Source organism: Aedes albopictus, chromosome 2 (genome assembly GCF_035046485.1).
Source record: "Aedes albopictus strain Foshan chromosome 2, AalbF5, whole genome shotgun sequence".
In the NCBI taxonomy this organism is placed as follows: Eukaryota; Metazoa; Arthropoda; class Insecta; order Diptera; family Culicidae; genus Aedes; species Aedes albopictus.
The window spans coordinates 75,517,131-75,661,309 of record NC_085137.1 but is presented as its reverse complement, the minus strand read 5'-3'; the positions used below and the strand labels follow the sequence as shown (position 1 = coordinate 75,661,309).

General features: G+C 39.8%; 4 protein-coding genes across 5 annotated transcripts in view; 2 read left to right on the top strand and 2 right to left on the bottom strand.

Annotated features, from left to right (window-relative positions):
- The window catches only part of LOC109430168 (uncharacterized), a 53,066-nt gene extending 10,136 nt beyond the window's left edge, over nucleotides 1-42,930 (bottom strand). Inside the window, exon 1 of one of the 2 annotated variants that reach the window (XM_029871578.2) lies at nucleotides 42,652-42,930. The gene's annotated coding sequence lies outside the window, so the exon portion shown is untranslated. Of the gene's footprint in view, nucleotides 1-20,017; nucleotides 21,031-42,651 lie in introns of those variants that run through there. The other variant, XM_019706213.3, reaches the window with a different exon arrangement.
- Nucleotides 42,931-53,932: 11,002 nt separating this feature from the next.
- LOC109422881 (uncharacterized protein K02A2.6-like) lies at nucleotides 53,933-58,081 on the top strand. Its single transcript, XM_029869510.1, has one exon. It carries the CDS (start codon nucleotides 53,933-53,935, stop codon nucleotides 58,079-58,081), a length of 4,149 nt encoding a protein of 1,382 aa, XP_029725370.1.
- A 1,360-nt stretch (nucleotides 58,082-59,441) lies between these two features.
- LOC109430169 (repressor of RNA polymerase III transcription MAF1 homolog) lies at nucleotides 59,442-112,421 on the top strand. The gene is made up of 4 exons (XM_019706214.3): nucleotides 59,442-60,046; nucleotides 76,217-77,241; nucleotides 86,971-87,248; nucleotides 103,709-112,421. The coding sequence occupies exons 2-4, from the start codon at nucleotides 76,897-76,899 to the stop codon at nucleotides 103,770-103,772; spliced, it is 687 nt and encodes a 228-aa protein (XP_019561759.1). The 5' UTR covers nucleotides 59,442-60,046; nucleotides 76,217-76,896; the 3' UTR covers nucleotides 103,773-112,421.
- Nucleotides 112,422-124,314: 11,893 nt separating this feature from the next.
- Nucleotides 124,315-138,688, bottom strand: LOC109430170 (ubiquitin carboxyl-terminal hydrolase CYLD; the record flags this gene model as incomplete). Its single annotated transcript, XM_062849943.1, is given in 7 exon segments — nucleotides 124,315-125,946; nucleotides 136,833-137,171; nucleotides 137,231-137,465; nucleotides 137,531-137,749; nucleotides 137,867-138,021; nucleotides 138,091-138,290; nucleotides 138,355-138,688. Coding segments are annotated over 7 exon segments (1,676 nt in total), but the record flags the coding sequence as incomplete, so codon positions are not given.
- Between the last annotated feature and the right edge of the window lie 5,491 nt (nucleotides 138,689-144,179).

The following is a 144,179-nucleotide window of genomic DNA, read 5'->3' as shown; positions in this document are numbered from 1 at the left end:
TTTTGCCCGCATTCAAAAGAAGAAATGGCCGGGGTTCTGCTAAACCAAACTAAGCGCCAAAAAGATAATTCCGAGATAATTAAGCTTAAAGTTCAACCACTCACAAATAAACAACAGCGGAGATTATTTGAAACTTTTCCGCACACATGTAACTTACAAGCCTTCATTAACCATCAGAAATTAAGAATACATGTAAATTATTTCTAATCATTGATATAATTACATTTTATTTCTTGATACTTTGCACTCAGTTCACTCTGGCTGATCAAAAACATTGAAAAATGGTTTATAGTTCAGTTTGGCTGACTGTGTTTTTTTGTTTTAGGTAAAACCAGTTGGACAGTGAAAAAAAATCTCGATTTTTCATCGTCTATCAAGTTGAAATCGATATCACTCACAATCCTTTACATGAATCAAAAAGGACGCGTATAGAATGGTAGCATGAAGGTCTCAAAATAGTTTGAAATAGGAACGGCGGAAGCCCGCCCAGCTCAGCTTTTCCCACCCATGCATTTTCTTCATAAGCGGTGCAAGTGAGCAAGAGTGGTTATGTCAAACGATGTCCTTGCATACCCTGAAGTCCTGAGATGTGAATGTGGAGCAATTTGTGTACTTCAAATTTATGCTGGTCGAAGAAAACCATGAAAATGTTCTGCCAAAGTGCACTAAGTACAAAAAAGTTTTCAAAAATATGAAAGAGATTCGAACTTGGATCATCTGAGTGATAACCAAGCGCGTTACCTCTAGGTCATATTACCTTGCTGAAGGTCAGTCGTTAAGTCTAAATCAAGTTCCAAACATTCTTCCCAAGGATGATTTTCATGAAAACGCCATTTTTCGATCAGCCAAAGCGAACCAAGTGTTTGATTTTTTTCAAGCTTTATTAATCTAATTAGGCTTGTTGTTCAATGACGGCTCCTGTGTTAAATTACCAGTATGAGGTGTATCGACATAACGCTGGTACAGTCATAGCACAATCATGGGTCACCCACAATTATGGGTTAGTTCCATTTGAATTGCATGGTGAACTGTCTGACTAATAATTGTGACAGAATGACCCATAATTGTGCAATGACTGTATTAAAAACCAGTTGGTTTTTGTATTGTTGAGAATAAATTGATTCTAAAATGCTGTGGACTTGGTTCGGTCTGGCTGAATGTGATTTGGAAAAATGGCAATCAGCGCCAACGAAACATAATTGGTTCCTCCCACACCCATATTTCTAATAACGTATTCATTTCTCTCACAGATTGTTTCTATGAGTCGGGTAGAAGTTAGAAATCTGACGGCGATGAGGAGAACTTGAAATGTTCATCACCTGGACCAAAGCTAAAATATTTCGCTAATTCTATCGAATGGTTTACAGTTCACTCTGGTTGGATGCAAAATGATGTTTTGTATGTTCCGCCAAACAGAAATTTTGAATTTACTCCACGAAGAGCTGTCAGAATTACTGGATTTTTACATGGAAGGAAGATCATCATTTTCTTCATTTAATGGTTAAGAAAACTCAATTTTTCAAAAAATGGTCTTTGGTTCGGTTTAGCAGAACCCCGACCAAATGTTGTCATAAACATATCGAAAAATTAGAGGGGTGTTATTTTTGTAACTCAAGTGAAAAATATTTGAAAAGTGCCTATTTTTTCTAGAAAATCATCAATATCTTTTGAACGGAATGACGTAGCAACATTCTCAGCGCACGAAAATGCGCGTTACATGTATTTCTTGGGCGACTTTGATGAAAACTTGAAACTGAAAAAGTTAACGCCAGAAAACCGGTTTTTCTTGAACCACCCTAAGCTTATTCAAAAAAATACCTCTAGATCGGTCAATTTTAAAGCTACATAAAAACTGTCTTCAGCAAACTTGCTCTAAATTGATAGATCTTCAACTTTCCCGAAGAATATATATAGTTATTCTTGCAAATAAAAAAGTTTGGTTCCCAATTTCTTTGAAAATATGGACCACCCTTATTTTCATGTATATTGAAATGAGGGCCTTATTTTTAGGAACAACTTTGTAGAAGACCATATTAATCTAAAAAATCATTTGAAGGCGCTGAATGCATCTTTCCTCGTAAATCTGTTTCGTGGACCCTTGTGCACTGAAACGACTTCTAATATGAGTTCGTCTGCGGGTTCGCTTTTTAACCTAACATATATTTGAATCGAACTTGACAGTTTTCTCATGAGTTGTTATGTATTTCAAACTTCAGTCAAACTGGATCCTCAATATTGCAATAAGCCATTTTACGAAGTGACAACAATGTTGATGATGATATTGGTTTTTACGGGTTATTGGACGCTACCTCCTTTCAAAACTCATTCATAAAATCAGCTCGTAAAATGGACTATAACGGTTAAGCACGCTGTAATGATACTTATGTACACACTAAGATTCTGATTTACCAGCTCAGTAAGTTTTTCGCTGAGTTCTGTATATTTTTCATCTTTTTACTGAGTTCTCAACAGCAGATTTACCTCAGTACACTCGGTAATCAATATTTACCGTTCATCAGCTGTTGAGAACTCAGTAAAAAGATGGAGAAAAGACCGAGCTGATCTTAGTGTGTACCTCGTCACCCACTTCATGCCACTACATTAGTGGTCTAATAATACTTAGTGCGCTCGGCATAGTTGCATCATGCCGCTCAAAGTGTTGCCACAAATAATGCTTAGTTTGCAAAACCCAGTTATCTGGCTGGTGGGATATGGGAGCCTAAGCTTCAACTGTAAATGCAATCAGAGACTACTCAGACGTAGACGAGTTTAGGTTAGTTTGGCTAGAAATGTCATTAACAGAAGGATCATGACGAGATAATATAACATATGGTTTATGTAATGTAAAACAATACAATATAACAAAAGAGAACCATTCCAAAACCATTTGATTAAATGTATAGCCAGTATTAAAATTACAATTAAATAAAAACAATATATTTACGGTACATTTTATTGTTTAAAACTATACATATACCATACAATGTACGGTATATTAAAACCTACGTATCAGTATTTCGAACAATTCATTTACAATAAAATGTATGGTTTTGCAAAAAAATATATATGGAGAAAAAATTTTTTTTGTATTGTTACGATACTTAACAACCTGTATAATATATTGTAAAAATCTTATTTACAATTCACTGTATGGTGTCTACATTACATCTTATTGTTTTTGTATTTTTTATTTTTACAGTGGTGTCTATTATAACAATATGATTCTAAATAGTACTGTAACAATACAACGTTCGGTTTTTCTACTGTATTTTTTATTTTATTTATGACGTCATATTGACCCCTGCTTCTTACTAGGGTTAAATAGTATTATGCGGGTTCAGGAACGTTCCAAGGGACTTTAAGGGTGATTCAGAGGGTTACCAGGAGCCTTTGAAGGACGTTATATAATACTTGAGGGGTGTTTCAAGGCGTTTCAGAGTCATTTCAGAGAGTTTCAGGGGGTTTCAGGAACCTTTTAACCCTCCTGAGATGTTAGATTTTTCGGACCACGATGGTGTAGTGCATGATCTGTCTGGATCATATTGACCCCATCACTCTGTTAGGGTTAAGAGCATTCCTAGAGTTTTTTCGGGGCGTTTGATAGTATTTCAGGGGCGTTTCAAGGAGCTTTCAGGTGCGTTTCAGGGGTTTTATGGAGCCTATTGAAGGCGTCCAAAGGGTAGTCAGAGGCATTTCAAACTGATTATGATGATTTCCAGGGCGTTTCAATGGAATTACGGAGGTTGCAGGGGTGTTTCGAGGCATTTCAAGACAGGATCGTATCAGGGGGTTTCAAGAATACCTCAGGGACGTTTCAATGGGTATTGTGATTGGGGAAATCTTGTGAAACTACCGGAAATGCCTTCAAAATTCCACTAAATTCCACCCACGCAATGCACCCGAGACCCTCTGAAACCATCTAAACGCCTGCGCCTGTGCCTTCGAAACCCGCCTAAAATCCTCTGAAACTTCCCAAAATGCCTCTGAAGACCCCCTTGGACCGTATGTAACGTACCTGATACACTCGGAAATCCACGAAAACGCCTTCGTAACGCCTCCCACCATAAATGCTCTGAAGGGTTGGCCTGAGTTGCTTTGACGCTAGTCGATTCTGTTTTGATGGACTGCATTTGTCTTTTGAAGTGATGTCTACCAGTGTCGAGTGTCATTGGACATTAAATATCTTGAATATGCACAACCCTGTATGAGACCCTCCAAAAGCCTCGAGAACGCTTTCGTAACGCCTCTGAATCACGCCCAAAATTTTCTGAAACTCCTGAAATACCTTTAATATCCTCATGAAACCCCCTCGGACCCAATGTATTTTTTTTTTTAATTTCTTTTTATTCGTGTATTTATAGGACCCAATGTAACATACCTGACACCCTTCGAAACCCTCGAAAACGCCTGCGTAACCTCTAAATTCCGTCTCTGAATTGCTCTGAACCTTCCTGAAATGCCTCTGTAATTCCCCTAAAACACCCTCGGACTCTATGTAACGCACCTAAGACTCTCCGGACCCCTTAAAACGCCTCCGCAACGACTCTGAGACCAGCATAAAATTCTCTGAATTTTCTTGAAATGCCTTCAAAATCCTCTTAAGACCCACTCGGGCCCCATTTGACGCACGTGAGATTCTTGAAAATTCCCGCAAACGCATCTATAACTCCCGTCGAAAATTAGAGCCTGCGAAAACCCTGAGATCTCCTGGTACCCACCCCGCCGAAACCCCTTTAGACCCCCTGAAACGCCCCTTCAACGTCAATTTGCTTTCCATTATAAACACCCCCTGGCAGCCGTTGCAATAGTTACCAGCATTATCAAATTTTCCTATGCACAATATTGGTTCTGAGTAGCTTTCCCTCTTTTTATGCAAGGGATATAACAAGGTTCGACACGAATGCCACTCTAGTGGTAAACTAATAATAATTATTATATAACAAGGTGCATAAATTAAGAGAGGTTTCAGTGAAGTAGGCTAGGATGTGAGATCTGGGAGTCACCCTTGGTCAGTAATGCTATTCAGAGATAGGGGATATTTTTGAATGATAGATTGTGTCTAGAAGACTCTGAAGAAAAAGCAGCGCAGTTCGCTTAGTTGCATGACTTGTAGGTGTTATATGATAGATTGACACTGTGCTGTGAAAGTTGGTAGGACGGAGGAAACGGTTTTTTCAACCCGTTGTGTTCTAGCGATGGTTATGAGCTTATTAATATACATTAGTCGTATAAATGTAAGGGAAAGAGAGAAATTAGACAGGAAGATACAAAGTAGGAGGAAAGGTATGGGCCAAGCATTAGACCCAGGACCTTCTGTATACGAATCAGAAGTGGTAGCCTCCAGACCACCAAGGCTGTCTATTGCAGGTTTTCCCGATTTTTCAGGTAGCCCAAACAAATCTGGCGTTCGATTTGAATAGGTCGAATCTACATAGGAATCACAGCAAACATACGACCTATTCAAATCGAACGCCAGAAATACAGACAGGCCAAAAAAATGCTACAAGCATTTTCCTACATTTTGCTTGAACATTTTTTTAACCCTCAAAGCCCCAGGACAAACTTTTTATTTTAACCCTTTGGAGCCGGATTTTTTGCCAAGGCTGCCGCAACCGCGCTGGTGTGGAACACGTTTGTTATGCTCGGTTTCATCGCCGGGGTCATATTGACCCCTTCGGCTCCAAAGGGTTAAACCGGCTGATACTCAGGAACTATAGAATATAAAAATAAGCGGTTTTCACTATGATCGATGGGAAGAGTTGTACTTAATGCAAGGGTAATTGTCAAACCGGAAGTCCATGCTTGTACCCGTTTTTGCACCGGAAATAAGTGTTCCCTGGTTGAATGTTTCGGCGATTCGTCTATTAGTCTGGCATATTAAAATAATTCTGAACTCTTTAACAACTTGAAATGGTAGGCCAACGCAAGAACACAATGCTGAGGTTGTTTTCTAGCATGAGTTGCATCTGAAACTTGGTCCCAGATGTGTACTTCCAGAAGAACTCGGGGTACACTGCTCCCTAAGATCCATATTCATTTTGGACCTGAAAAGATTATTTTAGAAGTTTAGTGTGCAAGAAGAATTTGTTCGGTATGCCAGAGTCCTTCTTTTAAAAGTATCACTCATGTGATTAGTCCATCTAGAATTCAAAACACGGGTCATACTTTAGGCCAACGAATAATTACAGTACCGTTGCATACTTTTAGGCGTTTATCGGTTTCTGTCCCAATTTACAAAATTGACTCCACTTTATAAAACACGTTTCGGTAGGAAAATAAAGGCCAGATTTGGATTCCAATTTAATAGATCTATTGAGAATAAACAGCTATTTATTGAAAAAGTAGCCAATAGGCAGCTGTAGAACATGTCGCCACAACATTGCACTAGGGAACACTTATTTCCGGTGCAAAATCAGGTTCAAGCATGGTCTTCCGGTTAGACAACTACCCTTACAAGAAGTACAACTCTTCCCATCGATCATAGTGAAAACTACTTATTTTTATATTTTATAGTTCCTGAGTATCAGCCGATTAAAAATAAAAAGTTTGTCCTGGGGTTTTGAGGGTTAAGCATTTCACCAAAAAATATTTATATTATTCTGTCTGAAATCATCCCAAACTATTTCACACATTTTTTTATGGAATTCAATTGAAAATGCATCAAGCAATTCAACCATTTCCTGAAGTGAGAATATTTCTGGAATTTTTCATGAAAATGTATCCCACAAAGAATTTGTTATAAAAATAATGAAAAAATCTGAAAGATTTTTAAAAAAGTATTCATATTTTTCAAATTATTTTAAGGATTGTCTGCAAAATTCTGTAAATTTTACCTGATTAATGTTTTTTTTCGTTATATACTGAAATTCCATTTCAAGTTCTTTTAGTTTTTTTTTTCTCTTCAATTACTTAACCTAATTTACAGCTCTATTTGTCCACTAAGGCACTGCGTGAGCGATTCCAATTGGAAGCTGTACTTACGCTTTGTACAGCGCCTAAATGTATTCTATTCTAATTCTACTATATCTAACTGGTTGCCGATGCGCTGCTTTCACTTTCTACCCTATCATGGTAGAATGATGAGCACGAGGATGTTGATATGTGGCTGTTGGTTGTTCCTTTTCCAGTCCGATTGGGTGTCCATTATGAGGTGCCGTTCGCCGATGTCTAAGTATTCGGATACATTTGAGCCATGGGCTCAGAAGAGGGTCAGTGTCAGCTGCTTTCAGGGAGAAACAGCAACTGACGAAAGTACCGGGGCTGGGATCGAAGCCATGACCATCTGCTTATGAAGCAAACGTGTGACCAATTGCGCCACGAGCCCCGGCAAGTTCTTTCAGTTATTCCACTAGATTTTTACAAGAAATTAAATATTCTTGATGATCCAAAATTTCCGAAATTGCGAAAAACATGAAATTGTATCTTTCATCATCAACCCGCCAGAGGGTTCACGAAAATGTCTCCAAAGCTTCCAGTGTTGGGAATACTCACTTGCAAGAGTGATACTCACTTGCTTCTATCTCAGTCCTGAAGCATGCTATCAAAAAATGATGTTTGAAGGGCTTTTTGACTGTAGTTTGATCTAAAAGTTTTCCAAATAAAGTAAAGGCCGCTGACGCATGCCATATGTGTGAGAGAGCTGTGAGTACTAGTTGAGTTGAGTTCGTGTAATTTTTACTCACCTTGTACTCACAGTTCTCTCACGATTTTGGTATGCGTCTGCAACTTTTACTTTATTTGGCAAACTTTTAGATTAAACTACAATCTAAAAACCCTTCGAACATCATTTTTTGATAGTATGCTTCTGGACTGAGATAGAAGCAAGTGAATATAACTTTTCGCAAGTGAGTATTCCCAACACTTAGGTATTTTTGGAAATCACACGAATAATCCGTTGGATTTAGCTTGAGAGCGCTCCAGTTATTCCAAATATTTTAATGGATAACTTATTCAATCATAAATGTCATTAGAAACTCTGATAGAACTCTGGTAGAATTTTATTTTAGACTAGGTTTTTCAAATCCCATATAGTTGAAAAACGTCATAAGTATTATGAATTTGTCTTAGAAAACAAAACTAAATTTCTACAATGATTATTTTTTTAACCCTATTTTAAACCACATGTGATTTGGAAGCTCCATAAAGGTGAAACATACCCCACATATGTATTTATGGGGTCTCCAGTTAGCCTAGTGGTTATGGCTATGGAGATGGTGGATTCGATTCCCGTTCCAGGAAAATTTTCACGACTCCCTGGGCATTGTCCTTGCCTCACAATATACAAATTCATGCAATGGAAGGCAAAGAAAGCCTTTTAATTAATAACTGTGGAAATGGTCAAAGAACACTAAGTTGAAGAGAGACAAGCCAAGTTCCAGTGAGAACGTAGAGCCGTATAGAAGAAGAGGAAGAAGAAGATATATGAGGCAAGCAATATACCGTCAGAATTCGTTACACACGTTACCATCCACGTTTCAGTACAGTTTCAGTTCAGTTTTAGTTCGGTTTCAGTTCAGTTTCACTTCTCAGATTACTTTATGAGCTATTAAAAAAATAAATAGTTGTCAAAGAGTGGGGCCCAGAAAAAAAATGTAAAACAAATTTGAGTATTAAAATAAAGTGTAAAGATCCGAATAAATAGTCCTTTTCAAACTCAGTGAACATGAACGTTTTCACATGTTAAGATAGGCCCCTCATAAACAGTGTTATATGAGGACGAACCTGCCATCGCAAAATTGTAACTCATTAGCACATATGACCTCGTTCGCCATACTGATCCGGTCATCCGGCTATTTAAAGCCAAAACAGTTCACCTGCCTCCAAGAGTAAACACACATCTCAACGCGGAATCGGAACAGCAAAACTCAGTCAATTTGTAGTGCAAATAGTTCAACTAACCGGTGACCATCAACGAACGTTTCCAGCAGCAGCCAGCCATTCATCGATGCTTGCAATTGTAAATTGAGCACCGCACACAAGTCGGTCACCACCCACCAACCGACCGGCCAACGATCAACGCATCGATCGAAGATCGTGATTGTGCGATCATTTCCAACCGGTAAATATTTGCGATCATATGGATGCAAAACTGCACACGGGTGGTGTCTTGCAGTCCGGTCCGGTGGTAGTGACCACCCGAGCAGAATCAGAATCAGGCAATCAAAATACTTGAGTAGTATTGATTGAGTTTTATAGAATAGATGTGCTAATTTATAGACAAATTAATATCTTAGTTACTAAAACACTATATTGAAATATCATGATCTTGATCAAAACATAAAAATTAGTCTACATGTTTAATTTGGGTAACGTGTTCATCATTACGCAGTTGAAGGAAAATCATGAGTTATAAGCAAAATTTAAACGTTGTTGGACTATCAAAACTCCAAAAAATAATAAGCAGATTTGTCAAAAAATCATACTTAACGATGGATTAAAATCGAGTCTAGTCCTTGCATACCATTCATTCTTGGGGAGCGGCTTACTACCTTGGTTTAAACGAACGACTTCCCCACGGAATGAAAACATGTTTACCTACACACAAAGTGCCCTCGAACACAACCCGTTGTTGACACATGTTGCACTTCATTTACTTTTGGATGAACCACCCACACCGATTACGATGTGGCGCCCGTTTGTTTAAAATATCCCACCAGGGCAGAGGAGAGCGCCACTTACATGAGAGAACGATTTCAAGTGGTAAAAATCTAAATGGAACATGAAGTTGATTGATAGTTTTGTTGAATGATATTCAACCAACACGAATCACCAGGTTGGCTAGTATCCGCGAAAAGAAGGACAACACTTTTTTTATGGCTAATTTGTTAACATTTTTGTGATTGCATTTCAAGCAACATGCATATTCGATTCAGTGACTACAGTCAGCGCTGCACCACCATGTGTGCTTCTGTTCTGTTCGATTCTGTTGTCGGCCGGATCGGAGAGTGGGTGGGACAATTATTGCATCCCGTTCTGAGTGGCGGGCGTGGGTAATTAAAATGTACCATTAAATCGTCTCACAATGGCGACACGACGCTGAAGATGAGAATGCACTGGGGCTAGACTGGGGACTATCTGCGAGAGGAGGAACGCAGGGAGTACGTGAATGAGGTAAGTTAAATCATTCAAGCAAACCAAATGCGGATGCAGTTCCGTATTCCGTCATTTGCTTATGGAGACGGTAATGATCGCGTTAAGACCGATGTTCGGTATGTGGAATCTAACTGTGTAAAAGTAGAAAATCATTATTAGCATTAATAGCTATCTCCGTGGTTTAGGTAGTCCGTTTATTCCACGCCAGATTTATTTACGTCCACTTTTTTACGTCCAGAATTTAGATTAACGTCCATTTCAATCATTGCTCTAAATCTCGAATAGTTCTCTGAATATACACATATAATGTTCAGTAAAGTTCGAACAGACAGCAAAGGCCAACTAGTGGTAGCTCCTGGGAACACTGTTCAAATAGAGTCATATATTGTTGAATATTTTACATATTAATGTCTGCAAAATATTATACTCTTCAGCATAATTTAAGTAGACGTAAAATTTGGTTTTTCATAATTATCTCTGCAATTGACAACACTGCATCAAACATCGATCAACACGGTTATGCGATAATAATATCGAATTCGAATGTTCAGTTAAGACTATGAATAAGTCAAGTAGCATCTTTGGCATCATTTAGAAACACATAGATTTTTAACGTGATTGAATAACATGGAACTCTTGCAGTAGCTGGTAACACTGGTCATGCAGATTCAAATATAGCTCAATATCACAGATCCGGTGTGAGATAGGCCATTCGAATGTTCGACTATGTTATAGTACACCTCAAGTGCAGTGCATTGTTTCACGATGCGACACAAAAAATAAATTATTGCTGGTAACACTGATCATACAGATTCAAATATAGCTCAATATCTCTAATACCGTAATGGCACCTCAAGTGCATTGTTTCACCATGCGACACAAAAAACATGTTATTGCAGGCAACACTGCACTGATCATGCAGATTACAATAAAGCTCAATGCAGATCCGACTCGATTTATCCGGGTGACACCAAAAAGGAATCTCGAGAAACATTCCCGAGAAAATGTTTTAAGAATTCTTAAGGGAGAAATTCTTGTAATAATCCACGGAGGAATCTCAAAAGTAAGAATAATTGAAGAAATCCTGTTAAGAATTCCAAAGCTATCCCAGGAGGAATCAATGAAGGAATTCTGACACAATTCCGGCGAAAAAATTAAGATCATGGATTGAATTTCAGAAGAAATCTAGTCAGGCATATCTGGAGGAGATCCTGATCCTGGAAGAATCCAAGGCAGAAATCCTTAGAGAAACATGCCGGAGAGAATTCCAGGGGTATTTCCTAAAGACCTCTAAAGAAATAATTGATGAAACTCTACTAGCAATGATGCATGTCCTAAAGATTGTGAAACTATTGAGAACTTGAGCTACAGGTCCTAAACCCTGGTAAAGGAGGAAGGCTGCGATGGCTGTTATTCATGGCCATCGTGTAAAGCAAAAATGGATAAACCCCACTGCCACGGTGTCATGCGACCCGTGCCGAGGGCTGAATGGCTGAGGGGGTTCTAAACATTCTCAACCGCGAACGGAGCTACAGTACAAAAGTGTGAAGGTCGGGATAATACCCACAGACTTTCCCACCGTCCAACTCACTACAGCCCACCTACAAGAAGCACTCCTGCTCAGAGTAGTTTAACAGCGAAACGAGCCAATAAAACCCAAATTCAATAGCCTGATCTACAAATCTGGTTACATGGTTCTAATCTGTAAGGATCAAGAGACTGCTGAGTGGTTAAAGAGAATATCCCCATCCATGAAACCCTGGGAAGTTGTAGAGTTGTAGATTGCAATGGACGAATAACTCAGAGTTCCAGAAAAAATATCTCAAAAAAATAAGCTATTCTAATAATTGAGGTTTTTATCCACAATTATCATACTTTTTTACTCGAGAACCACAGCAAATTTCGCCAAGTATTTCTTCAAGAGAACCACTTTAATCATAGAACTTTACCAAATAACAAGCTTGGTTGAATGGCTAAGTTTTGTGATGTTTATTTATGGAATACAAAAACAGCATGCCAAATATTCCAGATATGGATCCAATTCAAACAAACGTCATTCTAAGAGAAAAAAACCCGGGATTTTTTTACGAATTCTTTCAAGGACATTTTCAGAAATTCCTTTATGCATTTATTTAAGATCTTCTTCAGGGATTTTTTTCAGAAATTTCACAAGGAACTTTTCCAGGTGTTTTTCCTTCGTGAATTTTTCCTTGAGCATCTTCCGATAGTGATTTTTTCGGGGTTTGTTCCAAGAAATGCTTCAAGAATTCCTCCCATGATTCCTTCAGAAATTTTTACAGATACTTCTGCAAGGATGCATCGACGAATTCCTCCTGGAATTTGTCCATAGCTTCCTTCAGTGATTCCAACATGGATTGCTCCAAAGAATTTTTTAAGAATTCCTCTATGGGTTTTACCATACATTCCTCCGGGAATTTATCCTGGGATATTAATAGAGGTTCCTCCAGTGATTGTTCCAGTGCTTTTTTTCGAGGATTTATCCAGGGATTCCAAAGGAATGTCAACAGAAATTCTTTCAGGTATTTTTGCAAGTGTTCCTTCAGAGATTTCTTCAGCGATTACTCCATATATTCCTTCAAGGATTCCACTAGAGATTGCTCCAATAATTCCATAAGGAATAATTCAAAGTATTTCAGCAGAAATATCTTCCAGAAACCCTTACCGGACATTTTGCCAGAGATTTGCTAAAAAATTATCCAGGTTTTCCTTAAAACATTGTACAAAACATTTTTTGGGATTCCACTCAATGATTCCAACAATAATTCGTCCAAAAATTATTGCAGACATGGATTCCTTCATATTTTTTTTTCGTGCAGAAACTCTTCCTCCAGGGATTCACCCGGGAATTTCTTCTGTGACTCTTTCAGGAACAACTCCAGGGATTAATTTAAAAATTCTTCTAAGGATTCCCCCAGGAGCACTTTTTAGAATTCCTTCAGGAGTTCCTCTTGGAATTCTCTCAGGAACTCATCCAGAAATTAATCCAGTACTTGCTCCAGGGACCCTTTGGGGATTTCCTTAGGAATGCCTCTAGGAACTGTTTCTGGAACTCCTGCAGGGATTTCTTCGGGAACTGCTACAAAGATTACCTTCAGGATTTCGCTAAGCATTCCATCTGCAATTTCTTCAGGAATTATTCCTGGAATTCCTCCAAGAATTTTTCAAGGGATTTCTCCACGAATTTCTTCAGAGATTTCTCTAGGAATTATTCCAGGAATTCCTTAAGAAATGCCTCTAGATAATCCTTGTTTTGGAGTGTTTCTAGCGATTCCTCCAATAATCCCTTCAGGCATTCCTCTAGCATATCCTCCAGGGATTCCTCCATGGATTCCTTCAAGAATTTCTGCAGGGCATAACTCGAGAATTTCTTCTGTGTTCTGGAACAACTTATTTTAAACAATCCGAGGAGCCTCCCAGGAACTATTTTTAGGATTCCCTCAGGAATCTTTCATTCTTTAGGAATCCTGTATTCTTTAAGGAACTCCTTCAGGAATTAATTCAGTACTTCTTTCAGGAACTGTTTAAGGATTCCCTAAGGAACTCCTCTTGAAATTGCTTCCGGGATTCTTTCTGGAGTTTCTCTAGGAATTTTTCGAGGGATTCCTCTGGGAATTCTTGCAAGGATTTCTCTAAAAATTCCTCCAGGAATTCATCTAAATAGAAATTCTTCCAGAAATTCTACCCGAAATTCCTCTAGAGATTTCTCCAGGAGTTCCTCTAGAGATTCCTTTAGTAATTCCTACTGGCATTCCTCAAGTATGTCTTCCAGTCATCCCTCCAAGAATTCTTACAAGATATTTTTCAGAGATACCTCCAAGAAATCCTCCATGGTTTCCTCAATTTATTCCTTCAGGACATCCTCCAGGCATTCCTCCAGTAATTACTCCCGGGATTCTTCCAAGAATTCCACTAGGAATTCCTACAGAAATATATCCAGAAATTCTTCAAGGGATTTTTTCCAAAGAGTCCTACAGGAATTCCTCCAAGGATTTCTCCAGGAATTACTTCAGGGAATCTTTCAAAAATTTCACACGGAATTCTCCTAGGCATTTTTCAGGAAATTTTCCAGGCAATCTTCCAGGGATTCCTCCTTGGATTCTTGCAGAGATTCCTCCAGGAATTGCATCCTGGGATACATCCGGAAATCCATGCAGGCATTCCTCCAGGAATTTCTTCAGGGCTTTCTCCAGCAATTTCACCAGGAATTAATCAAGGAATTCCATCATAAATTATGTCAGCAATTCATCCACGAATTTCTCCAGGAAATTCTTTAAAAGTTCTTCCAGGATAATCTCTAGGAATACCTTCAAGAATTTTTATCAGGGATTCCTCCAAGAATTCTTTCAGATTTTCCTCTAGGAATTGCTGCAGGGATTCGTCTAGGAATTCCGCTTAAAAGTTTTCAAGGAGCTTCTTCAGGGATTTTTCCAGGGATTTCTCCACGAATTTCTCCAAGTTTTCTCCCAGGGATTCCTTCATAAATTCCTTCGAGGATTTCTCTAGAAATTCCTCCAGGAATTTCTCAGGGGATTGTTCAGAAATTCTCCCAGAGTTTCTGTAGAGATTCCCACAGGAGTTCATCCAGTAATTGTTGTAAGAATTCCTCCAAAGATTTCTCCAGGAATTCCTTCAAGGATTCCTCCAGCAATTCCCATTGGAACTTCTCCAGGAAATTCTCCAGCAATTACCCCAAGAATATCTTCAGGAATTCTTCCAAAAATATGGAATTGCTCCTGGACATCCTTCAGAAATTATGTCGGCCATTTCTCCAGGATTTTTTTCAGAAAATCTTCCGGGGATTTTTTTCAGAAATTCTTCCTGGAAATTCTCCAGTAATACTTTCAGGAATTTTTCAGGGATTCCTCCAGGCATTTCTCCAGAAATTTCTCCTGAGATACCTTCCTGAATTGCTTCAGGGATTCCTCCAGGGATTTCTGCTCGAATTTCTCCAGGGATTTTCCCAGGAGTTCCTCCAGAAGTTCATCTAAGGATTCTTCCAGCATATCATCTAGAGATTTCTTCAGAAATTCTTCCAGGAAATTCTCCAGGAATACATTCAGTAATTTTTCAGGGATTTCTCCAGGTATTCCTCCAAGAATTCATCTAGAGTTTCCTTCAGGGATTTCTTCACAAATTTCTTCAAGGATTCCCCCAAAGATTGCTTCAGAAGTTCCTTCGAGGATTTCTCCAGGAATTCCTCCAGAGATTTCGTTAGAAATTCCTCCAAGATTTTCTCAAGGGTTTTTTTTTTAAATAAAAAAATAGAAATCTCCCAGAAGTCCTCTAGAGATTTCTCTATTAATGTATGCAATAATTATTTCAGGAATTCCTCTAGAAAATCCTCTAGGAATTTCATCATGGCTTCCTCCAGAAATTCGAACAAGAATACTTTTAGATAATCCTCCAGGCATTCCTCCAGCATTTTATCCAGAAATTTCTCCACAAATTTGTTCAAGGATTCCCCCAAGGACGTCACTAATTGAGTTGCATTTGATTAGCGGTAGAACAAAAGAGACAACTAGTGGTTTGCAATGTTTATCTGCGCCACCTGTATCTGTACCTCATTGGCTTCTGATCACACCATATGGGGAAGTACCAATATAAACACCAGAGGTGAGTACCTGTTACAGTTTCTCTCTTCCAAGAACATTGACATATGTAATGTTGGTGACAAGCCCACGCTCACGCCAATACGCCATTTGTCAGGAAGTTTTGGACTTGACTCTATGTAGTCGGTCTATTTCTCATAAAATAAAAAAACTGGCATGTTTCTGAAGGAAACATTACACAATTGGAAGATGCGTCCAAATCCATTAAAAACAAAATCCTTAACGCCTACCAAGAGAGCAGTCCAACTAAATCAACTAGATCGAGCAGAGACGTTCCATGGTGGAATAAAACTCTTGAGAAGCTAAGAAACACTGCACGTAGGGAATTCAACCGTGCCAAGCGAACAATCGGCGATTGGAGCCTATACAGAAAGGCCCTGACGAACTACAACAAAGAAATAAGGTCAGTCAAACGGAAATCGCGGATTCTAATGTGTGAACCCGGATAAAAAATTACCATTCATTACATGGAAAATATGATTAACATATGACTGATATTATTGTTCACAACAAAACACACAGTAGATATATTGTTACTTTTTACAATAGAAATCAAGCCCATATAGTTCGTACAATAAGTCAACATTAGCTTTGTTAGTGACTAATTGAGTCGATTGTTTTTCAATAGTTCTTTAATAATTTAAAGTTACTATCAGTAAAAACTAATTTGAGTTGATTTTATACAGTTGGAGAAGTGCCTGCAAAGTTCTCATGGACTTTTTATTAAAAAAGAGTATATTTCTCAATTACACTTAAAAACAATTCGTAACAAATAAATAACAGTAAATATTATTGTTGCTTGGATCATGTTATTCTGGCACGGTAAAGGCTGGGTATGCTGCGCAATTCAGATCCCATTGTGATCCACTAGCCTCTGCCCAGCAACTCCTATCCCTACCTCCAAATGAGCTCTTTCGATTAGGCTAAAGAAAATGGCAATATGTATTCAATTCGCTAAACAATCCAATTGAACCGTTGTTAAAATAAACATGCAATAATACATATTTGTTGTTACATAAACAGATTTCGCCTTTGAAAAACCATAGAATTCATATTTCTCGGTAACATGCTTCTCCAGTTTCTCCTGCGGTGGCTGTTGTCAATACGCTGGGATTACGAACGCGCCCGCAAGGAGACAGTGAAGGTCGCACACGCCCCAGCATACAAAAAACCGCGTGGATGCGACGTTTGAAGAACCGGATCGCTACATTGCGGACCAAGATTGGTCGATTAACACAGTACAAGCAGGGGATTCGATCAACGAGGCTAGTTCGTTATGTTGCTGAAATTGTGAAGCCCACAGAACTGCTAGATCTCACAGAAGTCAACATTACGAAGATCCTCGACACCCATGTACAGCGGTTGAGTGCTCTTGCGAAACGATTGCGGCGTTATGGAGAATGTTCGATTTTGGTATGATTTTTTGGTATAAAAAACGACGATTCATGGGCGGATGGCGGAATGCTTCAACATGGTGCTAGAAGACCCCACACAGCTACCACAGTTCATTACCAGGGGTATCACTTATCTTCTGCCGAAGGACCAAAACACAGCTGACCCAGCAAAGTACAGACCAATAACGTGCCTTTCAAGTCTGTACAAAGTGCTGTCGTCGGTAATAGCGAGGAGGATACAAGCCCACTGCGATGCCAACAACGTGATGACCGAGGAACAAAAAGGGTGTCGCGAAAACACGCAAGGCTGCAAAGACCAGGTCATCATAGACGCAGTCATTGTGGGTCAAGCAACCGAAAAGCAGTGGAACCTGAGCATGATGTACATCGACTACAAGAAGGCGTACGACTCAGTACCGCACTCGTACCTTCTTAAGGTACTGCAGTTGTACAAGGTAGGCGGGGACGTCATGAGGCTGATGCAACACGCTATGGGAATGTGGAGCATGTCCCTACAAATTACCGACGGAACAGCTGTGTTGCGGTCCAGAACTCTCAGCATCAGGAGGGGGATATTTCAAGGCGATACCTTTAGTCCGCTATGGTTCTGCCTAGCGATGAACCCCCTCAGCAGAGCACTCAGCCAATGCAACTATGGCTACCAACTGAAAAGTGGGGGAAGGAGTACAAGAATAACCCACACCTTCTTTATGGATGACCTGAAGCTGTTTGCGGAATCAATACAGAGGCTGCATCAACTGTTGCAGCTTGTGACGGTGTTCAGCAACAACATCCGGATGGAGTTTGGAATTGACAAATGTCGGTCAGTCCATCTTCGCCGGGGTCAAGTAGTGGACGCCAGCTGTTTCCGCGTCAATGAACAGGAGGAGAATCGGAATATGGTTGAAGGCGAAGCGTACAAATACCTCGGCTTCGTGCAACTGAGAGGTACTCGCCACACAGCGATCAAGAAGCAACTGCAGGACAAGTTCTTGCATCGTGTCAACTGTGTTCTGAGGAGCTTTCTGTCAGCCGGCAACAAGGTGTAGGCGATCAACACGTTTGCTGTGCCCCTGTTGACCTACAGCTTTGGGGTGGTAAAGTGGACCAAGACTGACCTAGAGGCGTTAGAACGAGCAGTACGAGTAGCGTTCACCAAGCACCGCATGCGCCATCCAAAGTCGTCCATCGAGAGAGTCACCCTGCCACGCGCAGTAGGAGGAAGAGGCGTCACCAATATCCAGACACTATGTGTCTTCCAGATCCAGCAGTTGCGGGCATATTTCATAGAAAGCTAGAACCGTCATGAAATGTATCGTACTGTATGTGAAGCTGACCACGGTTACAGCGCCCTGCATCTGGCGCAGGAGGATTACCAGCTGAACTGCGACATCAAAACCGTTGACGAGATGATCGTAGCGTGGAAGCAGAAGGAGTTGCATGGGACGCACCCCCATCAACTGGAGCTCGAGCACATCGATAAGGCGGCGTCGAACGCGTGGCTGGTGCGGGGTGACCTTTTCTCGGAAACAGAAGGTTTCATGGTAGCCATCCAGGACCGGGTAATTGCGACGAAGAACTATCGGCGGTACATATTGCACGAAGACGTGGAGGACCGCTGCAGGAAGTGCAATTCAGTAGGAGAAACGATCGAGCATGTCGTTGCAGGCTGTTCAGTGTTAGCTGGATCTGCCTACCTCGATCGTCACAACGAAGTTGCCAAGATTGTGCACCAACAGCTTGCTTTAAAGCACAACTTGGTCGACAGATGTTTACCCTACTACAAGTACCACCCGGACCCGGTTCTGGAAAATAGTTTCATAAAGCTGTACTGGGATCGCGAGATCATTACGGACGTCCTCATTCGTGCCAACCGGCCCGACATTGTGGTTTACGACAAAAGGATGAAGCGGGTAACCCTCATCGACATCGCTGTACCGTTAGACCATGATGTTCAATCAACGTTCTCCGGCAAGATAACCAAGTACCACGACCTAGCGGAGGAGTTGAAGCAGATGTGGCACTTGGAGGACGTCCGTATAGCTCCGGTTGTCCTCTCTCCTAAGGTCCCTAGACGAGCTGGAATTGAAGAAGGACCTGAACAGCATCCTGAAAGCACATAACGTCAACCATTTTTTATTGTAAAAGTGCCATTTACCATTCGCCGAATGGTATAGAACAATATGGGTGATAGTGAGTGTGCTGTGCAAATTACAATACGTTTTATGATGAATAATTTTCAAAAAAATGGTGTTTTAACAATAAAATTTATCGTATTTTTATGATATTTTTTTATCAGGGAAAGCATAGAGAAGACACCCGTAATGACCGGACTCTAAAAAACTCTTTCAAAACACAACTCCAATGGTGTGGATAGCCTCCGAAAGACGGATGGTTCGCTCACTGTAGAGATTATTTAGAAAATTTAAAACCATGACTCAAATCCTTACTCCCTACAAGCTTAAGCCGGTTCACTGATCCAGTACGATCTGAATCAGCAACGCTACATTGAAAATTAACAACAAAAAAAACGGCCCCAAAAGTGCCGGAGTGCATCAGTCAAAGCCAAAGCGACTGACTGATGCCATGCCACGCGGGATGGAACCAAACAGCGCCATTCGGCTTCTCGCATCGTACGTGCGCTATGCTCATCTCCGTGTGCCAGTGAGTCTTGGTCTGAATCATTTGCAAAGCAGCTTCAAAATATGCATATAGGTACTTACACGAAGATCGTTTTTTCGTCTTGGACTTCTTTTTGTGTGCGAGACGACGGCGGCGACGTTTCCTCGCATCAACATCCCAAGTTTTAAACCTTCATTATAAATAGAGACGGATTTGTCCTGTCACGGAGCCATCCCGACCATAATTCCGTCATCACTGGGCACTTGACCGGTTGCTTACCTCTCACGATGGGCAGATACGTAAATATTCAGCGAAATACTGTGAATGGTTCGATCCAGGAACACTACGAGTTTCTTCACGGTTTTATGAAGGCCACGTTATTCTGCGTCTCTATATCAGAATCGTTGACTCACGGTCTCGATTGATTTCACGGCGATCGTTTTCAGTCGGCTTGTCGCGCATAAATTTCACTCTCTATGACTTAATCCACATCCGTTGCACTTATCCAATAAACCCATGCGCACCGTGCCAACTTTTCAACGTAGAAACGATGACGTCGTTTTTCACCTCACTTCGATACTCCCCGTATTAACGATTTTCAGGAGTACTTTTCCAGGTCTGCTAGCAATAGACCATTCTCACCCACTGAAAATTGGTTCAATTATTAGGAGTTTTCCTGCTGTCGGCTGCTCGCGCTAGTATTTCACATGAATTTCACACTTCGTTTTCGACGTCAACGTCCTAAACACTCTTGTGGAAAACCCCAACTCGTGGATAGCACTACACTTCGATCCCACACCCCACTTTGCCTGTTGCCGAGGTATAGGGACGGTGTAAAGAGAGGTAATCCAATATCGTTTCGTTTTCCCGCGAGAACGCACGCGGCGGCGCAAAACTGTTTCGAAACCGCTCCCTCGGCGGATGAAACACTACTGGCGATGTCCACGGGAGCAGGCAAATATTGTGATTTTTCGAAAGTAGAATTTTATAAATATAGTCCCGTCGACGACTAAGACGACGGCAACGACGACGACGACGCCGGCCGTCTCCGTGTGTCGGAAAGATCGTGAATTGTGACGAAAAACGCTCCGCAGCAATGAAGTGACGATGAAATGCTAACGACATCATCGCGCTTTGCGGTCCTGACGGACGGAGGGGCTTCATTCCGTTCGGAGATTGAGCAAATTTTTACTGAAACTGAATCGTGCAGATGCCGCACGCAGCATGCACCGTGTACGCTTTGGGAGTTCAAATCAAATGGAATGTAAATTATGAGTCCCTTTTTGAATCTTACGGAAGCAGGGAAAACCAATTCTTCACTTCAAGTTATTTTATATTTTGTCTAGCTGAATCCCAGGCGAGCGTGGCATCTACAGTAATGATAATAATATATTACTGAGAGTAGCTCAGCCATCTCTCTTTCTTAACTGAAAAATGGTTCAAATTTGTATCGGAACATGCTTCTTACCCACGAAATACACATTTCGTGTTCAGCAGCCAGGATAATTCTCAGTTGCACCCCTTCCAGAGGGGCTCTCACACCACCAAAAAACATTCCGAGATATGCAGAAACTTCTGTTTCTTTTGTATGAGATCCCTCCCCATCCCAAAAATTGCATATAGACATTCACTTCCTTCAAAAACACCCAAGTGAGGGCTTATGGCATTGTTGACTGCATATTCACATCATATTCTAAGTGGATGGTCAATCCATAGGCTATTATTGAGTTGTCTATCTGGGGGTATCAGAAAGGTGATCAGACTTATCCTTACATGGCGACCGTGACAGGACCCTAGGTTTAAAATGTCTGAATTTCAAATCGTTCATATGTTCATTTATTTAGTTCAACATCAATTTCATAATAACACTGAATCAAAAATTTATCGCCATAATACTCGATTTGCTGCAGCTCTCCAACGTCGGTCACACCCAACGATCGCCAGATCCCGTTCCACCTGATCCACCCATCGTACTCTCTGAGCTCCATCGTGGTTCATCGTTCGCCGCCACACACCATTCTCCCGCACGCCGCCGAAGATCGTCGCTCAAAAACTCCGACTGCTCGTCCATGTCTCGTGTCCGTAGAGGACCACCGGTCGTATTAGCGTCTTGTACATATAACATTTGGTGCGGGGTGAATCTTTTTTGACCGCAGTTTCTTCTGGAGCCCGTAGTAGGCACGACTTGCACAGATGATGCACCTTCGTATTTCACGGCTCATGCCATTGTCAGCCATTACCATCATCTCGAAAGTATTCCTGGCTATCGTAACATTGCTACCAAGGCTTGTTCTGTCTCGCTAAGTCACACTTACAAGCATGTACTTTGTTTTAGTCGCATTCACCACCAGTCTGACCTTTGCTGCTCACAGTTGTGCCACCGTTCCAAATGATCTAGAAATAATATTCAAGTCATTCGCAAAACAGACAAATTGGCAGGATTTCGTGAGGATGGTACCCCGGCTGTTGAGCCTGGCTCGTCGTATAACACCTTCCAGGGCGATGTTGACGAGTAGGCAAGAAAGTCCATCACCTTGTCCCAGTCCCGTCGAGTTTCGAATGAACTGCATAGTTCACCCGAAATCCTTACGCTATTCTGCACATCGTCTATCGTTGCTCTTATCAGTCTAGTCAGCTTCCCGGGAAAGCTGTTCTCGTCCATAATTTTCCATAGCTCTGTGCGGTCGATACTGTCGTATGCCACCTTGAAGTCGATGAACATGCGGTGCGTTGGGACCTGGTATTCACGATATATCTGGAGGATTTGCCGTACGGTTAAAATGTGGTTCGTTGTCGACCGGCCGTCGATGAAACCGGCTTGGTAACATCTCCTGAACTCATTAACTTTAGGTGAAAGATGACGGAAGATGATCTGTGATAGCACTTTGTATGCGGCATTCAAAACGGTGATCGCTCAACAGTTCTCACACATTAATTTGTCGCCTTCCTTGTGGATGAGACAGATTATAAATCCATCGGAAATGGGACAAGTACCACGTAGTCAAAGTGCGGGATCCACCGTCGACCAGTGTTATCCCTTCCTTTCATTCCTCCGGTAGCTATTCGGTTTGCAAGATCTTGATTTTTACAGACAGGTGACCAACTTTTCCGAGCTCATCTTGATAAGTTCTGCTGAGATACCATCCTTACCAGCCGCTTTGTTTTTTGAACTGGTGAATGGCATCCCTCAGCGTGGGAGTTGGTTCGTTCCCGTCCTCTGCTGTACCAACATAGTCATCTCCTCTGCTGCCTTGAACACCCTTTTCTTACATTTTCATCGCCAAAAATTTTTGGGATAGGCAACTTTTTTTTCACACAAAAAAGTTCAAAACGCTGTAACTTTTCATAGAGTGCATCAAAAATGTTGACTGTTTGTTCCCCTATTATATGTGCATGATTGGTACAAATTTGAGCTCGATTGGTTAATCTTTCGTAAAGGTAGAACCGTTCTGATAAAACACTATTTTTTAAACAACTTATTTTTGAACTGTCATATTTCGGAAACCAGTGAACCGAATTGAATGAAATTTTTAACGTTTATCAACAATATATTGTTACTTGATACGACGCTATAAAACGTAACATTTTCTCACGATGAATAAGGTTATAGTACCTAGGTTTTAATTACATAAGAAGTATCAATGTATTGTTGATAAACGTTCAAAAGTTCATTCAATTCGGTTCACTGGTTTCCGAGATATGACAGTTCAAAAATAAGTTGTCAAAAAATAGTGTTTTACGAGAACGATTCTAGCTTCGCGAAAGATTAACCAATCGAGCTTAAAATTGTACCAATGATGCACATAAAGGCAGTAAACAAACAGTCAAAACTTCAGAATTCTTGATACACCCTATGAAAAGTTACAGCGTTTTGAACTTTTTTTGTGAGAGAAAACAAAAAGTCACCTATCCTAAACATTTTGGTCACTCTCTGTACTTCAAATAAAAATACAAACATATTAACATATTTGTTTGTTAGGAAAACCATTACTTTCTGGCTAAGCGTAGGTGTGCTTATAATTTCTGGAACAGTCTGTGAGGTCTCTGCTACGAGATTTCACAAAAGTGTTGACGTTGACAATACTTATTGTTACATGGCGACCGTGACAGGCAGGATCCGAGGTTTCAAATTTCTGAATTTCAAATCATACTCCAGGTGATAAGATCAATTTGCTGCACAATACAAGGAAACGATGGCTTCTACAGATTCTCGATCTATTATCGCCAGAGGGTAAATGAAGTTGTAGAGGTCCAATTTAAAGCATAATGATGTATCATTGTGTATTACATTATCTAAATATCCACCTGAAGATAGATCGAAATCTAAAATGTCATTTTTCTCGATGCCATCCAGTACAGTTCTTTGTTAGCTATTTATGTAACGAGTTGCAAAAATACATGTTTTTCTGAACAAGTCGTACATTTATCCAACGAAGCTTGCCAAGAATTTTCAGCCTTTTAAATCTCAAAAGGATGAAAATCAAAAATGTGTGAACAATGTTGGTATACTCACACTCAAAGCTCAACCGCTTTTGCGTGAGCGCGCGATTCTGAATCATTTTCTCATGGGCTAGATTTTCATGCAAAATCTCACGCTCTCACGAGTCATACGCCGAAAATTCGTTCGCCTATAAAGTGAACCCAAATCAATTTTAACGGCATTAATTGTTGTTTCGCAAAATTTGGTCTTGTTCTATCATAAAATCCTAAAAACTCCTATGTAAATAATAATAAGAACTAAAGCAATGAGTAAAATCACGAATCAACTCATGCATAATATTTTCGCCAGACTGAGTCAAGAATTGCACGTGAAACAACTCGCTCATGTGTTTTTACCAACACTGTGCAAAAAATATGTAATTGGATTAAGTTTAGTCAAGAGAGTAATAATATACAAAAATTAAACAAAATGTTTAGTGGTATTGTCCCAGTCGACCGTAATCGTACTTGTAACAAACGGCTTTAAAGTGAAACTGAATGCATTTCCTCATTTTTTGGTTTTCGATTGTTTATGAAATAATGCAACAATATTTTAAAAATCCATTTTCATAAACATGTACTGTTTTTTTTCCTGGTGGAAAATGCTTTTCAGTTATACAGAAATATTGATAAACATTTTTCACAAGGAGTTTATTTATTAGTCGAAAATCGACAATAACATTTGTTGTGACAAAGATTATTTCTAAAATGCAAAAGCACATAATGAATGCATCCATGAGCATAAGTGGGAACATATGATTTTAAGTCTCCTTCAAAAAATGTATACCTTGTGAACTATACTTATCCCTAAATTGTACATATCTCAACCACCAAACAAGGAAGAGCTTTTTTTCTCGAAAGTTCCTCATATTTAAAAGGAATCACTTTATCTTTTCATGGCGACCGTGACAATGGACGCATTTTCCTCTAGCTGCGCTATCTCTTGTAATTTTTGACCTCCAATATTCTTGCTGAAATTCTGAAGTTCCTAAATAAGTAATAACAAAAAAATACAATAAGGAAGGTGAAGTAATACAATTTCGAACCAGAAGAAAGTATTAAAGACCAATAACTTTGATCAACTAGTGCTGTATCAGTGGTCCAAATTTGGAGAAGATCGGTTTATTCTACGCGAAGTTAGAAAGATTCTAGAGAAAGGTACAATTATTAGAGTGAGTCAACGTTATATGGAGAAAACTCAAATTTGATCGCATCAACCCAGAACAAAGCTTTTTCGACTCTTTTTAGCGTTCAAAACAACTGTGCAAAATTTGGAAGCAATTGGTTGCGTTCAGTGAAGAGAATTGTCAGACAAAAGAGGCACAAAACAAGCAACAAAGAAGGTGCGACGATTACTCTTTATCCCTACTGGTAACAGATAATGACATGATCTCGAATTTTTTTGTTGCAAACAAAACGGAAGCTGAATTTGTTGCGTACTTTTCAACTCGTGAATAATCAATAATTGCTAATCCAATGTCGACACTGTTTGATGATAGAGCTTCACCAGAGTTGCAGTGTTTACCAACTCGAAGTTACCGTTCGAAAATCGCAATGCAAGGCTTAAAAATCTCTAAACTCGTGGTTTACGATGTTAATCCCATTATTTTCAAGTTGGGACAAACTTATGTCGCATGGGTTTGTTTGTCGCAACAAATACAGGTTGCGACATTGTCATTATTGTTGCGCGATGGTTGAATTTTGATTCACTGAACAGAAGTTTACAAAATAAAATGAAAGTCGTGAACTTCTGTTAACGACCAAAATTTTTGAAGCACAATTTAGCGCTGATTTCGAAACCGACATTCAAAAAATTTTAAGTAGAACAGTTTTTGAGTTTTAGTTTAATATCGAGCTTTACAACTTTTAAAAATATGCAATTTACTTAAATTCCAATATACTGCGTTTTGTTCAACCAATTTTAAATCTTTTTCCATGAATTAAAAGCTGAATACAATACTATTCGATCATCTGAATACAGGTTTTGCGTCAGATTGATAAAATTCAATATATTGGCGAGTTTAAGGGACGATCTCCTCAAACTTAGCAAAATTCACAAAAATTCTTGAAGAAATGTATTTTTTTTTTCAATAAGAAAAAAACAATTTAAAAATTCTTTCTCGACGTTTATTTGACATATCATATGTAGGCGAGTTACAGTAAAAATTTCAGCTCAACCGGAGCAATGATTACGGAGAATGAGATGTTTGAAGTGAGCGACTTTGCTTAAAAATAGAACAAAAATCGATTTCAAATCAACAACCTTGTATAGAAAGTCGAAAAAAATTCCGCTCTACTGTAATTTTTTTCTTTCGCGTTTTCGAACTCAGGGCATGATTCTACACCAAAAATGATCATCAGCTTACCGAGTTCAAAAATGCTGTAAACTAGTGTAATTTGTGAAGGATCTGGTACGTTTGACATAAGGCCGTTTGGCATAAGGACATTTGGTATAAATAATGTTCCCTCGGGAGAAAAAAATAAAGAACAGCCTTCAATGGAAAGTAGGCAAAATTGGTAGTGGTGCATTGAATTGGATATCTTATTTTCGAAACAACCTTTTGCTTCCATAAATTTGATCGGAATCATTGGATTTACATGTATAGTCAGCTTTGATCTTTTTTTTAATCAAATGTTCGAAGTTATTTTATATGACAAAATATGTGTTTCTTGAATGTAATCCTTGAATGTAATCAACTAAGTTCAAAATTCTTGAGCGTTTTGGATAACCTAGAGATCTAAATTACAGCTATAAAATGACATAAATCATTTCCACCAAACAGCTACAACCCAAACAAGTAGTTTTGTGTAATTTTCATTGAAATATATAACATTTGCGTAGAAATATTACCATAAATCGATTACAAAACAAAAGTACACTACATTTGCAACTTTATCTCCAAACTGTTTTATCATAACACAACCTCCATATATGCATATGATAGCACAAGTAATCCCCTTGATAAAACCTTTTCGATTTTGAAAATTCTATCACTAGGTCAAAAGGTATGAGTAAAAGTTTGCAAAACAAAAATTGTCCACATCTTTTAAGGGTTAATAAAACACGTATTGTATCACAACTTTGAAGAATGTTTAAAAAATACTATAAATATGAACTTGAGCATGAGCATAGATGACCGTACAGTTTGTAGTTGCTACTCCGTAATTTACCAGAACAATCGAAATTGTACAAGTAATAAACAAACGGAGCTCAGGAGTAGCTTACCGTTCTCAATGTGCACCTTTGAGAATTCCTAGTTTTATTAAACCAATAACGGCGCCAGCCACGTCCTTACGGTCATCGAGGGTGGAAAGGAATGTTAGTGTGACTTACGTTTCTCCTAGAGACCGAGACCAGCTCATCCTCACCACGACTGGCATGGGAAGAAATTTTTGTTAGTAGGTAGGGGGAAAAGTCACATGTTCTAAATTTCCGGTCGGGTAGTCTATGATACGCTACATGGTGACCGTGACCCGAAGTTTAAAATTTTCATATTTGAAATCATGCTTCTGATGAAAAACAAGAACAAAACAATTTGTCACATAACATACAAAAAAAATAACGACTTAACCTGTTATCACAAGGGGATAAATGAAGTCGTAGCAGACCATTTTTAAGGGATTCCATACCTTGAGAACTCGAAAATGTGTACTGTTTTCATTATTTTTTAACCAGGTTTCACTCAATGAGTGTAATCAGTTTTGAATCTTTCAATTATGCCCTCTAATAATCCTTTGACAGATACGCGTATTTCCACTTCTACCGCCTGTAATGTATCTCTGTGGGATGGATAACTGACTTGAGCATTACTGGATTACAATCCTACAAGCATTGAGTAAATTTACTCGCGAAAAGCGTAAATTTATTTTATATTTCTCTTATAATACATACCAGAGTTTCAAATCTGAATCGTTATTATGAATGAGTTTTAGTGGGTACATTTTTTTGCAAGCTACGCTAATTATTCCAGATTCAAATTCTTCCACAATGACATCGCGATATTTTTTCGTTATTAGCAAAACTATATCGTCCACAAAAAGGGCCTCTGCATCGCTTGATGAAATTCATAGAGGGGGCTCATGTGTCAATTTCAATACCCAATGCGGCTCCACAGTTTAGTTTGAAGAGAAGTATGATTTTGTTTCATGGTGGCCTAAGAACTAATTACTCTTCTTTGATTAAAGATCTCTCAGTAATCGTAATAAAAGCATTCATATATCAAATCAGTTATCGCGTTATTCAGCTGTATAACAGTTTTCTTAGAGTTTTGTATAGATGTATCCAATAGAACATCCACCGATTACATTGATGATGGCCGTTATGAAACTATCATAAATTGTAAATACCTATATCCAGCTTTGAAAATATAACAGAGCAATATCCAATCTCATCTTAAAACAGTGGGAATAACCAATTTTAGATTAGATGACGCATCAGATGGGATGGCTTGACTTAGCTCTGAAAATGCGAACATTTGAACACGAAATAAAAACGCTCATTTCTCATTAGCAAAAGAGATTGTCAAATACTACCCGAACACGCAAAACAATTCGAGAAAACACCCTACGGTAACATAAAGAAAGTGGAAATAGATTTAATGTTTTACCAAGCTTGGCGGCAAGTGCCTTTGGTTCATCGTTCTTTTTTGCCGGTACATAATAAGTTGGGCAATAACAATACTAAACAGACAGCTCGAGATAGGCATGATGATGAATCATTCTGTTCTGGGTTCGATACACAAACTGCTAGGATCGTGTCGTGTGGTCACAAATTGTACGCATTGTACATTGCTGCCAAAAAAGTAAACCAATTGATGAGAGAATCAGTCACGCTCGATCACCATAGGTTAGGTTAGGGCTCGATGCAGAGAGGTTCCGACGATCGCTTTATTTGCTCTAATGGATCACGCATTTGATCACACTCTAATGGAATTCAAGGGAGCCAAGCTCAGCCAGTACCTATATTGAAACGTTATTGTCTCAAGTACCGAGACCGTATTCCAAATGGTGTGCGGTGGTGCACTTGTCGAGAAGTTAGCTATTTAGTGAAATGTGAAGGTTTTCAAGTTGGAGCCGGTACGAATTATAATGGATGATTTGAATTTTGCATCTTTGTTAAGCTGTCAGTGGTGGCAAAATGTGCGGATGTAGGGCTGTCCGGAGCAAAAGTTTATTTAACCTCATTCGAGTGTAATTCGGTCCGTTTATTGGTGAGCGAGTGAATAGGTTGACGTTACACACCAAGTGGAACAGTGTCCCTGAGTACTTGCACACATTTTTGCTCTAGTTGAAATGCCATTTTATATCACAAAAACCGATATTCAAATTTTAGGACTCAAGAATTTCTGCGGCAGTTACACTTTCTACCAAACTATGAAAGATTCTTACCGGTATATGCAGTATTAAAGACCATTAATATCCATTTCGCTCTGATGCGTTCAGTGTTGTGTGTAGGTGTCAATTTGATTAGCAGTTTTATGGCTGAATCTAAATGAAATTATGGCGAACCAAATGCAAAAGGCTTGAATTATTTCACTTGTGCAACTTCAATGTATCACAAGTTAACACCGTCATATTTGACCCACTGCACTGCTATTATTCTTCGTTCAAAGTCTAACAAGCAAGCAAATTTGGACAACTCAGGCTAAAATTTTACTCTTCCGAAAAATTCCTCGTTAGACACATCGACTAACCACACACACGGTCTTCATACCGCCAAGGTCGGAGGCCACTCGAGATCAACAACCCATATGGCAATCATTGATTAATTCGCCACAATTAATCATCGTCCGGATCTGGCCGGATTCTGCGTGTGGAAACATAAAGAAAATTTGTGCAAACAGGAAAAAATATCTCCACGATCTCTCTTGTTGTGTTGGTCGGACAAAATATTTGCATTCGACCTCTGCGCTACTCGCGCTTCGCGACGTATACAGTCGACCCGCATATTTGAAACAGTAACGTACCATTGCTGTGTTAATCAGTTTGTGCAGAGATGAACAGAAAAAATAAAACTCAATACATTCAATGCTACCACTCTTTATTTACTCAAGCACTCATCCTGCCACATGGTGAGCAAATGTTAAGCAGGAATGAATACGTACGATCGCCGAGAGTGAGCGATTGATGAACTAGGTACATACGCTTATGTTAGAGTTCATTATTCAGCTGTCCCAAATTTGGCAAAAGTTCGGATTACTGAGGCTCAGAACAGTTTCATCGAGGTTCTGTAGAATTGTAGGTACTGTACGTTTGGTATGAACTCGTTTTGGTGTTTCAATTTAAAACACACACTTTTTACTGCGTGTAGTTGTCTCTTCCACTGTCACAAGGTGTCCACTATAGTATACCGGTAACAGTAAGTATAGCAATATTGCAATGACTTGAACGTTCTAAAGAAAGCCACTTGTAGGTCAACAATACAGTGTATCAAACAATTGTCCGTACAGCAATTTTTTGGTCAAAATAATTTTTCTTCCATATGATCATAACTTTTTTATACATCAATCAAATATACTGAAATTTTTATCAACCATGAACCATATATCAAAGCTCCATTGGTAAAATTTTGAGTGAGATCGAATAAGTTTTCTGAAAGCTATAGAACTTTTAGTAAAACTTATAAGATTTTTGAACACATTTTTAAAACATTATATCTCAATATGTACTCGATGAAACTTTTTCAATTTTTTTTGTGATACAGCTCATACCTAAGGCTTTCATATGCAGCTTCATTTGAGGTTTCATATTCACTACAAAAAATATGAAAAATCTGTATATGTTCAGAGTGTCATTTGGAAATTTACCATATTTTGATCAATAAAAGTGCCAAGTGTTTTCAGCGTTTTTAAACTCTCTTAATGTAATATTTGTATACAGGACCTACTAAACTACATATGAATAGTAGGTCCTATGAATTTTTCATTCAGTTAATGCACTTTTATTGGTGGAAAACGTTTAGCAGATTATATGTGCAAAATATGGTAAATTTTTAAATATTGTCAACTGCATAAGCACATTTTTCATATTTTTTGAAGTGAATATAAAACCTCTAAAGTACCTGCATAAGAAGATTGTATAACATTTCGCCGAAAGTTATTTCGCGGAATTCCTTTTCGCGGTGTAACATTTCGCGGAATGACATTTGGCGGAATGAACCATTTCGCGGAATGCACCGTTTCGCCGAAAACCATTTGGTGGAATGTACCGTTTCGCGGAAAATCGTTAATAAGAGCAAACAATTTAACTTATCGAGAGACAACATCAAGATGAGATTCAAAATTCAAATCAGCACATGAAAAATGGAATACTTCAAATCAAAAATTCATTTTTGTTTCAGTATACTTTGAAAGAAAAACCTATGTATGAAAGAAGGGAAATTCTCTGATTATATTAATTGCCAAAATAAGTATAATGCATACAATTTATGAAAGAACAGTTTTGACCAGAAGAAGGAAAAGTTTTGTATTGAACATAACAGCATATCTGTTAAGAACAGTGTTTGTTTGAAAGATGGAAATACCTGTGATACAAAAATTAGACTTTTTTTAATATCTATTATTAGTTAGTTTGAACATACAAACAATGAAAAAAAAGAGAAATCTGGTAAAGTTATCACTAAGGAGTGTTACTTGGCTTAAGGGTTACGCGGTAACACTGTTTACAAATAGCATCATTTTGGCATAATTACAAAGCTTTCAATCGATAAAGGTGAAAGTGTGGAAGCTGATAAGCAGATTCAGTTCCTGAATTATGATTCATCAGGCCGAAGGAGATTACACTGAATGAACGTTGGGCTGAACAATAATTAGACTGAATAGATGTTAGATCAATACAATAATAGACCTCGAAAGATCTAAAGAACATATCTCCCACAGAGTTAGCAATAAGACCGCCAATAGATAATTCCAGTGCAACTTGAATGAACAGCCCTTGTTTTAAGGTGGAAGGATTCGTCATTTACACAATCGTCATCATTGAAAATACGTTTTCTCGCTCAAAACTTAAATTTCCGCAGTGAAAATGTGTTCAATGTACTTCATTCGCCACCCGCAATGCAGTGAATACCTTTTTATTGCTGTAATTTCAGTTTTGATTGTTAACACTGCTTTCGAATTTTCAATGATGACGACTATGTCAATTACGAATCCATCAACCTTAAAGAAGGATAAATCTCTAACGTCAGCAGCCTGGCCACCAAAAAAACTCACCAGCAGTGTTACCACAGACAAACAGGCGTCTCACTCTACTCACTTCCCATCGTTTCCCTTTTTAACGGATTATTCAAATATTCTGTAGTTCGCAAAACGCTTGCTCATGGCGCTTGCATCGTTTTTCCTCCTGTTTGACGTTTGCTAACTACCGCCATCAACTCAGTGGGTTTGCGAACCACAGCGTAATTAGCATTGGGCGATTATGTTTTCGTGAGACTGATTTTTATCGCATTTTGTTCCAAGTGAAACGTATGTTTGTCTGTGGTGTTACTCTAAAGATCAGCCCGTTTTTGACAGAATGAAAAATCTCAGAAAAGTTAGCAGTTTGGTCACTAGCCAACATTTTTAACAGTAAACTTGAAAGAACAGCCAATTATCAAAAGAAGGCCAAATCTCCTATAGAGATATCAATTCGATCATTAAAAACTACACATCACATGAACAGCCTTTAAAGAGAAGAAGGTAAATGATGAAAAATTTAACAATTCAGTCGCCAAACAACAACGTTACTGGAAAGAACAGACTTATTTTAAGGAAATCAAAAACTCAGAAAGAGTTAGCAATATAAGCGCTTGAAAGTACAACTTATGTGACAACGATGGCTTGTTGGTCATTGCGCCTAATGTCTATTTGGCCTCATTACCATTCGACCTAAAGACATTCGGCCGAATGGCTTTTGGCCTGACGTTTAGAACTCTCAAGAACAGCCTACGAATCAAAGAAGGTAAATTTTTGTTCACAAAAGTAACAGATTTAACATCAATTAGTACAATCGTAGAGCTGAGGTGATTATGATTGTGCATGAATCGGTGATGGAGCTAGTAAAGTTTAGCAGAGAAAATCATGTGTTATCCCATTATTATTTGCAAAGTATTAAATTCCGCGAAATGGTATTCCGCGAAACAGTGCATTCCGCGAAAAGTCGTTCCGCGAAATGGTATTCGGCGAAATGGTGCATACCGCGAAATGTTACACCGCGAAAAAAAATTCCGCGAAATGGTTTTCGGTGAAATGGTATACAACCGCATAAGAAAGCCTTAGGCATCAGCTGTAACACCAAAAAAATTGGAAAAGTTTCATCGAGTACATACTGAGATATAATGTTATAAATATGTTTTCAAAAATCCTATAAGTTTTTCAAAAAGTTCTATAACTTTCAGAAAACTTATCCGATCTCGCTCAAAATTTTACCAATGGAGCTTTAATATAAGATTCATGATTGGTCAAAATTTCAGCGTTTTTGATTGACGTATAAAAAAGTGATGAATATTTGAATGAAAAATTATGTTGACCAAAAAATTGCTGTACGGACAATTGCTTGATACACTGTACATGTCTTCCAGTTTTAGGAGAAATTAAAAAAATCCTGGTTTCGTTTACGAGTCATCCACGAGAGAAATGCTCGCGGACAAACTGCTCTGGACATATTGACCTGGACAAACTGCTTGAAGATTTATTGACAAAACTAGTTTTCAGTGGATTGTTAAAAGCAGTGTTTCGAGAACTTTTTTTATTAACAGGAATATTTGAATGAACATTTAGTAAATCAGAATTCAGTCATTTCCAAAAGGTTTGTGGTGTAAAATTTGAAGTTTAGTTACGGAGTTTTTTGAATATTTTCTGGTGAAACTCAGGGGAGCATTTCAAGCAACAACATGAAGTCCAATTGGTTTTCGGAAGGTTCTGCAAATTGTCACAGACCATAAACAAGTTTAACTTGTTTTTGTAATAGTTTTGAAGATTTTCTCAAATCTTTAAAAAAAAATCTTTATGCATTCTGGATAATCTTCAGTAGAAATTCTAGAACAATTTTATGCGTTTATTTGGGGTTTTCAAAAGAATTTCTGACGGAAATTCCTGTGAAAAAATCTAGTAAATTTTCTCGGATGCAAAAGAATTTATGGAATAATTCAAGGACAATGTATTTTTCCTATCATGCTGTTTGACGAATTATAAGCCAATTAGAATTTAGCTGAACTTTTGTGGCATATTGTATAGTATAGTTTCGCAAACTTATCATCATTTATCAAGTATTCAGTAAATGCAAGTCGTAATGCAATCTCTAAATCAAAACCTTTTCTGGATTTGCTGCCCAGACTTGACTGCAAGCAGTTGTATAAAGCATCAAAACTGCATAACAGTTGCCGAAATAGTCACCATTTTACTCCAATGTAATTCTCCAGGAATTCCATGTGTAGATTACTACTCCAGAAATGCCACCAGGGGCGAAATTCCTCCATGGACGTAGTCAGTTTTTCCTTATTTTCTTGCTCACTCTCCTGGAATGGAGCGAATGGTCTCTTTCTTCATCCTATTCTTACTAATGTTTGTTTAGTAGAGTTAACAAGAAAAGAGTAGAAGCTGGATTCCTCCGGGAATTCCAATTAGGAATTCTTCCGGGAAGTCTATCCAGGCATCTCCCGAGGAATTTATTGTGCCCGAAGAGTTTTATCTAGAGATTATTCCAAAAAATCCATCTGAAACTCCTTCTCGAGACTTCTCCAGAAACTCCATCTGGGGATTCCTTCAGGAATACGTTCTCGGGTTTCCTCCAGGAAACACTAGTTTACACAATTAAACGAAAGTCATGAGCTTCTGTCAACGACCAAAGTTTTTGAAGCACAATTTAGTGCTGATTTCGAAACAGTGCTTCAAAAAAATTTAAGTAGAACAGCTCTTGGGTTTTAGTTCAATATCAAGTTTTACAATTTTTAAAACATGGAATTTACTAAAATTCAAATATTTTGAGTTTCGTTCAACTAATTTCAAATCTTTTTCCATAAATTAAAAGCTGAATATAATACCTTTCGATCTTCTGAATGCAGGTTTGGCGTCAGATTGATGAAAATCAAGATATTGGCTAGTTTAACCCTTCAGGACGCGCGCCGTTGTAAAACAACACTACCTATAAACCTCGGTCGACGTATACAGTGCGAACGCAGTTTCAGCAGTGCAGTTTCAGCTGCTTGATGGCGCGCGTCTTGAACGGTTAAGGGACGATCTCCTTAAATTTTAGGAAAAATTCCAAAAAAAATATGATGAAATGTATTTTTTTTTTTCAATCAGAAAAAAACAATTTAAAAAAAATTTCTCAACGTTTATTTGATATATCATATGTAGCCGAGTTACATTAAATCATTCAGCTCAATCGGAGCATTGATTACGGAGAATGAGATGAATGAAATCAGCGACTATGCTTAAAAATAGAACAAAAATCGATTTCAAACCATTAACTTTGTATGGAAAGTCGAAAAAAATTTCATTCTACTCTTCACGTTTTTGAGCTCAGGACATGATTCTACACCAAAAATAAACATCAGCTTATCGAGTTCAAAAATGCTGTAAACTAGTGAAATCAGTCCAAGAATGTCTTCTGGTGAAAACTTGTGATTAGAAGGCATGAAATGTTGCTAATTGATAAATTGAGAGACGAAATGTGTGAAAAAAAACGCGTTCTGGTGGGATTTGAACCCACCACTCCGTATTCGCTAGACCAGCGCTTTAACCAACTAAGCCACAGAACAAGTAACGATTCTGCGGAACAGAAAACCAATTTAACTCCGAAGCCACACCGTACACACTCCTTTTTCCCATCTCTCTTTCAGCTTAGATGCCAATCCACAACACACTCGCGTTTGTGCCCACCAACTACAAGTGAGAGCGGATTGTTTTTATGAAGTTAAATCAAGAATCAAAATTTTTAGAAAGAGGTCTTGGAATATTCCCAAAAGGAACTCGGATTTTTAAATGGAACATCTGAAGGATTTCCAGAAAGAACTCCTGGACGATTGACAGAATACATTGCAAGAAGATTCTCAAATGGTCCTTCTGAAGAATTTTTTGGTGGAAGATTTCCAGAAGGAACTTCTGGTAAATTCCAGAAGGAATCCTTGAAAGTTTTTCAGAAGAAAGGCATGGAAAGTTTTCAGAAGAAACTACTGGAGGATTTCCAGAAGAAATTTTCAGAGGGTTGCCAGAAGGAACACCTAGAGGATTACCAAATTGAACTCATTGAGAATACCCAGTAGAAAACCTGCAGAATTTCATATTACGATTATGGAGCGAATCCAGCAGTAACTTTTGGAGGCATCCGAGTACGAATTTATGGATGAATTCCAGAAAGAACTCCAGCATAAATCAAAGAAAGCACATTTGCTTAACTCGCAAACTCTTAGTATGATTCCCAGAAGTAACTGGGCTTTTTAACCTTGCAATCTTCCGTGCGCAATTTCTGGAAGTAAGCCAGACGGTATTCTGTGACGAATCTCAGAAGTAACTCTTGATAGAATCCCAGAAAACTTTCGAATGAACCCCAGGAACTTCAGGTGAACACCATAAGAAATTTCTTGAGGAGTTTCAGGAAAAAATACTCACCGTTTTCCGGATTCCCGTAGAAATTTCATAAATTCAGAAGGAACTCCACAATTCCAAGATGATCTCTTGTTTCACCCAAGAATGCATTCTTTAAATCTTTCAATTCCTAGTGGAACTGTTGAAAGAATCGCTGTAGAAACTCGAGGAGAAGGAATTGGTTGATTTTCAGAAGAAACGTCTGAAGTAATCACAAATGGAACTTCTGTAGCAATTTTTGGTGGAATTTCGAATGAAAATCATAAAAGGATTCCTGGTTGATTTTTTTGGAGGAACTCCTGAGGGATTTATAAAGGAACTTCTGCGAAAACCGCAGACATAATAGTCACTTCTACCAATATATAATCATTTTAAACAGACGGTTGTCATTTAGTAGCAGCTTATAAATATTCAACATACCCATCATAAATAAATTATCGAGCTTTTTTCGCCGATCGAATCACGGAAAATCAAGCCCCGGATAATTGAACACCGAGTCAAGTCTAACCTGTAACATCTCAGATCAACCCTTATAAAAATGTATTATACACTGCGGATTAGGTGAATAATTGAATCATTTCGTGTATGTGCTCGGGAGAAAATAGCGTTATAGTGAATACTAATGACTGCATCTTGAATGGGATTGTCAGATGAAACTCGTGAAAGCTTCTTGGCTGATCTCCTGAATAAGTGATAACATTTTGAGAGAGTTTTATAAATAGAACTTTTGGTAAATTAACTTTTGGTGCTGTAGCTTTTTCTAAATGTTGAACAAAATACAACAGCGTGAATACTGGAGGGTTAACAGATAGACACCATGGCAGAATTTCTGTAACTGAAAATTTATGTTTCTTTTTATTTATTTTTTATTTTTTGCTTCGGAATGTTGGCTTTGCAGTCTTTTGTGGAAATCGAAACGATTTATGATTTTTCCTGACGTATCGGTCCATATAGGACCTTTTTCAAGAACCCTTGAGGGAATAGACTGCAAAGCCAACATTCCGAAACAAAATCATCCCAGTCGTATCTCAACCAAGTACCCATTTTATTTTGAATTATCTATAGATGAATTTGGATGACCGTGATTTTTTATAGTTTAAACTTAAATATTGTACATTTCTAGAAAAATTCTATTTTGTTCGAGTTGCATCGAGAAACGAGGATCGCAGCAGGCTGTGCGCGCAAGCGGCTGTGTATACAAAACAGTATGTCATGTTTTCTCCGTTCCGCATTGTTTTGAAAATGACCGGTTGAATTGAATATTGCCGGCCAATAGCCAAGTTAACCTTGAAAAGTACTTGCAAAGTGATCTGACGATTTCAGCGGATCACGTAGTGTTGAATACGGTAATTTGCTTACAATCGCAGTTTGTCTTCATTTTTATGTTTTTTTTGTATAATTTTGGGCGATGAATGTCGGGGATATGCAATTAAAAGTCAACAATTTTGTATCGAGAGTATATACTGATATTTGTTTACAACATTTGGTAGTTTTTTCCTGCATATCGTTTGAAAACGTTGGTGCCTAAACGTTGAGAAAACGTATCCATTGACTTCACCCTTCCACTAACAAAACCCAAATTCCCGTGAAAACTAGGTCGTAGAAGACGTAGAGGTCGCTACACCTTTCTTAAATGTCCAACCTAATGTCCAACTTATTATAAATTATTGTACCGACTTTTCGAACCTTCTCTAAGCAGAATACCCTCTTCGAATGAGTGTAATAAGTTTCGTACCTTTTAATTCCGCCCTATTTTGCTTATCTTTTGACAGATACTCGTATTTCGACTACCCCTTGTAATCTTCCTCAGTGTCAGTTATTCACATTATCATTTTTCATCTCTTAGCTGTCGTAATCAGAGATTTAATACTGGCATGCGACTCGCAAGGATCTGGCTAGAACACCCTTCGATCGATGGAGGATTGCGTCAATTTTGTCTCAGATTCAGTGATTAGTCCCGGACTAGGGCGAAACCACCTACGAATTTGTGCGAGTTGCTAAATGCTAATGCTGTACCCAACTAAGGCCTGCCTATACTGCACTCTATTCCAACTCCGGGAGAGTTCCTGGAAGATGTGACAACTTGAACTGATCGAATAGGAGTCCCCACTAATTCCAAAGAATCTCATGAGAATGTAAATGTTTTGCCAAATACCGTATTACCCCGCTAATACGACACCGACTGTTGTCGAATAACCGGGGTAAACTTTTAATTCGACAAACTGGTCACCCTACACCATCATGCGTATTGAATTTCGGCAACTCTATTTTTGTTTTTGTTTTGATTTCCGGATTTGTTATGAAACATAATTTCATCAAATATTGCTGTGACGCGAATGAAAAGCTGGTTCTTTCTACGATTGTTGACATCCTCAGCTCATTCCTGTTGGTCTCCAGGCGGTTTGGGTGTAGAATAGCACCAACTCAGAACTTCCGGAATTAGCGGCTGCAAGAGGAGCTGCTGCGGGTGGGAGTATAAGCGCAATAACAAACTGTTTTGCATTTACAGTGTACATCGCTGTGACATTCGAACACTTTTCAATTCGACATATCTCGCGTTTAGTATCATACGGGCGTATCTACAATGATCGATTTCTCTTCATCGACTTTCTCTTTGGGTAATATCTTGGCCGCCAAATCATTTCCGGTTATTTTTATTGTTCTAGATGCTAGTCCTAGTTGTCCTGCACCGAAAAACATCAAGAGATCATCCGAACACTGGTCGTATTTCCCGGTATAATCCAAAGAGAAAATCGATGAAGAGAAATCGATCATTGTAGATACGCCTGTATGATACTAAACGCGAGATATCAACACTAATTTTTCATTTGGGCCTAACTGACATTTTCGAGTTCTCTTCATCGATTCTCTCTTTGTGTTATCACAGAATGTGTATTGAGTTTTCCAAAGATTTTTTGGATGAAATGCGAAGAAGACGACTACATGTTGCTATAGAAACAAAAAGAATAATGATTTTGTTTGTTTTGATCAAGTTATTAGCGAAAGAGAGAGTCGATGAAGAGAAATCGATCAAGTCAGTTAGGCCCTTATGAAAAATCATTGTCGATATGTGGAATAAGCGGGGTACGAATTAAAAAGTGTCGTATTAAAACGTGCCGAACCAACGGGGTAAGACGGTACTGATTCTCAGCTATTTTTGAAAGTTATATTTTTTATCTCGTTAAACGACATGGCTTATACGGCCGTATTTTTTCACTTTTCAAAACGCTGAAGCCAGTCCTCTGATATGTGATTTCTAAGTAGAAACAAACCTAATCCTTTTGTATAAACAATTCTCCTTCCGGAGAAAATTATGGAGATGCAGAGATATACTATGCCCCCAGTTAGCTTTTAAAAAAATACTCTGTCTCATTCCTGTTGTCAGGACGTGACCGGTGCCGTTATTCACTTTGGCCAAAGTTTTTCAGATCGTGCACCGCGACACTTTAGAAATTCTGGTTCTACTTTCCAAAGCAAGAGAGTTTTTCTCAAAAATCTACGCAAGCGTGGTTCAAAAAATCGTTTTTGCTTCACACCGCTTATTTGATTTGTAACCAGATTCTATACCTTCTCCCAAAATTTGTACTGATTTGGTTGAAAATTGAGACTGCACAAGCCCTTCAAAGTTTATATGGGAATTACTTTGGGAAAACAAGGTTTTTATTCAATCGACCGTAGCATTTCCTAGGCTATCAGTGACAACTTTGCCGAAGACCGCATTCAAATCGCATGCCTCATTAATTAGCTACCGATTTATATCCACAATCAAAATCTGCCATGATGGTTAAACTATTCGATGGGCATCACTGCATTTAGCAGTGAAACAAAGTAGCCATGTAATATATTTGGCGCCATATGCAGCAATGTTGCCTGATGTGGATCATGGTATCATTGTAACTTTTCTCCAGTTGGTTGAAAATCGATAACTAATTAATGCAGCGTCCGATTTGACTGCAGTCTTCGGTAAAATTGTAGCTGATAAAGTAGCCTAGGAGTACCAAGGGTCAACTAACTTTCTTGGACACTTGAGGAAATGCTACGGTCGATGGAACGAAAAACATTGTTTTCCCATAGTAATTCCCATACAAACATTGGCTTATGCAGTCTCAATTTTCAACCAAATGAGCTCAAATTTTGGGAGAAGGCATAGAATCTGATTACAAATCTAATAATCGGTGTGGAGCAAAAACTATTTTTTGATCCACCCTAAATCCATATCACCAAACTTCGTACAAGGAATCTGTAATGTACCTACAAGTTCATTGCTAAAAAAAAATCAGAAGCAATCTAGCTAGTACTTCTACGTTTTTACATAAGACCACAGAAGGGAACAATCAATGATCTCAAAATCAGTTTACAAGGAACTCTCCTGAAAAGTTTAAAAATCTCCTAATGAAGTGGCTAGAAAATTAGGAAGAAATTTACCAAAAACTTACCAGAAAAATATGCCAAAGGTTTGAAATAATGCTTCGTGGATCTTGCATGGGTTGCCGTTCAGAAATCCAGTAATAGTCTTGGAAAAAACTTCTATCAAAAATCATACTATAAATCATCGAACAAATCAACGCACGACTTAGTCCGGGTTCTCATTAGAAATCCGCCAAAAACTTACCTGGTATTTCACTATGAATTTGCTCAAGATCTTCTTGAACATTCCGAACGGACTTGTCGGAAAATTCCCAGAAATATTCTTAGTAAGCACAGCGCGCCAAAAGCTCTGAAAGCCCCTGACTCAGGCAATAGAAAAACCGTTCCATTTATTCGTCCTACTCAAATCAAACGATTCAAATGCTACTTGTCTTTTCTATAATTTTCTACCGACTCTTACAAATGTCTTCCAAGGAGTTGTTCTGAAACATAACTGTGAGACGACTGTGTTTAGCACACATTCTCTTGCGTTGCGGTATCGCAAGTTTCAGATGAACATTTCTCCCAGCGGGTGGTGCTTGTTGCAAATCCTACTCGCCGCACGATCAGGGTATACCTAGGGGTACAGATTCTAAGTCAAAATCCTCCAATTTCACCAGACATGTTCAATACTGTGCCGCAGACCTAGCTAGAGAGCAAGCAGTTTACCTCGCGCCATGTGCGCACTATAAATCTCCTGGGTACGTGACGCGAGGAGACCTTTGTAACGAACGGCGACGGACGATGATGTACTGGGGGCGCGCACAGTAGTGTGCTCTCGATCTTCACGAGATCAATGGCGCTGCTGATGGAGCTTAGTACGATGAGAATTTGTGCGCGAGGATCTGTTGGTTTGGATGGAATCAATCTGCACTAACAGACGCAATACATCTAGCAATACAATTACTTCACGTCGAAAACTCTGTAAAAGAAAAAAATATTCGGCCAGGAATATCTTTAAGCTTTGTCCAAAATCGATCAAATGCGAAGCTATTTAGCAAAACCATTCAGGTTCGATTCTAACTATGAATGCAAAAATGACACGCTTTCTTCAGATGATAACTATGAAAGTGTTCACAAAAATAGCGGCTCTAGAGGCACGTTCTCTCCTTTTGAGAAGTGTGTGCCTTTTGTGATAAACAATTTCAATCACGGACGTGTCGGCAGCTGGAAACAAACCAATATGCACAAATTTTCCACTGAACAGTTTATTTATAGTTACAGTCGGCAGCCTACATCTCGCGTACATCGTCACTTTCCTCGCACTTTTTGCGGTGACGATCTCCGCATCTTCGTATAAAGTAATTGAAATTGAACAATAAAAGTAAATTATATCACTCAGGGAATCATTAGTTGCTCGGTCAATTGTCACCGGTGGCTGTAGATATGCAGTTAGTAATAACAGACGACGATCGTTCAGCAGCACTTGAACAATAAATGCACAGCTGTTCATCGGATACATACACTTCGATTGGAGCTCGATTGGCTATGCTGATTGATTTGGTGCTCGTATACGTTTTCCCACGCCGCAGAATTAAGCTCCCAACGTAGCGCGCGTGATCGATAACTTGATTTAAAATTCGCGCACGCAAAAAGGTCGGCATGCGCGTCGAAGCGGTACAAGGGTAGGCAGATGATATAGTTCGAGAGTAGCGCGCGCGGGCGAGCGAATCGGTTTGCCTAACTAGCGGATGTGTCGCGATCTTAACGCTGAGAATACCACCGAGAGACTGAAATCCGGGACGCGATCGTGTCTCGTCGGTGCAATTCGACTTCCCTGGGTAGGTTTGTATAGTGCCGGTTAGTAGAGCGATGAGAATATCGAGGGATAAATTTTCTTTCACTAGCATGAATATTAGTGTGGGTCATCGGAACCGTTTTCTCAGATCAAAGCTTTTTTGGTTCCGTTCCGGGTCCTGAGTATCTGTGCAAAATTTGAGCACCGTTGGTTGCGTCTACACTTTGCGCATTGCAATTGAAATTTGTATAGGATTTTAGTATCTTCGTGCCTGCCACACGATATACACATGCAAAATGGTCATTGGCAGAGGAAGCTCTCAGTTAATAACTGTGGAAGTGCTCATAGAACACTAAGCTGAGAAGCAGGCTTTGTCCCAGTGAGGACGTTACGCCAAGAAGAGGAGAGGATGGGATTTTATATGGGAAAACATACTTTTTTGCATTTTAGCCATAAGTTGAAAAATTTTGTCTGAAACTTTTTAACCGGTACTGCAAAATGGTAGCCTATGATGTTCTGAAAAACTTTGTTGAAGACCGCAAAGAGATCCGATGCTTGTGAAAATAGTTATAACCAACGAACCGCATGCATGTATTTATATTTTAACGAGTAAAGGAATAACAATAGCAACAAAATCATGATGTTTCGCCATGCAATGCCAACGCTATAACTTTTTTCATAAGCATCAGATCACTTCGCGGTCTTCGACAAAGTTTTTCAGGACACCCTAGGCTATGTTTTCACTTTATAGGTTACACGGTTTTAGAAAAATTCGAGCATGTTATGAGAGAAATGCAAAAAAGTGTGTTTTCCCATGTAAAATCCCATACAAACTTCAAACGCGATGCGCAAAACGCAGACATAACCGATCGTGCCCAAATTTTGCACACTTATTGGGGTCCTGAAATGGGATCAAAAAAGCTTTGATCTGATGGGATATTATTGAATTTTTCACTTTTCCATATAAACGATGACCCACTCTAATGAATATGTTTCACGTTTCACGATGAGCGCGGGATTCATCCGCATTCACTATAGGTTCGCGGATAATATAAACATGCGTTTGTCATATTTAACTACATCTGTAGGTCAGGTTTTTTTTTACTTCAAGTATCACTGTGATTCACTATATGATACACTAAAATCTCAATTTACGCTTAAAACAGGGGAGCGTAAATTGAATCAAAGCGTAAAACGACAGAGCTTTATCTGGAAGGCATTTATTTTGTCAACATCGCATTAAGAACTAATAATAACAAGCCACAATTCTCGGTTCGTGGCTGCGGTTCTACATCCTCGGTCACGCCCTGTCATTCGCCAGGTCAAGCTCCATCTGGTCCGCCCATCGTGCTCTCTGCACTCCACGCCTTCTTGTACCAACCGGATCCAACTTTGCAGGGTTGTTAATCGGCATTCTTGTAACCGGCTTTGACCACCTTCTGGATGCTGGGTGCGCCATAGAATACAGTGAGCTCGTTGTTCATCCTTCCCTGCCACACATCGTTCTCCTTCACACCGCCGAAGATCGCCCTTAGCACGTGTCGCTCGAAAACTGCGAGTGCTTGCTGCAGGTCCTTCTCAAGCGAGGTGCACATCTCATGTGCGTAGAGGACCACGAGTCTTATAAGTGGTGCATTTGGTGCGGAGGTGAATCTTTTTGGGCCAACAGTTTCTTTTAGAGCCCGTATTGCGTAGTAGCCACGACTTCCACTGACGAATGATGCACCTTCATAGTTCACGATTGACATTGCTGTCAGCCATTAATATTAGGGTGAAACATCAAGAAATCCCATTGAAATTTTGCATACAAACTATAGAGGCACAAATCTTACGAACGAAGCCTCGAATCAAACCACACATGTTTATCCTGGCTTTGAGGCAACTTTTTCAAATCGATCGCATTTATTTACGAATTTTCAAGATTGGTGCTCTTAAACACGTGAGTAGGGGTCCAAGTCGACCGGCAGCTTTATTTGTATTCTCTGATGTTTCTCCTTAAGGATCCAAGGTAAACGAATTCCTTCACTACTTTGATGGTATCCCCGTCTATCATAACGCTACTTCTTTGATGAATCTTGTCGTTTTTGGATCCAACTACTGGTATGTGAGTAATTATCGCTGAGACCGGCCCACTATTTACACCTTGTCTGCTTATGGTGGCGATTTTCTGAAAGTACTTGACAGAAAAGTAAGCAAAATGCATTTGGTTACTTATATTGTTGCACCCCCCGTTAGTTAGAGCTACACCAATTTTTGAGGACCTCTAGATTTTGGTCAAATATTGGCTCTTCTAAACTGTTGTAACTCGAAAGTTTCTTCTAAAACGCCCTCAAAATGAAACGTTGTTGAAAAAAGGAAAGATAGGGCTACTCTTTACAGTTATAAAAAGTTGGGTCGGCCATATTTATGTTGGGCGCCATCTTGGATTTTCATATTCTATTTTTTTTTTCAAACACGTTGGCAACCACTGATTTTGAAAATAAGTTTTTGCATCAATTTATAACATACAGTGTATCAAACAATTGTCCGTACAGCAAATTTTTTGTCGAAATAATTTTTCACTCAAACGTTTATAACTTTTTTATACAGGGGATGGCCAAAATGTTTGGGATAGGCAACTTTTTTTTCTCTCACAAAAAAGTTCAACATGCTATAACTTTTGATAGAGCGCATAAAAAAATCTCAAATTTTGACTGTTTGTCAACCTTCTATATGTACATCATTGGTACAAATTTGGGCTCGATTGATTAATATTTCGCAAAGTTAGAACTGTTCGCGTAAAACACTATTTTTTAGACAACTCATTTTTGAGCTGTCATATCTCGGAAACCAGTGAACCGAATTGAATGAAATTTTGAACGTACACTAACAATATGTATATGCTTCACAAACTATTTAAACATAGGTACTTTTTTAACGTTGAAAAAAGTTATCATAGATTGACACTTTTTGGATTTTTCTCGAAAAAATGTAATTTTTTTACATCAATGTCATTAAATTTTCGTGTTGATATTCAAAGATTTTCCACTTCTGTTCTCAAATTATCTCTAATCAGATATATTAGAGCCTATTTGGATTGAAGGAAGAATACATTTAATAATTTTTGTGTGGTATTGTAAATTTGACTTATTTTCCTCTTTATGGGTAAAAATTTCAACCCGGTATAACTTAATTCGTCGTGAGAAAATATTACATTTTATTACGTAGTATTAAGTATCAATGTATTGTTGATAAACGTTAAAAAATTCATTCAATTCGGTTCACTGGTTTCCGAGATATGACAGCTCAAAAATGAGTTGTCTTAAAAATAGTGTTTTACGCGAACAGTTCTAACTTTGCGAAATATTAATCAATTGAGCCCAAATTTGTACCAATGATGCACATATAATAGGTTGACAAACAGTCAAAATTTGAGATTTTTTGATGCACTCTATGAAAAGTTACAGCATGTTGAATTTTTTTGTGGGAGAAAAAAAGTTGCCTATCCCAAACATTTTGGCCATCCCCTGTACGTCAATCAAAAACGCTAAAATTTTGACTAATCATGAGTCATATATTAATGCTCCATTGGTAAAATTTTGAGCGAGATCCAATAAGTTTTCTGAAAGTTATAGAACTTTTAGTAAAACTTATAAGATTTTTGAACACATATTTAAAACATTATATCTCAATATGTACTCGGTGAAACTTTTTCAATTTTTTTTGTTGTGTTACAGCTTAAACCTAAGGCTTTCATATGTAGCTACGTTTGAGGTTTTATATCTATACTAGCTGTACCCGGCAAACTTTGTCTTGCCTACTGCGTTTTTTGACGTTTCAAGTTTCTTGCCAAGAGTCCCCGGTCAAAATGTATGGAAGATCAATTTTCAAAAACTCTCAATTTTTCCATGTTTTTTGCCTCATAAACCTTCCTTGGGTGAAAACTAACAAAACAAAACTAAGACGACCAAAATCTGACCTTCCGTTCGCAAGTTATGCGCGGTCCCACGTATGCCACTGCATTTATATATATATATATATATATATATATATATATATATATATATATATATATATATATATATATATATATATATATATATATATATATATATATATATATATATATATATATATATATATATATATATATATATATATATATATATATATATATATATATATATATATATATATATATATATATATATAGATTAGAGTGGGTGAACGTTGTATGGAGAAACTTTAAATTTGATCGCATCATCCCGAAACAAAGCTTTTTCAATCTGTATTGGCGACCAAAACGACTGTGCAAAATTTGGAAGCGATTGGTTGCGTCCCCGTATTCCGCATTGCGATTGAAATTTGTATGGAGGTTAGTATGGGAAAACGTACTTTTTTGCATTTTACTCATAAGTTGAGTTCTTTTGTCTGATATCATGTAACTTATGACTTTAATGTATAGTCTAGGATATGCCGAAAAACTTTGCCGAAGACCGCAAAGTGATCCGACGATTGCAAAAAAAGTTATTCGCTTGGTAAATTGGGCCAAAAATTAAGATTTTATTATTGTTGTTATTCCTTTACATGTTAAATGTTAAGCACCACCAAGCAATCTACACGTTATAACTTTTTTCACAAGTGTCGGATCACTTTGCGGTCTTCAGCAAAGTTTTTCGGCATATCCTAGGCTATACTTCAACGTCATTAGTTAGATCGTTTTAGACGAAAAAAAATCAATTTAGGAGAGAAATGCAAAAAAGCACGTTTTCCTATACTAAATTCCATACAAATTTCAATCGCAATGCGGAATACGGGGACGCAAACAATCGCTCCCAAATTTTGCATAGTTGTTTTGGACGCCAAAAGGAATCGAAAAAGCCTTGTTCCAAAAAATCGACTTTGTTGACCCAGTCTAATATAGATATCTATCTTATATCTGTATATATAAAAATGAGTTTGAAGTTCCTTTGAGGCAACAAAACTCACGAACGAGTATACCAATCAGCATGACTCTTGCACGGTTCGATTCGTATTCATGATGGCTGTGTTTATATGCATAAAACGTTACGAAAATCAACTTAAATAAAAAGAGTGGAGCGGACCTGGTGTGATGGTTAGAACACTTGACTATCACGCCGAGGACCTGGGATCGAATCCCACTCCCGACAAACTCGCAAAATGTGAGTTCTTCCTTCGGAAGGGAAGTAAAGCGTGGGTCCCGAGATGAACTAGCCTAGGGCTAAAAATCTCGTTAATACAGATAAAAAAAAAAAAAAACTTAAATAAAGAGAAAATTTGAAACTACCGAAATTTGCAGGAATTGGGAATAAAATCAACACGATCGCAACAAAACCGATCTAGAGTGCCATGCTGCAATGAACCCAACAGTTGTCAAACCACCACAACCAAAAATGGCAACGCAACGTTTGCCGGGACATCTAATAGATAAATAAAAATGGAATGGTTTTTGTATGTCACGAATAGGCTCAGGAACGGGCCAACTGATCTACACCATTCTTTCAGTGTTTCATTCGTGCAGGGCTCCGACGTGTTCGTACGAAAAAATAATTGGGAAAGTCGACCGGGAAAGCACTACTGAAAACGAGAAAGTTTGAAATTGCATTCTGCTGGGCATTTTTCTACAGAGCTGCATGTTAAAAATCACAGTAGGCAGGCAGAACGACGTTTGCTGGGACAGCTAGTTCACTATAAAAAATATGAGAAATGTGCTTATGTAGCTGACGATTTTTAAAAAATGCCATATTTTGCACATATAATCTGCCAAACGTTTTCCACCAAAAAAAAGTGCATTAACTGAACGAAAAATGCAAAGGACCTACTCTTCATATGTAGTTTAGTAGGTCCTTAATAAAAAAATTACATAAGGAGAGTTTAAAAAAGTTGAAAACACTTGGCACTTTTATTGATCAAAATGTGATAAATTTTCAAATAATACTTTGAACATATACAGTAGGGTGGCTCAAGCTTGTATGGAAAAACCACATGTCAAAAAGTTCGAGCAGGAGAAAATAGCTGAATAATAACTAACTCAGGTATGGAAAACCGAATACCAACAACCTGAATGAGATATTAAGTAGCCCAGCATAAGAGGTAAAATACCTAAAATAATAACTGGTGTGTATTCTGTGCATAACGCGTGAATAATGACTTCAGGTATGGCAATACCTAAATAATAATCGGCGATTTTTCCATACAAATAGCGATTTTTCCATAACTGAATAATACCTCAAGCAGTCCTTAACACCAAACCAATAACTCGTTGAGGTATTTCATAAATACCTACAAAATACCAAGTTAACCCTTCAGCGCGCGCGCTGTTGTAAAAAGTACAACACTACCAAAAAACCTCGCTTTTTGTATACAGCGCGAGCGCGGTGCAGTTTCGGTTGCTTGATGGCGCGCGTCCTGGAAGGTTAAGTTATTTTCAATACCTGGGTAACCGACCAATACCTTGTCTTGGTATGATACTTGACTTTGGTATGCTCCAGTTATGTGGCAGTTATTCATTCCTGCTCGGGAAGCACCACCTGATGCATGTAACATCTTTTCTTACAAGCTTCGGATGACTTTGCGGTCTTCGACAAAGTTTTTCAGCACATATAAGGCTATAGTTCTATGTATTGGATTATGTGATTGAGATAAAAATAGTGCCACTTATGAGAAAAATGCAAAAAACGATTTTTCCCATATAAACCCCCATACAAAATTCAAATGAGTTTAGCACCGCCCAAATGTTAACGGATTGAGCTGAAAATTTGACCAGAGCATCCTGGCGTCATATAGAACGAAATGAGAAGGGGGCCCATCGAACTTTTTGACATGTTGTATTTTAAGCCACGCTTATATACAGATTTCTCATATTTTTTGTAGTGAATATAAAACCTCAAATGAAGCTGCATATGAAAGCCTCAGGTATAAGTTGTAACACAAAAAATATTGAAAAAGTTTCATCGAGTACATATTGAAATATAATGTTTTAAAAATGTGTTAAAAAATCTAATAAGTTTTACTAAAAGTTCTATAAAAAACTTATTCGATCTCACTCAAAATTTTACCAATGCAGCTTCAATATACGGTTTATGATTGGTCAAAATTTCAGTGTTTTTGATTGACGTATAAAAAAGTTATAAACATTTAAGGACAAACGTCTTGAGATCCCGCTTCAACCGAGCATCAAAACTTCAGACGCACAATTCTCAAGAAGCAAGCTTCAAACAATCGTGCATTTCATTATTCTGTTCTTGCTCACTTGTAATATGCTTAAAATAAGAAGCTCAGGTGCGCTGGTTTTGTTTACGAAGAGATTTGTGCGGTCGAAATCGTGAGTAGGTATCAAAGTCGGCCATTGTGGCGGCCATTTTGGGATTCAAACAAGTCTGTCCTTAAATGAAAAATTATTTTGACCAAAAAATTGCTGTACGGACAATTGTTTGATACACTGTATTTATACACAACTTATCAAAAATTAGAGATGTCTTTTTTGCCTATCAAAAGTTATCTGCAGTTTTGTAAATCAAGCCACGTTTTCTCAGAGTTTATGCCTGTATGTATACCCGAGCAGGAATGAATAACTGCCACATAACTGGAGCATAACAAAGTCAGGTATCATACCAAGACAAGGTATTGGTCCGTTATCTAGGTATTGAAAATAACTTATTTTGGTATTTTGTAGGTATTGATGAAATACCTCAACGATTTATTGGTTTGGTGTTGAGGACTGCTTGAGGTATTATTTAATTATGGAAAAATCGCTATTTGCATGGAAAATTCTCCGATTATTATTTAGGTATTGCCATACCTGATGTCATTATTCAAGAGTTATGCACAGAATACACACCAGTTATTATTTTAGGTATTTTACCTCTTATGCAGGGCTACTTAATACCTCATTCAGGTTGTTGGTATTCGGTTTTCCATACCTGAGTTAGTTATTCTCCAGCTATTTTCTCCTGCTCGGGTACACATACATACATGCATACATACATACATACATACATACAAGAGTATCTGTGCAAAATTTGAGCACGATCGGTTGCGTCTCCACTTTGCGCATTGCAATTGAAATTTGTATGGGATTTTGTATGGGAAAATATACTTTTTTGCATTTTTGTCATAAGTTGAAAAAGTTTGTCTGAAACTTTTCAACCAATACTATGAAATGATAGCTTAGGATGTTCTGAAAAACTTTGTTGAAGACCGCAAAGCGATCCGATGCTTGTGAAAATAGTTATAACCAACGAAACGCATGGATGTGTTTATGTTTTAACATGTAAATGAATAACAATAGCAACAAAATCATGCTGTTTCGCCAAGCAATGCCAACGCTATAACTTTTTTCATAAGCATCAGATCACTTCGCGGTCTTCAACAAAGTTTTTCAGGACAACCTAGGCTATGTTTTCACTTTATCGGTTGCATGGTTTTAGACAAGCTTCTCTAGATATCCTTTAAGGTATTTTTTCAGAAATTTATTCAGGCATATATTCGTTCCAGAACTCCACTAAAGATTGCTCAAATAATTCCATCTTGAATTGTTCGAAGTACTTCTGCAGGATCGTCTTCCAGAAAACTTTACTAGATATTATTCAAAAAACAATCCAGGAATTGTTTGAAAAATGTACAAAAAAGTACATTAGGAGTCTATCCAATTGTTTCTTCAATAATTCATCCAGATATTACTGCAGACAGGGATTTCTTCAGATTTTTTTATCCAGGGATTCCTACAGAAATTCTGCCAGGAATTCCCTACGAAAACTCTCCTGTGATTCCCCAAGAAATTCTTCATGGGGTTTCTTCAGAAATTCCTCCAAGAATTCCTCCAGGGATTCACCCGGGAATTTCTTCTGTGAATCTATCAGGAACAAATTCTAGGATTTTTGAAAAAATGCCTCCAAGCTTCTTGGAATTCCGTCAGGAATTCCTCCTGGAATTCTTTAAGAAAATTCAAGAACTGTTTAGAGATTCATTCCTTAGGCCACTTGGCATTGCTTCCGAGAATCCTCCTGGGGTTTCTTCAGGAGCTTATCCAGAAGCTCCTCCAGAAATTCCAGGATTTCTCTATAATTTTCTTCATGGATTCGTCTAAAAATTTCTACAGGAATTACCCTAAAAATTACGCTAGATATTCCTCTAGGAATTCCTCCAGAGATTCCTCCAGGTATTTATTTAGAGATACCTCAAGGAAATCCTCAAGAGAATCCACCAGGGATTCCTCTTGAAATTCTTCCAGAAATTCCCTCTAGGTATTTCTTTAGAGATACCTCAAGGAATTCCTCGAGAGATTCCACCAGGTATTCTTCTAGAGATACCTCAAGGAAATCATCTAGAAATTCCACCAGGGATTCTTCCAGAAATTTCTCTCAAAAAATCGCTAGATTCCTCTAGGAATTCTTCCAGAAATTCTTCAAGGTATTCCTCTAGAGAAAGAGATTCCACTAGGAATTTCTCCAGGGTTTCTTCCTAATAGTTGTCCAGTGATTCTTCAAGAAAATCCTGCAGAAATTCCTCCAAAGATTCCTCCAGGAATTCCTCATGGAATTTATGCAGGGATTCCTCCAGGAGTTCCTCCGGAAATTTCTCAAGGATTCCTTTAGGAATTCTTCTGGAGATTCTACCAGGGATTCTTCCTGATTTTCGTAAAGTAATTTTTCGAGAAAACTCTTCAGAAATTCCTCCAGAGATTTCTCTAGGGATTCCTCCAGGGACTCTTCCAGGAGAACTCTGGAGATTTCTCAAGAAATTTCTCCAGCGATTCCTCGAGGCATTCTCACAGGCATGTCTCTAGGAATATCTCCAGGGATTCCTCCTGGCATTTCTTTAGGGATTGCTCTAGAAATTTCTCCAGGGATTCACCTAGGCATTCCTCCTGGATTTCATTCAGGGCATTCCTCCAGGAATGCCTTTAAGAATTTCACTAGATATACCTGCAGAAATTCTTTCAGGATTTGATCCAAAAACCCCGGGCAGGAATTCTTCCAGGGTTTTCTCCAGTTATTTTTCCTCCAGGGATTCCTGCAAGGGTTCCTCCAGAGATTTCTCCAGGAAAAATTTCACGGATTCATCCAGAAGTTCCACCTGGAATTCCTCCAGGAATTTGTCTAGGATTGTTTTTTTTTTTTCAGGGTTTTCCTTAAAGATACTTCCAGAGATTCCTCCAGGAATTCCTCCGATGATAGTCTAGTAATTCATCCAAATATTCCTCCAAGAATTCCTCCTGGAATTCCTCTAGAAATCCATCTGGGAGTTCCTCTAGGAATTTCTCTAGAAATTTCTTCAGAAATTTCTCCAGGGGTTTTCTAAATAGAATTCCATCAGGAACTTGTCCAGAAGTTCCTCCAGGCATTCCTCCTGAGCATGTCCGGATTTACAAAAGTGGGAGGCCGTGGCCACAGTATTGTGGGGCCCTCTTGCAAGAGGATTTTTTGTTTATAGGTATAGAATAGAATAAAAAGAAGAAGGGATTATTACAAAAAAGTATGTTAGAGTTTCACCTTAACCGACCGATGTTGACCTGTCCATAAAGATTGATTATCATTGATGAGAAGCAAGAGAGAAATAAAAACGGTGATTGAGTTGTAAGCAAACAGAGAAGCAGCACGCGTTTTTACTTTACTCTGGATCGGCCTGGAATGTCCACTGCGGTGCTTCGATTATAGCAGTTTGGCGACGATACGGACAAGGACCTGTGCGGAAACGGAAAAAAAGCGGCGAGAAAACAGTAGGATTCGCGATTTTTTCATCGAGAAACTCGGTTTCAGAGGACGACTCCGACCGGGAACGACTGACTGCCGTTTCTAACCTTGCTGGCGTTATGAAATGGGGCGCTTCCGGACGAAGGTAGTGTGGTTTGGATAATACACACGGCCTACTGCATATACAATCTACAAAAGTGTGTGTACGGTACGTACCAACGGAGGCGTGTAAGTGAGAGAGGACTCACTCTGCTGTCATCGAAACCGACAATTTCTTGTTGCTACCAAGTTGCTACCAAAAAAAACGTAAACAATGATGGATGGAGCTGGTGCTGCGGCTGGCACGGCTACGCCGGTTGCAGGCAGTTTTGCGATGGAACCGTTCGACAAGGACAAGAGCAAATGGGCGAGATGGGTTAAGCGCTTAGAAGGCGGATTCAGAATGTTCAACGTACCGGTGAATCGCCATAAGGATTACCTGCTACACTACATGGGAGCTGCGACGTACGACATACTTTGCGACCACATCAGCCCGATCGAACCGGAGACGAAAAGTTACGCTGAAATTGTTACTACACTGGACGCATTCTTTGATCCGGAGCCACTGGAGATGGTGGAGGTGTGGAAGTTCCGCACCCGGACGCAGAAGGAAGGCGAAACTGTGAAGGAGTTCGTTACGGAGCTGCAGCGGGATGCGAAGTTTTGTAAGTTCGGCAACTATTTGAAGACGGAGCTGCGAAACCAATTGGTTTTCGGATTGCGGTCGAAACGGATTCGGTCGCGACTCATCGAGGAGAAGGGCCTGACGTTTGAGAAGGCGTTGGAGATCGCACTTTCGATGGAAGCATCGGGAGAAGGTGCGGAAATGTTCGAGAAGCGATCACAGGATGTGAACTACACCGAGAGACGTCAAATGAAGGTAACTAACACTACTAAAAAAAGATGCTATCGATGCGGAAGTGAGGCCCACTTGGCGAATGTTTGCCGGCATAAAGATACAATCTGCAGTTTTTGCAAAATGGCAGGACATCTCCAACGGGTGTGCCTCAAATCCAAATCGCAGGGGGAATCACTAAAAATGGGAAAAGATAACAAACAAATGAAAATCAAAAAGAAAATGCATACCAATTTGATCGATGAGGGAGACTTGAGTGACGATGTGAGGGAAGAGGGTTGCGAAACAGAAATTGATGAAGTCCTTACTCTTGAGATTTGTAAAGTGGATGATAGGTCTGAATCTTTGTCAAAGGTTATCCTACCGCTAAATGTGAATTCCAGGGTCATTAAATTTGAGGTCGACTGTGGTTCCCCGGTTTCGCTCATGAGCCTCAACGATAAGAAGGTTTATTTGGATGAATTGCCGTTGCTTGAGACCGATGTGGAATTAAGAAGTTACTGTGGGAACAAAATTGAAGTTTGCGGTTATGTGGAGGCGGAAGTACAGTACAACGGCATGTCGAACTGTTTACGGTTGTTTGTAGTGAATACGGAGCGTCATCCTTTGCTGGGTCGGGAATGGATGCGGAAGATGAAGGTCGATTGGAATGAGATCATCCGAAATACTGTACCTTGTGTGGCAACTATTGCGGTTCGTAATCCTGGTAAAGCATTGTCTGGTGCTGTGGGGGATCTGATTGGGCAATTCCCTCGGGTATTTGATTCGTCGATCGGTACAATTCGGGATGTCAAGGCTGCGTTACACCTAAAACCGGACAGCAAGCCGGTTTTTATGAAGGCTCGTACAATTCCCTTTGCAATTCGTGAGACAGTAGAGCGTGAAATTAGTAGCTTGGTGGAAAGTGGTATTCTGAAGAAAGTGGAGCGCAGTTCTTGGGCTACTCCGGTTGTGCCGGTCATGAAGTCTGCGGATCGAGTACGTTTGTGCGGAGACTACAAGATAACAGTTAACAAATGCCTCTTGGTTGACGAACATCCCTTGCCGACAATTGATGAGCTGTTCTCCAACATGGCGGGTGGCAAGAAATTTACAAAGCTGGACCTGGCGCAGGCCTACCTACAAATGGAGGTTCGTGAGGAAGATCGTGAGGTTCTCACCTTAAATACACATCTGGGTCTCTATCAACCAACGCGGCTGATGTATGGGGTATCTTCGGCTCCGGCGATTTTTCAGCGGGAAATTTCTCAGCTACTCGGTGATATTCCAGGGGTTTCAGTCTTCCTGGATGACATCAAGGTGACTGGTCCGGACGATGAAACACATCTACAACGATTGGCTATGGTTCTACAACGGTTGGAAGAGCACGGATTGCGGTTGAACGTGGCGAAATGTGAATTCTTCGCGGATCGCATCGAATATTGCGGGTTCGTGATTGATAAGGAAGGAATACGGAAAATGAAGACAAAAGTGGATGCTATTCAGGAAATGCCAAGGCCGAGCAACCGTGACCAGGTTCGGGCGTTTGTTGGTCTAATCAATTATTACGGCCGGTTCATGAAGAATTTGAGCACCCAAATTTACCCCATCAACAACCTGTTAAAGGAGAATGTACCGTTTCAGTGGGATGATGGTTGCGAAAAGGCATTCCTTTGGGTAAAAAAGGAGATGCAATCGGATAGAGTGTTGGTTCACTATGATCCAAAACTTCCACTGGTTCTGGCCACTGATGCCTCACCTTACGGTGTGGGCGCAGTATTGAGCCATCTATACCCGGATGGTACAGAAAGGCCAATTCACTACGCTTCCCAAACACTAAATAGATCACAACGAAATTACATTCAAGTTGACAAAGAGGCGTACGCAATCATATTTGGGGTGAAAAAGTTTTACCAGTACCTCTTTGGGCGCAAATTCATCCTCGTAACCGATAATAAGGCCGTGTCTCAGATTCTGGCGCCTCACAAAGGACTTCCGACTTTGAGTGCTTTACGGATGCAGCACTATGCTGTCTTCCTGGAGTCGTTCGATTATGAGATACGATTCCGCTCTTCAAAGGAAAACGCGAACGCGGATGCAATGTCTCGATTGCCAATCCTAGATGAAAGGAATCAGCATCGGATTGAAGAAGTGGATCTTATCGAGGTGAATCAAATTGAAACCTTACCTGTTACAGCTGAAGAGCTGGTTGAATGCACTAAGGAGGACTCCAACGTGAAGAATTTACTGCAAGGCTTGAAAGTGGGAAGGAATGTTGAAGGGCGTGACAGGTTTGGCATCAATCAGAATGAATTCTCTATTCAGAAGGACTGTCTGTTGAGAGGAATACGAGTTTACATCCCTCCTAAACTACGACGGCGAGTACTAGAAGAACTGCATACGGGACACTTCGGCGTATCTAGGATGAAATCCTTGGCTCGATCGTACTGCTGGTGGAAGACTGTAGACCGCGACATTGAGGAACTATCTAGGAACTGCGTAGACTGTGCCAGAGTACGAAAGAATCCTATGAAGGTGGCACCACATTGCTGGGAAAAGGCTACGGAACCGTTCCAGAGGATCCACATTGACTTTGCGGGGCCGTTTCTAGGACTGTATTTTCTGGTGATCGTGGATTCGTACACGAAGTGGCCGGAAGTCAAGATTATCCCCGACATGACGACAGACACCACCATCGACCGTTTGCGAGAGTACTTTTCCACATACGGAGTTCCAGCGATTATCGTCAGTGATAGAGGAGTCCAGTTCACCTCGGATCAGTTTCAGGCCTTTCTGAAACGAAACAACATCACGCACAAAATGGGAGCCCCGTATCATCCAGCTACGAACGGCCAAGCTGAACGATTTGTTCAAACCTTCAAGGAAAAACTTAAGGCAATGAAATGTGAACGAAAGGATGTGCAATTCGAGCTTTACAAAATTTTGATGGCATACCGTAGAACTGTACATCCTGCAACGGATAAATCTCCATCAATGCTGGTATTTGGAAGGCAGATGAAATCTAGGCTTGACTTTTTGGTTCCTTCGAGCGCACCAGAGAACTCTTCTTGTGGGGAAGAAGAGAGAGTACGAGGTTTCAAAGTTAACGAAAGGGTTTCTGCTCGGGACTTTTTGGGTTCGTCCAAGTGGCAATTTGGTACGGTAAAGGAACGATTGGGAAAACTCCATTATATGATCGAGTTGGACGATGGAAGAATCTGGAAGCGGCATGTGGATCAGATCAGAGTGGGCCCTGCGCTTGGCCCTGCGGAGCAAAACATTTGTGTCACTTCCGGTTCAGAATATTTCGATAAACTGCGACGTACCCAAACGAATTGTCGCTCAGGACTTCCACCTCACTTTGAAAACCCTGACATTTCCGCATCCCAATCAACAACAGATGTACCAACTCCCAATAGGACACCGAAGCAAGTTGTGGGTGAGTCCGCTGAACCTTCAAGTTCGACTGTCGAAGGGGCTCTGAGCGAAAATCGGGCAAAACCACAGATAGTTGAAAAGTCAGTGCAAAATTGTACACCTCGTAGATCCACAAGAGTTCGAAATCCACCAAAACGGCTTGACCTCTGATGACCCGTGGATCCGTGTGACTAACAATACTAATTCTTCATGTTGAATTTGATGTTTGATGTATGTTAGGGCACATTAGTTAAGGGGGGGAAAGCTGTTAGAGTTTCACCTTAACCGACCGATGTTGACCTGTCCATAAAGATTGATTGTCATTGATGAGAAGCAAGAGAGAAATAAAAACGGTGATTGAGTTGTAAGCAAACAGAGAAGCAGCACGCGTTTTTACTTTACTCTGGATCGGCCTGGAATGTCCACTGCGGTGCTTCGATTATAGCAAAGTATTTATTTCATTGTGAAAGAATTTGAATAAAGCACAACCACCTAGCTTAGAAATTAATGATTCATACGGAGCAGAGATCAAGATGTGAAAATTCGTTGTTTTTTAAGTTTACTATGCTCGTGGCATTAAAACCCTTAGATTTAATCGGAATTCATGACAGATAGCCTCTATAGAGAAATTTCAAGAACAATTTATAGCCAAAATATTCGATTTTTGGTTAAAATCTGTTGCATAATCGCTGGGGTCATTTGCACGAAAGCACTAAAGATAATTCTTGGAATAATCCCTGGAGAACGCTTGGAAAAATACCTGGATGAATTTGTGGAGAAATCCCTGAAGCAATTTCTGGAGGAACCTCTGGAGCAGGGCCGAATTAAAGGGGAGGGTGTTGTGCAGGGGAGAGGGGCTCCGGGCCCCACATTTCAGGGGCCCCCACAAAATCTCACTTACGAATAAAAATGAGCGACCTTATAAAATTCATTCTAATCATTAAGTTTATTTGGCTGAATGGAGTTTTTTTTCTTGTCAAATAAATATTTGATCTTGTGTATTTCCTTCAGGTGTTCAAGGAGTCTATCTGTATCATATTTATAGCCTTACGAAACGACAACAGTGTTGATATTGATATTAGCACTCACGGGCTTGGGCGCAACCTCCTGTCAAATTTTCATTCATGAAATGAGCGATCAGCTGATCCGAAACGTCTCGTAAAATGGGGGGGGGGGGATAAATCGGTTAACCCTTCAGGACGCGCGCCGTTTTAATACAGCACTACCAAAAACAAACCTCGCTCGTCGTACACAGCGTGAGCGCGGTGCAGTTTTAGGATCAAATTGGCGCGCGTCCTGAAAGATTAAAATTTAATCAACAAAATGATAAAGCTCCGGAGATGTTTAAGATTCTGCTAATGTACGCAATGCGCAATAAGCCGCAATTTGTGCTTGCCCCCTTGAAAAAAGCCTGTTCGACACCACCAGCTCTCGGTTCCTATATTCCCATCTCTTTCTCCCCAATGAAACGGAAAGAGACCACTCTCTGATGCCAGTTCATTCATGCAAGCAATCTTCGCTGTCGTTTTCCTGCTTCTTCAATTCAGTCAAAGCTTCGTCCGAGGTCGGTTCGTAGATTTTCTCGCCAAAACAAAAATAGCATCCAAACGGTGTTGAAACGCGTTCGAAAGCGGTCCAAGTGTCGCGCAAAGTGCCAATCGAAAGTCACCCCATTGGAAGGTGTACCAGTGATTCGCGGAAATTCTGTTTTAATAGCGGAAAAATCGTTTTGAAGTTCGCTTTTCTGTGTAGAGCTTAGGCAGCAGCAGCAGCGAAAATGATGGAAAAATTCAAGTCGTCTTTGTACATCTATATGTAGCTGTGGTGGATCCAGTTGCTACGGTTGTTGTGTGCGTGTCTTCCCGTGTGCGGGTTTGCTTCATTCAAGAAAGTCGTCACAGGCACCAGGGAGCGATAGAGCGAGTGCAGTGTATTGCGTGTGTTGACAAAAATATGCTTTGATTGTGTGGCGCGCGCGGCGTGTATTATGACTCAAAGTTAGAGCCGAAAGCCAGCCAGCCGAAGCTTGTTTGTGGAGGCAAAATAGGCCCAGAGTGCAGTGGTCCAAAGTGACGGTAGTTTAACGAAAATAGTGAAGTGAGGCGTATTCAGCAGAGAGCACTCCAAGCGAATTAGGTAGGTGTAATCTCTGGAGCAACATTTGAAAAGGGCTCAAGAGGTCTTGTGTCTTTTTTCGAAAACGCTCCGTAGGGCATAACAGCAGCCCGCCCACGCAAATGAACACCGTTATCCGAAAGATCGATGTTTGCTCTATCTGATAACGGTCTTAGTTTTTGTGAATAAGCTAATGGGGGCTCAGGAGAGACGTGTGAAGTCATTGTTTACCAATGCTTGTATGCCCTTTTCAAATGTTGCTCCAGATCTTTTAACCTTCAATCATGCATACACGCAGAAAAATGGCGCTTGTTTAAAACAATAAAACTCATGGTTGATTTTCAAACTGAGAATTTACTTATTTCAAAGTTATATTTAATTGTTTTCATATAGAGTTTATCAATAAAAACAACCGATTACCATCATTTCATATAATGTCAAAAGTTTCATTTGTTTCAACAAAATAAAAACCATAAACATGGTCCGCGAGCACTCACACATCTATAAAATGCTTACCCCAACATCGCCACAACGAAGAAGGTGCAGCAAATCCATCACGCCAACTTCCAAGTGCAGCTTTGGCCGTGATGGATAACGCGCAGGTACTCACGACAGCATCCACAAAAAGTTGAACGGTTTCGCCTTTTTTGTCTTTTTTTTAGTCGTTCTCCTCCCCATCCGCTTACCGACGGTCTAAAAATAGATTTCCGAGCTGCCGCAGTTGCTGCCGTCACCTACACAATCACATTCCGGGTTTGTTAGTGGCAAAAGTGCAGTCGTTTGAATCAATCCATTATTTCATGTTGAAAAAAACATATCAAGCATAACTTTTCAATCCGACGTAACTCGAAAATGTAAACAAATCCGGGTTTACTGCTGCATGCATGATTCATAAAGCAAATTGAAGAATCCACATCACTGTTTGATGATTTATTGCTTAATTTGTTTAACTAAGCATATTGTTCGAAACGACGTATCTAACTATTTTGATGTTTACAACTTTACTGATAGATACACCGTTTTGATATATGAGAAAACCAAACGACGTATCTAGCCAAAATCAAAAGTAACAGATACACCAAACTGGCACCATACAAAAGCGACGTATCTGGCATGACGTATCTCGAACCAACCCGGTGTATGTGTATTTTTGTCAAAATTCATTGTGAAAATGATATGGAATGAGTAGGTTTTGTTTCTTACCTAATGCGTGCAATATCCCTGGTGATGTTAAGCATGAAAAAACTTATGAAAAGTCTTTTTATGAAAAACTATTTTAGTGAAATGGTCGTCAACATTGACCATGAATTTACTCAGATCAGTGAAAAAGTTAGATACGTCGATTTGAAAAATTATGCTTGATATCTTTGTTTGTTTTAACAAACTGTCAAAAATTTCAACAAATGAGAATATTTGTATTATCAAACAAATCAAAACAGTTCAGTTTAAACTAAAAATCAGTTTGTCGCTATAGTAAACTGAAAAATCGGTTGATTTGAACTAGATTTTAATTGTGTTTACAATTTATTTTTCTGCGTGTGTTAACATGTTAAACCGGTGACATTGATGGACCCATTGATATAACCAATAGGGATCCCCCACAGTTCATTACATTTCCAAGTTGGTTCAAAAAATCGAATTATAGCTTTCCAGCGTAATTCCACCACTTGGAACTCCTGTCAAATAAAGCAGATATTTCCAACAAGCTCACGATCCCGTCTTGGATTCTTTATGGAACTCTACTTGAGATAGCACATATTCCATTTCGTATTATTTTTCCTTAAATTCCTGTTCAAGCATCTTCCGGAATTTTTCCAAGATTTAAAAAAAAAATATTTCCGGGATTCTTCATTAAGAATCTTACAGGATTCCTGAGTTTCGATTTCGCCTGGGTATTTTTTACAGGGATCTTCTCCAGGATTTCCTCCAGAGGTATTGCTCCCAGAGTCCCTCGCGAGATTTCTCCCAGAGTTATTTCATGTTTCTATGGAACTTTCTCTCAGGCTATTTCTCGAATATTGCCACGGGATTTCTTTAAAAGTTTCTCCCGCAATTCCTCTTGAATTATTTACCAATTCCTTCCAACATTCATCCCGAAATTGCGCCCAGAGATTTTCAAGGGATTTCTCCCAGAGTTTCTACAGGTGTTATTCATGGGATTTCTGTAAGAATTTCGACAGCAATTCTTCACGGTTTCCTGGTATTTCTCCCATATCTCTAGTGGGGTTTCTCCAAACATTCCTCCTGTATTTTCTTCAAGAAATTATCATGAGTTGTCGTCTAAAGTTACTTCCTGTATTTCTAAAAGAGTTTCTTCTGGGATATTTTCTAAAGATTCTAGTGGGATTTCCTTTGAAGTTTCTGCGTGAGCAAAATCGCGCGCAATTCTGAATCATTTTCTCACGTGTAAGATTTTTATGCGAAGTCTCGCTCTCACGAGTCAAGCACCGAAATCTCATTCGCTTGTCAAACGAATCCAAATCAATTTGAATGGCATTAGGTAATTCTTGTTGTACGCTAGATTTGTTGTTCTATCATATAATCCCAAAAACTTTAATGTACCTAAATAATAAGAACACCAAGAAATAAAGCAATGAGTAAAATCACGAGTCAACTCATACATGATTTTTTCGGCGGTGAGTTTGGCGAGTCAAGAATCGCGCATGACCAACACTGCCTGAGATTCGGAGTTTCGCTCCATCCAAACTTCTTTTGGACGATTCCTTCCGATGTTGCTCGTGAGTTTTTCAGAACTTCTTCTGAATTTTCTCTCAACATATTCTCCGGAATACCAGTCAGTTTCAGTGCTCATGGTAGTTTCCGAGTTTTTTTTTTTTTGCTATGATCCCCCTAAGATGTCTTATAAAGATTTTCACGGAAACATTCCCAGTGTTCATAGAAACTCTAATGAAAGTTGTCCCGGATATCCTTAGAGTGTTCCATTTTGGGATTTTCCAAATAGTTATTCCCGGTGTTCTTACCAGGATTTTTCTCTGCCTACGAAATTCCTTTTAAATATATCGGAACGGATCCTGGTGGAATCTTGCGAGATACTCCGAGAATAACTATGGGAACGTCCATAAATTACGTCACGCAAAAAATGGCCATTTTCAACCCCCCCTCCCCCCTATGTCACACTTTTTGTATGGGACCTCTTAAATTTTTGTATGCGTTGTCACACTTTGCTGAACCCCCCCTCCCCCCTCAAAGCGTGACGTAATTTATGGACGATCCCTATTAGAAAATTAACGATTGGAACGATTTGAAAAATTTCTGAGTGCAATCTCAGATGGAAATACTAGAGAAATTTTGGAAGAAACTATGTGAACTTTTGAGACAAATTCCAGGAATGCGGAAGCTGTTTTTTTTATTAACGTGTATTTTAAGATAAGCTAATTTACATTTCGAAAACTGTTTGAAAAAATCCCTGCATGATTTTTGGGTGCATTTGGTTAGCATCTCCAGGAAGAAATCCGCGGAAAACTCTGGGTACAATACCGAGAGAATCTCTGATAGAAATACCAGGGGGGCCTCCTGTAGAAATCCCGTGAAAAACTTCTGTAGAAATGCTAGGAGGACATCTTGTTGATATCCCAAAAAAAGTCCGTAAAAAAAAGCTTTCAAAGATAGTAAATGTCATTTGGGCCAGCATAATTATTGTGCACTCTATCCCATAGTTTTAAGGAACGATTGCAAATCCGTTTTGCAAGGTAACTTGAAAGACACATGGCAGTAAAAAGTCCTTCAATGTCATCGTCAGTACACAAATCGCCAGTACACAAATCTTCTTATGAGTGGCTTTATCCGGTCCATTCTAGGGTGACTTCTATGTAGCTACCAAAGAATGCATTTCGGAAAACAAACTGGAGCAATAACTCGGCCTTCGAACTTGAACGATCTGAAGACAGTCGCGGCGAGTAAAACACTGTTGAACGGCTGGATCACCGATTTCCGAGGAATGTTCGGATCAGCCTTCGTTTATGTGTAGCAAAACTGAAGCGGAATTCGTCGAGTTTTCAGCAGCGATCTTTTCAGAACATCAGTTCCATCTGTATAGAAGCAATGACATATTTCTCATCAACTCGCTCATGGCACTTCATTAACCTTGAAAGAAGGTCAGCATATTGGAAATCTTCAGTTTCTACAAATTGGATGTCGGAGTAGTACAACATCAGTGTTAGGGCAGAATTTTGAATTCGGTTGGCAGTATATACAGGAAGCTTCCAAAATCCAAACGCCTTCAGTAATGGTTTATGGTCCGTTTGCAAGATGATTTTCAATCGAAAGCATCCTATGAAAGCGAGTTACCGCGAACACTTAGAGCCATGACTTCTTTCTCAATTTGTTCGTAATTCTGCAGCGGTAAGAGATCTTGAAACTTGAAACTTTGAATTCTTCGAAGGATTTCTATCAGATATCCGTATATTCCCACTTTAAGTTCTTCTTCAGCAAGTAGTCCATGGGTGCTCGTCGATCATTGGTTTGCTTGACAAAACTTCCACAAAAATTTATGTTTACAAGATTACGTACGAAGCTGCGAAAGGTTCTAAGGAACTGGCATCTGGGAAACAGCGCTTGTCTTCGCTAGATCGGGTGATAAACCGTCATAATCGATTCTGTGTCCTGGAAATTTGATTTGTGAGAGACCAAAGCGGCATTTTCAACTCAAACTAAATACATATGCCTTTATCGTTTCCAGAACATCAATGAGTCTTTGTCTTTGACATGCTACCGCTTAGTCCTACCGGCGATCATGATGTCATCCAGGTATTTCTGTTATGCCGGGGACCATACTACACGCAAAAAAATCCGTTCCGATATACGTGAACTCCCAATCACGGCAACGGGAACAAACGGGAACTATGCATAGCAACGATAACAACAATAAGAAATGTACACCGTGAAATCTAGGTTTTCTAGAACGCCCATATTGACAGCTGGAACTAGTTCCAGTTCACGGTGTATATTTGCTTGTTCTCATATTTGCGTTTGTTTGTTCACGTTTATCAGAACGGTTTTCTGAGCGTGTATCGATTATTCGTTGAAATGCAGTGGGAGCGGACTGTATTTGAACAGTCCTCAATGATTGTGATCGTCAGATGCTTTTGCAATTTCTCCTCAACCTTATTTCCTCAATACTGTTGTGTTGTTCTCAATAGTGTTTTACGCCTTTTCATGAACAGCGAAAGGAACAGATCACATATCGAACGATGTTGATTTTATCACCCGAAGCGCTGATAGCTGCGATCTCAGAGTCTTTGATAGCTCTACAAGATTTGCAAGTGTCAGCTTCAACCCTTTCGCCAACCTGCTCCTTATTCAGCTTCAAGCTACAAGCTTGCGGATCAATCGTGGTCGAATGTTTGCATCCCTTGGTGGCTGTGGACCGCAAACAAAAAGAACAGCCTTCAACTAATCATCCCAAAGTTGGAACGCTTCGCAGTGTTTGTTCACGGAAGTAGCATAACTTTAAATATCGTCGGCATCATTCTTCATATACTAGATGCAGCGGTATCTGTCGTTGCAGAGCGAGGTCTAACAGCCGTAGAGTTTCTTGAGTTTGTTCACTGTTTCGTCTAGGCCATAATCACGAATATGCTTGAAAAGGATACTTGTTGTTGGTTAATCGGTTGACTTTTAACAAACCTTTTTTTTTTTTTACTTATTCGTTTATTTGGAAGGCTCGGGCGCCACATGGGCATAACTGAGCCGAAATCTTTTGTTTTTTTACAATGGTTATACATTTTACAATTTATTACTGCCTTAAAACTATGTTAGTTTGGGAAGCCGAAGTACTCGCGGCTGTTTCGAGGTTAAGGATTGAAGAAAAAAAAAATGGGAAGGACGGATTTATGGGTTTAAAACTAAATTATTTGCTAACTTATACTAAAACTTTGATGGGACAAATTGTCCATATCTGTAACGGAACCAAAAAGAAAGGACTTTATCGGTAGAAAACGACAAGAAGAGGACAAACGGAAGGGGGTGACGACAGACAGGGGCGAACAACAAAACCAAAAGGCGGACAACGAAAACAAGGAACGTACTACATCAAACTCTGACATCAACACGTTTCAAAAACTGGTAAATCAGGTTCATGTATTCCAAATCAAGTCCTGCCAACACTTCTCTAACGGGTTTCTGTTGTTTTCCTCGGACCCGGAGAATTTCATGCAGCTCAGATCTGACCTCACGATACTCATTGCATCCCCACACGACATGTTCGATATCCTGGTAAGCTACGCCACAGACACAGAGATTGCTTTCTGAGAGTCCAATACGAAAGGTATGTGCGTTCAACAAATAGTGGTTGGACATCAGCCGACACATCACACGAATGAAATCGCGTCCTAAATCCAACCCTTTGAACCATGGCTTCTTCGACACCTGTGGAATGATGGAGTGCAACCATCTACCCATCTCTCCATCTCTCCATTTGTGTTGCCAGCTGATCAAGGTCTCCTGACGGGCCAATTCAAAAAATTCGTCGAAGGCGATTTGACGCTCATAAATATCGCCTTCGCTAGCGCCCACCTTAGCCAGAGAGTCCGCTTTTTCATTGCCCGGAATTGAGCAATGTGAAGGGACCCAAGCTATGGTGATGATGTATGAGCGTTTGGACAAAGCACTCAAGACTTGGCGTATTCCTTTCAGGAAGTACGCTGAGTGCTTCATCGGTTTCATTGACCGAACAGCCTCCAGAGAGCTTAGACTGTCGGTAAAAATGAAGTAGTGCTCAGGTGGGAGAGTGCGAATGTACTCTAAGGTGTAGTATATAGCCGCTAGCTCAGCAATATATACCGAACATGGGTTTTGAAGCATAAAGGTGGCGCTATGAAATTCGTTGTAGACACCGAATCCAGTCGAATCATCGGTTTTGGAACCATCTGTGAAGAACTGTCTGGCCCCGCTAACATGCCCGAACTTACTTGCAAAAATTTGTGGAATACCTATGGAACGAAAAGATTCCGGTATACCGGTGATCTCATCCTTCATAGAGAGATCAAAATCCACAGAGGAGCTGTCGAAGTCTGAGAAGTTGTTACGATTGGTGTTAACCAGAGATGGGCTTACCTCCAGCGTCATGTACCAGTAGTACACACTCATAAAACGAGTTTGGGGATTCTGTTCGAGCAGCTTTTCGAAGTTTTCTATGACTAACGGATTCACAACCTCGCATCGGATGAGGAACCGGAACGACAACTCCGCAAAGCGGTCTGTCAGAGGCTGTACACCAGCAAGTACCTCTAAACTCATTGTGTGAGTCGAGTTCATGCAACCTAACGCGATCCGAAGGCAACGGTACTGAACCCGTTGAAGCTTCAGCAAGTGTGTTTTCGCCGCGGATTGAAAACAGAAGCTACCGTATTCTAAAACCGATAGAATGGTTGTTTGGTACAGCCTGATCAGATCTTCCGGATGTGCTCCCCACCATGTTCCGGTAATAGTTCGCATAAAGTTGATTCGTTTTTGGCATTTCTGTATCAGATACACAATGTGCTTCCCCCAGGTGCATTTGGAGTCGAACCAGACGCCGAGGTATTGTGAAGACATGCTATGAGTGATTGTCTTACCCATCAGAACGAGCGGAAACTTTGCCGGTTTGTGTTTTTTAGAAAAGACAACCATCTCAGTTTTCTCCGGAGAGAACTCGATACCCAGCTTGAGAGCCCAAGTAGACAAATTGTCCAAAGTATCCTGTAGTGGTCCTTGCAGATCGACTGCTATTGATCCCGTTACAGAGACAACACAGTCATCCGCAAGCTGCCTTAACGTGCAGTTTTCCATGAGACAATCATCTATGTCTCTGACATAAAAGTTGTAAAGAAGAGGGCTTAGACATGAACCCTGGGGGAGGCCCATGTAGCTAATTCGTGAAACTGTCAAGTCGCCATGAGCGAAACTCATCTGCTTCTCAAACAGCAAATTATACAAAAAATTGTTCAGAATTGGTGAAAGGCCACTGTCGTGTAGTTTGTCAGAAAGAACATCGACACAAACTGAATCAAAAGCCCCCTTAATATCCAAAAACACTGAGCCCATTTGCTGCTTTTGAGCAAAGGCAAGCTGAATTTCTGAAGAAAGCAATGCAAGACAGTCGTTCGTACCTTTGCCTCTGCGGAAACCAAATTGTGTATCTGACAACATGCCATTCGATTCAACCCATTTGTCCAGTCGAAAGAGAATCATCTTCTCCAACAGCTTCCGTAGACAAGACAACATCGCGATTGGACGGTACGAATTATGATCCGACGCGGGTTTCCCGGGTTTTTGAACAGCTATCACCCTCACTTGTCTCCAGTCATCCGGAACGATGTTGTTATCCAGGAACTGATTGAACAAGTTCAACAAGCGCCTCTTAGCGACGTCGGGGAGGTTTCGAAGCAAGTTGAACTTGATTCGATCTATTCCTGGAGCGGAATTGTTACATGAAAGAAGAGCAAGTGAGAATTCAACCATCGAAAACGGCCTATCCATGTCGTCCCTATCCTCGGAAACATCACGAATTATTCGCTCCACGGGTACGGAATCTGGACAAACTTTTTTTGCGAACTTGAGAATCCACCGAGGAGAGCTTTCTCGATCCTCGTTGACCGACGACGCGTTACGCATTCTTCTACCGACGTTCCAAAGAGTTCTCATCGAAGTCTCGCGCGACAAACCCTCGACGAACCGACGCCAGTAACCGCTTTTCTTCGTCTTGATCAAGTTCTTGAACTTGCTTTCAAGGGAAGCGAACCGCTTGAAGTTTTCGACCGAACCGCGTTTCCGAAACTCTTTGAACGCCGCGGATTTCTCGCGATAGATTTCTGTACACTCACTACGGCACCACGGATTGGGGGGTTTCCTGCGAACCGACGGACCTGGCACTGGTCGACGTTGTGCCTGAAGCGCGCTACTGATGATCAGTTCTGATAGAAACTGATACTCTTCCCGCGGTGGAAGGACTTCTACCGATTGCTCACCGTCGATAATTGCTTCTGCGTACTTCTCCCAGTCAATGTGCTTGGTGAGATCGTAGGCGATGTCGATAGATGGAGGTTGATGTGACCCATTGGAAATAGAAACAACAATCGGCAGATGATCACTACCATGGGGATCCTGGATAACCTTCCATGTACACTCCAGCGATAGTGAGCTCGAACAGATTGAGAGGTCTAATCGGCTGTTTCTAGGGCTGCCATCTTGAGCTGGAGGTGCCACCCGTGTAACTTCTCCGGTATTCAAAATTGTCATGTTGAAGTCGTCGCAGAGGTCATATATCAACGTTGAACGGCTGTCATCGTACAGTTCCCCCCAGCCTGTACCATGGGAGTTGAAATCTCCCATGAGCAGCCGAGGCTCGGGCATAGCCGAGCAGATGTGGGCGAGATCCCTGCGAGATATCACAGTTCTCGGAGGAAGATATATGGAGGCAACACTGAGGGTTTTACCTCGGATAGTCACCTCACATGCGACGGCTTCAATGCCTGTCATCGGATGAAAATCGACTCTGTAAAATGAGTGCTGCTTCTTAATCCCTAGAAGCACCCCTCCGTACGAGTCGGATCGATCAAGGCGAATGATATTATAATCGGGAAAAGGTAAGGTTACATCAGGTGTTAGCCATGTTTCGGATAGTGCAAAAACATCGCATTGTAAATTGTTAACTAAAAATTTAAAAACGTCTAATTTCGGTGTAATACTACGACAGTTCCAGTGTAGAACCGAAATCGTATCTTCGACCTCGGTGGTTAAATTAGCCATCGAAAGATACGATTGTCGCAAGGAGGGGCATTTTAGAAGCCAACTGCTTCAAAAGAGGGGTCACACAAGGAAGAAGTCCTTTTACAATGTTCTTCACGGAATCTGAAGCATTGAAGAAGCTGAGGATGATGTCTACGATGCCAGAGAGCGTAAACAATGGTGCACCCTGAGGTTGCTCCTGGTGCTCCGAATGCTGTCTTTCCGGTTGAGAATTCGAAAAACGTGGGACATCTGGGATTTTAGATGTTCCCGGGAGTGATGGAAAGTCTCGTTCGTCCTGGATTTTGAAACCCGGAGGGGAACGTTTTGTGACTTTCTTACCACTCTTGAAATTTGTCATGGTGGGTTGGGGGTCGCTGCTAGGCAGATTCCGAGGTTTTTTGGTGGGTCTCTGGAGCCTCATCCGTTTCCTCGTTTCACCCTTGAAAACAAAGGGAACCCCGTCCCCGACCTCAGAGTCAGAGCCCTGATCATCGAGAGATAAAGACGAGTAGATGTTACGGGATTCAACGGTCGGGGCAGCTTTTTTCAGCATTTCGGCGTAGCTTCGCCGTGATCGCTGCTGCAACGATCGTTTTTGATGTTTTTTCTGCTGTATGTACCTTGGGCAATCAATCAGATCATGTGGACGGTCGCTGCCACAATAAACACACTTGGGCGGCGTTTTACACGCACCGTCCACATGTCTCTCCCCGCATGTTGCACAGCGAGGTTTATTGCTGCAGTACTGAGCGGTGTGGCCGAGCTGCTTGCAATTGATGCAATTCATTACCTTCGGTACATACAGCCTCACAGGTAGCCGAAGTTTGCCAATCACCAGCAGATCTGGTAATGCAGATCCGGAGAAGGTCACAGAAAATTCTTCAGATGGTGTGTAAACCTTCTTCTCGCCCTCCTGGGATACCGAATGCAGTTGCCGGCAATCCAGTATCTGGACAGGAGGTAGAGAAGGGTTATGGAAACGACCACAGCCTTGCATGATCGTTTCGCAGGTCAAAGATGCGTCGGCGACCTTCCCCGAAATCTCTATCGACGCGCTCGGTAGGTAAACGAAGTACTCAAGTGTAAACAACTCGCAGGCCACAATCTCATTAGCGTGTTTTCGGTCGCCTACTGTCACCCGAAGCTTAGCTGTACCGACCATGTCAATGGAGAAAACGGAAGAATACCGCTTAGTCAGATCCTTGCTGATTTGAACGGTGTTCAAACGTTTGCCTTTGGGTCGGAAGAAAACAACATATGGCCCGCCAAAGTCGGGAGGGTAGGGCTTGAGGCGGGGGGACGTCGAAACAGATTTACTGTTGGTGTCCATTGCAGAAGCACCAGGGTGAAGGGAGACAAAGGGATTAGCATTTACATCGCCTTGTTGGCTCGAGCAGTCCGATGCCAATAACGAAGCTTCGTTGATGCGGTACGACGTACCCCCGCCATCGTCATCATCGCCCATTGTGGTAGTTGACTACCACCACGGGGCACTCAAAAAACCTTAAACTAACACTATCACGGGGACGAGAAATAATCAAAAAACAAGGGACAAAATTAACGCTACAGGAAAAGTGAGAAAAAACTGCTTATGTACCAAATTAAATCTAATCAAAGAGTCAGTGGAGAGGGGGGAACAACGAGAGGTAACTTTATGTACTTATCTTTGTGTACTCTGTTTAGCCACAGGCTCGACGACGACAGGTCCAAGCGATCGGATGGCCCGCACAGGGAAGAAGCGAGCTGCTGCTGAGCGCCCGACGCTGCGCTGGTGTGCGGCGGTTGAACGCTCTCTGCTCTTCTCTCGGTGGGCTGCTGCTGTCGACGACGATGAGCTTGGGTACTCACTGGAAGAAGCCGATCACGGCCGCGCGAGCGCCGCGGTGTGCAGGGGGGTGCTGCACTGCTGTGCTCGATAATTGGAATTTGCGCCACGTGATATAATGAAAACGAAACGTGAACTTTACTCAAACCAAACGAACTTTTGCGGCAAAAATTGTGGCCTAGCCAACCGCACGCGTCCCACTAGGGATTTTCACTTCAACACTTGATCACTCGGAAAACTAGCACTGGAAAAAGCCACCGAACTGGATAGTATCGGGAGACAAACCGGACGAACGAAAAGTTGCGACTGTCTCGCACGAACGCTCGCCAAAGAGTGATTTTAACAAACCTTAGCGTTTTCATTTATTTCAATAACATTCATTAGCTAAACAAAATATCGCGAGAGGACCAGTAACCGCTCGTGTATCAATCGCCGCTCACCGTCATTGAAATGATTTTAATTGACATAGAAATGTACGATTCTCTTCATGCGGATATTATTCGGCACGCATATTGTAAATATCCTTGGTAAAAAGATTGTATTTTTTGTAGGAAACCTTCTTTGGGGTTGTCCATAAACCACGTGGTCATGAGGGGGGGGTTCAGCCAATGATCATTTTGTATGGACGAATAAAATTTTTTGTATGGACTAATGACCACGGGGGGGGGGGGGAGGGGTGTGGTGGGGTGGTGGTTGAGAAGTCCCAAAAAAATGACCACGTGGTTATGGACAGCCCCTTTTCTACGCTCTTGAGCAGCTATTGGAACACCAGCGGCTACTGGCGCACACTGAGGGTGCAATTGACTTCTAACTCTAAAAAAAGTGTATTAAACCCGATTCTTTTTGCCTTTCTCGTACACTAAGTGTACTGGAAAGGCTATATGTTCACTCCAAAAATGACTTTTTGATAGAAGGCCCGAAGGGTCTAGTCACATATACCAATCAACTCAGCTCGACCAATTGAGGTGATGGCTGTGTGTATGTATGTGTGTATGCGTGTATGTGTGTGTACAAAAAACTCATCACTTTTTGGCAGTAAACCTCAACCGATTTTAATGACCGACGGTTCATTCGACGCGGAATCTGGTCGAATTGTTTCCTATTGAAAATGGTTCGGATCGGTCCAGTCGTTCCGGAGTTATGGCCATTTAGGTGTTCCGGACCGGTACCCCAGGAAGGGGCCAAATATGAAAATGCTACAACCCTATGCATGCGACACATAAAACCGCGGTATTTTCTATAACCTGATGAACGGTATGCAGGAAAATATTCTCAGACCACGGTAGTGTTCCAGAACCGGTTCCGGGTGTCCCGCCGGAAGTGGCCAAATAAAAAAGTGAACCAAATCCATGCATGCGACACATCAAATAGCGGCTTTTTCGATAACCTGATTAACGGTATGCAGGAAAATAGTCTTAGACCATATCTGAACCGGTAGTATTCCAGAACCGGTTCCGGGTGTCCCGCCGGAAGTGGCCAAATATTAAAGTGGAGCAAACCTATGCACGCAACACATCAAATCGTGGCTTTCTCGATAACCTGATAAACGGTTAGCAAGAAAATAGGCTCACACCACATTAGAAACTACAGGTAGTGTTCCGGAACCGTTTCCGAGTGTCGCGCCGGAATTGTCCAAATACAAAAGTGAACCAAACCCATGCATGCGACACACTAAATTGCGGCTTTTCTGATAACCTGATGAACGGTAAGCAGGAAAAGAGTCTTAGACCATATCTGAACCGGTGGTGTTCCGGAACCGATTCCGAGTCTCTCGCCGGAAGTGGCCAAATACATAAGTGAACCAAAGTAATGCATGCAACACATCAAATTGCGGCTTTTTCGAAAACACGATGAACGATTAGCAAGAAAATAGAACCAGACTACATTAGAAACTACCGGTAGTGTTCCGGAATCGGTTCCAGTTGTCCCGTCGGAAGTGGTCAAATGTAAAAGAGAACCAAACCCATGCATGTGGCACATCAAATCGCAGCTTTTTAGGTAATCTGATGAACGGTTAACAAAAAAAAAAAATCTCAGATCACATTAGGGAAAACCAGTAGTGTTCCAGAACCGATTCCGGGTGTCCCGCCGGAAGTGGACGAATGTGGAAGGAAACCAAACACATGCGTGCGGCTCATTAAATTCCGCCTTTTTCGATAACCTGAAGAACGATCAGCAAGAAAATAGATCACATTAGTGACTACCGGTAGTGTTCCAGAACCGGTTCCGGGTGTCCTGCTGGAATTAGTAAAATGTAAAAATGATCCAAACCCATGCATGTGACACATCAATTCGTGGCTTTCTAGGAAATCGGGTGAACAGTTAGAGGAAACTAGTTTCATGCCATATTTGGGACAATTGGTACTGTCCTGTCCCGCCGTAAGTGGTAAAATGTAAAATTGAACCAAACTCATGCATTCGGTGCATCAAATCACGGCCTTTTCGATTACCTGATGAACGGATAGTAAGAAAATAGACACAGACTACATAAGTTACTACCGGTAGTGTTTGTGGTTCCGGGTGTCCCGCCGGAAGTGACCATATACAAAAGCTAACCAAACTAATGCATGCCACACGTCAAATCGCGGCTTTTTTGATAACCTGATTACCGGTTAGCAAGAAAATAGGCTCAAACCACATTAGAGACTACCAGCAGTATTACAGAACCAACTTTGGGTGCTTTGCCGGAACTACGAAAGTGAGCAAAATCATAGCAAGTGATAGATATGTGTAATTGTTCTCTTCATCATGACAAAACTAAAGTGATCTCAGAACTCATCAGATCACACCATTTCAGATTCCTACTCATCCTTACAGTCAACGTTGTATGGGAAAATTAAAATTTAATCGCAACAACCCTGAACATTTTTTTTCAATCCCTTTTTGCGTCTTAAGTTACTACACAAAAATCTGATGTGACTGGTTGCGCCCTCGCGCTCTGTAATGTGGTTAAAATTTTATTGGGATTTAGTTTGGGAAATTTCACTTGCTTGCATTTTTTTTTGTTCAATTTTACATGGATCTTGTAATCAGCGATAATAAAATATAGCCTGAAGTGTACAGAAAAAACTTTGTCGACGACCCCAAAGTGATCTGTGGTTGTGAAAAAGGTTATATCTTAGCTTGTAATCATCGTCTTCATATTGATTGGCCTCCAAGGTGAAGGTGGTCAAGCAGTCAACTGAGAGCTCTGATATTTTTAAGCTCTGCCTATACGTTGAACATAACGTCGGAATATGCGTCATCAATAAGTTTTTCTATTCGATAATGGCTTTGGTAAAATTCTTGCTTTTCTCAATATTCTCAGGATTCAGGAACACTTCGGCTTACGTCGACATCATGAGTACATATTCGACGAGAAAGGCGCTATCACCACTAGGTGGATTAATCAGGGTTTATTTTTTGCACGTGTGGGTTTTTTGCCATAACTCAGTCTTTTTTAACCTATTGACGTCATTCTTCGTACACGGATAGTACTGAAAGTGTCTCTCTGTGTGCAAATTTTCCTGTTAATTTACGGAGTCACAAAATTTTCATAAAAATAAGATTGTCTTAAAAGACTCAATGGACGAAATGGAGTTTTGCAAAACATAACTTTTCTTTTGAAGGCCAATTGTAAAACATTTACTTATTTAATTTCAATTATAAAACAATTGAGGTAATCATGTTAAATTTTCAAATGTTCACTATAATATTTAGAAAACGTTCTGTTTATCTAAATCATATAACTGATACATAAATAGTAGGACAATATATAACGGTCAAATATTTACCAATTCATTCAAGATCATCATCACATTACTGCTGAAAGGCAGAACATAGAGGGATAAAAAGTATGAATAACTGTTTAAATTTTTGAGGAGAGCAAAATATGTGTTCCGGAAAGGGGCTGACAAAATCGGCTCACTTATGTAATTTGAATTGCAGAAAGGTGTTTGACTTAATTAACTATGAACTTTTTTGTGAGGCATGTGTTTTAGGATATGGCATATAGTGGCTTGTAACGTTTATTTTGACGTTCAATTATGTCAAAGAATATTAAATTCCCTTGAGGAGTATTATATAGCCTACGTGATAGATATTGCACAGTTTGAAGAAGATGTGTGGTAGACTAAGCTCTGCAGGTTTTACGGTATGCCACATCTAAAGGGTGCCAAATTCTCTAGTGAGTTATATGCGAAAGAGTCAAACTCTTGCAGGGTGATAAAAAAAACATTCTTTGTGGGATACACAGTTTTATAGTTGAGATTCGAAACTAAGACATAGTCAATTAAAAGACCCATTGTAGATGTCAATGAGTCTTGACATTTTGGACGCTAATGACTACATTTCATAAAGACCAGTGCAATAAGAATGTTGCATAAATACATTAAACATAAAAAACTACATAGACATTCCTACAAAAAAAAAACAATTTTAAATCAGATTGAAAGGTTGCGATAGCTTATCTTTTTTCTACCGCAACCTTGTGGTCTATTTTTGAACTAGTTAACTGCTTCAAAAGGATTATGTTCTGTCCTATCCAAGGTCTAGTTCAGAGGTTTTAATGTTATTCACCGGCCCAGCTAATAACATTTTTAAAAATCTGGAAGAACTGTTTCTAATCTATTTTTTTGTTATTTCATTTTCTTTTCCAGGAAGTGGCGTCTTTACCGAGTGAAAAACATTCAAGAACAAACGAAGCAAACTTGATAGGTGTTGCGAAGCAAAAACAAGAAAGAATCTTACAAGAACATTTCGTGTCAGTGGTTTGGTTTAGATTTTTCGGCAAATAGAGTGTCAGAACTTGCCCAGCGGTAAACTCCTAAAGTTACCGCCCAGTATCGATCCGTATTAAATGTGCCCGCAGCGAACGCAGAACTTCAGAAGTCGCCGTATCGCCAGCACCAAAATATTAAAGAAGAGACTCTGTGTGCACCCGACGACCATGTTCAGAATCGCCAGGGTCAACAATAGCTTAATAAGAGAGCGATCGCCCAAGATGGTCAAGTACTCAGTTCCACAGTTGTTGGCCGCCACGAGTGTGCTGCATCCGCACTGTTGTTAAACGTGTTATCTCCGCTGTGTGGAGGATTTTGCTGCTGTAAACAGCGCAAACTAGCTTAGTTCTGTAAGCTTAAAGGCATCGTTCGAGGGTGTAGAAAATTGTTCAAAATAAATTTTAAATCCGCGTAAATTTATCCGATACCTTAATACACACCGCTACATAAGCTCTTTAAAGTCTCTTAAAAATATCGATACAACCTCTCAAAGGGAAAAACCATCCCACATTCTTCGCTCATCCCTTCATCGCGTATCACATCCGATCGGAAGCAAAATGAAGCTGCTGGAGAGCACTAGTTTTGAGGCGATCAACAACGCCCTTCACATCATGACCGGCGACACGACCATTCACGGTCGCATCGAGAGCTACTCGTGCAAGATGGCCGGTAACGATAAGGCCCTGTACAAGCGGTTCACCTCGGAGCAAGCCCCGACCGATTTGCAGGCCCTATCGCCACCGCAAACCCTGCAGGATTTTTCGCCGCAGCTGCTGCGTAGCTCGCTATCCGGCGACGAAGGGGCCACCCTGTGCGATACCATCTCGCGCAAGACGCTGTTCTATCTGATCGCAACGCTCAATTCGGCGTTTGAGCCGGACTACGACTTCAGCGATGCGAAGGTAAGTCACCTGTATTTATTATATTACATTTTGATTAAAAACTCGAAAAAAAATGATTTTCCTTAAAAAATCAGCTCCCATATATCTATTTTGGCCAGGGTGCTTCTAATTTGGCCACTCCCATAAGAAATACACGTGATTGGCCAAAATAGAAACCAAAGCTGAGAATATGGCCAAAACTGCGGCAATGCTTCTATTTTGGCCAGTGCCACTTTTCATACAAAAATCAAGTATTAGCTTGATTTCTGCATTTTTCCAATAAAGTATACATCGAAACCTTTCATTTAACACATTGATAGTTTTCATTGGATTATTGGTTATTTTTATAAAACATATTTCTCTTAGACTGGCCAAAACCGGTGCCCGCACCCTAGTTTAAGTTTATTGGGAGTCCATATAGGGACTCCATTATAATCAGTTTGACTGTTTTAAAGAGAATTGCTCCTGCTGGGCGTCTTTCAGAAAGTGCACCTGAGATTTCTTTAGGACTCCATATTACAATTTTTCCAGTGATTCCTGCTGCAATTCCTTCACTTCTTCTAGGAATTCTTCAGGTATTCTTCCTGTGATTCTTTCCAAAATTCCTCCTGGGATTCCTTCAGGTAATTCTCCATGGATTCCTTCAGGTAATTCTCCATGGATTCCTTCAGGTATTCCTCCAGGGATTCCTTCAGGAATTCCTCCAGGGATTCCTTCAGGAATTCCTCCAGGGATTCCTTCAGGAATTCCTCCAGGGATTCCTTCAGGAATTCCTCCAGGGATTCCTTCAGGAATTCCTCCAGGGATTCCTTCAGGAATTCCTCCAGGGATTCCTTCAGGAATTCCTCCAGGGATTCCTTCAGGAATTCCTCCAGGGATTCCTTCAGGAATTCCTCCAGGGATTCCTTCAGGAATTCCTCCAGGGATTCCTTCAGGAATTCCTCCAGGGATTCCTTCAGGAATTCCTCCAGGGATTCCTTCAGGAATTCCTCCAGGGATTCCTTCAGGAATTCCTCCAGGGATTCCTTCAGGAATTCCTCCAGGGATTCCTTCAGGAATTCCTCCAGGGATTCCTTCAGGAATTCCTCCAGGGATTCCTTCAGGAATTCCTCCAGGGATTCCTTCAGGAATTCCTCCAGGGATTCCTTCAGGAATTCCTCCAGGAATTCCTTCAGGAATTCCTCCAGGGATTCCTTCAGGAATTCCTCCAGGGATTCCTTCAGGAATTCCTCCAGGGATTCCTTCAGGAATTCCTGCAGGGATTCCTTCAGGAATTCCTCCAGGGATTCATTCAGGAATTCCTCCAGGGATTCCTTCAGGAATTCCTCCAGGGATTCCTTCAGGAATTCCTCCAGGGATTCCTTCAGGAATTCCTCCAGGGATTCCTTCAGGAATTCCTCCAGGGATTCCTTCAGGAATTCCTCCAGGGATTCCTTCAGGAATTCCTCCAGGGATTCCTTCAGGAATTCCTCCAGGGATTCCTTCAGGAATTCCTCCAGGGATTCCTTCAGGAATTCCTCCAGGGATTCCTTCAGGAATTCCTCCAGGGATTCCTTCAGGAATTCGTCCAGGGATTTCTTCAAGAATTCCTCCAGGGATTCCTTCAGGAATTCCTCCAGGGATTCTTTCAGGAATTCCTCCAGGAATTCCTTCAGGAATTCCTCCAGGGATTCCTTCAGGAATTCCTCCAGGGATTCCTTCAGGAATTCCTCCAGGGATTCCTTCAGGAATTCCTCCAGGGATTCCTTCAGGAATTCCTCCAGGGATTCCTTCAGGAATTCCTCCAGGGATTCCTTCAGGAATTCCTCCAGGGATTCCTTCAGGAATTCCTCCAGGGATTCCTTCAGGAATTCCTCCAGGGATTCCTTCAGGAATTCCTCCAGGGATTCCTTCAGGAATTCCTCCAGGGATTCCTTCAGGAATTCCTCCAGGGATTCCTTCAGGAATTCCTCCAGGGATTCCTTCAGGAATTCGTCCAGGGATTTCTTCAAGAATTCCTCCAGGGATTCCTTCAGGAATTCCTCCAGGGATTCTTTCAGGAATTCCTCCAGGAATTCCTTCAGGAATTTCTCCAGGGATTCCTTCAGGAATTCCTCCAGGGATTCCTTCAAGAATTCCTCCAGGAATTTCTCCAGGAATTTCTCCAGGAATTTCTCCAGGAATTTTTCCAGGAATTTCTCCAGGAATTTCTCCAGGAATTCCTCCAGGAATTTCTCCAAGAATTCCTCCAGGAATTTCTCCAGGAATTCCTCCAGGAATTTCTCCAGGAATTCCTCCAGGAATTCCTCCAGGGATTCCTTCAGGAATTCCTCCAGGGATTCCTTCAGGAATTCCTCCAGGGATTCCTTCAGGAATTCCTCCAGGGATTCCTGCAGGAATTCCTCCAGGGATTCCTTCAGGAATTCCTCCAGGGATTCCTTCAGGAATTCCTCCAGGGATTCCTTCAGGAATTCCTCCAGGGATTCCTTCAGGAATTCCTCCAGGGATTCCTTCAGGAATTCCTCCAGGGATTCCTTCAGGAATTCCTCCAGGGATTCCTTCAGGAATTCCTCCAGGGATTCCTTCAGGAATTCCTCCAGGGATTCCTTCAGGAATTCCTCCAGGGATTCCTTCAGGAATTCCTTCAGGAATTCCTCCAGGGATTCCTTCAGGAATTCCTTCAGGAATTCCTCCAGGGATTCCTTCAGGAATTCCTTCAGGAATTCCTCCAGGGATCCCTTCAGGAATTCCTCCAGGGATCCCTTCAGGAATTCCTCCAGGGATTCCTTCAGGAATTCCTCCAGGGATTCCTTCAGTAATTCCTCCAGGGATTCCTTAAAGAATTCCTCCAGGAATCCCTAGAGGAATTCCTCCAGGGATTCCTTCAGGAATTCCTCCAGGGATTCCTTCAGGAGTTCCTCCAGGGATTCCTCCAGGGATCCCTTCAGGAATTCCTTCAGGAATTCCTCCAGGGATTCCTCCAGGGATTCCTTCAGGAATTCTTCCAGGAATTCCTTCAGAAATTCCTCCAGGAATTCCTCCAGGGATTCTTTCAGGAATTCCTCCAGGGATTCCTTCAGGAATTCCTCCAGGGATTCCTTCAGGAATTCCTCCAGGGATTCCTTCAGGAATTCCTCCAGGGCAGGGTACGAAAAACGGATCACGCCTAAAAACAAACGCTTTGTCCTAAGCGGTGCATGTTGGCAACAAAGGCGCTCCGCAACAAACGCATGTCAGGCGATGAGAGCAATAAAACAAAAATCACTTGCCATGCCTGTGCCGATATTCCGGCTTTTCTGCGGAAAAAGCATTTGGACGAATTAGGACTCTTGCAAACCATAAAGACGAGTTTCAGTTGTAAAGCAATGCAAAAATCACGATGTGAACAGAACGAGACAAATATTCCTACTGTTTTTGTTGCAAACAAACTCGGGAGCGATCTTTGTCATTATCAGCTAACGAAAAAACAAAGCGTTGTTGCCGTTCCTTCTTTGTTGCCTAATTTTCGCTTACGGTGCCATATTCTGCGTACACTGCTCCAGGGATTCCTTCAGGAATTCCTCCAGGGAATCCTTCAGGAATACCTCCAGGGATTCCTTCAGGAATTCCTCCAGGGATTCCTTCAGGAATTCCTCCAGGGATTCCTTCAGGAATTCCTCCAGGGACTCCTTCAGGAATTCCTCCAGGGATTCCTTCAGGAATTCCTCCAGGGATTCCTTCAGGAATTCCTCCAGGGATTCCTTCAGGAATTCCTCCAGGGATTCCTTCAGGAATTCCTCCAGGGATTCCTTCAGGAATTCCTCCAGGGATTCCTTCAGGAATTCCTCCAGGGATTCCTTCAGGAATTCCTCCAGGGATTCCTTCAGGAATTCCTCCAGGGATTCCTTCAGGAATTCCTCCAGGGATTCCTTCAGGAATTCCTCCAGGGATTCCTTCAGGAATTCCTCCAGGGATTCCTTCAGGAATTCCTCCAGGGATTCCTTCAGGAATTCCTCCAGGGATTCCTTCAGGAATTCCTCCAGGGATTCCTTCAGGAATTCCTCCAGCGATTCCTTCAGGAATTCCTCCAGGGATTTCTTCAGGAATTCCTCCAGGGATTCCTTCAGGAATTCCTCCAGGGATTCCTTCAGGAATTCCTCCAGGGATTCCTTCAGGAATTCCTCCAGGGATTCCTTCAGGAATTCCTCCAGGGATTCCTTCAGGAATTCTTCCAGGGATTCCTTCAGGAATTCCTCCAGGGATTCTTTCAGGAATTCCTCCAGGGATTCCTTCAGGAATTCCTCCAGGGATTCCTTCAGGAATTCCTCCTGAATTTATTGACCCAAAAAAACTGTGAAAAAATCTAAATATAATCATGACCCGATTTTTATTTTTTCGAAGGAGTTTTGCAAAAAAGTACTTGGTAGAATTTATTAAAAAGTAAATTTTAAGCATTTTCCTTATTTTTTTTACCTTATTTGTAACGACATTTCTGTATCAATAATAAGAATTGGGCTTATTTTTAAATTATAATCTTTTGATGGTCTCCAGTGGTTAAGGTTATGGATTGCCAATCCGAAGACGATTCCCTGGGCATAGTGTATCGTTGTATTTGCTACACAATGTACGAATTCATGCAATAATGGCAGGTAAAGAAAGCCCTTCAAATAATAACTGTGGAAGTGCTCTAAGAACACTAAGTTGAAGAGAGGCAGGCCAAGTTCCAATGTGAACGTCGAGACACAATGAAGAAGGAGAAGAAGAAACTTTTGATATTTTCCCATGGAAAACTAAGGTAGTTTTATTTTGTCTTATGAGTAGACCCAAAAGTTCCTCCATGGATGGATTCATCCTCGTATGCGTCTAGAAAATTCTCCAAAGATTCATTCAATGTTTTATACGTTTTTTTTTTTCTAAATTTGTCGCAGGAATTTTTCTTAGATACCTTCAAATATTCCTCCAGATACTTATTAAATGTTTCTTCCCGGAATGTCTCCAAGTATTTCTCCAGGAATTTTATCACGATGATTCTTCCTAAATTTTTCTCCAAGAACTTTATGTATGGATTCGTGCACAAATATGTCAGGGGTGCATTCGGAATTCCTTTAAGGATAGCTCTAGAAGTTTATACAGGGAATTCCTTCAAGAATTTCTTCTGCGATTCCCTCAGCCCTTTTTTCCTTCACGTAACGTCCAACTGGAACAAAACCTGCTTCTTAACTCTCCGCAGTTATTAACAGAGAGCTTCCTCTGCAAATGACCATTTTGCATTAGTATTTCATGTGGAACGCTATACTTAAGTTCCTGGACCGACCGGGAATCGAACCCGTCACCTTCAGCATGGCCGTACCAAACACCAGTGTGCTTACCGCATCGGCTATATGGGCTCCAATCTTGTAGGACTACATTAAGGAATTCTTTCTTCTTTCTTTTTGCTTCATGTAGTATTCCAGATACTTATCCAAGGATTTCTGCAGGACTTCCTTTAACTGTTCCTTCCGGGGTTTTCACCCATAATTTGGGTATGCATTTCTTCAGCAATTTCTTCTGCAATGTCGCAAGGGTTTAACCGATGATTTCCTCCAAGAACTCTCTCTGGGACACTTATCTTATTACTTCAAGGGTTCCTTCCAGAATCGTATTCCTCCAGGAATTTCTCTGTTGATTCCGTTGAATATTTCTCCAAGAATTTCGTCAAAAAATGTCTAGGAATTCCTTCAGTAGCTTCTTAATGATTTTTTTCAGTAAAATTAAAATCAAAATCAACATTCGAATTTTGTTGAAAAGTCGAAGGAGCTGTCAATAGATAGAATTATCAAATGTTCTAATAGTGACTCCTCCACTCCCTACTGCGATCAATTCTGGAACATCCAGGTTATTGTGGTCCATAGCCTGATTAGGTTGTGAAGCCAGACCAAAATTTACAAAATTTGAGCCATCGAACCATAATTAGAAGTAAAATTCTGGCTGCGGTCTATTCCGGTTCGTCCCGGATGTTCATGTCATGTGTCCATGTATTGACTAGGCGTAAAGAGTGGCCTAGATGACAATTTTTTAAAGAAAAATACCTTTCAATTAATACCAATAGAACAAACATCGGGTGTCGGAGCAGATATTGATTTTTGAGAGAACTCTGTTAGAAAACAGCATAATCAGAGCGTCGATTTACCTAAAATGGTTCCAATCTCCAAACGACTCGTAATGAAGGGTTTGGAGACCTTCTAACTTTGAACACTAAAGCGTCAAGACCTAAGGTTATTACAGAATAGAGTTTAAGCAAATATCACGAGGGGTTTTCCGAGCGTTTTCAAGAAAGAAGGCTTCAGTAGAGTTTAAGGGAAGCCTACTGGAGTCCCAGATGGGCCTCAGTTTCAAATCGTTTCAGTGGATTTCAAGGGATGTTAGAAGGTTTCAAGGAGATTCAGTAGAGTTCAGAGAAGTATAGAGGGTTTCAGGAGGTTTTAGGTGGGGTTTCAAGGCGTATAAGTGTATTTCAGAGACTTTCGGAAGATTTCAGGGGGTATCAGAAGAGGTAAGGGTTGTCTACGGGTGTCTCAGAGGGTTTTTAGGGGGTTCAAAGCGTTTTATCGGATTACAGGTGGTTTCAGTAGAAGTTGAAGGGAGTCTACAGGGGTCTCATGTAGTTTTATGGGCGATTTAATGGCTTTTTAGTGTATTTTAGGGATTTTCAGCGGATTACAAGAGGTTTCAGAAGAGGTTAAGAGAAATCATCAGCTCTCAGTGTCACACAGTCGCAAATATAGGGTATACCTGTTCTCTTTTCAATTTGCCACAATTTGATTTTTATTCAACCAGAGTGGTCACCGGGAATCGATTACATGTAAAGTGAGGTTTTGGCTGTAAACTATATCTACAGTATGACCCATAAAAAAATGCGACATTCCATTTTTTTGCGGTATTTGATGATTTTCAATGAAATAATCCTAATGAATTAAACTTTTTTGGATTAGGATACAATAAGGAGGTCATTGTCATACAGGATCTCTAAAATTTTTGTCAAAATATTCATTGGTTACGTATATGGGATACCTTATAATTGTTAACAATTTCTAAATAAAATCAAGTTTTCCTCATATTTTCAGAGCAAAGTGGACTAAGATAAAAACTTTTAAACACATGGAAACCATGAAGAAATGTGTACTCTTCAATACGCCCATGTTTGAAAAATATTTTAAAAATAATTTCAAATGTTTAGGAAACAAAAACTAAAAAAGGTGCTACTTATTAAAAACCGTATATAAGACAAATTAATAAAAAACTTAACACTGTTTGAACATTTTTCAAACCAATTTTTTGTCGATGAAGGCATATAAACCTACCTTTATGATAGGTACAAATACTAAGTACTTAAAAACAATTTCATGCTTAAAACATAATATTTTCTAAAAATTATCATTTGTCAAATAACTCAATTTTCAGAAAATGTCTCTTAATTTATAAGTTAATATTATTTTCGGTCTTGTCCGACGAATCCACGAACTCCTGAAGACCTTATCCAGCCATAAAAGTACTATTTTGAAAATAAAATTTGATTGAATGTGATTGAAAGCAATTGCAAGAAAATTATATCCTTAAAAACGGCCTCTGGCGCGTTGACTATTTCGACATCCATATGTTCAACGTTATATTTCAAAAGGTATGTGCATGAAATCAGTCTATGTTCGTTTGCCATTATCAGATTAGTGGCTCTACTATACTATCCAATAGATACATGCAAGGTTAATCAGTTCGAAGTAGGGGAACGATGACTTTGACATTGTCGCATTTTTTTATGGGTCATACTGTACAGTGAAATTTCTCCTAATCCTCAATGGGGTTTCGCCATGACATCTCCTTTGAGTTCCACAGGACTTTGCGTTGATTGATTACTTAGAGCGCCAAGTAGCGGTTAAAATCGGAAGCTATTTTTCAATGATTTATTTAGCAAAATACATATTATGATAGTACAAGTAGTTTCCTATAGTTAGAAATGACCAAGTTTTACTGGCTCCCCTTCTGGTGCAAGGATGGGAACACTTACTTGCAAATCTTCAAAACACTCGTCCCCTTTCCATTCAGGCTTTTAAACGGTTATTCTCAGAGATACTTCTACGTTTTTTCAGTTTCCTTAAAAAAATCAGTGTACGAATCCAGTAGGGTAAATGTACCAATAGTGGTGCTATAAGTAGCTCCTTAAAGTAAAATACATGAATAAAATTGATAGTGCCACAAAATAAAAAGTCTGGAAACGTTAATCGGTAGTATTTCACTTAAATTTGCAAGGAAAAATGTAAAAACCATTATTTATTTTAGTTTTTGCTGATAAATCACTTGCACCAACTATAGGTACACCGTTCCTATTATGGAGGCAAAATTTAACATTGGTTCCTATAGTGGCGCATCCCATTGAATTCTTATGAGACCCACCACTATAGGAACACTACCACCACTATAGGTGCAAAGGAGCAAAAAAATTAAGAAAATAATGGTTTTGAATAGGTTTTTCGTCAAATCCTGAAGATAAAACTGAATTAATGTTATCAATTAGTTATGATGCATCGCTTAAAAATGTCATTTGCAAGCTTTTCTGTCGAAAAAGTGCTAAATTGCCACTACCACCACTATTGGTACTTCCTCCACTAAGGGAGCTTTTACCCTAGCCGTTACCATGTTTTCCCTAGGACTGTGTCTGACGGGTTCTGAAAGGCATTTCTCCATGAACGCTTTGTGCTGGATTGCTACAGCGGTTTAGGTAGAAATGTGTTATGGAATATTTTTGAAAAAATAAATGAACGAAAGTTCTGCTGCGTCTTTAAATTCACTTGCAGAAAACTTGCAATAATCAAGATGAGCCGCGTTGATTTACGAATCAAAAATTGAGTGTTCATCCATCACTCAACTAGTCGATTCCACAGTAAAAAACGCAAATTTACCTTAATATTCTCCCGGATTTGCCGCGAATTCATTCCTAGGAATCGTGCGGATTGGGTGTGAAATAAAGTTTGCACACATTTTCATAAGAATTTCGTTGGTTAGTTGCTTTCAGTACACTATGTATTTGAATATGACTGCTTTCAGTGAGCAACGATTTATGCTCGGTGTGAAAAAATTGAAGCCACTGTTCATGTACAATTTTTGTTTGTGACGAACACAGCGTGTAGTGAGGAGGCAAACGAATGTCACCTCTCTTCTAATTATAGATGCCTGTTGTGGACGAATAGCAACACAAATGTTCTTCTAGCTAGGCAAAAATTGGCCGGTAAACAAGCATAGCTTGAAAAACCTATGCCTAGTTATAGTTAGCTTTCTTCGCAGTTGATACTTCTAGAGAAGTTTACTTAAATTTTGTTTTATGTTATAAACTTGATATTCTAAAATAATGAAAACAGTATTTTTTGCTTCTTATTCTCTAAATAGGTCTTTATCAATTTTACAGTATTACAAATTTGTTTTTTTATTTTATTTTTGTTGTCTTTAGTTATTTTTTTTTTGTATTTCATTGTCTTCTGCCACAGTATTTTTGTAATAACGTTGTTCGAAATTAACAGCATACAGATACCATGAACCAGTTTTTTTTCTTTGCTTTGCGTCTATGATCAGCTGCTTGCAGTAGATACAGGAAAAAGAGTAAATCCATGGGGTTGCGGTCTCTTCCGATGGATGACCAACCGGTTTATTTCAATGAAGAATAACGAACTTGCCACTACCCCCTATCCATCAAATATGCAATTATATGCTAATACAGAGCTTTCCCTATGCTTTTTTTTTCTTTTCTCGCAATTCCGCTTACAGAGCCACGAGTTCAGCAAGGAACCCTCGCTTCAGTGGGTTCTCAACTCGATCGAGGGCAACCTATCGGCGGTGGCCGGCGAGCAGTACCACAAGATCCGCTCGGCCCTGTGGTCCACGATCGAGGACGAGATCTCGCTCAACGACTGCGACATCTACAGCTACAATCCGGACCTGAACTCCGATCCGTTCGGGGAGCCGGGCTGCCTGTGGTCGTTCAACTACTTCTTCTACAACAAGAAGCTGAAGCGCATCGTCTTCTTCACCTGTCGGGCCATCAAGTGAGTATTTTTCGATTTGTTTGTCGGTATTTTACATGGCTGGTCATTATTTTGGAAGGTCATCTAGTAATAAGCTCTCGAGCTTGAGCATAATCGATGCCTTGTATGGCGTTTTCGCTGTGAGACAGTCAGACTAGACTAGACCGTTAATAGTCACATATACAACTTTAACTACGAAAGTTCAATATTTGACTTGTGTTCACCTAGACTAAAGCTAGATCATTATGCTGTATTATGTAACACACGTATCAGCTATCGATTGCTTTTGTTTTTCTTGAGCTTCACAAATAACTCGTGAAATCAAAGCTGATCATATCATTTATTTGATCATTTTTCAAATATGTAATTGTAATTTGTCTAATGCATTATAACATCAACATCAGATGTTTACCATTCTAACTAAGCAATGTAAGCTCTTAGTTACCAGTATCGTCCTACGCTGTTATTTCTCAGCGTTTTCTTGAGACAAAACAGATCGTGTGTTTTATCTTTTCCTGTTTGTCCAATTTGATTCGTTATCATTCCTCTCAACACACACAAGTTGTTTGGGTTTACTGTCTTCTTTGTGTGCTTTACTGCCACAGTAAAAGTATAGGTTTCGTCGTTTCCCGTCAAACCAATACAACAGACCAGAAATCGAAGAGCTGCTCAAAATACGCGGTCACGATGTCAGGTCAGATTTCAGCAGCCCAAAATATGAAAGATTAATCAAGTTCCTACCCCGTCCAAATCCGAGAGATTTACAAATAATATCAGCTGTACACAGTAGCCGGCATCCAACGCGACATTGAATTTGGTGCTGTGCTTCATAACGCAACACAATGAAAATTCAAGGCTCAACAACTTCATATTTACAAGCCGCTACCACCGGGGACAAGGAATAAACAAACCAGATGATGAACGAACGAGTGATTTAAAAATAGAACTACACGGCCAAGGCACAGAGTGAGAGAGAGTTCAGCACCCTAAAGCCCGGCTGACTGTGAATGGACAACGACGAAGACGAAATCTGTAACGAAATGTGCGTGAATTGATTTGTGCACGCTGATGGATATTACAGAATAGGTGATTTAATTCAATCCATTAGAACAAACATTTGATTAATAAAACAATAAAAAAATATACAACTAATAGCATTACATCAATGAATTCTTAATCCTGAATCTACTTGAAGATTATTGAGATTAAAGGAAGTTTTTGGATTGTAATAAAAAGGAATGTGTAATGAAAGTTTGAAACAATCATTCTGATTTTTAACAATCAATATTCTTCAATCAATTCTCATCAAAAGATGATGGGTGTGACCAATATTCAAGTCCTTTGTGCGTAATATTGTACTGAAGAAAACCATTTTTCTGGTTCTGAATCTAAATCTATTATTCCTACAATATCCATGGAAGATGTTTTCAACTTTTGAATAAGGTTTTGATAAGTTTTTTCTAACAAAACCTTAAATTAAACTTGCAAATTAATATGAAGAAGACTCATGTTAGTCGGCTAATTAAAGCTTCTTATTGTTAACAAATGAATGATAAAGCGGTAGACATTTTTGATGCCAAAAAGCAATTCACCAATCAAATTTGAATGAATTACAACGACCGTGTTGTTGGCTATATGGACCGGCTGAGGAGACCTACATAAAGCTATTGATAAACGAGAGGCGTAAGAGAAAGCTAGAGCACCAACCAGCGCACACGATCACAAACAGATTGCGGTGGAAGCCACTTGGTTTTGTTGTTGTGCGGCTTTCGGCATTATTTTCGTTCGTCCCCTCGGAACGCTGTTGTTGATGCGAAAATAAGGGCAGCATTTGTTTATTTGCGGTGAATTTATTTTTCTCTTATTCACAGTTAATTAAATTGAATTCATTAATGCTGATTGATCATACTACTTAAATGTTAAGAAACTGTCGAAGCCGTCATATTCTCTAGAGGTGAATGGGATCATATCGCTGCTTTTAAAAGAAGTAAAAATTAATCGCATAATTGTCCGATATGAAGAGCAAACCCATCAAATATGGGTCTGACATGCGATCATAGGCAGTACAGTCAGTCCTAGACAGCTGTTATGAGGGTTGCCGACGAGAAGGACGTTACCAAAGCACAGAGATTTGGGGCAAATACTGACTCTAAGACAAGATTGTCTAGCTCAGTGGTGCTCATCCTGCGGCCCGCGGATCGCATGCGGCCCTCCAAGCCTTAAGATGCGGCCCGCGGAGTACTTTGAGACGAATCGAAATTTTTGAACGATTATTTGAAATAACTCGTTAAATTTATTAAGAAATCAAACAAAAAAATGCTGATCAATTTTTACAGTGTTGAACACAAATTAAATGATAAATAAGCAAAAAGAACAATCCGTTCTGGTAAGATTCGAAATCGCAACTTCGGAATATTTCGGCATTTCAGCTAAATCACGAAGCCAGCTTATAGTTATTTACAAGTGGTACGAATCAAATGAAAGTTTGTTAAAAATGTAATCTTGAATCATTTAAAAATTAGTTGCAGTTTTTAAGCGCAGTCAATGCCACGCTAAGAAAATATTTCACATTTCGCCGTTTCGAAGAACATAAAAACACAAAGCACGAAGTTTTTGACAAAATTCCCAACAAATCTCAACTTGGTTGCCAAAATTGTTTAATTGTCACTGTTTGTTTAAATTTCTATTATAAGACTCACACATTTTTCGAAACAAAACTTACGAATCCAATTTGAAATGTCCAAGTGAAACTCCTGAACGAACTTAAAGAAAAAAATCTCAGCGAGATTCATAAAGCATCTCCTGTGCCCTTTTGGAGAGACTTTTGGATACATTTTTAGAGAAACTCCAGGAAACATTATTGGAGAAACATTTTAAGCCACTCTAAGCGAAATATGTGGAGAAACTCAAACCATCCTGGAGAAAAAAACCTGAAGAAACTCAATGAGAAAGTTGTGGCGATACTGCATGGAAATTATAGGAGCATCTCCTAGAAAAATGCTCTGGTGCCACTCTAACAGAAATTTCTTAAACAACTTTAGAATAAATTCCTCGAATAACAAAAAGAGAATTTTCAGGAGTAACTACAAACAAGATTCCAGGACCAACTGCATTAAGACACAAAAGATGCCTAGAACGCCTGAGGAAAATTTGAACAATAAATTTGAAGCAACTTATGCAGCAACTTTAGAAGATAATGTTGAAGAAACTTCCGGAAACAATTGATGAAATTCTAACTTTTGAAGAAATTTAATGATGGAGTATTTCATCAACTTTAGAAGAGACTTATGAAAAAAAAATACTAGAATCTTCAAGAAACTCATGGAAAATTGTGGGAAAAATCCGGAAGCTATTCTAGGAGAAATTCTTGGAAACGATTAATGAGGAATTCCTGACGTAACTTCAGGGCAGTTCCATAGGCAAATCTAAGAGGAGTTCTTGGAGGTGTTCCAAGAAAATTCTAGAAAAACTAAAAGAAACTTCAAGAAATTTCTCGAAAACCTTCTGGAGCAACTCCACAAAAAATTTCAGGAGAACGATGCTGGGTCATTAGGCCGAAGGTCATTAGGCCGAAGGCCATTAGGCCGAAGGCCATTAGGCCGAAGGTCATTAGGCCGAATGGTCATTAGGCCGAATGGTCATTAGGCCGAATGGTCATTAGGCCGAATGGTCATTAGGCCGAATGGTCATTAGGCCGAATGGTCATTAGGCCGAATGGTCATCAGGACGAATTGAAAGTTAGCCGTTGTTTTTACCTTTTCCAACAATTTTTGACAAAAACTAGTTTAACAATGGAACTAGAAAGAATAGCCTATGTTTTAAAGAAGGAAAAATTTATGAATTGAATATCAGCAGTTTCAGCGCCAAAAACTATTTCAGCAATGATACTAGAAAGAACAGCCTATATTTAAAAGAAGGAAAAATTCATGGGTAAAATATCAGTAGATTCAGCATCAATAAAGTATCTTCGTGTCTGTCACACGATACACACATGCAAAATGGTCATTTGCAGAGGAAGCTCTCAGTTAATAAGCTGAGAAGCAGGCTTTGTCTCAGTGGGGACGTAACGGCAAGAAGAAGACCCAATGACCATTCGGCCTGATGACCATTCGGCCTAATGACCATTCGGCCTAATGACCATTCGGCCTAATGGCCTTCGGCCTAATGACCTTCGGCCGAATGGCCTGACACCGCTTCAAGGCAATTCTAGGGGCTACTTCTAAATTGTTTGTTTGAATTTCAATTTGAAGCTCAAAAGGTTTTTCTCAACCAAACTTATGAATCTAAAATGAACCCCACGAAGGGCAATACATTATAAAGTTTGACCCTTACGCAAGTTCTTAACAGTTCAGATTTTTAATAAATATGCTTCGGAATTGTTCTTTTTGTTGTTTTTGTGCATTGATGTTTTATGCGGCCCGCAGGTCGATCCCGAATTGCAAATTTGGTTCGCGGTATCCTCCAGCCTGAGCACCATCACAATCCACAGGCAAAAAAAAACTAAATAATCATTCATTCAAAAACACAAAAGTAACAATTTTATGTACGATATGGTTTCCAGACGGTTACTTCGCAACTTTTGCGTTTCAGGAATCCCTGGTCAACCAACTGGGATCTCTACTGATTTGCTTGCGGCTAAAGTTCATTGATACTCACCATACATTGACATTCCAAGTGATTTAGACGATGTCGTTGATACTACAACAGCTTTCATCATGGAAGCTTTTGAAGAAGCTTGCCCGACTAGAAAATTGTAACAAAAATAAAATATAATCCTGACAAACTATGATATTCATAACTCATTGTGATATAATCATGTTCAACATCCTTGGTGTTTTCAAAATACCATAACTCAATTATATCGCATTTGGTTACAAATATTGTATCAAATTTTGATAGAAACTAGTAATCCTGAGGCTAAAATTCATATCACATTTTGTTATAATTTTGATATGATTATAACAAAATAGGTTATAATCTTGATTAGACTAGTGTACTTTTTGTTACAATTTTAGTTCCTGCATCTAGTTTATGACAGTAAGTTATAATAAAAATATTATAACATCATAACACAATATGATATAAACTTGATATAATTTTCTAGTCGGGTGCCCTCTGTGGTCTGTGAAGGCCACACGAGGAACTCCTTTGTGGAACTATGATCTGACAGCTCAGGAAGCAATGTAGAAGGAATTGGAACAGACAACGCTCGGCTGGATAGGAGGCTTTCAGGTCAGCTCGTAAGGCCTATCAGAAAGCTCTTCGATTCGCTGAACAAATTGACTGGAAAAAATTTGTACACATGTTTCCAATTTGAGTGAAGTCAGTCGGTTGAATAACATCCTTGCGCAACCTAAGGATTTCCGAGTAGACGAACTTCATTTGCCCAGTGGCCATCTCTAATGAGGAAGTTCTTGAATGTTTATTCAGTACACACTTCCATTCGGATGAATCTGATGTCTTTTCTTGTAGTTGTGATTATGGGATTCGGATCGGATCGGAGTATTATACATTTAGAATCGATTGAGTGGGCACTAAATAGCTTTGCTGCTTTCACATCCCCTGGAGTTATCCTGTTTTGTTTCAGATGGAATTTGATTATTTTAAACATGTTTTGTAACAAAACTACTAGGTAGTTTGCAATTGGCGATCGAAGGTGAGGTTAGGTAACGAAAAAATTTCAACTTTGGATGCAAAAATAACATATTTCCGGTCAACACTTTGTATGAAAGTTGTCAGAATCTGCAATAATTTTACTTTTCTTCCATTTGCATCATGACTGAGTAATTTAGTCTAGGGTTCGTAATTAACTGTTTTAGAGAAGCGCCACCTACGCAATTTAGCTTTGCGTTTGGTCGTCAATTAGGCTGACACAAATTTCGATATTCTCTTATGTCAACCAGTTTTTTTTTCAGGATTCTACATTTTGAATTTTAAAGTGGATACGAATAAATTCCAAATAAACATTCTCGAAGGTCAAGCTGGTGCTGGTGTCTACTCTCGTGAACTAAGGCTACATCAGTTTTACCCACTTGGTAGACACTGCACCGTTTTTCAGGCCGAAATCTTTGCTCTTATGTGCGACGTGCAATCAGCACTTCAGCAATACGTAATGGCGAATCACATGGCGACAGTGAAGAGAATTGTCAGACAAAAGAGGCACAAAACAAGCAACAAAGAAGGTGCGACGATTACTCTTTATCCCTACTGGTAACAGATAATGACATGATCTCGAAATTTTTTGTTGCAGACAAAACGGAAGCTGAATTTGTTGCGTACTTTTCAACTCGTGAATAATCAATTATTGCTAAGGGGTCGTCCATAAATGACGTAGCTTTTTAGGGGGGAGGGGGGTGTTGTGATTTTGTGACGAAGTGTGACGATAGGGGGGTTGGGGTTTATGATATGCTACGTAGCTTTCTACTAAGCCTATTGAAAAAAAGTATTTCGTAATTAATGAATTTTTATTTGCATTAACCCTCGAGCGGTTGCGTCTTCGACTACCTGCAACGACGCCTCGCTCACGTTGTGTATCACAAGCATGCATTTTTCATGGTGCGTGTACTCAGTACACGACGCGACTGCTCCCGGCTTAAGTATCATTATCCAGTAAATCAAAAAAAAATATTTTGCATGATTTTTTCCATTCACATTATTGTAAATAACAAATAATAAACGTAAATGCCAGCTTCCTTTCATAGGACATGCAGCTATCGGACGCAACAACTGTATCTGAGAAAATGGTTTTGAAATCCTGCGTATTATTCTTTACGTATTGTGTATACAGGAAAATTTCAATAGTTTTCTGCTTGCTATAGGGCACTGCACACTGCTGAGGTAGCGAAAGGTAAAAAATCTTAGTTTTGGCATTATGGCATTATTTGAGGAGTTCCTTATATAGTTTTTACAGGACTTTCTCGAAAAATTCCTCCATTATTTTTTTATGGAGCTTCACTAGCAGCTTTGTAAGGAATTTCTCATGGTGTTCTTTATAGGTTTCCCCAACAGAATAACATTTCCACAGGAATTCCCACTGGGAATTCCAGAAAAAAAAACTCCTGAAAACATTCCAAAAGAATTTGGAGGAATCTCAGAAGGAATTCCTAAAGGAACTTCCAGAAGAATTTCAGAAGGAACTCTTGGAGGAATCTTGAAAATAAATCATAGAGAAATTCAAAAAGAAATCCCGTTCCTGGAGCAATTCCAGATGGAAGTTTTGGAGAAATCTTGAATAAACTCCTAGAAGAATCCCAGAAGGAGCTATTGGTAGAGTCTTAGAAGGAACTCCTGGTTCAATTTTTGTAGAAATCATGGATGAAATTTTTGATGGAATCCCGGAAGTAATTTCAGAAGGAATCCCAAAAATAACTTTTGTGTAATCCCGGAAGATATTCAGATAGAATCCCTGGTGAAATCTGAGAAGGAAATCCTGGAGGAATTCCTGAAGGAACTATAGGAGGAATGCCACAAAAGTTCAGCTTATTGGACACAGTGGCTTAATTTCCCCAACAGGGGAGTAAGAAAAAATGGGAGGAATCCGTAAAGGTATTCCTCACGGAATTCTAAGAGATCCTGGAGGAATCCTGGAAGGAGTGAATGGAGGGATACCGGAAAAAGTTCCCGGAGGAATCCCGGGAAAAAAATCATGGGTAAATCCTGGAAGAATGTTCTCGAGGAATCCCAGAAGAATCCAGGAAGGAATTCCTGAAGGAATCTGAAAAAAAGACTCCTTGAGGAATCCCAGAAGCAACTCCTGGAGGGGTTTTGAAGAATGCCGGGGGAGTTTCTTGCAGAGGTCTCGGAATGAATATCTAAGGGAATTCCTGGAGGAATCCCGAAAGGAACTTCGTTAGAAAACCCAAAAAGAGGATCTGATGGAACCTCAAAAGAAATTCCGGTTAAAATCCCTGAAGAGATGTCCGAAGAAACTGCCGGTGAAAGAGAGGAGAAGAAAACTTTGAAAGAACTCCTGAAGGAAATCATGGATAAACTAAGAAAAAACTCTAAAAAACTCCCGGAAAAATCTCAGACGGAACTTTTGGTGGAATCTAAAAAGAAACTCCGGAAGGAATTCTTGGAGGGATCTCTGAAAGAAGTGATGGAGGAATTGAAAAGGTAGAAATTCTTAACAATGGGAATCCCAAAGGAAGCTCCTTGAGGAATTCCAGAATCAACTTCTAAAATAATTTTAGAAGAAACTCATGCAGGGTCCCTCAAATATCATGGTGTATTTATTGCAAACGAAACCAATATGATATTCCTAACAGATTACAGTTTACAGATTGCAATACAAATTAACTGTATTGGGAGCTTCAACTTCCTGTTCTGCGGCATCAAGCAGAACGATGGGTGGTTTATTGAGTCATTAGTTTTGGTGATAATCTCTACTGGTTGCACCTAGTCTTGATGTCGGCGATCCGAATCTGGTAATCGACAATGTTTTCTTGCTTTTGTTGTTTTTTTCATAATATTCGTTAAACATACAAGTTAAAATTGAAATCCGAACATAGTTTCAATTTTTTTTTTTGCTTTTTGAAGTGAAAATTTTGTTGAAGGGAGGGGGGGGGGTTGTTCAACAAGCTACGTCATTTATAGGGGGGGGGGGGGGGTATCCGAATTTGTGACGAAATGCTACGAGGGGGGAGGGGGGTATTAAAAATTGCTTGAAAAAAGCTACGTCATTTATGGACGCCCCCTAACCCAAAGTCGAAACTGTTTGATAATAGAGCTTCACCAGAGTTGCAGTGTTTACCGACTCGAAGTTACCGTTCGAAAATCGCAATGCAAGGCTTAAAAATCTCTAAACTCGTGGTGTACGATGTTAATCCCATTATTTTCAAGTTGGGACAAACTTATGTCGCATGGGTTTGTTTGTCGCAACAAATACAGGTTGCGACATTGTCATTATTGTTGCGCGATGGTTGAATTTTGATTCACTGCATGGCGATTATTCAGCAGGCTGATCAGGGTGTCTACTCAATTATGAAAATGAAATTCCCTGATATTTCCAGGATTTTTCCAGGTTTTTGAAAATAATTCCAGGTTTAACAAGTCGTCTAAACTAAACATATTTTCAGATTTCTAGAAATTCGAGGAAACGCAACTTTTTTGGAAAATTTTAGTTCCAACTCATTTTTTTCATTTATTTAGTTCACATCAAATTCATGATTGATTCATGATTCATGATTGGTTCCCTTATTAAGCATGTGGCTCCCATTTTCATCCTACGAAAAACAAAGGATTGAAGCGCTGTTTGTTTTGTTTTTTATTTTTGTATTTTTTGTTAGAAGTGAGCACCCATGAAAACAAAAAGAACGGAATCAATCGGTGCCGAAATCGCTTGTTTTCGAGTAGGATGAATATGGGAGCGTGAGATTACTGATGGCACACATACCCTAATACTGAATCAACAATTTGCCGCCATAATACTCGATTTGCAGCTGCAGCTCTCCATCCTCGATCACGCCCAACACTCGCCAGATCACGCTCCACCTGGTCCGCCCATCGTGCTCTCTGCGCTCCACGCCTTCTTGTACCAACCGGATGGTTAGCAAACACCAACTATGCAGGGTTGTTGTCCGGCATTCTTGCAACATGCCCTGCCCACCGTATCCTTCCAGCTTTGGCCACTTTCTGGATACTGTGTTCGCCGTAAAGTGCAGCGAGCTCGTGGTTCATCCTTCTCCGCCACACACCGTTCTCCTGCACACCGCCGAAGATCGTCCTTAGCACCCGTCGCTCGAAAACTCCGAGTGCTTGCAGGTCCTCCTCGAGCATCGTCCATGTCTCGTGTCCGTAGAGAACCACCGGTCTTATTAACGTCTTGTACATGGTACATTTGGTGCGGGGGTGAATCTTTTTTGACCGCAGTTTCTTCTGGAGCCCATAGTAGGCACGACTTCCACTGATGATGCGCCTTCGTATTTCACGGCTCACGTTATTGTCAGCCGTTAGCAAGGAACCGAGGTAGACGAATTCTTCTACCACCTCGAAAGTATCCCCGTCTATCGTAACATTGCTGCCAAGGCTTGTCCTGTCTCGCTCAGTCCCACCTACCAGCATGTACTTTGTCTTAGCCGCATTCACCACCAGTCCGACCTTTGCTGCTTCACGTTTCAGGCGGGTGTACTGTTCTGCCACCGTTCCAAATGTTCTGGCAATAATATCCATGTCATCCGCAAAACAGACAAATTGGCTGGATTTCGTGAAGATCGTACCCCGGCTGTTGAGCCCGGCTCGTCGCATAACACCTTCCAGGGCGATGTTGAATAGTAGGCAGGAAAGTCCATCACCTTGTCGTAGTCCCCGTCGAGATTCAAATGAACTGGATAGTTCACCCGAAATCCTTACGCTGTTCTGCACACCGTCCATCGTTGCTCTTATCAGTCTAGTCAGCTTCCCGGGAAAGCTGTTCTCGTCCATAATTTTCCATAGCTCTGTGCGGTCGATACTGTCGTATGCCGCTTTGAAGTCGATGAACAGGTGATGCGTTGGGACCTGGTATTCACGGCATTTCTGGAGGATTTGCCGTACGGTGAAGATCTGGTCCGTTGTCGACCGGCCGTCGATGAAACCGGCTTGGTAACTTCCCACGAACTCATTTACTTTAGGTAAAAGACGACGGAAGATGATCTGGGATAGCACTTTGTAGGCGGCATTCAAAATGGTGATCGCTCGAAAGTTCTCACACATTAACTTGTCGCCTTTCTTGTGGATGGGACAGATTATCCCTTCCTTCCACTCCTCCGGTAGCTGTTCGGTTTCCCAGATCTTGACTACTAACTGGTGCAGACAGGTGGCCAACTTTTCCGGGCCCATCTTGATGAGTTCCGCTGCGATACCGTCCTTACCAGCCGCTTTGTTGTTTTTGAGCTGGTGGATGGCATCCTTAACTTCCCTCAGCGTGGGAGTTGGTTCGTTCCCGTCCTCTGCTGCACCAACATAGTCATTTCCTCCGCTGCCTTGGTCCTCCGTGCCTACATTCTCTTCGCCATTCAGGTGCTCGTCGAAGTGCTGCTTCCACCTTTCGATCACCTCACGTTTGTCCGTCAGGAGGCTCCCTTCCTTATCCCTGCATATTTCGGCTTGCGGCACGTAGCCTTTGCGGGATGCGTTGAGCTTCTGGTAGAACTTGCGTGTTTCCTGTGAACGGCACAGCAGTTACATTTTCTCGCACTCCGCTTCTTCCAGGCGGCGCTTTTTCTCCCGGAAGAGACGGATCTGCTGCTTCCGCTTCTGTCTGTATCGCTCCACATTCTGTCGGGTTCCATGCTGCAGCATTACCGCCCGCGCTGCATCCTTCTCCTCCAGAACCGCTCTGCACTCCTCGTCGAACCAATCGTTTCGTCGACTCCGTTCTACGTACCCGATAGTGCTCTCGGCTGCGTTGTTGATGGCTGCTTTCATTGTACTCCAGCAGTCCTCTAGAGGGACCACATCGAGCACACCCTCGTCCGGCAACGCTGCCTCGAGATTCTGCGCGTATGCGGTGGCGACATCCGGTTGCTTCAGTCGCTCTAGATCGTACCGGGGCGGCCGCCGGTAATGTACGTTGTTAATAACGGAGAGTTTTGGGCGCAGTTTAACCATCACCAGGTAGTGATCGGAGTCGATATTAGCGCCACGATAGGTCCTGACGTCGATAATGTCGGAGAAGTGCCGTCCATCAATCAGAACGTGGTCGATTTGCGATTCCGTTTGTTGTGGTGATCTCCAGGCGTAACGATACGGGAGGCTGTGCTGGAAGAAGGTGCTACGAATGGCCATGTTCTTGGAGGCGGCGAAATCGATGAGGCGTAGGCCATTTTCGTTCGTCAGCTGGTGGGCGCTGAACTTTCCAATCGTCGGTCTGAATTCCTCCTCCTGGCCTACCTGAGCGTTTAGATCCCCTATGATGATCTTGACGTCGTGGTTTGGGCAGCGGTCGTACTCGCGTTCGAGCTGCGCGTAAAATGCGTCTTTGTCATCATCAGTGCTTCCGGAGTGTGGGCTGTGCACGTTTATAATGCTAATGTTGAAGAATCGGCCCTTGATCCTCAACCTGCACATTCTTTCGTCGATCGGCCACCAACCGATCACGCGCCTCTGCATGTCGCCCATCACTATAAAAGCTGTTCCCAGCTCACGTGTGTTGTCGCAACTCTGGTAGATGGTATGATTACCTCTAAACGTTCGCACCATAGATCCTGTCCAACACACCTCCTGCAGCGCTCCGATTCCGAACCCGCGGTCCTTCAGTATATCGGCGAGTATACGGGTGCTTCAGATGAAGTTGAGAGATCTGCAGTTCCACGTACCGAGCTTCCAATCGCAAGTCCCTTTTCGTCGCTGTGGTCGTCGCCATTGGTATCGGTTCGCATTCTTCTCTTGTTGATTTTCCGGTGCTAGTCTTTTTTACGGCTGGCTCGCAGGGCCTGACACCAACCCACTAACCCAGGGAGCTGGGCTTATCTTCCCGGAAGCTACGGGTTCTGCATTGGCATTTCCTCCAACTACAGTGCTAAATAGCTAGGCTCGAGCGCCAGTCTTCGCCGGGGGTGGTGTTTTTAATGGGCTCCCAGGAGATAATATTTTACCTGAGCTTCCACCCCCGAGTGGAACTCGGAACGGGTTCCAACTATAATGACATTTAAGGAGAACATTCAACCAGCATTAAGGACGGAAGCACGAGATGACTTTCTGATGGAATCCTTAATACAATCCTGGCGATACTTTAGGAGAATTTTCTGCATAATTTGTTGAATATTTTGTTCGTGAATTTATGAAGGAATTTAGCAAGGAAGACAAAAAGAAATTATACACTACCTATATTTTTATAAAAAGTAAGCTTGGTCGTTCCAGCAGAAAATCTTTCGAGTAGTTCCTATGTAAACTTTCTTAAATATTGTCGGACATTTTAAAAATGGCAGCTAACGCTTTTAAACTAATCCTCAAAGAAACCCTTCACGCATAGCTTCAGTTATTACACACGAAGACCTTCGTATTTCGCTAGATTCTTCTCTCCAGCGATTCCTCCTTTTATAGAAATTGCTAGCAACAATGTGAGATATGTTTACAGGACTTCAGGCAGAAAATCCTTTCAGAGCTTCAAAAGAATTGACTTCAAATAATACTGCCAGTTACAATTGCAAATTTTAAAAATGTTCACATAAATTCAACTAGAGGATTTTCTTAATTCCTTCCTTCATTTTAATTCTTTTCTCCACAACAAATTTGAGCGATTACTTTACCTTAAAAACATCGTTTTACCAAAAGTATATGAACAAACATTGTTACAGATGGACTACTTTCAAAATTAATAGAAAAAAAATGTAATTCGATAGTTCTGGTTTTCAATAGTTTCACTCTTGAAATAAGTAATTGACAATTAGAATACACTAATGAGTTGGTAACCATGTTCCAAAAGTATTACATTATGTTCATCGAAAATAGTTTCTCTCGAGTTCGTTAAAATATGTGGAGCTCAGAAGCAACTCTGGGAAAGAGAGAGTTGAACATTCTTTCAAACATTGTTAAGAATTATTTATAAGTTGTTCCAAAAACGTTTCAGAAATGGTCAGAAAAATATTTAAAAATTCTTCCAGAAATCATCTAGTTAATTTCACTAAAAATACTAACATCGCATCCGCCAGAAGTTCCAAATGATCAATAATATTTTGCAGTAGTTTCAGGAACTATACGCTCAAAATGTATCTTTAAGGTCCTTTAGGAATTTTCCAACATCTACAGGCGATTGCGAATTTGTTAGGCAAACCTCAATAAATTCTGAAGGACAGTAAGCTCATTCACATGTAAATAAAGAAAAATAGCCTATACAATTTAAGTCACTAAACCAATATTTAACGCTGCAATAGATTAAAAGATTTGAGAATTCAAAATCCTAACAATAAAAGCATATCGACTCAGCTTTACGAAAAAGGTAAAACATAAAATAGAAGATTACTGTGAAAAAAGTACAAGTTAGTCAGATTATCAGATACATCTGATAAATAATATTTAACGAGTGGGTAGTTAATAGCGGCGCAGCCGAAATTTTTATTCGCTTTGAGGCATTTCTAACTGAAAATTTGTATTCAAATGATAAACACAGAAATTCCCTGATTGTCACCAGAATTCCCTGACAATTCCAGGATTTTTCCAGGTCGAGTAAAATTCCCTGATAATTCCAGGTTTTCCAGGTTTTTCCAGGTAGTAGACACCCTGCTGATTCATTTGTGTGTGATAGCTGTGAATCCGATTATGGAACGCGGTATCATTTAATATGTAACCGTCTGGTTTTTGCACAACTGCGTTTCCGAATACTCGGTTGACGTGAAACTGACTTCAGAAACCTCAATCTTCAGGACGTTTTGTTGTTCTTAACCCGCTGTAGTAAGAAGCTATAGGCTCTCTATGCCTATGAGTTATTACAGTTCCTTTCATCAAGGCGTTGTTTAAACCCATTTGGGTACGGATTACTGTCCTTTCCTTGCCTAGGATGACGATCCTATTCCCTTACATGTCGTTTACCCCATTACTTCCTTTATTCCTTTATATCTCTCTCTGGTAGATGATGAGTAGGCTCGTAATCATGGCGTTGGCACACATTTCCCCTATGGAGGAAAACATATACGGAGCCGACCTACTAATACCTGAATAATTTTTGATTAAGTACTTTTTCGAAAACGTTTTACATATTACATATAAAGAAATAGTCATTCAAAATCGTTGTAAGGAAAGAGTTGATTACTTGTAATGCATCTCTGATGTTCTGCAAGCATTGATAATGACAATACAAATTATAGAAGTATATAGTCGATTCAATCATTTATCAGAATTCTCTTAATGAATGACTGTCTAGTGTGTATGCAGACTCATCCAGAATCAAAATTTCCTCTTAAAAGTGCCGGTAGTGTTTGTGACATAGGACCAAATAAGCTCAGAAAAAAATCTTCTAATATTACAGCACATGTTTGCAAGGCTTATGTCATAAACTCTTCTGAGAAATCAATCTGTCAAAAATGACTCCAAAACTATTGCAACGCCATGCATGCCTTAATGGCTTAATCATCACTTATGTCGAATTCGTTTATTTGCACCGCCTGCACCGCTTTGTCACCGGGTGTAGCAAACTTGCACCGAAACCGTTCGTTTATTCGCAGGTACTGTTCTGTTTTGACACCCGATTGGCACCGGTGCAAGAAAATGCTACACCCAGTATGAGCGCGGTGTAGCAGGTACAAAGCTAGTTTTACCAATACATGCATATCGCTGAACTTGTATCGTGGTTTTGTTTTGGTACGAATGATGATTTTCTCTTCGGCATTAGGTAAACAGTTTGCTTTGATATTCGTTTATTTTGAGATGTTTTAATTTCCAAACAGCAAATCTGTGCGTTTGAAAATAATTTAAACTTGATCGATGATTATCACGTCTTTCAACTTCTGAGGAATCTTCAAAATTTATCGGTAACATGAACTTTCGAGGAGTTTATTCAACGTATATTTTTCCCATCATTATTTTTTTTTTTTTTTGATTATCGCAAATATGTGGATTACTTTTAATGATTTTAATCATCAGAATTTTCTGTCGCATGTTGATCTATTAATTATGAAAAAATTGACGTAATAAAGTTTTGATAAGCCCAGAATAGAATAAAAATTTATTAATTCAAATTGGACTGAAATATTACTGAAGTAACATTTTGAATTTTGATAACATTGAAAGTCAAACAAATGTCACTAAAGGATGGTTAAAGCGTTTTTAATATGAGTTGCGTTTCAATAACGTTATGTTTTAAAAAGCATTTATTTATTGTTCTTTTTACGTTGTAGCTAAACGTTTTCTATTAAACTGCCTTTAACATTTTTTGTGTTAAATTTGTGCACGTAGATCGTTTACAATTGTATGTTAGCATCCTTTTTTTATTGGGCAACGGAAATTGTTAAATTCTAAAGAGTTGCTTCTAATTGAAAAAATATGATATTACGAGAATTTGAAGAAGATAAATAATGTAGGAGTGTTAAAACATTGGATATCAATTTTCAAGTAACATTTATCATTACAAGTTTATCATGTTCAAGTGGATTACTGAAAACTTTTAAAATTGTTAAATTGGATATAGAAAGTAGAAAATAAAACTAAATAAAATTTTGTTCATCACGGAAATCATGAAAACATTGATTATGTTTATTTTTGATATCCTTTCAGTAACAAATTTTGAAAACGACGTATAATCAATGCTTCACCATTACGTCGTTTTCAAAATTTGTTACTGCTTTATTGTTTTCATTGACGCTCTCACGCGCTCTTACTAATACCATCATAAGCTGTCAATAAATTGCACCGAAACCGTTCGTTTTTTCGGTGTCAATTGCTACACCGGTGCAGTGCACCGTCGGGAATAAACGAATTCGACATTAATTTCTACAATTTCAACCTCTACAAAAATCTTACACGTTTATTTTTCTTTCTCTCCCTTTCTATGTCATCTGTCACTGCAGTTCGGTTTACGCTGATTCTGGCTTCAGCAGTGACTTTGCTATGGAGGACGAAGAATGCTACTAAACACCCGAAAGAAAAGCAGAAAAGAACCGATAAGAAAAATATCACAAACCATTTCCCCCAACGCCTACCGCCAACGACAGTTTGGTAAGGAGGATGAATTTACAACACATCAACCATGTTACTCTTTATTATAAATAATCCTTTTGTATTTTGGACTTTTTTGCTTTTTGTGGGACAGGATATTTTTGTGTTATCGTATAAGCACTCGTAGCTCAGTTCAGAATTCCAACCAGTAATTTTCACATTTTTTGTTCTCTTTTTTTTTCCAAAATCTTGATTACACTTAACAGGAATGTTTGTTTTTTCATTGATAATAGTTCGTTTAGACCAGTTTTATTCAGTGTTTTGCATATGCACCGATAACGAAACAAAAGAAAAACAGATATAAAACTAAGAATTAACCAATCTTAACAAGTTTGTCCCGTTCCACCACACATACAGTAATGCTAAGAAACGATTATAATGAAATATTTTATCGAGTAAAGTTGACTTGAAAATTGTAACCGATAGAGTTAAACAAACAAGAAAACATTTTGAACAATTTTTGTAACACACCACACAGCACAGCACCGTTACGTGAAGGCAGGTGAGAGCTGCGGTGTGAGAATTTACGTAACCGTGAGTGCGCGATGCCGGCAATGTGTAGCCAACTGGAAACATCAAACAAAGGGTTTTTCATTTTTTTTTTTCTAGATTTTTAGGGCACAATAAACTGCGATGAGGATCATCCATGAATGCGAGCACCACACACATTGGCCCCCTAAAACGGCAAAAGTAGAACTCGCCGCACGCAATATGTATCCATGATGCTTCAAGTGCTGGCGCTCGCATAGGCCAGAGTTACATACAATAATATCTACTCAATTAACCTGAAACACTAAAGTATAGAATCAAAACGCGTTTGAGACTGCAGTGGGGCGAAATTTAGAAGCTACTCAGGAATTTAGGGCATAGTGCAGAAGTAAAACAATACATAAAAAATGCAAAAAAAAAATGAAATTAGATTGTAAGCGTGCAAGAATATTCGATACGTTGTTGATGATGCAAACCTGAGATGGCCGGCTAAAATTCGTTCCAGCCTGCAGTCGCCAGTTGGTGAAATTGCCCCTGTTTTTGGTGGCTAGCGAGTTGCTTTTCTGCTCTCAAATCGAAGAAATCGAGAAGGGTACGTACGGCAGGGAGGGAAGGAAAGTATCATATTATTGGAAACCAGCAGAGGCACAATCATGAAATCACAGCACAGAAAAGCTTCACCCTAGGGATGTTAGGAGAAGGCCCCGAAAGGCAGGCCGGATTGCTTCCTAGTGTGGATATTCGCTGGCCACCATCAACAGTACTCTAGTACACTCAGTAGGATAGGGCGGTAGGAATCCGAACGGGGTTCGTCCGCTTCCGGGCATTTGGCGCGGGAGGCGGAACCGCACGTGAGAACTATTTTATTGACTGTACTCTGTGATATTAGCTTGGTAAGAGAGAATGATAGTTCTTATGTAGCAGTAGGAAACAGTGAATTAGTACTTTTAAGACACATTTTTGCGCTTTAACACTGGATGTGAAATGTTTTTTTTATTGAATTCTTGAGCAATTAGGCCAACGAACTTTGGTTGATAATATGCGTGAACCAGAAAGATCGTTGTAAAGAATTCATCACAGAAAAGTTCTTATTTTTCCGAGATAAGTCACTTATTTTAAGATCGACGTCAACAAACGCTGAAGTACAAATTGCAAGTTGTGAATGAGAATTTCTTTTATTCGGATCATCTTTTTCAGATTTTCAGATAGTGGCTTCCAAATGTTTTGAAGAGAAAAGAATTCTCCACGTTAGATGAAGGTTTCTGTATGGAAGTGAAGTTTTAAAACTAGCAAGTTTGGGCTGTACAAAGTTTAATAGTTGATGTTCATTCAATCTAGAGATTGGTGCGAGCAATCCTACTCGTAGTCACAATCATACTAGTCAAGATCATCCTCTTCGGAAGTTCATTTCTAGCATTGTGAGTATACAGCCTCTTTCAACGCCCATGTTTCTTGACAGATGGGCCCCGTAAGAGCGTTACAAAGCGAAGTTACGAGATCTAAAATGCAGTTCGTAAAATGTCCTGTTAGCAGCACAATATGTCTTCACTTTACGACAAATGCTTAGAAAACATCCACATTAATCATTTCCTCAGCGCTAGCGCCCCTAGGCCTGCCTCTATCTCTACCTGCAATCTTGTACCACGTGCAAGGCCACAAACTTCTGTGATTCGTACACTTTGATTTTGAAGCAACAAGCGTTACTAGAGCCAGCCCAATCAATTTCGGCAGAAAACCGTGTTCTGGCATTGTATGCCAAAGCTTATTTCTTTTCGCTGAACTGAAAGCTGTAATAGAACGTATGATCAGATGATGAGTTACATTCCCGGAATGTGTCTGTCTAGCTCAAATGCAGAGTAAACAGTTGATCCATCATTGATGGCCCCTATCGAAAACCAGCTATTCGCCGGCAAAGAACTTCTCAAGTGGCCTCAGACTGACCCTTGTGAATGCTTGCTCACAGTAAACAGTAATGCGGTAACGCCCAAGACGTCTCACAATTGGAAACCCCAGGAAGAATTGCGGAAGAAATACACGAAGGAGCACTGATACGACTTTCTGGAGGAACTCCAGATGGAATTCCGTTAGAAATCTTGAGAAAAATCTCTGGAGAAACCCCTAAAGGAGGAATCTCTGGTTCTAACCCAGGAGAAACTCTGAACCGGAGGAAACCTGAAGGAACACTGGAAAGAATCGAATCTTTCGTTCTCTCCGAAAAGTAAATCTAGAACTATTTTGAGTAGAATCTCTGGAAGAATTCCGGGAACTATCCCTGAAAAAGACTCAAAAGGAATCCATGAGAGGGGGAATTCTCGAAAATATCTCTAATAATCCCAAACGGAGTCCCGAGAACAGAAAACAGTTATCCGTTTACGCCCAAGATTTCTTACAATTGGAAACCCCAGGAAGAATTCCGGAAGAAATCCTCTGAGAAGCACCTGAAGGAATTCCTGTAGGAACCCCAGACAGAAATCTGGAAGAAATTTTCAGAAAAATCTGTGTAGAAACCCCAAAAGGAATTCCTGGAGGAATACCTGGTTCGAACCCAAGAGAATCGCTGGACCAAAAAAAAAATCTGAGGAACACTGGAAGGAAGCGAATTTTTCCAGAATCTCTGAAGGAATGCCTTCGGAAAGTAAATCTAGAATTATCTCTGAAAAAGACCCAAAAGGAACCCGGGAGGAACTCCAGAATATATCTGTAATAATCCGGGAGGAATTTACGAAAATTACTCTGTAGTAATCCCGAATGGAATCCCGAGAACAGTAGGAGAATTTCTGGACCAGAAGAAACCTGAAGAAACATTGGAAGGAATCGCGGAATTAATATAGAATCGAACCCTTTCCGGAAACCATGAAGGAATGCATTGGTCAGAACTATTCTAAGTGGAATCTCTGGAAGAATACCATAAGGAACGGAGGAAAAAAATCGAGAGGAATTCCAAGTAAATATCTGTAATAATTCCGAACAGAATTTTGAAGAAAATCTTTGGGGAGATTCCTGGAAGAATTAAGACCGAAAAGCTATGAAGGAACACTGGAAGAAATCGCGGTAATAACATTGGGTCGAACTCCTGCAAGTATCCCTAGACAGTCCGGATAAAAATCCAGTAAGGAATTTTATAACGGTTTTTGAGCAGAGGAACCCTGCGAGAAATTCCAAGAAGACTGTGAAGAAACACAAAAGAAATCTTTTGGAAAATCCTATGCGACTGTCCGAAAAAGCCTTATAAAGGAGCTCTTAAAAAAAGGGTCAATTTCTTTATAAATTTCTAAAAGTATCACTGGAGGAATCCATGAAGATATTTCGGGAGAAAATTCTGGAATAATCTCAGTAAAAATCACAGAGAAATTCTCTGTAAGAATCCCTGCAGGGACAGATTCATATGATATTCGAATAGTGCAGTAATATAGGACTGATATATAACTATGATCGGAAGAGTTGGCTCAGTGTGGAGGTATTTGTAACAGTATCCCGGAACGAATCCTTGAAGTTGAAGGAATAACTGGGGTATCTTTGAATGTATGTATCCCGAAATGAATCCCAGAAGGAATGAATAAAAATCTTGAAAATTTTTAGGAGGAATTCTGGAAAAGTTCTTATGAGAATCTTTTTAGAAAAACTCCTAGCAGCGTTCGCGGTAAAGTTCATGAAAAAACCCTGGAGCAACTTTTAGATGTATTACTGAAGTATCCCCGCAGAAATCCCTGAACAAATGGGGTCCGAGTTGACAGTGATTCAAAACATCCACACAACATCGCCATCGAATGTAACAGTTTGGCACGGAACATACATATACTCGACAGACGGTTCTCACTTACTTGAATTCAGTTTTGTCGTATAAACCATCTTTATGACCTTTTACAGACCCGAGATATCATTGAACGCAGTTATGTTCACTAGCCTGGTACACGGTTTATATGGGAAAATATAAAAAATGGAAAAACTTCAACTCCTGTACACTTTTTGAGTACCATTTTGGTGCCATATCAATTGTGCAAAATTGCAGATTGATCAAAGAAACTATATTTTAGCGCCAGCCATTCTTAGTTTTTCATACGATTTACCATGGGGGAAATTTACTTCTTCAAAGAAAAATCGCTTGAGGTCACCCATTGATCCCTGAAAATAAGTCGCTGAATGATTTATGTAGATAACTTCACGAGGAATCAGACCTCCGAAGACCGCAAAGCGATGCGACATTCGTGGAAAAAGTTATTAAGCCTTACCCAATCGATAAAATGACGAGATTTTATTATTTATTGTTATTCCTTACATGTTAAACAGCGTTGGCATGCCATTCGGCTTTCAGTCAATAACTTTTTCCACATGCCTTTGATCGCTTTGCGGTCTTCAGAGGGTTTTTTCCTCGTAAAATTTCCAACAGAAATCATTCATCGATATATTTTTAGGGGTTTAGGGGCGACCTGTGGCGATTTTTCTTTGAAAAAGTGATTTCCCCCATAGTAAATCGTATGAAAACTTAAAACGGCTGGCGCTAAAATATAGTTTCTCCGATCGAGCTGAAATTTTGCATAGTTGATATGGGGCCAAAATGGAACTCAAAAAGTGTACAGGAGTAAAATGTCTTCTCGTGTCCCACGCTAATGTTCACCCCAGCGCCATCTGGTGGGACGATTTCCCACTAATCACAATAATAGACAACATTTGCAGAAAATATCTAAATTTATGTGAGATATTAGCAAAACAAACAGCAGCGTTATGTGGTAAGATAACTCCCGACTAGAGCATGATGGAGATGTCAACGCATCGAATTTATTTCAAATATTTATCATTTTCGCCACCTACACACATAATGCTTAAACATTGTGTAAATCTCAGAAATACCATCCCATAAATAGGATGCTGATGGGATATGGGAAGAAAGCATTATACCGCAGAATTATACATTTTACGAGGTTGCCCTCTCTGGAAGGTTAACCTATCAGAAAGCTTACTTGGATTTGTATTCCGAAGCCTTAAACTATAGATACAAATCAAATATAACTTCAACTAATAGTGCTATTTAGTGAAGTTAGGGCCGATTTCTTCACCTCGGCTTAACTGGTAAGCCAGGCTTACCCATATAGTTAAACCTGGTTTAACGCCTAAGCCAGGGTGAAAAAATCGGCCATTAAAATATTTGATTCGTTTCATAAATGTGTCTGAAACTATTTGGAATGAGCATGAGCAATGAGCATAGACAACCATACAATTCGTAGTTGCTACTCCGTGATTGATTAGAATTATCGAAACTGCACAAAGAACCAACAAACGGAACTAGCTTACCATTCTTAAACATTATTAAATCATTAACGGTGCCGGCCACGTCCTTGCGGTTATCGAAGAAGGGAAGGAATGTTCGTGTGGCGTGCGACCAGGATCTCCACGACTGTTACAAAATGGAGTTTTTCTTAATGTGGAGTGTGAAACATATTAGAATAAACACAAACTGCTTTCCTAATTTTTTTGAAACCCCACACACCAAATTTTTTGAAATGCTTCCGGTACAAAAAAAATTAGCTAAATAAATTGCTTAATTTCAGCAACATTTTTACTGAATTTCAGCACAACGTTGCTGATCAACTATCAAAATTGCAAGTTAAAAAATAATTGCTGATATTCAGTGAATTCGTATTACCAAATGTAATCATCACAAAAAATCAGCCAAATTTACTGAATACCAGCAAATAAAATTTGCAGTGTATTGTATGTATTTATAGGGCCCATATTGCCGAGGCGGTAAACGCACGGGTATTCAGCATGACCATGGTGAGGGTGACGGGTTCGATTCCCGGTCGGTCCAGGATCTTTTCGTAAAGGAAATTTCCTTGACTTCCTTGGGCATAGAGTATCTTCGTGCCTGCCACACGATATACACATGCAAAATGGTCATTGGCAGAGGAAGCTCTTAGTTAATAACTGTGGAAGTGCTCATAGAACACTAAGCTGAGAAGCAGGCTTTGTCCCAGTGAGGACGTTACGCCAAGAAGAGAGAGAGAGTATGTGCTATAGGAATATATCCAAAGCAGTTCAAGTGTTTCAAAATCAAATTCATGAGCCTAGCTTGTTTCTGATCCAAGCATTCAAAGATTTCTGGTTCACCAAAAGTAAATGTTTTTCGTATACGTTCAACCAGTTTTTTTAGGTTTTTGGAAGCAAAGCGATCAGTTCTCCGGGTCAGCTATGTCTATCGCCCCTGTCACATGGAAGCATATCTGCCACAAACGCTGAAACGAGTTTACGAGCTAGACTTCAACATCGTATGGCTCCAAAAGCCGTGCAAGGTAAATGCCAATTTAACAACAACAGAAAAGGCAATGCTCTCGAACATTTATTACCCAATCGGGGTCCCAATGACAGACGGACGGACTGTTGACGGAGAGCTGAATAAGTCGATCGCCAGACGGCAACGACAACGACGCACTCGCGCTTCGCTCAGATTCAGCAAACGCATGCATGAGTCACGTGCTGCTATTGCATTACCTACCACCAGGCCTCCATTGAACCGGCCTCCTTCACCATCGTTATATCCTCGCACTTCTGGGAACTACTAGCGCTAGCGCAGCATGTCTGCTACTGCCGCCGCACGCGATTGTGGCACGTTTTCGTGAGCACACAAACGCGGCGTAGACAGACATAGGTTGTCGACACTAGTATGTATGCATCTTTGCTGCTGCTGTGCATAGCTGCTGCTTAGCTACGGTCTCGGACGATGGAGCTCGATGGAGCGCTTTATCGATAGTGGTGTTGACTCCGGCCGTGTAATATCATCAGCGTTCGTAGCCGGCCAATCAACCGACCATCCATCCACCGGCTTCCGATTTCACTTTTTTCCGCGTCATATAAATTATAATAAACATCTGAGCTCAGCTTTTTTGAACAGCTGGAGCGTTGTGCGAGCGAAGTGTAGCGTGAATTGTGGGAAGGCTGAAATCTCTACCCCGTTTGGCATACAGTCATTTGATATGAAGTCACTCAGGATAATAGACAATTAATACGGGGTAACGGGAGACCCCACAAATGATTTAGTAGATTGGTTCTTTTCACATGTTATACTGTAATGATTTTTCTGAGACGCCATCCTTACCAAACCATTCGGCACATTTAATATCGTGGTCGAGCATCACAATCCTACAACAATATGATCTCATATTTATATTGTAAATCCCTAGAACGAACCGTCGCAGCAGTGAACCTGCTTCCGACAAATAATGAAAAAAATGAACATTGAGTCACGTTCTACTACCGTTTGGTGTATTGGTACGGATGATTGAAAGCGTCTCGAAACTCATTACCACGCGGTGGAGGTGATAAGCTAGCGCCGAGGCTTCATCGTCCAGAGAGAAGGTCGATGAAGCCCGATAAGATGGTTGGTTTTGTAAAACACTATTGACCGAGTAAAATTGTGCAACAATGTTGATGCCGCCGGCATCAACGTCAGGGCGGCATAAAACAGTACCTTAAAAATATCGAGAACAGCGTTGATGAAGGAATTAATTACAATTTAACTTTACAGACCCAAATTGCTTCCAAGTTAGGGCCTGATTCAACCATGAATACACCCATTGAAACCGTCGACGCACGATGCGTTTAAGCGTGTTGATACATTTTTGTTTTTTTTTTCGAGTAACTAATTTCCATCCAGTTTAGCATCTAAAATATAAAACAAAACGAGATCTTTCTATATTACAAACAAACGTACAGATTAACAACCTAAAATAGATGTCAAATGTGCACTCCCCCCTCATCCGACCTAATAGATGGTATTACACACGGAAGGAAGCAGGGGGGTAAATTTTGATCGTAGTAATGTTATCAAAATCAGTGAGGAACAAGTGACGGTGAAAGCGATGCTTAATGCAAAAAAAAATAAATAATGAAGAATTATAAAACAAACTCTTAATATTAGAAAACACAACCACACTTACTGACATGCATTGTTGTTTCTAATGATACGGAAAATAATATTCTCTTTAATTAGGAAGTACTTTTTATTGAATTACGAAACATAAAAACATCATATTACACAGAGAAAATTTAAATGGTAATATAAAGTGGATAGGAAAACCCAAATATCGATGTGTTTGGTGTTCATTTAATATCACAACCTCCCTTTTACATCCGCGGGTATCCAAATGCTTCGTGCCATGCAGTCAGTGTTGCATGTATCAGCCTAATCAGGCTTGCCGGAAAACCATGGCCCAATATTATGTGCATAAGCCAATAAGGGCTAAGGGACTTTTTAACCTCACCAATTGTTGGTGGTTCCACTGCTCTGCTTGACCGTCCCGTCATCCACTATGTTTATCCTGTTCCCCAGTGACGATTCCTGAACCTCAAATCTACTTTCAGTCCTGGGCACCCACGGTGGTGCAGAGGGCCGAATTGAAAGATTTCCATCCTGGGCGATTGGCAGTCATCGCCTTGACCTGTGGTCAGGTCAAATTTCTGTCGGCTTGCTTGATTTCGTTATTGAGGCTGCGCCGCCATGAGCCTCTGGGCCTGCCTCTGCTGCGATGTCCTGCTGGGTTCCAGTCTAACGTAGTGTACATAGTAGTCGTCTCCATTCCACTCGGTCCATGGCTGTTTGCATTGGCGTAGCTAGAAGGGGGGTCTGGGGGGGCAGCCCCCCCCCCCAGAATCCAGCAGGCCCTCCAGAAATTTTTCATGACTTTATGTATAGAAATTAGAAAAAATCTGAGAGCCACTGTGTTAATGATAGACATAGATCTATAATAGACATTGCATTGATTTGGCATAATATGTGTTTAAATTGATAATTATTGGAGACTATTCTCAACTTGTCACACTTTACAATATCATTGTCCAATATGGAATTATGATATGTTTGGAATTATGATACCAGAAATACGAATTAGAATTACATATATAAATGGCAATGCTTTGTACGACTTCTTTTTTGAATCGCCGAATAATGAAATCATAAATTTTCAAAGGAATTCTTTTTTGGGTATCCTAAAGGAGTTCTGAAATTTCTAGCAGCATTACAGAATAATATTGATATATGCTTGGATAAATGCATATCAATATCATGAAAAAAAAATCTGTTAGAATTTGAAATGGAATACAGCAGAAGTTTTTGGAGCCTCAGATAAAATAGATATCACATTATTAAGGGCCCATATAGCTGAAGCGTAAACGCAAGTGTATTCATTAGAACCATGCTGAAGGTGATTTCTAGTCAGTAACTATACATTTCATTGACTTTCTTGGGCATCGAGTATTTGCGTATCTATCGAACAATGCACAAATTCAAATGTTCATTGAAGAAGTTATTAGTAGTTTACGTAACAAGGTGCAGAATTAAGATTTTTACAGCACGAGTCGTACATTTATCTAACGAGGCTTGCCGATTCTTGAAGAATTTCTTGGATGTATTTCCTGAGAAAAATCCTGGAATTCCCCTGGAGGAATTCCTGGACAGTTCTTGGGAGAATTCCGAAATAATCTTCTCTGGATTAATTCCTGAAGGATTACCTTTAGAAATGTCCGAAAGCGCTTCTAGCATGTAAGCACTTATATATTTAGTTACAGTGACTGTGTAAGAATCACAGGATATATTTCTGAAAGAATCGCAGGACGATTTTATGAGGAATCTACTGTGCAGGAACAGCAGGGAGTATTCTTGAAGAAATTTATGGATGGATTCCTGAATAAATCTGTGGATGACCTGCTTTAAGATTTCTCGAGGATAAATTTGAAAGAATTTTTTTTTTGTCTGTAATAACGAGATTTTTAACCCTAGGCTAGTTCATCTCGGGACCCACGCTTTACTTCCCTTCCGAAGGAAGAACCCACATTATGTGAGTATGTCGGGAGTGGGATTCGATCCCAGGTCCTCGGCGTGATAGTCTTGTGCTCTAACCACCACACCAGGTCCGCTCCACAGGTTTGAAAGAATACCTAGATGACTTCTTGGAGAATTTCCTTGCTAAAATTATATTAAAGAACTCCAACACAAATCGCTGGAGCAATTCCTCTAGAAATCCATCAAATAATTCAAAAACTCTTCAGGAAATCCTGAAAAAAATCTTGAATACTGAAATTTTTGAACGCAACCCTGAATAAATTTTTGAAAAGATCCCGAGAGGAATTTCTGAAGGAATCACTACAGGAATTCCCGGAGTAGTCCCTGAAGGAATGCTTGAAAAAATCCCTAGAGGAATTCCTGTAGTTATGTGTGGAGTACATACTGGAGACATTTCTGAAAGTATGCCTCGAAGAATCCCTGGATGAATTCCTGGAGGAATCCTTAGAAATCGCATCAGGAATCCCTGTAAGAATTACTAGAAAAAATCCTGGATGAATACTTTGAGAGGAATTTCTGGACGAATTCCTGGAGAAATCCCAAAAGAAATTCTTTGAGAAATCACAGAAGGAATTCCTGGAGAAATCCCTGAAGCAATTTCTAGATGAATCTCTGGAGAAAATCCTGGAGAATCTTCTGGACAAATCCCTGGTGGAACCCCTGGAGAAATTCTTGGATGAATTTCTGAAGAAATAATTGAAGGATTTCTTGGGGGCATCCTTGGAGAAATTCCTGGACGAATGCCTTGGACAATCCCTGGATAAATTCCTAGATGAATTCCTGATGAAACCTTTAGAGGAATTCTGGGAGAGACCTCTAGAAGAATAGCCGGAGCAAGATATCCTGAAGGAAGCCCTGGATGAATTCCTGGATGATACCCTAGAGGAATTCTAGGAGGACTCTCTGGAGAAATTTCAGAAGAACCCTTTTGGGAAATTACAGAAGGAATCCATAGAGATATATCTACAGAAATTATTGGAAGAATCTCTTTGGGAATTCTTGGAAAAAAAAACCCTGAAGAAATTTTTTGGAGGAACCTCAGGAGAAATGCCTGACGGAACTTCTGGACAAATTCCTGTCGGAAACCCAGGAAGAATTCCTGGATACATCCCTGGAGGAATTCTTGGGGCAATTTCGTGGAACTATTTCAGGGAGAATTCCTGGAGGAATCCTTGAATTAATTCCTGGAGGACTCTTGAAAGGAGTTTTGGAAAGAATCCCTGGAGAAATTTCTGAAGAAATTCCTAGAGGAATTTCCAGATGAATATCTGGAGGAATTTCCCGAGAAATTCCAGGAGGAATTGCTAGAGCAATTTATGGAGGAATTCTTGGAGGATTTCTGGAGGTAATACTAGAGGAATCATCGAAGGAATTCCTGGAGGAATCTCTGGAAGAATCCTCAGAGGAATCCCAGAAGAATTCCTGGTGTATTCCTGGGTCAACTTTTGGAGTATCCTTGGAAAAATTCCTGACGGTATCTCTACAGGAATCCCTGGGGGAGAAATTCCTGGTAAAATTTCCTAATGAATCCCTGGAAAAATTTCTGAATTTACCTAGAATAATTCCTGGAGAAATTCTTGGTGGAATTCCTGGAGGAATTCACGGAGAAATGCTTGGATGAAATCCTTAAGGAATGCCTGGAGGAATACCTGGCATAATTCCTGAAGAAATTTCTATAGGAATTTCAGGAGGAATTTATGCCAGGAATCCTTGGAGAAATTCTGAGAGTAATTCCTGGACTAACTCTTGAGAAATTCCTGGGGGAGTTTCTTAAGGAATCCCTGGAGAAATTCCTGGAGGAACTGCGATAATTTTTTCTGAAGGAATTCCTGTAGGGATTCCTGAGATAATTCTGGGATAATTCTGTAAAAAGTACAACACTACCAAAAAACCTCACTCGTCGTATACAGCGCGAGTGCGGTGCAGTTTCGGTTGCTTGATGGCACGCGTCCTGGAAGGTTAAGAAATTTCTAGAGGGGTTCCTGGAGGACTCCCTGCATAAATTCCATTAGCAATCCCTGAAGGAATTCCTGGAGAATTTCCTTAAAGACACACTGGAACAATTGCAGGAGAAATCCCTGGTGGAATTCCTGGCGGAATTCCTAGAGGAACCTCTAGAGGAATTCCTGGACGAATCCCTGTAGAAATTTTTAGAGGAATCCATGCAGGAATTCTCAGAGGAATCCTGAAAGAATTCCTAGAGGAATATTTGGAGAAATACCTTGAGCAGTTCCCGGAGGAGTCCCTTGAGGAATTCCCGGAGTTCAATTTCTGAGGGATTTTCAGAAGGAGTTACTGAAGAAATTGCTGAAATTCATGAGGAAATCCTGAAATCCTGGATTAATTCCTGGAGGAGTTTCTTAAGAAATCCCAAGAAGAGTTCTTGCAGGCATTTTTAAAATAATCCCGGAAGTTGTTCCTGAAAGAATTATAGAAGGAATTCACGGGTGATTCCCTGCAGAAATTTCTGAAGAAACCCCATGAGGAATTCCTTAGGGAATCTCAGGAAAGCTTTCTTAGTGAATTCCTGGAAGCATTTTTGTAGGAATCCCTGGAAAAAAAATCTGAAGAAATCCATGTCTGTAGTAATTTCTGGACGAATGGGGCACGTTCGGTGTAGTACTAGATTTGTAGTAATGAGCTGAATTTTAGTATGGTGAGAAGGTCAATTCTCCGTTCCTGCAATGAAATAGTGCAAAAAGCGTGGGTATTATGATTCCTTGCCTAATTTGATGCTGTTTGAGCAAAACTTTGGATAACTATGTTGTTTATGTTGCAAGAAATGGAGAAAACAACAAAACTGTTGCCCAAAGTTTTGTTCAAACAGCATTAAATTAGGCAAGGAATCATAATACCCACGCTTTTTGCACTATTTCATTGCAGAAACGGAGAATTGACCTTCTCACCATACTAAAATTCAGCTCATTACTACAAATCTAGTACTTCACCGATCTGTCCTATTAGGGGGCATCCATAAAGTACGTCACGCTTAGAGGGGGGAGGGGGGGTTCTGGAAAGTGTGACAAGCAATGTGTTAAGTATAGGAAAAACCCGTACGAAGGGGGGGGGGGGGTTGAAAATTCCCATTTTTAGCGTGACGTACTAAATGGATGCCCCCTTATTGAAGGAATACTTGTATGAACCCATAAAGAATTTTTTGTACAAATGTTTTAAGCAACTCCTGGATTATTTTCAAATAATCGCTGGTATAATTTTCTGAAAGAATTTTATGAATAAATTCCTGCAAAAAAACTTCGAAACATTCCAGATGGAATTATTGGAGCAATTTCTAGCGGAATTCTGGAAGTAATATATGGACAAATCCCTGTAGATATCTCTGAAGAAATACCTTGAAGGATCTCTGGAGAAATTCCTGAAGGAAACCTCAAAGAGGAGGAACCACTAAAGATATCCCAGGACAAATCCTCGAAGATATGTCTGGGTGAATTCTTGAAGAAATCTCTTGAGGAATCCACGATGGAATCGCTGCAACAAGCTATGGAAAAAAATCCTGGAGGAATTAGTGACACTCATATAGTTCACGAAACTATGAACAAATCTAAAACAGTCATTTCGATTCCTCAAAACTGCAATGCCGATTTTCATATTCACATATCGAGCGCCCATCCCGCTTAAAAGTCACTACAAGTCAGGCCGCCCGTGAGCCCCTTCCAGAAAATAATCCTAGCTACGCCAATGGCTGTTTGCCCCCAGTCCGCACTCTACGTAGGGTTCGCAGATCGTCCTCCACTTGGTCGACCTACCTAGCTCGCTGCGCTCCACGTCTTCTTGTACCGGTCGGATGACTCTCTAGAGAACCATTTTAGTCGGGTTGCTATCCGACGTCCTGATGGCGTGATCCGTCCACCGTAGCCTCCCGATTTTAGCGGTGTGGGCGATGGTTGGTTCTCTCAGCAGCTGATACAGCTTGTGGTTCATTCGCCTTCTCCAAGTCCCGTCTTCCATCCGCCGTAGATGGTACGCAACACCTTCCGTTCGAAAACTCCAAGGGCGCGTTGGTCCTCTTCACGTATGGTCCTTGCTTCGTGCCCATAAAGGATTAGGGGCTGTCCATTTATTACGTAAGGCAATTTTCACGATTTTTCGACACCCCCACCCCCCCTTGTAAGATTTTTTTGTATGAAAGCCCAAATATTTTTGTATGACGCGTAAGATTTCTCAAACCCCCCTCCCCCCATAAACCCTTACGTAATTAATGGACGGCCCCTTACCGGTCTAATCAGCGTTTTTTTAGATAGTTAACTTCGTGTGACGGCGAACTTTGTTCGATCGTAGAGTTCTACGGAGTCCAAAGTAAGCTCGATTTCCTACCATAACACTGCGCAACATTATTTTGTCTCAAGAGCAAACTTATGTGTCTCCGAAGGATTTTGGGCCGCTGAATCCGAATCCCGGCTCAGATTTGCTCCAACACAACACAATTTTGAGCTATACCTCAATTTATAGGGCAAAATATACGATTTTGGGCTTTTTTGACTGCAAGCCATTAAGCAAGGAAATATTTTTTTTAAGCAATCAAAAGTTTAATTGGTCAATTAACATCTAAATAACAACTCATGCAAAATATTTCGTTTTACCTAATCACATTTGATAGATTTAAGCATTTTATGTTAGTATGAAAACTTGCATGCAACTTTTGGAGGGTGACTTGTATGGGAAATATCGTACCTCACATAAATCGCTTAAAACTATCAAATTCGATTTGGTAAAACGAAATATTTTGCATGAGTCGTTGATTTAGATGTTAATTGACCAATTAACCTTTTGATTGCTTAAAAAAAATATTTCCTTGCTTAATGGCTTGCAGTCAAAAAAGCCCAAAATCGCATATTTTGCCCTATAAATTGAGGTATAGCTTAAAATTGTGACGTGTTAGAGCAAATCTGAGCCCGGATTTGGATTCAGCGGCCCAAAATCCTTCGGAGACACATAAGTTTGCTCTTGAGACAGACAAAAAGTTAATTTTTGTTACGCTGTGTAATGCGTCTCTGAATTTCTCTGCTGGTGTCGTTGTCGGCGGTCCCCAGTGAACCAAGCACACGAAATCTTCAACCGTCTCGATTTCATCACAATCGATAGAAATTCGGGGAGGCGGGCGCACTGATTTGTTCCTGGAGCCCTTTGCCATCATGTATTTTGTCTTCGACACATTAATGACTAATCCGATTTGCCTGGCTTCACTCTTTAGTCGGTTGTACGTTTCCGCCATCGTCTCAAATTTACGTGCTACCATAATATCAATATCATCAGCGAAACCAAGCAGCTGAACGGACTTCGTGAAAATCGTCCCACTCGTGTTTATCCCCGCTCTTCTTATTACACCCTCCAAAGCAATGTTGAACAGCAAGCACGAAAGACCATCACCTTGCCGTAACCCTTTGCGAGATTCGAAGGGACTCGAGAGTGTCCCATCACTCGATCCATCGTCGCCTTGATCAACCGTATCAGTTTATTCGGGAATCCGTATTCGTGCATGATCTTCCATAGCTGGTCTCGAGCGATTCGATCATGCGCCGATTTAAAATCGATGAACAAGTGATGTGTGGGCACGTTGTATTCGCGGCATTTCTGCAACACCTGGCGGATGGCGAACATGTGATCCGTTGTAGCGCGTTTACCCATGAATCCAGCATGATAGTGCCCAACGAACTCTCTTGCAATCGGTGATAGACGGCGGCATAAAATTTGAGAGAGTATCTGGAAGGCAGCACTCAGCAGTGTTCCCGCAATCCAACTTGTCGCCATTTTTGTAGATGGGACATACGATACCTTCCATCCATTCCTCCGGTAATACTTCCTCCTCCCAAATTTGGGTAATGACCCAGTGTTGCTCTCACCAGTGCTTCTCCACCGAATTTTGGAAGCTCGCTTGGTAGTTGATCTGCTCCAGCGGCTTTGTTGTTTTTCAACCGGCCAACCTCCTCCCCAATCTCTTGGAGGTCAGGGGCCGGAAGTCTTTCGTCCTGTGCACGTACTCCTAGATCTATTACCACGCTACCTTCGGTACTTGCGCAACGTTGCCATTGAGGTGCTCATCGTAAAGCTGCCGCCACCTCTCGACCACCTCACGCTCGCTCGTAAGAAGACTCCCGTGATTGTTTCGACACATGTCGGCACATGTGACACAAAGCCTCTGCGCATCCCTCTAGCAACAGCGAATATCACAAAGTGCAGACCATTATCGTTGGTAACGAAATGAAGGCTTTCTGCTCCAATGGCAGGTCAAAAGAAACTTTCTCTGTCGATCTGCGCATTTGCATCTTCGATAACTATTTTGACGTCTTGTTTTGGGCACTCTCCGTAGGTCTTACCAAGGCTCTCATAGAACTCATCCTTCATGTCAGCGGGTTTATCTTTTGTTGACGAATAGATGCTGTAGTGCATATTCGCCCCTCATTCTTAACACAGAAAATCGGTCGCTTATCGGCTTCCACCGAATAACGCTGCTTTCCGATCACTATAAAGCCAACTCCACACTCTGTCTTTTCGCCGCCACTATCGTAAATGTAGGACTTGAATGAACTGTTGACTATGGAATCCACTGTTCGCAATTCGCGTTTTTCAGTTTTGTGCCAGCCAGCGTATCTCCTGTATAGCCGACATTCTGCAGTTCACGAGTCAGGAACCCACCGCGTGCGGATTCTTACAAAGTTCTGACGTTCCATGATCCGATATCCCATCGTTGTCCTTAATTTGTTGCCGGATCTGTTGTCATTGAATCCATCCGTTTGCTCTACTTCTACTTTTCTCGGTGATTGAAGGTTTTCAGTAGATTACCTTACTGGGGTCGCTCCCTTCATCGCGCTGAAGGGGATACCACCTTGGGTATAGCTGACGCGATACATCAACTCTTAGCTGGCGATGGAAGCATGAGGTACAGGGGATAGACAAAATGATCGGGACAGGCAAAATTTTCACTCTTCAAAAAATGTTCAACTAGCTGTAACTTTTCCAAAAGTGCATCAAATATTCTCAAATTTTTACTGAGAGTTCTTCAACTAGTTGTGTATCAGTGGTCCAAATTTGGAAAATATCGGACTATTCTCCACGAAGTTATGAAGATTTTATAAATATCCGATAGCCAACTTTGAGCTGTTATATCTCCGGATTCAATGAACCGATTGCAATGAAATTTTGTCCATTTATGACTCTTATAATGAACTCTGCAAAACGTTTGACTTAACTTAAAATTTTTGACAATAGAAAAAGTTATACCGATTTCATTTATTTTACGATTTTTCAGTAAATTGGTCTATTTTTAATATGCATTCCATAACCTTTTCAATTTATTGGCAGCTATGTTGTTACTTTCCTTCAAAACACATTTATACAGGGTGTTAGGTTCGTGAGTGCAAACTTTTTAAAGGGTGATAGAGGACCATAAATGGTGAAAAAAATTGTTCTACGCATATGGTCAAATCTCAACCGTTACGTAGTTATTGAACTCCCCATGTTTTTGACTCTTGTTGCTTTTACTGGCTATAACTTTGAAATGGTCAAACTTATCGCAGTTTTTTTGCCCTTATTCGAAAGATTATTGAATTTTCTAACAAATGGCATCTTTGAACCGATTGGTTTAGTTAAATAACTAAGTTTTCTACAGAAAATAGCTTAAAAGTTGTGTGTTTTAATTTGTTTTTGCCAATTATCTTTGAAAAATGCGTAATAATTTAAAATTCTTTCTTTGGCAAAGTTGTGGCCCCTGTCCCACTCTACAATTTGTTCTTTGACATCAAACTTCTATCTCTTATCGTTTTCTTGAAATTTCGATTTAAATGTCGCATTTTAGATCATAAATTTGCAATCTTCATGGTAAGCACTTTTTTGCGCACTTTGCCGCACGTTTAAATCAAAATTGTAAGAAAACGATAAGAGTTAGAAGTTTGGCGTCAAAGAACGAATTGTAGAGTGGAACAAGGGCCAAAACTTTGCCAAAGAAAGAATTTTAATTTATTACGCATGTTTCAAAGATAATTGACATAAACAAATTAAAACACGCTATTTTTAGCTATTTTGCTCTAGAAAACTTAGTTATTTAACTAAACCAATCGACTCAAAGATGCCATTTGTTAGAAAATTCAATAATCTTTCGAATAAGGGCAAAAAAACTGCGATAAGTTTGACCATTTCAAAGTTATAGCCAGTTAAGGCAATAAGAGTTAAAAACATGGGGTGTTCAATAACTACGTAACGGTTGAGATTTGACCATATGCGTAGAACAATTTTTTTCACCATTTATGGTCCTCTATCACCCTTTAAAAAGTTTGCACTCATGAACCTAACACCCTGTATATAAGTCAATTAGAGGGAAATTAAATTAACTATAATTTGCATCTTGAATTTTAAAACGATGTTGAAGTTTTGGATAATTTGGTATTTTATTAGAAAAATAATCCAATCGTTATAATTTTCTTCCGTGTTAAGAATTTTAAGTTAAGTCAAAGGTTTTTCATAGCTCATTATATGAGTCATAAATGGTCAACATTTCATTGCATTCGGTTCATTAAATCCGGAGATATACCAGCTCAAAGTTGGCTATCGGATAATTATACCTTTTTCAAGAATCTTTGTAACTTTTTGGAGAATAGCCCGATCTTTTCCAAATTAGGACCACTGATACACAACTAGTTGATGAACCTACAGTAAAAATTTGAGAATATTTGATGCACTTTTCGAAAAGTTACAGCTTTTTGAACATTTTTTAAAAAAGTAAAATTTTACCTGTCCCGATCATTTTGTCTATCCCCTGTAGGAACTTGGGGGACCACAGCTATGTCCAGAAGTTGTTGATAGGATTCCTGCAGAACACATTCACAAATGTATACTAAAATTCTTCCAACTATTCTGCCCCCACTCGCATAACAGTCCCATTTGCAAAAACTAGGAATTGAGGAAACAGTGTTTCAAGCTTGAGAACTTGTTTCCATGTAAAATTTTGAAAAACCTTCATAACTTGACAAACATTTCAATCATCTCGAAACTTTCACAGATTGCTTTGCACCTCAATACGTAACTGGGAAAAATATTACGTTTAATAGAAAATTGTTCAGTTTTGTGTGGCAAGGTACACAAATTCGTGATGGGACTGTTTTGTGGGTACTTTTAATATGGGATGCTCATGATTTGGTATTTTTTTTCGCACATTGACATAAAAATCCTTAAATAAACATAAAAATTTTCATTATGGGATTTAAAAGTACGTTGAAAATGATGACTATTCATAACATTACATTAACTCAAAAGTGATGAAAAGTCAAATGGGACTAATATGCGAGTGAGGGCAGCATTCATACTAGGACTCCTCTGAGAATGGTAGCTGGAATTTGTCCAGGAGTTCCTGATACGATTCCTCTAGAAGAACCTCCTGGGATTTCTCCAAGAATTTCTTCAAGAATTCTTTAAGGAGTGACTCCAGAGATTTTTTTTTCCAAGAATTCCTTCTAAAATACCTCCAGAAATAGGTACCTTTTCCTATTCGGATTTCTTCCATGTATTCCTGCTAGGATTCTTCCAAGAATGCCTGCTGAAGTAGCCCCATGAATTCCTTCTATATGATTCCTCTTGAAATTCCAACTGTGATTCTTCTAGTTATTCCTGCTTGTTATTCCTGCTTGCGCCTTCTGGGATTTATCTAGCAATTCCTTATGCGATGCTTCCAGGATTTCCTCCTGATACTTCAACAGAAGTTTTTTCCATGTATTCCTCCGTAAACTCCTTCAAAAATTTCCTGAATTTCTCCGGTGATTTCTGTGGAAATTTGACCAGGAATTACTGATGGAATTTGTGGAGAGCTTTTTTCAGGAATTTCACTAGAGATTTACCCAAGAGCTCCTATAGGGATTCTTTTAGGACTTTTAATTGAGGTTCCTTAAGATTTTTGGGGGGATTCGTCCAGCGATTCCTAAAATCAGATCATCAATGTGTGTTTACGGTGCGGATGATCTCTTGCTAATCTTCGTTTTTATCGGTACAGAACAAATTACAAAGTAGCCGCTCAGCTTCCATCTGATCAAACTTCAGCAACGTAGAGGTAAACTACGTTGAACGATTCAACGTTAATGGTAAATGAGTCAAGGAATTTCTCGATAATTAAAACTGTAACTAATCATTACACTTTCATTTGTTTTTCGTTTATTTTCAACTAGGTACAGAATTTTGCGTTTATAATGCCTCGTTTTTTTTTTAACAAATTTGGTGTACTTATCATTGATACTGCTGTATTCGGCATTATCCATCCACCGTGTTCATCCGTCCGCCCGACTAGTAGTAGTAGTAGCGATAAATCAGTTCCAACAATCTAACGCGCACAAACCGCGGTATCAAAAAGTATTAAGTGTTTGTATGTATGTATATAGGAGCTAATATTCCTAAATAAGCATAACGGTAATAGCCACAGTTAGCGCTAGGTTTGCTTTTCTTTGCTATTGTGCTAATATATAGTAAGTTAGTATTGCATTGATTTCCGTTCTAAACATAGTTACTGAAACTTCCCGTCGAATCATACTTGCAGAGTAAGCGTCCGTTCATCGGTGTCCGGTCACAAGCGGAAGAACTGTTACGGTCGCCATGTACAGTACGAACTATTACGTAATCCTTTCGTGTGTCTTTGTCCCTGGAACAGTTTCATCGAACCAAAGCGATACAATTTCCCTTATACTCGCGATGTTGCTAAATTATTTTGAACGCTACTGTACGTCCGGGCAATATTGAATGGAGAAACTAGTCCACGACACAGGAAACCCTCGGAGCCTCTGAGATCCACCTACGAGTCGCCTGGACTCGGTTGTCTTGTTTTACACGCCCGCTAAATTGTAATTAAAGCTACCGTTTCGGTTGTGTTTTATTATTATCCAATGTAAGAAATAACGCTCTCTAAATCCGATTGTGTAATAATCGTTGATCAACAGATAAAGCAATCCACTTTGGCCACATTCAAACTATTTTCGGCTGCACGAACAACTCACGTGTTGCCAATTACGAAAGCTTTGCAGTTTTGCACTAAGAACAGTAAAGTTGTGTGTCTTTATTTTAGATTTGCTTCATTTCCAAAAGCTCACTTTTGTGTACATTTGAACTGTCGTGTCGTGGTCACATTGTGTTTGTGTGTAGAACATTGCATTTGTTTCGTTCACTTTATGGCTTTCATATTACTTTTTTTTTCTTAAGTGTCAAGTTTGCAGCAGTAAGATTACATTCAAGTAGATGTACTTTCTCAAAATATTATGTAAATATATGTATATATCTGCTCTTTCTGGAAATCACGATATTAATTTAAACGTTGGCACTAGTCTATGCCATTCCGCGTTGTTTGGTATGAATCTGGAGAAACTAACACGGCCAACAGGGTTACGGTCGATGTTTGTTCCACAAATTGTATTGAACTGATGTTTGCGTGCAAAAGCTGCACGAATTGTACACGATTGCCTCACCAATGATAGCATGATAGTAGTAACAGGTATTAGTAGGAGTTGGTTTCTGTGGGAGGTAAGTATTGCAAAAAGTGTGTGAACAAGGAGGAGAGCTAGAGAGATGCCTAAGGTCATTCGAAACCTTCTTATCGATACATCATGACGTCCGTGCTTTGGTACATGCACATGTAGGCATCACAGAGTAGTCGCTTGGCATGCTCAGGTAGCATCTTGTCGTTGACGGCCGTCTCGTTCAGCTGCCGGGCACCTTCGTCGGAAAGCCACTGAGGCAGATCGGGTACCGGGATCATCTCCGGAATGTTGTAGCCATTTTGTTCACCTGAAACGGACATTGCAACAAGTTACGGAAATTGTTTCATATCAATGAAAATTTTACAATTAAATGTTAGTTTTTTTGTACGATAAAATGAGTTTCTCAGAGTGGCTACAGATTCGGGAAATGCGGGCAAAAATCGGGAACTGAAATTCATCGGGAATAGGTATGTGGGAATAAGTCGGGAGTTTTATTTATGATCGGGATTTTTTAAATTAATGTATAACGCCTTCAAAATGTAAAACCAAACCTATAGATTTCGCACATTACTCATTTCAAATCCAGATTTGAAGACACAATTTCAAGAGCCTCAGGAGAAATTGCAAAATCCAAGCGGGCTAGTGCTCTCAAAGTGAACCTCAATTTTTATTTTAGAAAAGTTGTCAATTTCCACAAAACAGGAATTTTTCACAGGAATTTTGAGAAGCTGCAATATTTTTTTTAAATTCTGATTTTTTTAAGTAACTCCCGATGCCAGTTTCGCTACAAATTTTCCTAGAGTTTTGCTATGAATCTCCAGCGAGACCTCAAAACCCCCTTTCCATATACCTACGTAATAATAAATTATGTGTTTCGGATTATTATTTTTAGTCCGGTGGTTTGTTTATGAGCCTGTAAATATTATGGAATTTCATTTTTCCTAATAATTATTTGTAAACTCAATTTGGATAGAAGTATATCCTGATTAGTTCAGTAGAGTATGTGAGAAAATATAACAAGAGATTTAGGGTGCCTGTACCAATTATGGCACTACCCAAGGAAAATTATTACTACAAAAATAACGAGAAGACCAACGAATGTCATCAATATGTTAAAAGATAGCTTAGTTTCTATACTTTACAGGAAAAATATAGGAAAGAGCCAAAACTACTTTTAATATTTATTACAGCGTGTGCCAATGATAAGAACCTTCCCAAGTAACAATGGTAGCTGAACAGTGAGAATCATAGCTGAACAATGGTTGGTTAATGGTGTCAATAGCTGAATAAGCTGGAAGCAATAGTTGAATAGTAGTTTGTTGGGTGTACAGTCAGGTCTTTTTTTACGCGGTTTTCATTTACGCGGCCGCGTAAATGAAAACTCCATATAAAAAAAAATTCATCGTCTTATTTTTGCATGATTCGTCGAGAAATGGTGAGACTTTTTTTACGCGGTTTTTCGAATTTTGAACTGAGTTTTTTTTTACGCGGTACGTATCCCCCGCGTAAAAAAACCTGACTGTATAACGTATCTCTTGTACAGCCTATCGTATGCTGAATATGATACTCAATAGAAGATTATCCATCTGTGCTACATTTCTTTAGTCAGCTTATCTTCAATATTGATGGTTTAGCATTAAATAAAGTAAATATATAAAAAAAAACAACAGAAATGGCACTTAGTACCACCACTTAACCCTCTAATACCCAAATTTTTGATTTTGATCTAAATATCATTTTTCGTCATCTAAAATCGATTTAAACATGTTTTGGAAGATGATTCTTTTTAATTCTCGATTTCGTGAATTTCAGTTTTTGATTTTTCTAATTTTTATTTTTGAACATTCCCACACTTTTATATTTTTTCTGGAAGCCTATTTGGGGTACGGATTTTTTGAGATGAAAACATTTTGAGATTTTATGATTATTGTTGAAATATTTTTATTTTTAATTTTTTTCATGAAAAATTTTATTTTCCGTGTAATTTTAAGGAAAATAATTTTAGAGTGTATTCGATTCCCTTAAACTATTAAACTAGGATAGAATGATTTGGGAAAATTTTAAAATATGTTAATTGTAGCGATTCAAAGCAAAATAAACAATGACTTCTGAAAGGTGACTAAAACATCAATTTTTCAATGATTTTAAAAAAATGTAAGTATGCTTCAAAATACACCAAAAATTATTTTGAGATATACAAAACAGTCCTAAATATCAGCCAAAAATATAAAAATTTTGATTTACCACGAAAGAAAAATTACAAAAATGCTCAAACTATACCCCGTCTAAAGGCGGGATTGGGTATTAGAGGGTTAAAAAATACTAGAGGAATGTGAGAAAATGTTATTTTCGAAAAACATAGAAAAATGATTTTGTCCTCTCCGATCATCAAACGCTGGATTTCATAACTGCAGCAGAAGCCACCATATCGAAAAGCAATCTGCACGGAATATGCAAATGATACAGTATCGCTTGATTAAATATTTTTATTTGAATAATTGTAAGGCATCAATGATATCCCTAGTGTTAAACAATTACCAGTTACGTGGGCAGTGAAGGTGGTGGTTCGTGATGCGCAACTTGATGTGCCGGCGGAAGAGGAAATCGATTGTTTGTCAGATGTACTCGTCCTTAATCGAACTTCCACAATGAACCAACAAGAGAATCATAGAAATTGCCAATTCAGCATAATAAAGGGCGAACACGATGAAATTGCCACACAGAAAATATTGTATAACTTTTGATTGCGTTCGCCAAAATAGCTAATTTTTTTACCATGAATAGTATATTACGTGTAGCTAATACCATAAAATTTTCATTAAAATCGGTTGAGTATTGGCGGAGATATCGTTGAAACAAGGAAATTGCCACTTGAGAATCTTGTGCAAACAAACATTTTGGAAAATATCACTTTTTTGCCGTTTCAACGCTGGCGCCAAAAATACTGAACCGATTTCAATGAAAATTTTTATGTACGTTTGTCAAAATTTCATTCAATTTGATCATGCCGTTAAAAAGTTATAGCCATACATGTCGCACTATGTCACAATAAGCAGATGTGGTTTTTGGTATAGTGAAATTCAAACTGCTCTTACTTTGAAAGTACTCAACAAAAATGGTTGAAATTTTCACTGTAAACAGTTTAACACAACAATTTTACACTGTCAAAGTTTTATAAAAATCGGGACAGTGTTACCAGTTCTACAGTCAAAATAGTGCACGCGGAACTAAAAATGGTCAAAAAGTACCAAATAGTCAAAATTTACCTTGAAGCGATTTGAGCTTTTTATATTTACTAGAAAAAGTACTGAACCGATTTCGATCAAATTTTTACCACTTAATTGATACTATGTTAAGAATATCGAGTGAAATTTTCAAACGTTTTGATAAAGTAACAAAAAAGTTATAGCCTAAGTAATTTTTTGAAATGGGTGCACAAATTTTCTAAAATCTCATTTTTTTGATATCGACAATATATGCGCCAATACCCAACCGATTTTAATGAAAATTTTATGGTACTAGCTACACATAATATACTATTTATGGTCAAAAAATTAGCTATTTTGACGAACGCAATCAAAAGTTATACAATATTTTCTGTGTGGCAATTTCATCGTGTTCGCCCTTTATTAGGCATCAAGCACTAAAAGATCTCTTACGGATTATAAAACACCAATTACTGCCGGTGGAAGCATAATTGTCTCATGTGCATTTTTGCAAATATTAAGATTTTGCAGCCCATGACCATGTATCATGGTGTACTATCATATAGGGAAATAAAAATAAGTAGTTTGTTCAGAAAATTGTTGAAAAATACAAGGCCGATTTGTAACATTCTAAAAAGTGGACGCATAAGCGTCACGTTTCATTGAATTCTATCCACGCCTTAGTAGTATTTTAAGGATATTTACCTGTTTTTTTTTATTCATTTTGCGTAACTTTACCAGAGAATCACGATTATCAAAATCGAGAAGCACTGAACTGTAAACAAAGCAATGATGTGTTGACAGCTAATGTATGCGTTCATATCCAGCTTATTCAACCTTGGCACAACCATTGTTCAAAGCTGTTCAACCTTTAATCAGACATGGCAGGATATAACTTGTTCTCCCACGAATCACTAAGCCCGTACCATTCCAGGTGGAGCAGATGCTAAGGTAAGTGACTATGAATCAATGCACCCAAGTTCGATTCTCAATTATAATAAATATTTATATATTTCTCTTTCAGCCACTATGAACTGTATCCTACATCTACGTCTACAAGAGTCTAATGGTACCGTGACCGCGCCTAATTCCAATCAGCTTTTAATTCCGTTCACACGAATCGAAACACCGAGTATTAGCCGAAATTGTCGCAAATATTTAGCAAATTGGTTTTTGTAATTTTCAATAAGTATGTCCACGCCAGAATATAATCAAAAAGGTAAAGGGTTTCTTGTGTATTAATGTGAAAATACATTAAATGCCATTAATTATCCAATCGGCCGCCATTGTACTTATTTTTCTTTTGCGGACCTATGAATTGCATTAATTTATACATTTAATGTATTTTCATTTAAATATTAACAAAATCAATCAAAATAGCACCAAAGCAGAACAATAAAGGACATATTTTTATAAATTTAACATCAAATCAACTTTTCGGAGAAGACTCCTGATGCTAGAAATGAAAAAGGCACATGACCGGAATTAGGAAACTACAGGTTGTACTTGCTCCTAATTCCAATCACCATGTAAATCCAAAGGAAACTATGAAAAAATCTGCAGTACAATCGAAACAACCAACTCCAGCATCAGACAAGGCTTGACGATTGATGTTTGGTTCATATCATTTATTGGTAACCCCAGCTAGCAAGCATAAATTGTGGTGTCGTAGGTTTAAAATTTATAGATGACGTCAAACCCGACATAAACCTATCATTGACCTTTTTTTTTATTTTGGTCTCCAAACCCAACATAGACCCAACAGTTATGCGATGTGGGCCCAACATTGGTCCAACATTCGATAAAATTTGACCCGACTTTGACGCGACATTCGACACTGTTTCAGTCTGGTGGAATTTTGTAGTTTTCCCAGAAAGCTCTCAAAACGCAACAATATTAAAACAATCCAATGTTATTACTTCAAATTATTATTGAACTAACATGTTTTGATAAGTAAATACATGTATTTCGACATATAAAATATAAATATAACTATAACAACCTATGTTAATATGATTATTTTGTCAACTTGATAATTACTTAGAGTGACCGGAATTAGGAACACAAGTGAACGGAATTAGGATCATACTGATTGGAATAAGGAACAACAACTTGTTTTAAATAGCGGCCATTTTCAAAATAAGTGGAGTGCTTGCAACCTTGATTATATTTTTCTAGCAGTATAGAGACATAATGAAACAGCGTTGCACAATTACAGTCACTAAATGCAGAACATGTATTTTCTACAGCTATTAGATTTAGTTCATCGCCTTAAGTGAACGGAATTAGGTACAGTCACGGTAATTCTGGCTAAAACTCTTTGTTAGTGCTGCATAAGTGATGATTAATTTCTGAATCAAAGATGATTAAGCGACTCCAATGCCTCATCTGATCCTTATCTGTTCTATAAATTATTCCCATTCTGGATATAAGCGCTTCTTCAACCTTAATTCAGCCACCCGGAGAGCTTAAATCAACTAAATGTTGAATAAAATCACCAAAATTAGATGTTTAAGAGCTGAACAAACGATAACAGTTCTTTTGCACAGCTTTTGTTCAAATTAAGGCTGATTTACACAAGCTACAGAAGCGCAACATAAAATTGTTACCTGGGTTGTACCAGTTATGGTTACAAGTGTAGAATTAGCTATAAGTTAAAATACATGTTAATAAAAACAAAAAAAGTTATGGTTACATTTTTTTTACTTCGGTTCCTTTTCGCACTATTTGTATGCATTTCTTATGGGATTAGCAATAACAGGCAGGGTTGAAAAAATCAAATTCAATTGAATGACATTTTGCTGAACTGAATGCTTCAGGCATTCATTTTCAGCTCCGCTGTGAGATACTTGAAAGTGATCACAGAAAAACTCAACTACTTTGTGGACGTAATGACTCCACCATAATCAACACACGCTCTGCGCTGATGGATGCTTCATGTCAACAACGGCCGCATGAATGCGGCCCATAAGCAAGCGTGGTGAATTTTCTCTTTTGAGTGCCAATGACAGGGAAAATGTTAATATTGAATCTCGCCGTCGCTACGATGTGAGCGACGAGAGAATTTTTATTCTCTTCTCACCCGCCTCCGTGAAGGAAAGAGGCTTTAACGTCAGAAGCGGTGTGGTGAAAAGACAAAAACAAAAACTCACGTTCGTTGCATGCTTTCATTTTTTTGCAACCCTGATAACAGGTACACAAAGGCGAAAAAGGGTGCAAGGAAGCCGAAATTTTAAGGAAAATGATTCATTGTTACCATAATTTGAGCAAAATGTGGAGTTTAAATGAGTACAACCATCTTTTGTGAACGTGATCTGTTGTTCACGATTTTTTTCTTGTTTACATCGTTAAAGGGTGAAAATCAACTATGGTGAATAATTGGTACTGTACACCCTCATTCTTGTTTAAATCAGTAGACCATTTGATTTTGCTGGCTTAAACGGGAATGTGAACGATTTACGTTCGAAAGTGGATTCGATCGAAAACAAGAATAAGGATGATAGCCATAATAGGAGCACTTACTCTTTTCAGTACTTTTTCAATGAATTTCTTCTAAGAAGAACGAAATTCCTTAGAGAATTTCAACAAAAATCGCTCCCGACCATTCTGCTTACGTACATCAAGAATTCCGCCCTTCACTTGCTTAGAATTCCTGGGTTAGCGTAAAAATCCCTATAAGGAATTCACCTAGAGTATTTCAGTTATCCGACTAGATTTTTATTGAATTTCCTAAACATTTTTTTAAAAATTTCACAGAAAATCTTTTGGGAATCCTGACACATATAACTTCAAGCATGGGCTTACGTTACAAGACCTCCAAAATAAGAAGCAAATTTCAAGCATATGCTTATATGTATATTGTAAACTAGTAGTGTGTGTCATTGATAAATAAAAAAAATCTAATGACTCATACCTTATCTGAAAGGCTTCATCGAAACAAGAAAACGTCTCTATGGGATGAAAACTCTATAAAGTTATAAAAAGTACTAGAAGAAAACACATGGTTTTCCACGAACCTGATTATCCTATTAAAATAAACAATTTATATAACAGATAATGCCATGAAAAAAATTTTTAACTACTTTTTTTTCTCCCCGTACTTTTTACTAACTTTTTTATCCCAGTATAGGGTGCGGGCACCGGTTTTGGCCAGTCTAAGGGAAATCATTTTTATAAAAATAACCAATAATCCTATGAAAACAACCAATGCGTCAAAAGAAAGGTTTCAATCTATATTTTGAAGGAAAAATGCAGAAATCAAGCCAATACTTGATTTTTGTATTAAAAGTGGCACTGGCCAAAATAGAAGCACTGCCGCAGTTTTGGCCATATTCTTAAGTTTGGTTTCTATTTTGGCCAATCACGTGTATTTCTTATGGGAGTGGCCAAATTAAAAGCACCCTGGCCAAAACAGATATATGGGAGCAGATTTTTTAAGGAAATATATTTTTTTCTTCCAGTTTTTAATCAAAATGTGTGGTTTTCACAGCTGTAATCATCATATTGTATTAGAATCTACTAGTAAAAAATAAATTTACGCCGATTTAGATCGCAACAGGCTCAATACCGCACTATGGCCAAAACTCCGGACTGGCCAAAACTGAAGCTTCTACCCTATATGTAATTATCACCGCATATACCGTTAATGTACCAGCAGCCGCTCTTGACCCAATAGCCGCTCACTGATGTAAAATTCAAGTTTTCATGCATAAATACACTCTTTTTGATGCGAATATTCTTGGACAATATCAATTAAATAAGAACAAAGTCATTTTATGCAACATTTACCGAATAACATAAAACTTTTTGAGCGGCAATTCTGCTATTCTATTCTGCTATTCTGCTATTCTGCTATTATCAACGCATCCCCTGGTTTTCGCCCATCTGCGTTGTCTTTTCACTAGGCAATACGTCTACCAATTGATGTTTATGGGCTTGCCGGACCAAGTCATGTAGCTAAGCCAAACACCCCACCTACAACTGTTGGGTAGGCACCATTGTCCCGCCCACTGGTCTTTTACAGCTAGTTGTAGGTGCATGTGTGCGTGTAAGTATTGGTGTATATGTGTTAGTGTTGGTGTATTGTAGGCGCCAACTCGTTCTAATCCACTCTGATTGCTAACACTCTATTGAACCATTACCCTTAAATCTGGCAATCTATGAAATAGAATGACTTAAGCGCCTGTACATAATAGTCAGTTAATCAAACAAGGAATATTAGTATTAAAGCGAAGATACAATGAAGCAACGCCCCGAATCTCGAGAGCACAAACCCCAAGAACCAAATGACAGGCTGCGCGAACAGTCGATCGACAGGCCACCACCAGTGAATAACCAATCGAGCAAACCCTCCAGCACAAACTGCCTCCAGCTCTCACGACCAGCGCCCAACAAATCCGAGGCACCGCCCAGCCAAAGCTTCACCTTAAAACCAAAATCTAGATTGCAGAGCACAATACTTCCCAAGTAACCACGCAGCTCGGGCCGCAAATCACGCACAACACGTCACAAATAAGACAAACACTACCCCGCCCGTACAACCGAAACCGATCTGGGGTAGAGAAGGGCCTCTTTCCACTCCAACCCGGACTCAACTGCACCCACAGGATAGCGCACCCCACACACACACACTGCACTCTTGCATCCATCACGACCCGAGCCGCACGGTCACCTGGGTTGCTTCTATCTGCATGACCTCACCCAACCCGTAACGCAGAGTTTAAATCCCTCTCTTGCATTACAAAGCAGTCCCTATTCCCAAAGTTTGTGCGTGGTATAAATGAGATTATAAAGCTGAAGAAATCGTCACCAACACAACCACCAACAATGAGCACTCAATGGTGTCGGCCTTATCAACGACGACCTCTTCCAGTCCCAAACCCAATTATCCCACACTACCCAAGTAATCACCCTGCTGAAGCCGTATGCACCGCACGCACAAAGCAAACACACACCGACACACACCACTCCACACAAACCACCAAGGCCGAACAAAAGCGGAAAGCGGTGCCACCACTGCTGAATCACGACTTTTTCAGTATAATTAAGCAATAGTAGATCCATTCCCCGACCCTATTCAGCCCTAACGGTCCATAGCAATGCCTGTCAATATATGCGCCTCACACATGCAACCCCTGCACCCTAACAGTATGGTCACTTGGGTATCCCTGGGTTTTTGGCATGATGGTCAGGGATCACAGCTTACGACCTGTAGACATGATGATTTCTCAATAGTTTCAAGCTCTTTCGGACCTTCCGCTATAGAAGACCATCATGGCTAGCGGTGTTATAAAACTTTTTGAGCGGCAATTGGATCTAAAAAATCTGGAGTTAATTTCATGTGCTCACGAAAAAAAAAGTAAGGAAGTGTCGTAAAATCTGCTAATTTTAGTACACAGTAACAGTGTATTTAATCAACAAGTTGTGAGTGTATACATTGTGCAGAAAAAATAAATGACTTAAATTTGTTTGTGAGCGGAATCAGGACAACTTTGATCTCACACCAACTTTAACAAAATCGTACTTCTATGAAAAATTGTACATTAGACTTAATTTATACCTGATTGTGGTACTTAGATTGAACTAACATAAAATGCAAAAGCATTACAAATTGGCTCAACAACAGTCATTCCATAGACGATGTTTTTCTACGAAAGTAACCTTAGATGAGCGGAATCTGGTACACTGACGATGTTATATTTCTTATTGTTTCGCTTAGACTTTTCAGATTAGATTGTGATCCATTACATAGGATTACATGGGATGGACCACATCCCTTGCCACATCCTATACATTTTTCTCCATTCTCCTTTGTTTTGATGTTTTTAACGTCTAAAAATAAGTACCTGTCCTAGTATCACAGGGACACTGTATTTTTTCAGAAATTTTACAAATTCACTCAAAAGTTCGAATTCTTTAATGTTTTACAAGCTCCATAGGTATATAAAGAAAAGTTGTGAAAATTAAAAATCAATGCGGGAATTTGAATGTTGATTGTGTGGCCGTCCTGGGAATACATGGGTACGTAAGGATGGATCATTATAACTTTGTAAATACAAATCGTATAAGTTTGTATTCGTCCTCTACTCTTTAATACACTAGTTAGTTATGCTAAAAGTCGATAAAAAGATCGTTACATACAAAATATGATGTTAAACAAGCAGTTTTAAAAAGTTACCGATTTTGCGTCGTGAAAAAAGTACGGGGCAAGATGGGTCACCTTTTAAGTAATTCACATTTTCTCAACGAAAAACGGCAATATATAAGATTTGTTCCGTATTCATATATGCTCCATATCAATACTGAGTAAACAAGAGCTACTAGTAAACATTTTATAAATTGATTTGGAAAATAAAAAACTTTACGGTTTGTGTGATCCTGAGACGACTTGAAAATCGATGTTTTCACTAAAAAAATTATCATAATTTTATGTTATAATTTTAGGTGTTCATTCCGCTTGACTAACCCTCGAGCGATCGCGCTGTTGTATTTTGTACAACACGTTGAAAAAATCTCGCTTTTTGTACTCAGCATTAGTGTGGTGCTGACGCAGGTAGTCAACCGCGCGAGTTACGGAAGGTTAAAGTGAGTTATGAGATAATCTTGTAATAAAAAATAAATAGCTTTTGAATACTTCAAGAATACGCTCAAAATTGAAGGTGACCCATCTTGCCCCGCGGTTGTTTATATGGAGATTATATGAAATGCATCGCATAAGAAAAATGGCTAAAAACCATTTTATTTTTTATTTTCAATGAGAGGGAATAATTTTTCAATCAATACCCTAAACTTTTGTATAATTAAGCTGGTCACCTAACAAAATTATTAACATAATCAAAACATGAGTAATGCGCTCGAAAATAGCACTGACTCATCTTGCCCCGCCGCACCCTACATTACGAATACAAACGTTTGGCATAATGAACTATGCTGTTAACGTGAAAAGTGATTTTCTCTGATCTGTAAATAATTCAACCAAAAAACCTACCTTTCCTGTCCGCCATCGAATCGAAGAACACCCACGGGGCATCCGCACCGGCACCGGCCTTCACGAACGCCACATAATGAGAAGTTTCTATACACACCACGGCGAACAGTTCCATGAACAACCGTGGCACTTGACAGTGTGCGGCCATCATCTTGAAATCCTTCGGAACAATTAGGGGACTGGGCGTATGCTTCAGACGTTTCATATGTTGGTGACTCTTGTCGAGACACTCTTTACAAAATGCCGTAGCCTCCAGAGTGACTCCGCCCACCATCGACCCCATGCATTCGCGGCATTCATGTTCCGCCAGAATACCACACACGTGACACAGGCGAGGAGCTGAAATCGTCACAAGGGACATTAATCTTGAAGATAATTCCATTTACAGAGTTACTTACAATCCTCGATAATATCTGTCACGTCCAAAACCTGCGAGGGTAATATCCGAGGATACATTTTGAAGTTCTTTCCAAAACGTGGCATTTGTATTATGAGACAGGATGGAACTTCCTTCAACTTAATATTGGACGTCAGGAAGCTCTGCTCGAACAGCTGCTGCACAGATGGCAACTTCAACTGATCATCTTTCTCAACGAACAACTGATAGTAGAATGTATCCAGGCCGGAACTAAGCTGCAAATGAAAACAATACGAGTTGTAGGAATGGCATCGACGGACCTTAATTGAAATCAATCAACCTTCAGGAAAGGATCCGCTCGTAAAATCTGAGCCAGCAGACTGTTAAGGAATTCCTCCGGATCTTTTTCCTCGCTGGTGAGTCCGGTGACCGAACTAAGCCGGTCCAACAGTTGGCGTAGCTTCATCACCCTGTCGGCCCGAACAAAGTGGTTCTTGCGCAACGGATTGACTATCTCCTCCCGAAGTACCCTTTGGACTTCCTCGTACTGTGGATTATCCTGCAATTTTTTTTAGTAAGCGTTAAATATTTTCTAAGGCACCATCCATTTATTACAGTAAATTCAGCTGAGCTACCTCAGCTGCCCCTTGTTTATTAAACTCGACAACACACTCACCTCGGGTTCCCTGGGCCGAAATAACAGCGAGTCAAAAACACTCGTAAAAGTAAACATCGAAAATAAAGTTGCGTCCAAATAGCAAGAGTTGTGGTGCCCCTGAATTCCTCGGAACGGACCACAAATCGATTCCAATTCCTCCTGTTGTAAAATTTCTGCAAAATATGTAAAACACAATAAACTATGAAAACTGCCTAAGACTATTATATGCCCTGTCCACTTACTCAACGGTGCCACGGCACCCACCACGATCGGGCAGTCCACCTTGCCGAACATGTTGTTAGCATCGGACGTGGACTTGGACGTAGATGCCACAATTTTGGGCGCGGATGGAGATGTAGCCACCACGTCCTGGAAACGACGATCCTGGCTGCATTGGGCCGGATAGACAAAAATCGCCCGATTGGCTGGACATTTGAATTGCCTGAAAAGTGTAATGACAAAGTGAGTCCATAATAACCATAGATTGAAAAAATGATGCTTCTTACTTGACCCCATTGTACGACCCATCGGTGGCGCGGATGTTCGGTTCCATCGGTTCGTCTTCGAGCTCCACGCCGACCATCACCCGGGTGTTGCTGCTGCTCGTACCAGGACTGTGCAGTGGTCCGATCCAACGAATGACACCGTAAAGTTCGGCCTTTTCCACGTCGACCTCCACCATCGAGCCGACTTCGAGCAGCGGATTGTCCGGCAGTTCCTTCAACGGCGACGGTTGAATCGGAACATCCTCCGTCGTCGCTGGTGACAACGAAGCGATCGTGTGAGGTATGTTGTTGCTATTGTCGTAAGCTCCAGGCGACGAAGGTCCATCGTTCGGTTCTTCGGAAGAGGAATAATCCAGCAGAGCGTCAACATCGGTCCCGTGCAACGGAAGAGAAATAAAACGTAGAAACACGTTAGGAACGATCCTGGATAATCGCTGATACAGCAAATCCCGCAGGAGTATGATAATCCACCGGAGCGGGTGCTCCATGACTGTTAATGAATCACTGATGCGCGTAGAGATTGAAGATGTGATAAACAATGGAAACTGATGATATAAAAATTTACGCGCACTGACACTGAACATATAAACAAACACGTGGCAGTGCTGCCAAATTTTATGGTTTAATTGAAATTAAAATTAACGATTAAAAAAATCCTATAGGCAATTTAACTAAAAGCTAAAAAGCTCAGGTGGCGCTTTTCTCAAACAACTCTAGATTAAGTTTAAATAAGGGCGAAAGTCCAATTCGCCATGTCGGTCAGCAGCTGCACATCCGAAACAATCACGGATCTGACATGCAACGCACACCACGAAGATCTAAGCTTATCCGACCTGGCCAAGATGATGCAAGATTTACTGCGCGGTTATATAGATGAAATACACAACCTTATCGAAATAACCATATCTCAACTGAGAGAAAATTTCTCTGCTCTTCTCGCACACTACAAAGCCGAGTTGGAACGCGTACAAGAGCGCATGGAACAATAGAGATAAGTGACATTTCAACACACGAACACTAGCGCAAATTTTTCCTCACACAAAAGTGCACGCCGATTGAAAGGCTATTCAGATTGCATATGCAAATATTACCCAATCGAATTGGGTAAAACGGGTAAATAATGATAAAACTAACGTCCGGGGTAAGAGTGCAAATATTTTCCTCGCAGTTTCACAACTACATCTACAAAAAAGGCACGCATACATTTGAACGTGATTACCACTATTGGAAGGTACATCTCGATTAGCTCTAGAAGCTTGCCAGACCACTAGCAATCACAACAAGCTGCTAATGTATGGGATTCCAAATATCGACGGCGAGAATCTCTGTGCCCATTTCTCTGCTATTTGCACACATCTAGGATATCCAAATGATCGTCAACCAATTGTGCATCTGACTCGCTTGGAAGGGCCAAAGCAAACATGCCGGAGTATTCAACCAATACTGATTGAGTTCGCGATACATGGACAACGGAGGAGATTTTTCGCGAAATATTTACGAACACGATGTCTTTCGCAAACGCATTTGGGATTCAACACAAACAATCGAATTTTTATCAATGAATTTTTAACCGCAACGGTCAGAAGCGTTTTGTCTACGGCTTTGAACATGAGGAGAAACGGAATGCTGAGGAGAGTTTTTACCAAGGAAGGAGTAGTCCATGCTACTAACGATTCAAGGAAGATTATTGTGAATGACGCCAAGGATCTACAAGACATCTGTAAATAACCCTTTCCTTTTTTGTTTCTGTTTTTCCTTCCATTCCATTCCTTTTTTTCCTCTGATTCCCTCCTAAAAGTTATACTGATTGTGTTGCAATCGACGAAGCTGGTGCTGTTTTTGTTGCTGAAGCTGCTGCCGGTGCTGTTGGTGTTCAAGGTGGCTGGTGCTGCCTTGTTGTTCTGCTTCATTGCTGATCTGCTATGACGAAGGAGTTGTGCTAACTGTCTACACTGTTTTTCTCAATCACTTAGGAAGTTTTTTGAGTCATAATGATTGTTGTTATTATCGAATATGGATGTATTTATGTATTTAGTTAGTTTAAGTTTTGCTTCTCACAGACACCTTTTGTTAAATGTTGCTTCATCAGTCCTCAACTATGATCATGGCTGATACTAGTACTTTGAACAGCTCCCTTTCGGATGTGAGTCTTCCTGGGGTAGTGCTAAAGTCTGCATTACCTTCGAACAAGCTATCAGTCTGCTGTATGAATGTACAAAGTATTTGTGCGAGAAGAATGACTAAATTTGATGAATTACACTCTATTATTAGAACGGCCAAAGTTGATGTCATTTGCATTGTTGAGTCATGGTTGAATGATAAGGTGAATGATAGTAATGTTTCTATTGATGGTTACAGTTTAGTAAGGCATGACCGAATTAGAAAACAAGGTGGAGGAGTTCTTATTTTTATTAACAGTCGAATTAAATATAGAACCGTTGAAGTTTCGTGCAATGCGGTAGAGGTTGATAATACAGAATATATATTTGTTGAGCTTGTTGTGGCCCGCTCTAGAATATTGCTAGGCGTGTTTTACAATCCGCCTAATATTTCGTGCAGTGAGCTAATTTTTGATAAAATAAGTACAATTGGTGTAGCATATGATAACATTATCTTGACAGGAGATTTTAATACAAATGTTTTAAACTGTTCTGCTAGAAAAGTATCTAATTTTTCTTCTGTTCTTGATTCGCTTGACCTTACCAATGCTGGCACTGAGCCAACTTATTTTTACAGTAATGGAGCTTCTCAGCTTGATCTTATATTGACAAATAAGCCAGATAAGCTCATCCGTTTTAATCAAGTGAGTGTTCCGGGCATATCTAATCACGATCTTGTATTTGCCTCTTTTGACTACGATTGTACGGTTTGTGAAAAAAGCGTCACATATAGGGACTTCAAAAACATCAATCCTCATTTTGTGCTTGATCAATTTTATGATATTCCTTGGCATCAATTTTTTGACTCGGATGACCCAGACATGTTGCTAGAATTTTTCAATAATAACATCAAAAGATTATATGAGGGTTCTGTTCCTCTAAAGACTTTTCGTCCCAAGAAGCCATATAATCCGTGGTTTAATGCTGAGATTCAACGTGCCATTATTGATCGAGATCTTATGCACCGTATGTGGAAGCGAACCAATCAACAAACTGATTTTAATGTGTACAAAAGAATGCGAAACAGAGTTACCGCTTTGGTGAAAAAAGCAAGAAAAACTTACTTTGATAATTTATTTGACTCAGAAATGACAAGTAGTCAGTTTTGGAACAAAATCAAAAGTTTAGGTCTTATTAAAAAGAAAAACGATGAAGCTTGTCACCATTCGGCTAGTGATATTAATGGATTCTTTTCGTCAAATTTTACGCACTCAAGTAGCCGTTCAAGGATTGATGATAATGTACGCGTTAGATCAACCTTTGCTTTTAATGAAATCAACGAAATTGATGTTGTAAATGCTATATACGAAATTAAGTCAAATGCTGTTGGATTAGATGAAATCCCCATAAAATTTATAAAACTTATTTTACCAATTCTTCTGAAACCTATAACTCACTTATTCAACTGCATCATTAATACCAGCATGTTTCCGGAGGGATGGAAATCATCCAAAATAATTCCAATAAAAAAGAAATCAAATGTAGATTCCTTATCAAATATGCGTCCGATCTCTATTTCATGCGCATTGTCAAAAGCATTTGAACGTGTGATGAAAAATCAGATCTGTTCTTATGTAAATAGAGAAAACCTGCTATCTCCCTACCAATCGGGATACCGATCTGGCTATAGTACCAAAACAGCAATGCTTAAAGTGATTGACGACATTGCTATTGCTTTAGATCGTGGTAACCCTGTAGTGTTGATTCTGTTAGATTATTCTAAAGCATTTGATACAATATCACATGCTCAGTTATGTACTAAACTAAAAAACAACTTCGGATTCTCTGATACTGCTGTCAGCTTAATACAATCGTACTTGTCGGAACGGCAACAAGCCGTCTTTCACGATGGCATTCTTTCTAGTTTCTTGCCCATTTTGTCAGGAGTTCCACAAGGCTCGGTATTGGGGCCAATTCTGTTTTCGCTGTATGTGAATGATCTACCCAACATTTTAAAACATTATTGTTACATCCACATGTTTGCCGATGATGTACAAATATACTTTGACTGTGCTAATATGAGTCTCGAACAAATTAATATCCTTCTAAATGAAGAACTGCAGAATAGTACTAATTGGTCTAAAGCTAATTGCCTAAAGCTCAATGCCTCAAAAACTAACGCTCTTTTCATTACTCCTTCCAGGAGAAGACCTGAAATTAATTTACCCGAACTATTCTTAGATCGTCAGAAAATACCATTTGTAAATCATGTTACAAGCTTGGGAGTCACTATTGATTCGAGTCTTTGTTGGGATAGGCAAATTTTCAAGCAGTGTGGAAAGGTATATGCTGCGCTGAGATCTATTTATCCTTGGGCGTACTATCTAAATACCAATACAAAACTGAAATTATTCAAGGCGTTAATTTTACCACATTTTATGCTCATAGATTATTTGCTGACAAATGTTTCCGCCTTTGCAATGAATAAATTAAAAGTTGCGTTAAATTCATGTGTTCGCTTTGTGTATAAACTAAACAGATATGAGCACGTAACCCACCTTCAAAAAAGTTTGTTAGGATATTCTTTTGATAATTTTTCTAAGGCTAGATCCGTTACTATCATTCACCAGGTAATCACTAGTAAAACGCCGGATTATCTCTACAGCAAGCTGTGCCCATTTCGAAGTATCAGATTGAACCAACTTGTTTTGCCAAGATATTCTACCACGCAATACGGAAGGTCATTTTTCGTTAGAGGAGTTGTCTACTGGAACGAATTACCACAAGATATTTCTACTATAGTCGGTAAAGCAGCATTTAAAAAAAGGTGTCGAGAAATTTTCTAGTTGGTTTTGTCTATATTGTATAGTTGTTTCTTTTTCTAAAGTAATTAATGATGCATCCCTGAAAGAATTGCCGCACTTCGTTAACTATTATAGTCGCTTGTAACGAGAAAAGATGTAAGTCTTATGTTACGTATAATAAATAAACAGAAACAGAAACAGAAAGTAACATGAGAGAGTTCTCTTCATCGACTCTCTCTTCTTCAAATTAAAGTGACAAGATGCAAGTGTGGTTGCACTTTTTGGTCATAAATCGCTAGGTTGCAATGCAATCTAGCGTCTAAGTGTTAAAAAGTTTGATTGTATTTACTATTTACGCACCCCAGGATTATTTACTTATGATACAAATGTAAGACTTTTGCAATTATTGCAGAATTTGGTGACTTTTACGCAATGTAGGGGGATTACGTATATCAATCATTTACAGCAGGTGGAATGTCTTTATCACAGAGAAATAGACGTCACACTCTCAACGCCTCGCATCGATCACCTTTTTAACGGTTGATTCAAATTGTTAGTAGCTGGTGTTGTTTTTGCTCCTGTTTGACGTTTGATCACTAATGCCATCTATTGGCGGCCCGGCCAAACATAGTAGGTTTAGCATTGGGCGATAACGTTTTCGTGACGATGTTTTTTTTTAATTAAACTTGTTCTAAGTGTTACGTCTGTTTCTCTGTGTCTTTATTGTCAAAACATAATGAATTGTAAACCGTGTGTTTTTAGCAGGAGACCCGCAAGCGGCAAGGTAGGCCTACTGCTGATCTTTTGCGAGTGTGTTAGTTTCGACTGGCAACGCGACCTGAAGCCTGGTCGAATCCTGCTTGGATATCGGTTTGTTTTGCCGATGGGGATGGCCCGCGCAATCACAGTGTGTTGTTTGGGA

Coding starts and splice junctions, on each gene's coding strand:
- LOC109422881 (XM_029869510.1), top strand. CDS start 53,933: ATGATGGATGGAGCTGGTGCTGCGGCTGGCACGGCTACGCCGGTTGCA.
- LOC109430169 (XM_019706214.3), top strand. CDS start 76,897: ATGAAGCTGCTGGAGAGCACTAGTTTTGAGGCGATCAACAACGCCCTT. Junction 77,242..86,970: donor ACGACTTCAGCGATGCGAAG/GTAAGTCACCTG, acceptor TTCCGCTTACAG/AGCCACGAGTTCAGCAAGGA. Junction 87,249..103,708: donor TTCACCTGTCGGGCCATCAA/GTGAGTATTTTT, acceptor CTGTCACTGCAG/TTCGGTTTACGCTGATTCTG.